At 44.7% G+C, this 144,179-nt stretch overlaps 1 protein-coding gene across 1 annotated transcript; it reads right to left on the bottom strand.

Annotated features, from left to right (window-relative positions):
• Window positions 1–60,849: 60,849 nt before the first annotated feature.
• Window positions 60,850–142,266, bottom strand: BASP1 (brain abundant membrane attached signal protein 1). Its single transcript, XM_033154393.1, has 2 exons — window positions 142,045–142,266; window positions 60,850–61,640 (listed from the first exon to the last, which is right to left on the bottom strand). The coding sequence occupies exon 2, from the start codon at window positions 61,629–61,631 to the stop codon at window positions 60,894–60,896; it is 738 nt and encodes a 245-aa protein (XP_033010284.1). The 5' UTR covers window positions 61,632–61,640; window positions 142,045–142,266; the 3' UTR covers window positions 60,850–60,893.
• Between the last annotated feature and the right edge of the window lie 1,913 nt (window positions 142,267–144,179).

The raw sequence follows: 144,179 nt of genomic DNA, 5'->3' as shown, positions 1-144,179 counted from the left end.
TTCCCCCAAGTTGCTGCTAAAATTTAACCAACGCTGCATCTAGCCAAGTATTGTCAACATTGGGATGCAGGTGGCACTGTGGTCTGAACCAATGAGCCTCTTGGGCTTGCCGATCAGAAGGTCAGCAGTTCGAATCCCCGCGACGGGGTGAGCTCCCATTGCTCTGTCCCAGCTCCTGCCACCCTAGCAGTTCAAAAGCACGCCAGTGCAAGTAGATGAATAGGTACCACTGCGGCGGGAAGCTAAATGGTGTTTCTGTGCACTCTGGTTTCCGTCATGGTGTTCCGTTGTGCCAGAAGCGGTTTAGTCATGCTGGCCACATGACCTGGAAAGCTGTCTGTGGACAAATGCCGCTGCAACCCCATAGTTGCCTTTGACTGGACTTAACCATCCAGGGGTCCTTTACCTTTACTAGGCAGGAGTTGGGGTTGCTATCGTCCCCTAAATCATACAAAAGCCTTAGCATCATGGCAGGGTCAGACAACTCCACAAGACCCAAACATTTTTGAGGGGCTCAGCCTTGGGTCGAGTGGGATCCCTAATCTGTCATTCCCTTTCCATTCTTGCATTTGAGAGGCCAGTTGAGAGGGATGTATTAAGGACTGCAGCAATTCTGTCTTGGGGGAAGGTCTCCTTCCCAATGTGGGTGGGATAGGAGCTAGAAAACGTGGAACAGCCATATTTTCCTGCTTGCAAACTTCTCCAGCTCTGCATTCACTTCTAGTTCTTTCTATTCTATATGTGATTTTTATATTTTTGTGGGGGGGAGGTGGGGGGGGGAGAAGTGGTGAACCCCATTTTCAACTGCAGAACTTAAAACCGAGAAAGCAGCAATGGGCATGGAAAGCGGAAGGTTTTGCTGTAGGCCTTAAGTTAGAGACCTCTGCCATCCCAAAAGGCATGAGTCATGAGCTGCCGAAGGGCATAAACAGGCTCTGAACATCAGTGGGTTGCTTTGTCTGGAAACACAACAAGAGAGACACTTCCACCATTTGGGTTACTATTTCTTCTGCCTTTTCCAGTAAAAGTTTGTGACAAGAGTTCTCAGTTCCTAACTATCTTTGGATACAATAATGTTAGATGCATGCTCTCTCTCTCTCTCTCTCTCATCTCTCTCTCTCTCTCTCTCTCTCTCTCTCCTCTCTCTCTCTCTCTCTCTCTCTCTTTTGCCTGTAGGCAGAAGAGACAAAAGCCTTCCATTCACACAAGATTGGTAAACAACATTAGTAGTAGTGCCCATCAGTATAAACCCATGTATGGTGTACTTGAATTCACTGGGTTATTCTAGGCCTGGGAAACCTCAGGCCTGGGAGCAGGAATGTGTCTTTGAACTGTCATTGTGCACCCCTAAATCCTTGTTCATCTGGATGGAGAATAGAGGTGTGGCGAAACCTGCCTAGTTTACAAGGGGGGATACACCTGTTGTTCCATCTGCTCTCAGGCATTGATCCAGAAAGGAAGGTGACTCTTGGACTGGAAAAGCTTCCCTACCCCTGTTCTAGATCATACATCTATGTTGTACGCTGGTGTTTCCTGATCCTTCACATACCCTCCAACATTTCTCCAATGAAAATAGGGATTTCAACGACAACAATTTTATAGTCCGCCCATCTGACTGGGTTGCCTGAGCCACTCTAGATGGCTTCCAGCATATAGAAAAATATAATAAAACATTAAGGAAAACTTCCCTAAATAGGGCTGCCTTCAGATGTCTTCTAAAGGTTGAATCTCCTTGGCTCAGGGGTCACATAACTCTATACCCTCCATTTCTCCAATGAAAATAGGGCTATGCTAAGGAAAAGCAGGATGTTCCATGATCGAATCAGGGACCTTCCCTCCAACATTTCTCCAATGGAAATTGGGATGTCCTAATGAAAAGTGGGACCTCCCAGGATAAAATCAGAAACCAGCACAGCCTCTGTAAATCCGGGACTGTCCCAGAAAAATGAAAAATAAGATTTCTTAATTTTCTGCTGTGCTTTAGCAATCCAGAGAGAGGGATACAGATCTGGTGAGAATTAATCCAACAAAAATATTTATTGATATCCCATTTCTATTGCACCCAGACAACACGGGATATGTAAAGTCAACAGATAAGCATAATTTTATTACACTGAAAATAATAACTTTAAAAGACAAATAGTGCATGCCGTTGTGTTCAACGGGACTTATTCCCAGATATGTGTACTGCAGGCTCAATCTAAAAACATAAAACAATTGTTTCCTCCCATTTTGTACCACTTCTGTTATTGTTCTTTTTTATTCACATCATCATTGCAATTCTAATTTTGCTTAATGAAAAGTAATAAAGTTTTTTAAAAAAAAAAAAAAAACAACTGTCAAATAGAGGGGAAAGTCACTGACTGGCTTTTTTAAATGAGTCATTCACTTCCCTCCAGCTGCTGAGTGATTCCAATAATCCAGTTAGATGCCAATTCCAGAAGCCACTTAAGTGGAGATATGACCATTTCCCATCAACCAGAGGCCAACTCCATTCCACAGGGCAGCTTTTCATAATCAAATAGGGCTTTGGGGAGAGTTTAACAACAGACAAGTTAGACCGACGTGCTGGAGGCTTCCACTGGTCACATCTAATTTAAGAAAGGTCACAGAATTGGCCAGCTCACACGAGTCAACTTCAGTGCCTTCCATACAAAGGGGATTTTGTGTGGGACGGAAGCTTTAGTCAACGGCAGAGCAAACTTGGGTTGTTTCATATTTCTGTTGTTGACATCAGATTCAAAGACCAAGGTGATGCATTTGGAACTAATGAGCCCTCCTGGGTATGTGGAGAAGAACAAGACAGACTGTCCCACATCTAATGAGAGAGGCAAACTCAGACAAGCCAGCGGCTTTTATGTTCCAAATGTTCCTATTTTCTGGTACCTCTTCCAAGGAAGCTAACTGCCCCGATCTTGCCTTTTGGGCAAACGTTTTGACATTCTGTTAGTGTGCTTAGACATGGACTAGAAGAATTGCATTTTAAAGTATTCATTAATTATTTGGGAGGAGGGAATAAAAAACAAACAAACACAGTTCTGAATTTTTAAAGATGATGCCGGACTAGGAGAGTTTGAGAGCATTCAGGCTAGAAACATGACTGATATAAGAAAGCTGGAACGGCGGTTTGGTGTGAGAAGAGAAATGAGCAGGTAACCATTAGGTTCACAAACATGCTAAAGTGCCAAGTGCAAATACTGAAAACAAAGGGTAAAAATAAAGCGATATCTGAACAAATTGGATTGGTGAATAATATAACAAGTGGCGTGAGTCCAAATACAGGATAATGACCCCGGTGCCGCCACAATGGTGAGGGTGGCATATCGGAGAACGGAGAAAGTTCAAAAAACCATTGTCGGTGTTGAACAAGATGGAATGTTTCTCAAAGGGTCTCATGTTGGAAACTCCAAGCCATGTAAATGGAAAAGGTGAATCAAAGCCACCACCCAGATGTTGATGACTGATTCTTCACACCTGTGTTGTATTTAACCTCTTGATATGAGTTTGTACAATAGCTGTGCCTGAGATTATCTTTTCTATGTGGAGTAACCTGTTTTGCACGATTTGGTAAGATACAGTGTGAGATAGTTGTTTTATATATTTTATATTTTTTATATTTTTTCTGGTTTATCATAAATTGTAATTTCTTTATAATGTCAAATAATATGCAGCGAAGACAGCATTCCAGATAAGTACACTGTTTCGGTGTAATCTTCTTCAGTTCATAACATAATATACATGCTCCTTACATAGAGTAGTGGTCATGGCCATATGTAACCACTACTCAAATTTGGGGCCATGCTACTCAGACATTATAAAGAAATTTCGCTGCATATTATTTGATATTAATAAGAAACATTTTGCCCTACATTATTTGGTCCATGTGTTGCCTTTTTTCATATCCTGCTTGTAGTTTGCAACACAGGGGTATCTTTTTTGTATTTAACCCTCACCATTGTGGCAGCACGGGGTCATTATCCTGTATTTGGACTCACACCACTTGTTACATTATTCATCAATCCAATTTGTTCAGATATTGCTGTATTTTTACCCTTTGTTTTCAGTATTTGCACTTGGCACTTTAGCATGTTTGTGAATCTAATGGTTACCTGCTCATTTCTATGCTAGTAAATTTGGTTTTATACTTATAGCCAGTTTGTGGTGTTGTTGTTTTGTTTTGTTGTATTATTTTCACCACAATTGATACTTGTGTATATTATTGGTGTGAGAAGAGGCAAGTTCGAGAACCTCCTGCAGTCAATAACGATCTCCAGCCACCGTAAAACCCAGCTGCTATATTTAAACACTCCATGAGCACCTTTGAACTTGACAATGGGAGAAAGCTGGAAAGGATTATGAGCCAGTAACAAGTTTAAGTGTTTAGTCTGTTCCTCTTTTCAGCAGGAAGGTCACCAACTCAAATACAGGTATTTTGTATTTTACTAACTAACTTAGCTAATTAGTACTTTCCAGAGAAATATGCAAACCGAAACACAGCCATCCATAAAAATTCACAAGTGTTCGAATTTTGCGGGGCAGTTCTCCAGTCAAGTAATGTGTTCAAAACAACAAGACATATACTGGGGTAAAGTGTGCATATAAATTCATATAGTAATTAAAAATAACCCCCCAAAATGCATTGTTTTAGGAGAAATTGTTTTGCAAAAATGTGTAGATTAGGAGAATGTTGCACTAAAATTCAGGTGCATTTCCATTAGAACATTTTTTTAAACAAAAAACTGATGCGGAATTACGGAGAACCAAATTTAAGATTTGATAAACGAAACAGAGAAACCAAAACTGGCCTATTTGCCCATCCCTACCTATACAGTGTAGCCAAGCTCATCTCTCCCTCAACCTCTCACACACTCCAGTCCTCAAACGCTGAATAAAAGCCACCCCCACGTAAAAGTGGGATAGAGTAGGATTGTGTTACAAATTGTACAGTATATTCTGCCATGCACTGTGACTGGTAATAAAAATATTTGCATAAGTTATCATGAACTTCTCTATTATGCACAAACACAAACCTTACTTTGTACACATCCTGAAAATGTCTGAGAAAATGTATGAGTATGCTAACTCTAATAGAACAGGGAGCTAGTAAAATATTGGCAACAGCCCAAGCAAGAATGGCACCAATGAAAGGCAGGGAGAGAGCTGATCCACATAAATGTTGAGGTTTGGACCGTCAATGACTGGGTTGACTCAAGACATTTTGTTCCATGTTAAGTATAAATTATTCAAAGTTTAAGCAGCAGTTCAATATTAATGACCATTGATCATATACAGGGTATATGGAAATTAGTGTCTTTTACACAAAAGGTTATTTCAGGTCCCCAGAATATTTTATGCATGAGTTGGAACATTAAACTTAAAAGAAATATACAATATATATATAAGCATTATATAATTTCCCCTCTGCCTAGAAGTCAGATGCATATAAAATATCCCTGTCAGGTTGGAAGTAAATTTGTCCCTTTCCCCTCTAGGAAACCCCACACCTCTGCCTCACTTCAAACAGTCATGTTTTTAGTGATGAGCTTGATTAAAGGGAGCAGAATCAAATAATATTCATGTGGCAGTTATTATGTTAGTCAAGTGGAGCAGAAGCTATTTCAGATACTAAGCATAAGAACTGACTCCTTTTGGAAGAAAACATTGTGCAGACCCATAAAAATATTCTTCAAATTTTGCTTGCAGAACTCCAAAAATTCAGAACAAAATACATCAAATGATATATCCCATACAATGTCTTGTGCTGTCCAGCACAGGCTCAGCATCTTAGAAATAAAAGATAACTCAAAAATCAAAATAGTGTTTCTCTCCCCCATTCCATCCTGCCTTAGCCGGCCTAAGGATATGCAACATTTTGGAGAGCTCCATTTACATGCATTTGTTCTTTGTGGTGTTCAGAGAAGACTAAAGCCACCACCCTTTCAAGATGGTGATTTGCAACTCAATAGCCTCATCACATGATCAAAGTTTACATTCAGTTTAGAGCTAGAGAACAATCAAAGGATAATCAATAACCTATTAAGGAGGTTAAGAGTGTCTTAGAAAAGAGGAAAAAACCCAGTGTTAGCAACACACATTCAGCCATTCTCCATGTTAAACCTTCATTAATATACACAGGCATGTTCCCATTTTTGTGTGTATGAAGCCAATTATACTTGAACAGAAGCTGTTGAGAAAGGGCTGTGGCTCAGTTCTTGCTTTGCCTTCAAGAAGCCCCAGGTACAGCTGTCCCCAGCATCTGCCGGTGGGGCTGAAAAGGTTTCCATCTTTGACTCCGGAGAGTCACTGCTTGTCAGTGCAAACATTATTGAGGTGGATGGGCCAATAGACACCTTCCCAGGGTGTCATATCAGATCATGAGAAAGGTCCACATGTTCCTATCTATTGACACATGTTTCGTTTTTTGCCTGGCCTGCTAGAGTACACAGTTTCAATGTGTTCCATTGTTTGCTCCATTTTTTCTGGAGGCTTGAGTCCAATGCTATGAGATCTTATCTCACAGCAGAGTAAACTGAACGGAAGGGCACTAGGAAATGCTGTAGAGGATGTGGAGAAAATAGTTATCGTTATACAGTTTCCACCTGGTCAGTAATTGAGTCGACGTGTTACCTGCTTTTCAAATAAAGACATTCAATTAAATGCACATGTTACCAAATCTTTATTATGGGTGCCTTTAACAAGCATGTCCTACCATGCTTTTTATAACTAAGGTATAAGTAGCTGGACTTTATTGGCTCCCATTTTCAAAGGGCCAAAAAACCCTGTTTTTGAAGCAAAGCCTGTCACATGAGATATGTATGAATACTTAATTTCCTTTATCTGACCACATCTGTTGCACATGGGGGGAAAGGCTGCCAATTCTTTCTCATCTGGCTTTCCCGCAGAATCTTAAATTCAAATGTTAGTAGAAATTGTTACCATATTACTCAGCCACATAGCCAAATGCACATTCCCATCTATGTGGTGCCCCAATACGCATAAGTATACATGACTAGTGACCTCAGTCAGGCTGAGAGGCCTACTATGTGGGACTTTATCTCCACATAGTACCGACCGGAGAAGAATGGCAGATTAAACTGATGGATTTTGCTGAAATGGCTAAAATGACCAGAAGAATCAGAAATCAAGAAGACCAAAATTTTAATAAGGAATGGGGGGGGGACCATTGTATCTTCAAGACCATTGTAAACAGTTTAAATTGTTAGTAGGATTGGAATGTCACTTATAATAATGGTGAATTTTGGATGCAATGGAGAAATTAAAGATTTGGATTATTATAAAAGATGCAGGAGGAAATGATTAGCAATAGGACCCACAAAGGGGAGGAGGGAAGTCCATGATTCCTTGGAATCTTGTTTTTATGTTGTGTGTTGGGTATGTGACTGTAAAAATTTAATCTGAAAAACCAAATAAATACATTTATTTGAGAGAGAGAGAGAGAGAGAGAGAGAGAGAGAGAGAGAGAGAGACTTACTGTGTGGTACTGGTTGACTAAGAAATCCTCAGTGCAACATGACACAATAGGAAGTGTTGCATGGGCGATATGGAGTTCAGTAAGTTCCCATACCCTCCAACATTTCTCTGATGAAAATAGGAGTGTCCTAATGAAAAGCGGGACATTCCGGATCAAATCAGAAACCATAACATCTTCTGTAAATCCAGGACTGTCCCTGGAAAATAGAGACACTTGGAGGGTCAGGGTTCCCTCTCCCCACCCTCCAACCCCACTTCAGAGGCAGAGCAACAAGAGGACTCTCCAGTCAAATGAAAGGTGGGGTTGCTTGGAAGGTGGAGAATTAGCTGGTGAGGTTACACACTGTGCGTAAAAATAATTGTGGGCACTGTAGTTCACCCCTCACCCTTCACAGAGTTGCAATTTTCAGCAACCCTTAAACTACAGTGCCCACAATACACCGAGGGGGGAAATGTGCTCCGAATGTGCTTTAAAGTTATAAATAAAAAGGAGCACCCAGCTGACCTCTTACCATTTTATTTTATTATAGTGCTTAGTGTGTTTATAGTATTTGAAGTGTTAAGTGCAGGATAAGGTTGCCTCAAAGCAAAACTGCATTCCATGGATTTTTACCTAGCACAAATGACATCAGAGGACTTGAAAGCTAATTGAAAGAAGAGCATTATTTTAGTTAGCACCCAAAGAACCTGTAGAAGCTTGAAAAAAGGGTTTCAGACACTTGTTTTTTGTCATCCTATCTCACTGTAGAAAGTACATACAAAAACAGCTACTGAGCTCAGCTTGTAGACAGTTGTACCTTGGAAGTCAAACGGAATCCATTCCGGAAGTCCCTTTGACTTCCAAAACGTTCGGAAACCAAAACACGGCTTCTGATTGGCTGCAGGAAGCTCCTGCAGCCAATCGGTAGCTGCAGAAGCCCCATCATACATTCAGCTTCCAAAAATAGTTCGCAAACCGGAACAGTCACTTCTGGGTTTGCGGTGTTCGGGAGCCAAAACATTAAACTTGCCCCAGTGTGCCCCAGTCCTAGCCAGGATGTTCTTCCTCCTCCCCGTTGTCCTGCCAGCTCATGACTAGTTCAATCTTATGCATGTCTGCTTATAAGGTATTATTATTATTATTATTATTATTATTATTATTATTATTATTTTGTACCCCACCCATCTGGCTGGGTTTCCCCAGCCACTCTGGGCGGCTCTCAACAGAATATTAAAAACATGATAAAACATCAAACATTAAAATTTCCCTAAACAGGGTTGCCTTCAGATGTCTTCTAAAAGTCAGAGAGTTGTTTATTTCCTTGACATTGAGTGCCACTACCGAGAAGGCCCTCTGCCTGGTTCCCTGTAACCTCACTTCTCGCAGTGAGGGAACCGCCAGAAGACCCTCAGAGCTGGACCTCAGTGTCCGGGTTGAATGATGGGGTGGAGACGGTCCTCCAGGTATACTGGGCCAAGGCTGTTTCGGGCTTTAAAGGTCAGTACCAATACTTTCAATTGAGCTTGGAAATGTACTCTAATCGCTACACCAAACTGGTATACACCAAACACACATGCACACACTCACACTAGATAGAGGTGGTGCTGATTTCTCTCTCCACGTTCAGTTGGTAACAAACAGACCTGAACTGCAAAGCAGTTCACCATAAAAGTTTCCATATTTTGTGGCAGCCTGGCTGAAAACGTAGTGACTTAGTAACCCCCTACAATACATGTATTCTGGTAAAAAAAAATAATCCTTTTGATATTGAAAGGGGTTCTCTGAAATCTGGGGCTGTGCAAAATGATACTTTTGATGCTAAATCCTAAATTCAAGCAGCAACAAACTGTGGGGGGGAAATGTGGCATATATTAGTGGAACAGAGAAGGAGAGAGGTCCAAGGATCCTTTGCTATTAAAACAATTGGTGAAAGAATGATGTAATTTCACTTACAAAATAACAGGGTGTTAGTGAGGATCAGGTGCCCCTGAGCTGACTTCCTATATGTAATCCTACCATGCAATTAATTTCCACATTCATGGAAACAGTTGCGTTTTGGCAGACTTGGATTTCCCTGCTGCTGTCAGCCAATTGTTCTGAGAGATCCACACATGAAAGGCGCAAGATGAATGAAGATCCTTTTCATTTAAGTTCCTCTCTTGTTTTTTAAGGGAGTTGGAACAGGATGGGAGTTGTAGGTCCGTATGACCTCTGCTCATTTTTCCTAACATTTCAAGCAAGCCAGCCAGCCGGTCTCTTAGGAAAATCCCATTATATCCACTGATACCAATCTGCTTATTCTAAGGACACAGGCAAAATGTCCGTCATTATGACAGGAGAGGAGGCTGGTCTATCAGGGCAAGTGGGGCACTGCCCCACCAGACTGAGCTAGCCCCCAGCTGCCTGCTTCCTTGCTTCTAACCAGTCTAGGGGGCTGGTTGCCCTTGTACAAATCAGCAGAGAAGAAGTGAATGAAGACAGATCTAGAATTTATTGGCTCTTCCTGTCAGTGACTCTAGCTCCACCTACTGTTGGCCTCCTTGCCTTCCAGCCTATCAATATTTTATCCTTCAGATCTTCACAACTACTTGAAGTACTTTGAAGAACTACTTGAAAATGATTTCCAGATGGTATTTAACTCCGAGTAGGCTTGTTAAAACATATAAGATGGAATCAGATAAGGGCTGGAAATGCAAGGAGGTAGAGGGAGCGTTTTTTCATATGCAAAAGGGTGAAAGAGTATTGGGAAATAATCCATACTGAATTGGGGGGGGGGTTAAAAATTTGTTGTTGTTGTTGTTTATTAGTCATTTAGTCGTGTCCAACTCTTCGTGACCCCATGGACCAGAGCACGCCAGGCATTCCTGTCTTCCACTGCCTTCCACAGTTTCGTCAAACTCAAGTTAGTAGCTTCGAGAACACTGTCCAACCATCTCGTCCTCTGTTGTCCCCTTCTCCTTGTGCCCTCAATCTTTCCCAACATCAGGGTCTTTTCCAGGGAGTCTTCTCTTCTCATGAGGTGGCCAAAGTTTTGGAGCCTCAGCTTCAGGATCTGTCCTTCCAGTGAGCACTCAGGGCTGATTTCCTTAAGAATTGATAGGTTTGATCTTCTTGCAGTCCTTTTTGTTGTGGATAATTCAGATGGAAATTCACAGGTGTCAAAAAAAGGTTGTTTATGTATGCCACTACTGCGGCCTATGTTTCGTTAGCCCAAAAACGGAAAATGAGCGAGATCCCAACTAAAGAAGAATGGCAACTTAATCTGATGGAATATGCACAGCGTGCAGACCTTACATATAAAATAAGAGAACAAGTTGAACATACTTTTATAGAAGATTGGAAAAGTTTATTGAATATATGGGGGGAAGTTGTGTACACTTGAAAACATTGGCAGCATTAAGATAAATTCAACAGTGTAAATAAGTTTTGATGGATGTAATAATGGAATACTGAATGGCTTGGTTTATTTAAAATATGCAGGGATTTATGGTATGCAAAATGAACCATGGAAGGAGAAGAAGGGAAGTCATTGATATTTTAAGGCGGTTTAAATGAGTATTCAAAATTGTAAAACAGAGAATTTAACAACGAAATTTATATATATATATATATAATTTTATTTATACCCCGCCCTTCCCAGCCAAAAACCGGGCTCAGGGCGGCAAACACTAATTAAAATCACAGCAAAAACATAAAAACAATCAATTTAAAATACAGATTAAAATACAAATTTAAAATTCAAATTAAAACTACAGTCTCATTTTCAAATAGCCCACCAATAAAAGAATGAAGCATAAGTATCAAACTGAAACCAACCCAAAGGCCTGGTGGAAGATCTCCGTCTTGCAGGCCCTGCGGAAAGATGCCAAATCCCGCAGGGCACTGGTCTCTTGTGATAGACTGTTCCACCAAGTCGGGGCCAATACTGAGAAAGCCCTGGCCCTAGTTGAGGCCAACCTAGCATCTTTGTTGCTCGGGACCTCCAAAAGATTATTATTTGAGGACTTTAAGGTCCTACACGGGACATACCAGGAGAGGCGGTCCCTTAGGTATGAGTAGTGTATCCTTCAGTTAAAGTATTTTATCCTTCAGTTAAAACAGGATTGCTAATAAGAATATATTCCACAAGCAACACTAATGTTGTATTTTAAACTGTTGCGACCTGCCCATACTGGTTGTTGAGAGCCACTTCTGCCATAAGAAAGCACACTGAACAATGGAACATATTGAAGAGGTGTTAAAGAACTGAGGTTAAAAGCATTTCAGTTTATTTCTAGAAGAAGGGGGGGAACCAGATCCTCTAAAATACAACCTGCGATTTATTGACTGGTTCCTGAAAATCCTGCCAATGTGGTTCATATCTTATTTGCTGAGTGGCCATTTGGAGCCTGAAACTCTGCTGTGACTGCACTGGGCTCTGTTTCAAATCTCTGTTAATCCTCTAATGAACCTTCATTAAAAGTGGACCGATATTAAATCAGTACTTGGATGTAAATTAAACAGAAGGAGGCACCGAAAGATCTAAATATCTCTTTCTCTGGGATCAGTTCTAGAAGAAGAAGAAGAAGAAGAAGAAGAAGAAGAAGAAGAAGAAGAAGAAGAAGAAGAAGAAGAAGACAGAAGCATTTGGGAAACCACCCAAGAATTCTTCCCGCCCCCAAGCTTGGCGTGGTTTCAGATGCCTTGGACAGGCTCATTCCTTTGCTGCACTGCTGCAACTTTGTTTTGAAATGGTAGCCCGAACTTTTAGTTCTGTGGTATTTCTTTTCACTTGGCGGGTGGGAGGGGGAAAGGGATCAGCACAAAGCAGATGTCAGGAATCGTGCGGATGCTTCCAAATCAAATACTGTGGGGGCATTCCGTACTGCAGTGATGAGGAAGCTATGGGCCTCCAAACGTCAATAAAAGAGGAAAACTTTTCTCTATCCACTTTCTTAACACCATGCAGAACACTAGACCACAGCCCCCACCATCCCTACCCATTGGCCATACTGGCTGGAACTAATGAAAGATGGAGTCCAACAACTTCTAGAGGGCCACAGATTCCCGTGTCCTACAGCATGGGAACAAGGAGAAAACATCGGACTCAGGACTCAGAAGTGACACTAGATGTTGATGGTGAGCTGATGGCTAATTTAATATATATATATTAAACACTTTTTTTAAAAAGCATTTTTATATACATCTAGATTCTGCCTATGGCTGGGCTCATAATGTAGGATCCTCATTTAGATTCTTCTTTCTTCTTCTTTGGCGATGAATCCTAGCCAAGTACCCCCCCCTTCCATAGCGGGTGCGGTCATGAGATTAGAGGTGGGCTGCCAAGCTTTTCGGTATGTGGCCTTGAAGGCGAAGCTTTGGCTATGCCTCAAACTATGCTTTAAACCAGTGGGTATGGCCCCCTTGATACTGAGGGATGATTTCCAATCATCATGGGAAAGGGAGATCATAAATGAAGTACAGGCCTGTGGATTGTCACACCGGGAGTCTATGACATATAGTCAAGCCAGTGCTGTGATCTCCCAGAGACTGAGTGATATTGCTGGACAAGAGGACATAGCCCTTGTGAAACCATGACACCTTTGGTAAGGGCTGTTCTCCAATTGGAGAGTTCGCAGGCCAGTGTTTCCCAGTTGCCGGGGGTTTATACTACATTTTTAAAGATATGTCTTAAGAGAATCTTTAAACCTCTTTTGCTGACCACCAGCATTGTATTTTCCATTTTTAAGTTCAGAATAGAGTAGTTGCTTTGGAAGACGATAATCAGGCATCCGAACAACATGACCAGTCCAACGAAGTTGATGTTGAGGAATCATTGCTTCAACACTGGTGATCTTTGCTTCTTCCAGTACACTGGCATTAGTTTGCCTGTCTTCCCAAGTGATGTGTAAAATTTTCGGAGACACGGTTGATGGAATCTTTCGGGGAGTTGGAGATGGCGTTCATAAGCATACAGTAAGGTTGGTAGTACAATAGCTTTGTAAACAAGCATTTTGGTTCATTGTACATATATTTACACCTGGGTCTACTTTGGAAAGAGTTAAGAGCATTGCATCTCAACAGGGGCTTGTTCCCCACAGCAGTGGAGCATCATCTCCCAGCCTGCCAAGATGGTTCTGGCCTTCACAAAAGCTCATGGAGTTCTGCCCACTTCCTTTCTTCTTCCCAAGAACCCCTGCTTCAGGTTGACATTTAACATCCTTTTCATTTAAAAAAAAAACCACACACCAGAGCATCCCTTGTAGTTGCAAGGCTTACATACCAAAGCAGACAGTTAACAGTCCTGGCATACTGTTTACTTAACAAAGAAAATGGCACAGCCATTCTAACAGTCTCCTCTTTCTGCAGAAATCCCATCTCATAGCTATCAATTCGGAGCCTTGGAAGGAACCCCAAAAACCTGCTTAGTCCAACCCTGAAGTTATTGCACCAGTAAAATGAACTCTGGATGTTTCCCAGCCAGGAGTTGCCTTCTGAAAACCAACCTCCAAAACAGTTCCAGGAAATAAATAAATAGCTGGAAGACATAGCCAAAGATGTGTCTGCAGGACAGAGATAAGAGTTGAGGCCAAAATGTGGAGTGGCTGAATAAAATTGAATTATGGACAGTGTACAAAATGGCCTTAAAGAGATGAGCCAATTGTCTTAACAATGGGGTGTATGCAGAAAAGGAGGACTGATCTGCAACTGAAAGAGCATCTAAAGTTTCCATCTTTTTGTATGAAAACAGGAAAAATCCTATAAGCTCCTGCTCTAATTTATTACCTCTTAGAAGCAATGCCTGAGCACCTCTCCCATTTATCACATTCCTAAAGATTATTCTCCATCAGCCATACACTATCATTTATTCTTCAGTTGTGTTACATGCTTCCTACATCCAAGGGCACTGCTACCTGAGTTTGGCTTCCTTTGCTAGGTAAAAGACCCCTGGACGGTTAAGTCCGGTCAAAGGCTACTATGGAGTTGTGGTGCTCATCAGGCCAAGGGAGACAACGTTTGTCCACAGACAGCTTTCCAGGTCATGTGGCCAGCATGACTAAACCGCTTCTGGCACAACGGAACACCGTGACGGAAACCAGAGTGCACAGAAACTCCGTTTATCCTCCCGCCGGGGCGGTACCTATTTACTTGCACTGACGTGCTTTTGAACTGCTAGGTTGGCAGGAGCAGGAACTGCTAGGTTGCCACCGACCTTCCGATCATCAAGCCCAAGGGGCTCAGAGGTTTAGACCACAGCGCTACCCACATCCCTTTGCTAATCTATTTAGAAAGGGCATCAACAGAGGCAAACATCATGTGGTGTTCCGCCAGGCAGCAAATCTAGAACTTCTACTTCCAGTGGAAGAAGGTCTATCATGGCAAATGGGGCACTGCCCTACCAACCTCTGTCTGCCCTTAGCCAGCCCTCACCTGCCTGCCTGTCTTCTTACAACCAGTCCAGTCCAGGGCGTGGCAGTGCCTGTCGACTCCGCCCTCCTTATTCTCAGTACTGCCCTTGCAGAACTCAGCAGGGAGGAAGATGGGGACAAAGCTAGAATGAGTTGGTTCTGCCTGCCTCTGCCTCTTGTTGGTCTCTCTAATGTCTTCCCTGTCCGTCCATATGGCACCAGTCACAACTGGTATCGAGGGTTTGATTTACTTCTGCTGTTGCTATTTTAGTCCCTGGTGAACTCTGTCTTAGATGGATGCCATAATTTGCTCAGGGGGACCAGACACTGCACTAGGATACCTGTAGCATCTTCATAATTGAACTCAAGCAGCTTTGTTCTCTTCCTAGCCTGCCCCATCCCCTACTTTGTATCTGTCATTTTGGAAAGAAGAATAAAATGCAGAATATGAGAAGCCACCATGTGGACACATGCAATGTTAGTCTTCCTGCCTTTTGCCCTGCCAGACCCACCACCACCCACATCTGAACAGAGAAGCACCCTGTGACCCAAGATGTCCCCAGCTTTCAGCTAATTCTCAACTGGCTCTCTTTTTCTGCCATTCTCTCTCCCTCAGGCTGCGCTGTCACTTGAGTACATAGAGCCGAGCCAAAACAGTCACATCCATTTTTAGTGCGCCATATTTAGGTGACAACAGTGGCAGTGGACCAATAAATAAATAAATAAATCAGAGTCCTTTTTGTTGCGGATAATTCAGATGGAAATTCCCAGGTGTCGAAAAAGGTTATTTACATATGCCACTACAGCGGCCCGTGTTTTGTTAGCCCAAAAATGGAAGACGAGCAAGGTCCCAACTAAAGAAGAATGGCAACTGAAACTGATGGAATATGCGTAGCTTGAGGATCTAACATATAGAATAAGAGAACAAGAACATATGTTTAAAGAAGATTGGAAAATGCTTATTGACTATATGGGGGGAAATTGTGTACACTTGACAACGTTGGCAGCATTAAGATAAATTCAACCGTGTAAATAAGTTTTGAGGATGAAATAATGGAATACTGAATGGCTTGGTTTATTTAAAATATGCAGGGATTTATGTTATGCAAAATGAACCATGGAAGGAGAAGAGAAGTCACTGATATTTTAAGGTTGGTTAGATGAATATTCTAAATTTTAAAACAGAAAAATTAATATATATATATATATATATATATATATGGCAGTGGAGGGTGTTTCTGGACTCGGGCATGAGTGGAGTTTCAAATGGGGGTGTTAAACTCGCTATAAAGACCATAAAGAAGGCTGATCGCCGAAGAATTGATGCTTTTGAATTATGGTGCTGGAGGAAACTCTTGAGAGTCCCATGGACTGCAAGAAGATCAAACCTATCCATCCTTAAAGAAATCAGCCCTGAGTGCTCAAGGAAATCAGTCCTGAGTACCTGAAGCTGAGGCTCTCATGAGAAGAGAAGACTCCCTGGAAAAGACCCTGATGTTGGGAAAGATGGAGGGCACAAGGAGAAGGGGACGACAGAGGACGAGATGGTTGGACAGTGTTCTCGAAGCTACCAACATGAGTCTGACCAAACTGCGGGAGGTAGTGGAAGACAGGAGTTCCTGGCGTGCTCTGGTCCATGGGGTCACAAAGAGTTGGACACGACTAAACAACAACAAACTCGCTATTAGTGGCAAAAGCTAACCAGCCTGCTGTCACTGGCCACCACTGTTCCTCACAATCCTCCTTTCCAAGTGATGCTATAACTCACAATCACAAAACATCCTTGTGAGAGGAGTTCTGTAGGACGAAATTCCCCACCCTGCCAACTTGTCTTAGAATGTGATGGTGCATTATCACACAGAGGGGAGGGGGATGGCAACCACCCACCACCAGGGGGAGCACATGTTTTAGGTTGTTTTTTTTGTTTTTTAACTGAACATGTTATACTATTTAATTTAAACCACTTAGGCAATTGCTAAATGGGGGCTGGGAAGAAAGCAGATAACAGCTGGGAGTTTGATCTATTGGGATTCAATGGCAATTTGTCGTCATTACGCCCCATTTGTATTCCTGAGGATTGAACTGCTCAGAGCAGGGAGAGATAAGGAACCAAAATAAGTAAAACACATGAGAAACACACAAACACTACCAAGTCTGGATTCAGATGATCTAAACTTTCCCACAGATGGGAGGAATGCGGATCCAAGTTTTGTTTAACCTTCGCAAACAATTGAACACTAGGGGTGCAATTTCATGTCCCCCCCCCTTCCATGGCAACAAGGGGGAGAGGAAGAATTTAGGTTCAGCAAGGGCCAACATCCCTTGAATATAGATAAATCTGCAAAAACAACAACAGTCCCAAAAATGGAAACTGCAATTGTTTGTTGTGCTTAATTCTTACTCCCTTATAACAGCTCTGGCGACTTGCCTCACCCACAGAAGAGTCCCAACCAGGGCTGGATTTAGGTTTGGTGAGGCCCTAAGCTACTGAAGGTAATGGGGCCCTTTATATGTCCAGCTGTCCTTTGTCAACAACGAATTGTCGCTGTTTTTTGTGTTGAATATATGCTATATGGTATTTTATGGACCTAATAGGTATCTAAAGCCATTTGCACATAACAAATAGGAGCCTACACAACATAAAACACCGTTGCTGTATGTAGGTTTTTATTTTTTTATCTTATATTTTGGAAATGTACATCCAGGTTTTTCTCCTTTAATTTTTTTGGGGGGCCCCAAGAGAGTGAGGCCCTAAGCTATAGCTTGTTTAGCTTATACGTAAATCCGGCACTGGTTCCAACCATGTCACCAAATGGGAGGCAGACCACATTTCTTATGTCCCCGATCCCAGCGACTTTGTGGAAGCTGAAAGTATGAAATCAGTTCCTTTGCTGAACCTTGAGTTCAGGGATGCCAGCACGATTTCCTGGGCCTGCTACATCCCCACCACCCCTGCACAATCTATAGACAAGAGCTGTTGTATATCTGCAGATAACAAGCAAAAAAAATACATTGAGTACTGTGCAGCTTCACAACTTTGGTGTCTCTCTCAGCCTCACCTACAGCACAGGGCTGTTCTGAAGATAAAAGGAAGGTGAGGCGAGGAATACAATACTACAGCCTTGAGCTCTTGGGAGGAAAATCAAGATAAAAATCTACAACAAACAATGCATGTGCATTTTCACAACTCAGGAAAATATACACACACAACATTTTGCAAACCTTGATAAACACCGAAAAAATCCTAGTGTTAATGTAAGGTCTAAAGGAATTTTAACTTGCTGCGGCTCTAAGGTGTTTAATTACTTGATGGTTGTATTTCCTGATTCATTTAGTATTTTATACTCATTGTTGGAAAGAAGCCTTCTTTGTTTCAAGGTGGCGGCTGCCAGATAGAGACCAACCGATCAGAATTTACCTTTCCACAGAAATATTACAGATTTGCGGATTCTTTTGATTCCAAACACAAAAGGCCTCAGATGCATGTTTCAAATGCTGTTATTTAAAACCTTTCCGAGCTGCTTGAATTGATGTGACATTTAAGCACTCTGTTTTAAAGGCAGGGAAGCCAAGTTATCCATTTGACTGCAATTCAAGGACAACGTACTCCGCTGGATCCAAATTAAACATCCAAAGAATGTGATGGCCAAACAAACTGAACGAGAAAGGTACCCAAGGATGACAAGAGACTGTTGCTGGAATGATGGGGGAGGCAGCATCCACAAGGCTCCGCACTTAGTGTGACCAAACTGGTAACACTCCCTTTGAGCATCTCTGTGATGAAAATGGGGGATGAAAATGGGGGTGTCCTATGCCATAATTTTATTATTTATACCACACCTATCTGACTAGGTTGCTCTGGCCACACTGGGCAGCTTCCAACATATATAAAGACATAATAAAACATTAAACATTCAAGAAAACTTCCCCATACAGGGCTGCCTTAAGGTTGTATAGTTAGTTATCTCCTTAGATCGGGGATGGGGGGGAGTCTCGAGATTCAGGGAAATCTCTTTATGTGGATATGTATGTGGTTTTGTTATAAATTTATATATGTAAAATAAAACAAAAAAGATTTAAAAAAAAAACTATGAAGGAGTTTATCAGTGTCACATTGTCTTTCTTAACTGTCTTCCCCCCCCCCTTCCACTGTTAAATGGGTACATATCATAATCTGGACTTTTCTGCATTGCATTTGCCTCTAATCTCACTGCTTACTATTATAAGCCAAGCCACCAGGTGCACTCAAACCTGCGACTCATGCTAAGACTTCATGCATCTGAGGAAGTGGACTTAAATGAATCGCACAGGTCGATGCTGACAGGCAACAAAACAGCTTTTTGAGGCGTGCTAATAGCTTGCAGCAACTTATTACTGGGAGCCAGTACAGTGGAACCCCGGGTTACGCACGCGATCCGTTCCGGGTCGCCCTTGCTTAACGTGGGCGTGCGTAACTCGAAAGCATGTTAAAAAAACAAAAACCCGGAAACCCGGAAGTCGCGCGATTTGAGTGCTTCTGCACATGCGCAAAGTGTGCAGAAGCGTTCTGCACATCCGGCAGTCATGCACGCTCCCGCTCGCTCCAGAAAACACTTCCGGGGGCGGGAGTGCGTATCCCAAACGTACGCAACACGGAGCGTACGCAACATGAAGTATGACTGTAATGTTTTCAGCAGCATTGTGGTAAGAGTTTTGTTTACACGGTTTGTTCCACAATATAATTTGCAGACAACATTCATTTACTCACAGCGGGGATCTCGATTCCCTTTCCTTAGAGCAGGGGTAGGCAAACTAAGGCCCGGCAGCCGGATGTGGCCCAATCGCCTTCTCAATCCGGCCCACAGACAGTCTTGGGATCAGCATGTTTTTACATGAGTAGAATGTGTCCTTTTATTTAAAATGCATCTCTGGGTTATTTGTGGGGCATAGGAATTCGTTCATCCCCCCCCCCCATATAGTTCAGGCCACCACCTTTTCTGATGGATGGTGGACCGGCCCACGGCTGAAAAAGCTTGCTGACCCCTGCCTTAGAGCAACTTCTTAATAAATGACGTCTCCTTTCTGGCTGGTTTCAGATGCAGGGAATGGATCCTAAATGGAATAGCTTGGAGCTTCTTGCATGTGTTTTGCAACTTCAGAAGTCCGGGGACATGAGGATGGCTCTCATGCACTTTCCCTTGAACTTCTGTCACGCTGCTCCTCATAATTTAAGACCATGGTTGCTTAGATTAAAAATGGGAACACTGTGTTTATATCCATGCAGCGCAACGCTAAACAAAAAGCAAACTTGTAGGAAAGCACTTGGATTCAAAAGAGAAATAAAACAGGCCATGAGCTTGACTTCACCGCAGCACAAGCAAAACAGTTCTGAGTGCTTCCACAGCTTTGAGCACATGCTCTTGAGCAAATATTTGTGCCGCATATTTATCCTGCATCTCAGTTTGTTCTTGCTTTTGTGTTTCTTTTTGGAACCACCTTCTGATTGTGTCGGAGGATGCAAGGCTAAGAGCCAACTTATACAGTCAACAGAAATAAGTTGCAAATCTTTTTGTGGGCTGTGCCTATTCAGGTTGCAGAGGATAATTTCATACCCTCCAACATTTATCTGATGAAAATAGGGACTTATTATTATTATTATTATTATTATTATTATTATTATTCTCCACCCATGTGACAGCTTTCAACTCTGGGCAGCTTCCAACATATATAAAAACAAAATGAAAAAATAAACATTAAAAAGCCCTATACAGTATAGGGCTCCGTTTAGATGTCTTCTAAAGGCTTAGCTCCTTGACTTGGGGGGGCGGGGGTTGAAGTGTCACATAATTGATTCCCTCCAACATTTCTCTGGTGAAAATAAGGGCGTCCCAAGGAAAAGCGGGACATTCTGGGATCAAATCTGTAAATCTGAGACTGTCCCTTGAAAATAAGGTCACTTGGAGGGTCTGTAATTCTATTTATACAATTCAATAAAAAGATCTGCATAACAGCAAGATGGATTTAGCCAAACTTTCTCTCTGATGAGCTTGTTTTCTGTTCAAAGGAAGCCACATCCATCGTTTTCTGGGCAGGATTAAAACATGCAACACCCGCGCTTTCCACCGGAAGCAGTGCAGTCCTGGAAAAGTGTTGCAGTTTAAATCTGCTCATGGTATAAAGTGGCTCTGAGTAACATAGGACTCAGCTACATTGTCAAAATACAGCATTATAAATGCACTATAACACAGTGGCACTAGATGGTGCTGCAGAGCTGAAATCGCAACTCAATGATATTTTCAATTGTGAGCTTTACAACTTTTTTTGCAGAGCGTATCCAGAGCGTTTTTTTAATAGCTGTGTAGATCTAGCCATAGAGAGGGTGGCAACATGAGAATGGGCCTTTTCTGCAGTGGCTCCCTGTCTATGGAATGCTCTCTCCAGGGAAGTTCGCCTGGCGCCTTCATTATACACCTTTAGGCGCCAGGCAAAAACGTTCCTTTTTAACCAGGACTTTGGCTGATTGACATCTGATGCCCTTTTAACATGTGTTGGGGAGAGGGGGGTTATTGGGTTGCTCTTGTTTTTATTGTGTATTTTGTGTTTTTAGGTTGTGTTTTTATGCTGTAACCACCCTGAGACCTGCGGGTCTAGGGTAGTAGACAAATTTAATAAATAATACGAATAAGAAAGGCTAAAAGCTGTGACCACCAGCAACAACTTGAACCTAACAGCCTGCTCTTTGCTGAGGCCATGAAAGGGATTGGTGCGACTACGTGACACTGTTATAAGAATTTTAAGGTCTTATATATATATATAAAACAGTTGTTCATAAATGTACCAAGCAAACACGTTGTTGTTGTTGTTGTTCAGTCGTTCAGTTGTGTCCGACTCTTCGTGACCCCATGAACCAGAGCACGCCAGGCACGCCTATCCTCCACTGCCTCCCGCAGTTTGGTCAGACTCATGTTAGCTTCGAGAACACTGTCCAACCATCTCATCCTCTGTCATCCCCTTCTTCTTGTGCCCTCAATCTTTCCCAACATCAAGGTCTTTTATAGGGAGTCTTCTCTTCTCATGAGGTGGCCAAGGTATACAAATATGTAAACCACATGTCTGAAACCCACAGAAAAGTCCTGAAACCATTTTCTCTCTCCCAAAATGACCTCAAATATTTCTCTGCAAGGTCGACGGAAATGGGAAATCTCCCCATTGTCTCTTTCACAAATCTTGTCTTAAGGGCACATTTAAGATATGAATAGGGTGTGAGCCTGTGACCTGGATTCAGGAATTGAGTAACAAAAGAATGGCCAGGGTGCCCAGGTAATTGAATCAAGCAACCTAGCAGACAAGAAAAAAAACAACACACTCAGATTTCTGTTGTGGTCCGCCCCTCCTATGATAAATTGGGGGAGGTGGTCCTGGGATACACCCCTTCTGTGATGTATGTATGATGTTTCTGGGGGTGGTCTGGAGTTTGAGGGTGGGCAATTTAAAATGTCTTTATAAGGGCGGGCACAACTTTTGTTCTGGGTTCCTCCTCTTTCCTGTTTGTGGTGAGTGAGGACCCTGTTGCAACAGTTTAATAAAGATCAGGTTTAATAGCTGCTTTGCTTCTCAATATTCTCTGGTTGGTCTCTGTTATTTTCTCCTACCGATAGAGAACCTACAAAAGGACTCTATATGGGCTCTTGGGTACCCCATAAGGGAAAAGGAGCAGTTTTTTTTTCTCATAACAACACCGAACTCAGGCAAAAGGCACGGACCTTGCTCCATGCTACCACTTTCCAAATGCATTGAAAGGCAAAGGGTTAAGGCAAAGTGACCCTCCTTTGTTGTCTTAATATATGGCAGATACTTGATATCCAGCTACTAGTATCGGCCAGTACTGCTGAAAGGCATAAAGGAACTTGGTTCCTGCAACAGGCGTTCACCCAATAAAGGCTATCATTTTACCCACTTTGTCCTCTAAAAGCCAATACTACTCGCGGCTATCAAATGTCCCTACAAACATTAGGACAAACAGTGTGTGGGAGCCATAAAAGGAATGAAATATGTACACACGCATGCTCCTTCTGAAAACATACGAGGACAGAAAAATAAAAAATGTGATTTCTGAGCAGCTCATTCAATACAGGTCCTGCTTAGATGGAAAGTGTTTTAATATGTTATATTTATTCAATTATTAGCCTGGGACTTTCCCCGCAGATTCTGATAGCAGCAGGTTACGAGAGAGCCAAAAGTCAAGTGCTCCAACGCATTAGGGACACAGAGCTGCAGTGTCACATGAGCAAAATGGAAAAACATACCTCAATAAGAGACTTCGGGAGAGGGTTTTCACCCGCAGACTATCTGACCAAACTACAAATACCCAAGTATAGACATGCCTTCACTTTGGTCAGATTCAATGTGTTGCCCTCTGCCCTGTTGCTAGGTAGGTATGAAGGCAAACCATATGAGTCACGTGTTTGCCCATGTGGCTCCTTGGAGGTGGAAACAAACCTGCATATACTGCTGCATTGCAGTTTCTACGAGGATCTACGGCAAACTTTTATTACCCCAGTTCTTCACAAGTTTAAAAATGAATCAGAATCCCAACGCTTGAGAGCCCTAGTAGAAGACAGGGTCTCCGAGACTACGATTAATGTTGCCAAATTCTGCGTTTCTGCTACTAGACGCAGGAAATATAAGCTATCCATTGACAATGTGCAGGCAAAGGCAAACGTTTAATTTTATTTAAGATCTTAATTTCGAAATGCTGTTTTTTCGTGTGTTTGTCTTGTGTGTGCTACGTTGATCAGTTGAAGAGGACGATCTGGTCTGTGACCGTTTAATAAAATTTGATTTGATTTGATTTATTCAATTATTCACCATTGCAACCAAAGAAAGGGAGCTGAGCTCTGGGAATATATTCCTAAAACCAGTGGGGGGTTTTCTAAAAAAATGTTCAGGGATACTCTCAAGAAAATCACCATTTTATGGTTCAAAATAAAGTACAAAGATTCACAAAATGTTTAGGGGTATGCGTACCCCTGTGTACCCCCAGAAAAAAGCACTGCCTAAAACGTAAAATTATCTATTGGATAAAACTTGACAGAGGTGGAAAGACAAATGGTAAAAGAAAACGGGGAATACACTCGAGCTTTGCCAACTTGAGAGGAGGAGACATTAACAATTCATAGAGCAATCCCCAAACCGCCGACTTGAAAGATGTCCCATCGGGGATATCCTGTTGGGATTCCTTCTGTCCCTTTAAATCCCTCCTTAAAGCCTACTTTCTCCACAATGTGTTTTCTGCACCCACAACTTGACGCCTTTTCTACCACTTAACTCCTAGTGTTTCTGTTCTCGCTGCTCCTTCCTCAAACCTCCAATCTTTCCCTTTAGGTAAAAAAAGGTAAAGGAACCCCTGGACAGTTAAGTCCAGTCGAAAGTGACTATGGGGTTACAGCGCTCATCTCGCTTGCAGGCCGAGGGAGGTGCAGGAGAAGGTCCAATCGAAGGTCCAAATAATTGAATCAAAAAAGGAAGGAAGGAAGGAAGGAAGGAAGGAAGGAAGGAAGGAAGGAAGGAAGGAAGGAAGGAAGATGGTTCGCAAATGCATGTTTGGTTTAAAGTGGGGTTTAGGTCTAAAAAGGTTGATGTCCATCCATCACCTTGCTTGAATGGACAGTGCTCTTTAAAACACACCTTGTGCTTCTATTCACCTGTAGAGTGTCAGGGGAAAAACTAGGAAGGTTTTTGTCTTGTGTTCTTGAACTTGTCACTGTCATTGTCGAATCACAGGATTTCTCAGGGACTTTTTGACAATCCTGCAGCACAGGAACAGGCCCCAGGGGCTTGCTCCATTAAAATAAGATTCCCAGGCAGTTCTTCAGCAGATGACTCAGTGTGGAAAGGGTTCCCTGGAGGTAGAAAGCTTGTAAAATGCCATTCTACATATATATATGTGAGGCACAATGGAGACTACTGTATTTCCTTGATACATGGCTTATTTACACATATATACAGTCGTACCGTACCTTGGTAGTTGAACACCTTAGTTGTCAAACAAATTGGCTCCTGAATGTCTCAAAACCAGAAGTGAGTGTTCCGGTTTGCGAACGTTTTTTGGAAGCCGAACATCTGACGCAACTTCCACAGCTTCCAAATGACTACAGGAAGCTGCTGCAGCCAATTGGAAGCCATGCCTTGGTTTTCGAACTGTTTCATGAGTCGAACGGACTCCCAGAATGGATAAAATTCGAGAACCAAGGTACGACTGTACAGCCTGCATCGGAAGGGTTCACAGCAGCAACACCCCAAAAGGGTCTTATTTCTCCCATAGCCATGGGCTTGGATTCAAGCAGATATCCAGCATGGTTCTCTGTCTCTCTCTCTCTCTCTCTCTCTCTCTCTCTCTCTCTCTCTCTCTCTCTCTCTGCTTGCTGCTTTCCTTCTAGGCCACATCACTGCTCCCCAAAAGCTAAACTTGGGCTTTATATGTTGAGGAAGGAGGCCCCACCCATTTCCCATCTTGCACCATGCCCCTTCATCCCCCTAAATAGCTCATCGCCCAGGTTCATCACCTCACCAGGAGGCTAGCCTGGTCATCCCAAGAATTACCGGTAGAAGCCTTTGTTAAATTCCAACACCAAGAACAGAGCAAAATGGCTTGGCGACTCCGGGAAAAAGAAACGTCCTTTGGGGGTGGCAGACCCAGGACGGGGAAAAAAGAAGAATGGAATATTGAACCGGAGAAGCTGGAAGAAGATGATCTGTGTACCCTGATGCTCTATGCAAGGACTGTTGTGGACTTTGTCTGGATCTGTGGACTTATAAGAAAAGAGGACAATTCGAGGAGTGGTTCCGGAGCAAGACGAATAAGGAAAATGGTTAGAAGGGGGATAGGGTGAATTGTATTAAGGGTAAAGTAAAAATGATTTATTACGGTACCCTGAAGCCAGTGTGTTAAGATTTTAAGTTTTTGTATTAGAAAAGGGATATTTTGATATTTTTTTTCTATTAGCAGCAGTTTAAGGGAAAGAAGATGTTTGTTATGATTTGATTTAAGATTTAAGAATAATATGTTAAGATATGGAGTTTTGTGATTAATTATTATGAAGATATAATATGATCTGACTTTAGTTAAGTTAAGAAGCAGAATAATATTGTAAACTAAAAAATAAGATTTTAAGAAGAATGTTTAGTTTTGAACTTTTAAATGAATTTGATTTTTAGAATATGAAGTTATTAAAGTAAAATTTGGAATTGGAGCCGAAGGAGAGAAGGCAGGGGAAGTCAACTGTAATGATTCGACCAAGATTTTTTTTTTTTTTTTGTATTTAACCAAGAAGAAGAATCGTTGGTATGTTTGTATTTGTTTAGTTTTAGTTTTGGTGGGTAAGTGTTGGGTTAATGTTGGTGATGGTGTTGGATTGTTTTGTATTGTGGAAAAACCAATAAATTCTTTTAAAAAATAAAATAAAAAATAAATTCCAACACCTGATGGATCCAGGGATTAGAACAGTCTGGCGTCCAGCTTAACATCCCGAACTGATGACAATTGTAAACAGAGCTGCCACCATTTCAGGCTAAGAACATACATTTTTAAGAGTTGTAGCACATGCTAACACTCTGTAAATGATAGATATATCAATGCAGGGCCAGCCCAAGACCCTTTGGCGCCTGAGGCAAACCACCAAATGGTGCTCCCTGTGCCTACACCAGTATCTACTACCCCACAATGTGGGGAAAACCATGAAACCAGCTAATGCCTCTCCATAGCTCCATCCTTACTTCAGACATCGTCATGTATTAGTATATTGTGAGGTTTAACCGGTGATGTTGAAAACCAAATATCGCCCAGCCCTACTGTTTGCCTCTACGTAGTTCCATCCTTATTTCAGACATCGGGATACATCACTGCATCACGATGTTTAGCTGGTGATATATCACAATGTTAAAAACCAGATCTCTCCCAGCCCTGATGCCAGCACAGCAGAGGGATTTGCTTCTAGATGAAGAAGAAGAAGAATTTGGATTTGATATCCCGCTTTATCACTACCCTAAGGAGTCTCAAAGCGGCTAACATTCTCCTTTCCCTTCCTCCCCCACAACAAACACTCTGTGAGGTGAGTGGGGCTGAGAGACTTCAAGGAACTGTGACTAGCCCAAGGTCACCCAGCAGCTGCATGTGGAGGAGCGAGGAAGCGAACCCGGTTCACCAGATTACGAGTCCACCGCTCTTAACCACTACACCACACTGGCTCTAGTTCACAACTTCTTCTTTATTTTTATTTTTACCTTACCGTGGAAAAACAAAGTAGGTGTGCATTTTAATTAATAATTCTGAATGACGGTCCACTACCACAATGGCAAAAATTCTACCTTAAGGCAGGCTGGGAAGCTAGATGGTTAAGTAGGCATGAAATTTAATTTAGAGGGATGGAACAACAATGCATGATAGCTGGCTAGTTTCCCCTACTGAGCTGCGCCTGACTGCAAAAGAGATAGTACAAACTCATTTTTCTAAATGGCCTGGAGAGAAAGCCATTTTAATAATCAGAAACAAGGATAAATGGCAGCTCTAAAAGAAAAGCAACTATTAAACTATTAAATAGTAATAGTATTATTATTGACCTACATGAGGCTACTTTGACAGCCCAGGGCCAGTTTATGCAACCGACAGGATGAGTCATAAAGCTGTTCCTGGACCGTACCATTTCCAGGTACAGCTATATGTGTATGTGGACTGTTCCATTTTTTAATGCTTCTCTATCGAAACAAAAGCAATATTTTTATTATTTTAAAAAGTACGTATCAGGGACAAGGGTTCGGCTTAACTTCCCAATTATAGGTTAAACACTAGCTATTTTATCAAGAATTGACCTTAAAAAAGGAAAAGGAAAAGGACTGCTGGACAGTTAAGTCCAGTCAAAGGTGACTATGGGGTTGCGGCGCTCATCTCCCTTTCAGGCCAAGGGAGCCGGCATTTGTCCACAGACAGCTTTCTGGATCATGTGGCCAGCATGACTAAACCGCTTCTGACACAATGGAGCATGGTGATGGAAGCCAGAGCGCACAGAAATGCCATTTACCTTCCCGCCACAGTGGCACCTATTTATCTACTTACACTGGTGTGGTTTCGAACTGCTAGGTTGGCAGGAGCTGGGACAGAGCAACAGGAGCTCAGCCCATCGCAGGGATTCGAACCGCCAACCTTCCGATCAGCAAGCCCAAGAGGCTCAGTGGTGTAGCCCACAGCACTACCCATGTCCATTCACCTAAGCAGCTAGCCTGCTATTGGGAGGCAATCTGCCAAGAGCATGTGTCAGGGACACCTCAGCTGAATCATTTGCACTGGTTGCCCATATGCTACCAGCCCATAAGAACATAGCAAAGTCTGCTGGATCAGATCAAAGACCCATCTAATCTAGCATCCTGTTCTCACAGTGGCCAAGCAGATGCCAATGGGAAACCTGCAAGCAGGATTCAAACACAAAAGCATTCACCCCTCCTGTGGTTGGGGATTGGTATTCAGAAGCACAGGAGACAACTCCTAGGGGATGAGGTCCCTTCGACCCCCCCCCATAAAATATTTGAGGTGGCCGGGGGCCAGGAGTGCCAACTTGGCCTTACAACCATGGGCGCCTGAGGCGGTGGGTGCCATGCAATGTGCATCGAAATGTGTGGGTGCCTGGCCCCTTCATGGGGAATTTTGTGGGTTTTGGGGCACCCAAGGCCCCAGGGAGTTGTCACCTATGCCAGGGGGCCCCAAGGTTAATGAGCATTGCCATTCTAATGGTGTGTGTGCATCACATCGTTTCTGGGGATCAATTATGTGGGGCGGGGCTTACCTGTCCCCCTCAATATTTTATGTAGGTTGGCACCCCTGTTCAGAAGCATTGCTACCTATGGCTCATCCTCGGACATTCGACTTAATTAGCTTTTGACACTTGGCTTAATTAGTTAAGTCAGGTATGTCAGTTAAGTCAGGTTCCCCAGAGTGGGTGGGGTACCTTGGCTTCATTAAAGGATCTGGTTATTTCCTGGTTTTAACACCCCAATCCTTAATTAAATTCTAACACCTACTGGACCTGGGAGCAATGAGAGATTTTACTTTCTTGGGCTCCACGATCACTGCAGATGGTGACAGCAGTCACGAAATTAAAAGACGCCTGCTTCTTGGGAGGAAAGCAATGACAAACCTAGACAGCATCTAAAAAAGCAGAGACATCACCTTGCCGACAAAGGTCCGTATAGTTAGAGCTATGGTTTTCCCAGTAGTAATGTATGGTAGTGAGAGCTGGACCATAAAGAAGACTGATCGCCGAAGAATTGATGCTTTTGAATTATGGTGCTGGAGGAGACTCTTGAGAGTCCCATGGACTGCAAAGAGATCAAACTTATCCATCCTTAAAGAAATCAGCCCTGAGTGCTCACCGGAAGGACAGGTCCTGAAGTTGAGGCTCCAGTACTTTGGCCACCTCATGAGAAGAGAAGACACCCTAGAAAAGACCCTGATGTTGGGAAAGATGGAGGGCACAAGGAGAAGGGGACGACAGAGGATGAGATGGTTGGACAGTGTTCTCGAAGCGACTAGCATGAGTTTGGCCAAACTGTGGGAGGCAGTGAAAGATAGGGGTGCCTGGCGTGCTCTAGTCCATGGGGTCACGAAGAGTCAGACACGACTGAACGACTGAACAACAATAAAAGCATCCACACATTCCTAATACTATGTAGAACAGTGTTTCCGAAACTTGGGTCTCCAAATGCTTTTTGGATTGCAATTCCCATTATCCCTGACCACTGGTCCTGCTAGCTAGGGATGATGGGAGCATCATTCAAAAACAGCCAGAGACCCAGGTTTGGGAAACACTGGTGTAGAACAATGTTCGCAGGACAGCAATCAGCTTTTTGCATTTGGAAAAGAAGTGTTCATTAACGACAGTTTTGCTTTGCTCCAATCTATTTCCCTTTTTGAGAACAGTAAATTCAGGACCTTATCTGAGGGGATAAACGTACAGCCTTTTATACACCGGCCAATAATCTAATCATGGGAAATGCTGATGTGCCCTTTATTTCTGCTCGTTTCAGCTCTTGCTCAGCTGACTGGAAAATACTCTGGTGCTTTAACATATTACAAAACGTGTAGCTATTTAAGCACCACAGTCTCAGCTGCTAATGTGTCAGTGTGAACTCACTGGGCCAAATTCAGCCGTGATGCAACTCTACCGACCGCCATGGAATTGGCCAAATTATCTTGCAATGTATATCAGATCAGCAGTTCAGGGCAAAGTGAGGCAGCTTGCTCAGGTAGCAGACGTTGGAGGGCAGTAACCTCCTTCCACCACTGCCCCCGGAGTCCCCTAAACTAGCCTCCTCTGTACCTCTAAGCTATCATGCTCTCCTCAGGCATGGTGAAGGATATTTTTCCATCACCGGTGTTGAAGTAATTCCATTGCCAGTCCAGTCAAATTGTGTCTATGGGGTGAAGAGGGTGTTGGAAATGCAACAGCAGACATCATTCGGTTCGTAACTTAACAGTTAATTCTCTTGTGTTAAAATCAACTAGCCCAAGAAGGAGATGGGCGGAGCTTTGCAAACAGGCATGGTGCCATGATATTTACTCAGGCAGAACATGTTTTGATTGGTTGTGAGGGAGATATTCTCTCTTATGTTTAGTTGAATGTCTTCCTGCTATGTACAAGGCCTGACCTAAGCAAAAGGAAACGTCTCTGTTCCTGTCTCCTCAAATTATACCATTTTTTCAGTTTCCTCAATAAAGTGTTTCCAAGACTCTCTGCCCTCTGTCTTCATTATTTAAGTGGTTTTGCTAACAGAGCAAACCATCTTGTCTTTCATCTCAGGCTGTAGTTATCTGAAATCATGTTTAATACCTCTGACAAAGAGATATAGTAGAAACGTTTGGATTTTAAAAGAAAGAAACATATTTTTGGTTGCACAAGATATAAATCTGTATTGTTATAACCCCAATATTAAAAGTAAAACAGGATTAGCACTTGGGAGAGGGGGATGTTGGGTTCTGCTTCACTTACTGTATTTTTTGCTCCATAAGACGCACCTTTTTCCTCCTAAAAAGTAAGGGGAAATATCTGTGCGTCTTATGGAGCAAATGGTGGTCCCTGGAGCTGAATTGCCCAGGGGCCAAAAGAGGATTATGCTTTTTATTTTACAAAGAGAAAAGGAGGTATTGAAAGGACCCCGCTCAGCAGCTGATCAGGAGAGAGATAAGAGTCCCCGGCTCCCTTTCAGCCCTGCCCCCTTGCCCAGGCCTCCATTGTTGAATGTGCTGCAGAGGGAGGTTGTTTGTTTCCTCAGCGACATGTGACTGGCTGATTAGATTATCTGTCTGGAAACTGTAGAAAAGCCTCCCTTTCCTTTAGAAGCTTCAGAAATGTGAGTTGAACCCCATAAAAATGGGGCTTTTCCTCTTTGCTTTTCCCCCTTTGCAAAAAAGCTGCAAAACTTTTAGCTGATCCTCAAAAAAACAGGGTTTTTCCCTTTGCAAAAAAGCTGCAAAACTTTTAGCTGATCCTCAAAAAACCAGGGCTTTTCCCTTTGCAAAAAAGCTGCAAAACTTTTAGCTGATCCTCAAAAAAACAAGGCTTTTCCCTTTGCAAAAAATGCTGCAAAACTTTTAGCTGATCCTCAAAAAAAACAGGGCTTTTAGAGGAGGAATACCAGAAAAATATTTTTTTTTCTTGTTTCCTCCTATAAAAACGAGGTGCGCCCTATGGAGTGAAAAATACGGTATGCCAGATGCAAAGGCAGAAACTTTTTTTTCTGACACAGACACTTTCTTTTTAGTTGCATTATTATGCTATCAACCTGTGTGGGCATAGACAGGAATACTTAAAGAAAACAGCCAAACCTAACACTCTCTAACTTCCAATTAAGGTTGAAACATCAGCCAACTTCAAAGAGAACACTTTTTTGCCATCAGTAGTTCAATATAGACAGCCGTTGCTCCAGTTTGGAATGCTGACATCTCTGCAAAGGAATGAAGACGGACTCACATTTGACTGCAATCTGCTGTGACAGATACATTTTTTTTTCATTAACCCCCCAAACCTCATGAAATTCCTGACACTTTGCTGGTGGTAATTGCCTACATGTGTGCATTCGTTTCATATCCAATTGCAAACGGTTGTACTGGAAAAAGACGATTTCAAGGAAGTGTGTGCGAATCTACATGTATCTGGATTATTATGATTGTGATTGTTAATTGAATTTATACACCGCCCGGCACCCAGAGGGTCTCAGGGTGGTTCACAGAAAAGATCAGAATATATAAAATCAAAATAAAAACAATAACCCAATAACACCCCCCGCAAATTTCAATTTCAATCACTTTATTTCAGCTTTAAGCTCATATAAAACAATGCTAAGACAAATACACACATTAAATTTAAAAATGAATGACAATAAAAGCCTTAATAAAGATACAAAATTAAATATGGGAATTATAAGGAAACACCCCCCCAAAAGAGCCACATTTTAAAAGGGTATAGGATTGGCAAGAAGTTGCAAGAAAGCTGGTTCCACAATAAGGATGCCAAATTTTGCTTTAAAAGGGTATATTGTCTCCACCCACTCCCGGGATGCTGAAGGGGAGCAGAGCTGAGAGATGGAAACTGACAGGTCAGAATCAAAGCCAAGGCAGAATCAAATGGATCAAAGATGGAACCAGGTAGGATATGGATGGGGCATGATGAAACATGGAGTTTACTGGTTGCAGAGGTAGCCCTAGTACTGATTTCCTAACACCTTTTAGGCAAGGAGAGTCAGAAGCGTAGGAAGGTCAGGTGGTACCCAGTGCGGAAAATTTCTTGTCACCCCCCCCACCCATTGAATCCCCCCCCCGCGCGCAAAAATGGTTTTATGTTATTTCATATTTTCTTACAAAGGAATAATAACAAGTAATAATAATAATAAACTTTTATTTATATCCCGCCCTCCCCGGCCGAAGTCGGGCTCAGGGTGGCTAACATCAGATACATAACATTGGTATGAAATCAAACAATAATTAAATTACCTCCTAAAAACATCTCAAAATCAAGTTAAAGTCTAATTAGATGGCTTTCCACAGGGTTAGGGTTGGGAACAGTAAGTGCTCCACTGAACTGAAATTTCAGCCTTCACGACATAGGAAAACAGCCAAGTGAACAGCTATTTTGGTGGAGGAGGGTCAAGATATTAACCGATATGCATGAAATTTCATATATAGCTATATAATCCCTAGTATAGTAAGATAAAACCTTTGGAGCAGGCATTTTTTTTAAAAAAAAGTTTTTTATGAACCGCCCCAGTAGGGCAGTAATTGTTCCTTGATAATTTGTCACCCCCTCCATTATGGAACATGGGGCGTTCCGCCCCCTACGCCCCATGAGGAGAGTGTTACGATCTGTTCTTTCAAAATCCGCACCATCCTGAATTTTGCAGTGCAGCTCTGCAACCGAGTAAAGTATGCAGAAATTCATGCGCAAGGATAAAGTGTGCATATCAATATCGATGGTCCCTTTACCTTTAAACATCCCATAGTGGTGTAGTGGTTAAGAGTGGTAGACTCGTAATCTGGGGAACCGGGTTCGCTTCCCCACTCCTCCACATGCAGCTGCTGGGTGACCTTGGGCTAGTCACACTTCTTTGAAGTCCCTCAGCCCCACTCACCTCACAGAGTGTTTGTTGTGGGGGAGGAAGGGAAAGGAGAATGTTAGCCGCTTTGAGACTCCTTCGGGTAGTGAAAAGCGGGATATCAAATCCAAACTGTTCTTCTTCATAAGCAAATCAGAATGAATGCTCAATAAGGACCAGATGCTGCCTTGAAGCATAAGCTTTGTTCTGGCAAATCAGTATGGATGTGGGATAAATAAGGATGGTTACAAAGTGAGCTATTCCCTATGGAGAAAGCCAAAGTGTTTGCCCCATGAATCTGTGCAACTAAGGGATGACTCCTGGCTGTGATTCAAATGTCTTCTAGGTAATGCTGTCCTCTCCAAAGGGTGGAGCTGGAGACATTTCTAGGTGCGATGAGTAACAGAATGACTCTGACGCCCCACTCGAGAACTGGAGCCAGTGCTGGGAAGCCGAGTCACAAAAATATGTGCCTCATGACTGGCTTGGGCTGCCTGTATGAGTCACCTGACCTCGATATGAGAGCCTGCCAAGGCTGGATTATTTTTTAAAACAAAAAGAAGAAAAATCTGGCTTTATCGTTCCCTCGGGTTTTACATTGCTGAGCTGCCATTCTAGAAAAGGACAACCGTGCTAACAAAAACCACCTTCTTGGGTGGGGTGGGGTGGGGTGGGGTGGGGGGTTATTGCCAATGGGCTCATTCTGGGTGCTCAGATAACATGGAATCAATGCTTTTGTGGCTAAATAAGCAAAGCGCCAATGTGCTAACCATTTACAGAGCTTTTGTAACTAGTCATTAGACAAATCGCCAGCCTTTGTTTTCACACTTAATCCTTAAAACCACTTATTTTATCGCACCCAGCAACGCAGGGGAAGCCAGAGCAAATGAATCAAGAACACCGAGCTGAATTATGACAGTAAAAATTCCACCGCTATCAGGAAATGGCTTTGCTCTGGCCCAGCAGGTTATTAGCAGCAATGTATCACTTGTTTTAATGGGGAGCTGGGCTTACAGCACAACCAGAGACTGTTCCAAAGCTTTTTGAATTATGGGGGAGGAGGCTGGTTCGTCTTCCAGGAAAGGGACCCACGGTGGCATTATCTGTCTATTGACACTAAACTGAGAAACGCCAAATGTTAAACAGACACCAGGGCTCTTCCAGAAAACCTTGAAGCAGGCTTGGAGGGTGTTATTTGAAAAGGGAGGGAAGGAAAACCTTAGCAACAAGGGGAAATACACATAGCATAGTCGCAGCAGCTCCTTTTTGCTAAAGAATTCTCCAGTCGTGAGCCAACCTGAACCACCAGCAGTTTAGTGTTTGATTTTTTTAGTACTGTCACCAGAAATTACGATTAGAATTTGAAGCAAATGCAGAGAGAGGTTTCCACAAGTCTAAAATGTCTGGCTTTTCTTGTTGGAATGCATCAATGCTACTGTGCACGGGCTGAAAGTTCAGAAACTCATGGTTCAGTAATACTCATTCTATCATCTATCTATCTATCTATCTATCTATCTATATCTATCTATCTATCTATCTATCTATCTATCTATCTATTTTAATCCTTTATATGTCATCATGTCATTCAGTCTTCTTTTCATAATATTGGACATAATGCTAAACTATCAATTGTTCTCCCTTCTGCACTGCCAGGAGCAGCTTAAACAAGCCAGTTTAACAAGCCATTGGGTGCAGTTGTTTTTAACCTAAATGTCGTTCATGTTAACCACAGTTTGCGTGTCGAGGTCCCCAAACCACCCCTCAAGTAAATCACACTTCACACCAGATATAAGTTTTAGGTTTTTGGCATTAATTTGGCCACAACTTTATTGAATACAAATTAAGTGAGTGGTTGCTTAGGCATTGGTTAAGACTATCTGTCCCTCTGGGAACAGAACTGACATCCACCCGCCTGTGGAGTCAGTATAGGGGAAAACACTTTGGGGAGAGAATGTGCGCCCGTTCTCCCCAAATGCTCCCAGGGGCTCTTGCGTGGGCCCTGTCCCCCAAGCGGGGGGAAACGGACAAGCATGGTGAGCCCCTGGATTCCTGTAACGGAATTCCCCTAGCAGCAGCAGCTTTGAAGGGGCAACCACAGCCAACCTGCCCCTTCGCAGCATAGGAGGGGCAACCACAGCCAACTCTGCCCCTCCTAAATCAATTTATAACCAATGCCTAACCGCCAACCTTACAAGTTGTGACTAATTGCTACGCAGTAGGCGAAAAACCAAATGGCAACATTCCAATCAGCCAAGTGGCAAAAATTCCTACCAGGCCCCTGCTCAACGCAGACGACCCCATGACAGGCATAGCAAGGTCAACGCAGAGGCCTAATAACAGGGCGGGAGGGCGGGCGATCCGATGCACGAAGCCAGGAGGGCTCCGACGCTGAGTGCGGGGTCATTTATAGGCTCTGGGCTGTCCATCAACAAATTGCAACATATGAATCTCCCCAACGACAGCCAGAGCCCAATCACAGTAGTGGCCATCCAAACTAACCCGCCCAGCAGCCGAGGGGTGACTTGTTAGCCCCCACCGCAACACGTGCTCTCCATGAAGGAGAACACGCTTTGCGTGTCGAGGTCCCCAAACCACCCCTCAAGTAAATCACACTTCACACCAGATATAAGTTTTAGGTTTTTGGCATTAATTTGGCCACAACTTTATTGAATACAAATTAAGTGAGTGGTTGCTTAGGCATTGGTTAAGACTATCTGTCCCTCTGGGAACAGAACTGACATCCACCCGCCTGTGGAGTCAGTATAGGGGAAAACACTTTGGGGAGAGAATGTGCGCCCGTTCTCCCCAAATGCTCCCAGGGGCTCTTGCGTGGGCCCTGTCCCCCAAGCGGGGGGAAACGGACAAGCATGGTGAGCCCCTGGATTCCTGTAACGGAATTCCCCTAGCAGCAGCAGCTTTGAAGGGGCAACCACAGCCAACCTGCCCCTTCGCAGCATAGGAGGGGCAACCACAGCCAACTCTGCCCCTCCTAAATCAATTTATAACCAATGCCTAACCGCCACAAAAAGCCTGCAAGGCTTGCCGCCAAAACCACTCACTACTCCACCCAAGCTTTTAGACCCGACGCCACTGAATTCAACCATGTGTCACTCCCGAGGGATGACAGATGCACACCATCATCACGATACATGTGGCTTGCCTTGACATTGATGTCAGGGTGCGTAATCACGAATCCCCCCAACCCCTGTATCACTTTAATTGTAGCACTGTTAGTACGCTTTCTGGCCTTTTCGGTGGCGGCTGGGGAATGACTTCCCCGCCAGACACGCCTCTGTAACAATTGAGACCAAAACATCTTTACAGTCGGCCAATAGGACACCAGGTCCTGCAAATCCTTCTGAATTATAGAGCGCAATGTGAGGCAGTCTGTTGCAGGCAAGTCATTTTCACCCAACTGGATTACAATCGCTGAAGGGGGCCCTTCATTATGCACCCGCATATGGATTAAAGGCATAAATTCCCCCCACAACATGCCCCTTCTGGCAAACCAAGACACATGTACATGGCGCGGAAGTCCGAGGCTGGGACCAAGTCCTGTTTCTCTGGCTCTGACGCTGGCCCAGTGGACAATGCTGTGCCCCACGATCCAAATTTGAACAACCGCTAAACCTAAAGGAAGGGAGACAAACAACATTACCACCAATATCACAGTGCTATTTTCTTACGTAGCCCTTGTACACCTCGGACTTCCACCTTCCCAAATCCTTGATTCTGGCTGCTGACAGGCCCCAATGCGCCGCAGCAGTTGCTGCACCTATGCGAAAAGAGTGGGGAGCATACTCAGAGGCAGGGTGACCGCAGGCCATTATAACCTTACGCATCACCCTGGAAAATTGATGCCTAGCTAGTGGAGTGCCATCAGCATGAACCAAAAATGGGCCCCCCGCTGGGGACCTGACTGCCAAAAATTTTGAAGTATCTTTTACAGGGCAAGGACCTGCTTCCTTTGTAGCGGGCAGCCGGATAACAGCCCCCCTGCCCAACTGATCTGTTTTCGAGCTCCTAATAGTGAGCACCACCTCAGAAGAGGATAGCAAAACATCTTGCAACAGCAATCCCCTAGATCCCCCGCCTTGAATGGGCTCCAGTACCACTTCGCCCACTCTTAGTGCCCCAAAGAACGCCAAGGAAAAGGCCGCAGAAAAAAGGCGAGCTTCGTATTTGGTCCAGCAGATGGACCTCAACTTCATGCGCATCCTAGTCAATAATTCAAAGGAGATGGGCCGCCTGCCAGGGGCCCGAGGGGGACAGAGTCTACCCCAACCCTCCAATGCTTTGCGAACAACGAACTTCGCGCAAGGGTCTTTATTGAAAAATGTTTTAGAGAAAAAGGAAATCGCAGCAGCCTGTATCCTGAGTGTCTTTGGGGCACGACCTGCCTGAAAAAGGTGCGCCAAATACTTAAGCACTTGATCAGAAGAAGGAGGGGATCTGACGTCGGCCGATACGGCCGGATCAGTAAAAGATAAGAAATCCGTCCACGCCTTCCTATAGGATCGCAGCGTGGAAGGGGCAATGGACGCGGCTACTCCCTGCAGAACCAATTGCTGCCAAGGTTCCAGAGATGTTCCGGGAAATATTCCGGATGTTCCTGCGCCTCTGGAGCCAGGGACCTGAACCGCTCCATCTGAAAACGGGACAGAGCATCAGCGATCTCATTAGAAATCCCGGGAATAAAGCGAGCCGAAAACATAATATTAAAACGGAGGCAGTGCAGGACAAATGCCCTAAGAAGGGCCGATACCCTAGAGGAGCGGGAAGACTGCTTGGCCAACACGTTCACGACCGCCTGATTGTCGGACCAAAAACAGACACGGTGATCCCTGAACTCCTCAACCCATAAGTGGACCGCCACTGCAATGGGAAAAAACTCGAGAAAAGTTAAGTCCCGCGTAATTGCCTCCCCTTGCCAGGCCGCCGGCCAGTGCTTAGCACACCAGCGGCCCTTCCAATATAAACCAAAACCCAGGGAACCCGCCGCATCCGAGTGAACCTGGAAGTCATTGCGCATATTCAAAGTGTCCTGCCACAATGACACTCCATTGTAATTCCCCAGGAAGTCAAGCCAATTCCGAAGGTCCGCCTTGACTTCCTTCGGAATGCGAGTGTGATGATGTGGGGCCCGCAGGCCGGCCATAAGCCTGGCCACTCTCGAACAAAATGGTCTCCCAGGTGCCACTACTCTGCATGCAAAATTTAGGTGGCCCAACAGCGACTGGAGCTGCTTCAATGTTACCTTGGGTAACGGGAGCAATTCCTCAATGACGCTCCGCAGGTTAGCAATTTTGTCGTCAGGAAGACGAGAGGTTTGAGAAACAGTGTCCAGATGGATACCCAAATAAATCATCTGAGGGGATGGGCCCTCAGTCTTCCCTGCTGCCAGGGGAACACCGAACTCTTCCATAAGGGAAGAGAATGCCTGCAAAAGGGCTACGCAATCCCCAGAATCCCGTGTCGAAGCTAACAAAAAATCATCGAGATAATGGGTAACCCCCACCTGGCCAGTTTTATGTCGCAGGGCCCATTCCAAAAATGTACTAAATGCTTCAAAGGCAGCACATGCTACCGAGCAGCCCATGGGCATGGCCTTATCAAAGTAAAACGCCCCGTTAAACTGAAACCCCAAAAGCCAGAAATCCTGAGGATGGATTGGCAATAACCGGAATGCCGATTCTATATCACATTTTGCCAGCATGGCCCCAGGGCCAAATTTTCTGATCATTTTGATTGCATGATCAAGGGAGGCATATTTTACAGAGCAGAGATCCGAAGGGATGACGTCATTCACTGACGTGCCCTCAGGATGGGACAAGTTATGGATGAGACGAAATTCACCTGGGACTTTTTTAGGGACGATCCCCAAAGGGGAGAGATGCAGTTTAGGAAAAGGAGGAGCGTCGAAAGGGCCGGCCATGCGCCCCAATGCGATCTCCTTTGCTATCTTTTTCCTGACCACATCCGGCATCTCCCTAACTGCCTTCTGATTAGCAGGATTGCGTGCCACGGGAGACGAGGCTACCGGAATCCTGAAACCATGGGAAAAACCTTCCCGCAGGTAGGAAGCTGCTACGCGATTGGGGTAAAGCTGTAACCAAGGTAACATAGCCGAAAGACGCACTGGGGTAGAAGCCAGATTCATGTCTGGCCTATCTTGCCGCACCTGTTGCTGGCTGGGGGGGGGCTGCATCTGGCAGCCTGTTGCGCGCCCCCCCTTCCCCCTCGAAAGGGCCGCCGGCCACTGTAACATGCCGCGGCAGGATGGTTCCCACCACATTTTTCACACACATGCGGGTACTTGCACGAGGTGCGCTGGCAGGACCCCTTGTTGTAGTCCCAACAACAGACCTTGCGTGCGGATTTTGCACCCCCAAATTTTTGCTTCTGTTGCTCCGGGGCTCTTTTCTGGATGTGAGGGGCCACGTAAGTGGACCAAACATCTATATCCCTACGATCCCAGCGGGCCGAGTGTATCTTGTTGGCCCTGGTTCTAAATTTTTTGTCATAAGTAATCGCAGCAGCCTCCCCCGCCATTGAACAGGCTGAGCGAACTATGGACTGATAAACCAACATGTGAAGAGCTCTTTTTGGGTAAGCAGCTGCGACCACTCCTGCAAAAACCTGAAAACAATCGAGCCAACGCTCGAAAGTTTTTTCCACTTTTGCGGAGCTGGCCCGTTTTTTAGAGGAAGATGCTACCTTGTCCTGGCCGGGGAAATCCTCTTCGGGAGGGGCGAGTTTAAATATATCCACATAGCGGCCCTCCAATATCCTGTTCCGCAGTTTAGAGGACAAGTGAGACCCTGGGATGATGTCCCTAGCCTTGTTGGTGGATACTTTGACTTCCGGCACCGGAACGTCATTCAAATACTCCTGGGTGGCTCCATACTTGGCACGATGGGAGTTGGCTCTCCGCTGCCACGCCCATCTGGGAAGGCCGGAGGCAGATTCGCCAAAACCCCAATAGAGTCGCAAGGAGTCCCCAGACTCCCCGTCGGAACTCGAGGAGGACGACCCAGAAGATGAGGAAGACCTATTTCCTCTACATCTTTTGGCGTGCCCCCCGCAACATTTTTTATGGCGACGTTTTCCGCCAGACGAAACCCGTGAAGGTGCCGGAAGGGTGTCCTCAGCCGAAGACTCCGACCCTGAATCCTGTTGAAAGTTACCTGTAACACGGGCGACGCCAGGAGCTGGAACCGCTGATGACCCGGAAGCGTCGGCTCTGGTCTTTTTGGCCCGCTTTTTGCCATGGCCCTCTGGGCGGCGCTTCCGTCCGGAGGAAGCCTGCGATAGCACAGATGCGTTGTCTTCAGCCGAAGACTCCAACTCTGGCACCTGCTGACCTGACTCCAGCTCCTGCCGGGAGGGCCCTGGGACTGCCGAAACAGAAGAGTGTGAGAGATCTGCTCCTAAGGCCCCAGTGACCTGAGGCCGGGGCAGAACCGCCGTCCTAGAGTAGGTTGCCCGAGGCCCCCTCCCCCTGGCAGCTCTGCGGGCCGGCCTTCCAGCCCCCCGAACCCCAGCCCTGAATGAAGAAACCGGGATCCGGGAAAACTGGGAATCTGAAAACAGAACCCCAGATGGCTGAAAGCCCTCCCCCTCGTCGGCGGACAAGGAGGAATTCTGTGAAGAAGCACCAGCTGTTCCGGAAGGTCCCGCTTGGGCACTGGACTGCGGGGTAGAACGTTGGATGATGCCATCCACATCTGATGTGAAGCGGGCTAAAGCCTCGGGATCACTGGCCAGGCTGGACACAAAGGCCTGAATGCGCCCCATGGTCTGCGCCGAAGATGGTGAGCGCAAGGCCTGGGATGGCCCCTTGATGATCCTCTTTTCCTGGCCGGGCGGCAAATGCGCTGGAACTTCCCCTGACGCCATACTTCGCTGCAGATGAGGAACAAATAGATCACGTGACACGCCAACGGCCTCTCCAACCACTAATTATTATTATTATTAATTATTTAAGTATTGTACAATATAGTAAATTAAAGCAAATCACGCGCCGTAACCCCGCTGGCCACCAGGGGCAACAGCGGGGAAGCTAAAGGAATTAACTGAATTAAATGCAGTAACCCAGCAAGCCACCAGAGGTAACAGTGAAAGGGTAAATAAATCAGAAGCAATTAGGTGCAATAATCCACTGGCCACTAGAGGCAGCAGGATGAAAACAAATTCAATTCAAATTAAATTGGGTGTAGTAACCCAACTGGCCACTGGGGGCAGCAGGATGCACCCTAGGCTGACTCCACTGGCTTGATGTAATGAGCCGACTGGCCACTAGAGGGTGCACCCACAGGAAAATTCCTGGGGGGAAGAGCTCCAACGAAGCACCTGGGAGGAAGGCAGCCACGCCGAAGGAGGCGACAAAATGGCGCTCGGCTGCCCCACCCCACCCCCCGGACTCCCCAGAATCAGGTAAGGGACTTTTATTTCGTTTATTTGTGTGTTTTTATTGTTTTAATTTATTTATTGTCTATGTGTGTGTGTGATTACTTTATAAGGGTATGTGAGTGGGGGGGTGCTTGTGCGGGAAACTAGTAACCAGCACACCGCTGGCTGGCAAATAGCCGCCGCGGTGGGTAGCTGGCGCTGCGTGCGCCGCTGCGGCGGCAGCCGCCCGAAACGGCCGGGAAGCGGCGCCAAGCAGCCGCTCACGCAGCCACCTGAGGCCCCAATGCCGGGAGGGCGGCCAGACGCCGGCGCGGGATGGCAAGCCTCGGCAGCGGCAAACGCAGCCGCTTCGCAATTCAAAGGGAGAGAATCTCCCGAGCGGCAGCAGGGACAGCGCCGGAGGCCCGCAGGCCGCGGAGGCCTCCCTGCAACAGTCCTCCGAGGAGGCTAATCCCTCCTTCTGCACACCGCCGGCGGCAAACTGAGCGCCGCTGCGGTGGGCAGCTGGCGCCCACGTGCTCCGCCGCAGCAGAGGCCGCCCGTGCAGCCGGGAAGCGGCGACCCGGCAGCCGCTCTCGCAGCTACCTAGGGCCCACAACACCAGGAGGGCGGCCAAGCGGCGAAGCGGGGGAAGCGGCAGCCAGGAGACGGCGAAACAGCCGCTCCCACCAATGCGCGCGGGGGCAGGCAACAGCGCCGGAGGCCCGCGCTCCGCAGGACCTCCCTACAGTATTCCCTCACGCGAGGGGGCCGAATGCGGCGCCTCGCGCAGCCCGATCTAAGGAGGGGGAGGCCGAGGGAACCGCCGTGCTGTGAAATCCCCAGGCGGCGTTTCGGGTGTGGGGATGAGCAACGGCTCTTCCAAGGTGGCGGGCAGCCGCTTCGAGCAGCAAGGGAGTTGCGCAACAGCACCAAGGGGGGCCCGAAAGCAGCAGGGCCTCTCCGAGGCAATTCCCCACCCACGGATCCGGCCCCAACCCGGCGCCTCGCCGCGACCGGCAGCGTGGACCCCCGAGCCAAAGGGGAGGGAAAGCTGAAGGAACCGCCGCGCCGGGTAATCCCGGGCGGCGGCTAAGATATAGGGAAGGGGAACGTTGGGGGGGGAGGGAGGTAGCGGGTGGGGGATTAAGGGCGATGGGAAGATAAGGGGTGAAATTGAAGTACAATTGAGGCTAAGAATAACCAAATTCAAGGATTTCCAAGAGCTAAAGGGTACAATACAACCGTCTGGTAAGCCTTGGCCCAGCGATTCGTCAGCTCAGAAGTCCGATCCGACGATCCGATGCACGAAGCCAGGAGGGCTCCGACGCTGAGTGCGGGGTCATTTATAGGCTCTGGGCTGTCCATCAACAAATTGCAACATATGAATCTCCCCAACGACAGCCAGAGCCCAATCACAGTAGTGGCCATCCAAACTAACCCGCCCAGCAGCCGAGGGGTGACTTGTTAGCCCCCACCGCAACACGTGCTCTCCATGAAGGAGAACACGCTTTGTCAGTTCAGATGAAACAGCAAACGGTGGTTAAGCAAAAGTTCCCAAATCCTTCCAGGCTCCTTCGTACAGAAAAAACCTAGTTCACTTTGGGGCTACTGGGGCACAGCCCACTCCAAGAGAATGGCAAGCAATTAAAAAAAATCCCGCCCAAATCTCAAAGCCTCTCTCTCTCCCCCCCCCCCCACCTTTTATCCTTCTGTTTGAACTCAGAGAAGTCCTGGAAACATTTTGTTCCATCTCCTGTTCTCTGGCCAACCAGAAAACTATTATTACAGATCTGGTGTAACAGAGTTTGGAGGTGTAAAGGCAACCCATAACTGCTAGAGTTAGTGAATGTTAGAAATCAATAAATGGTAGAATTTAGATAATATTTGGACCATGGAGGAAAGGTGCCAAACCAGTGAAAGATACAGGCCGGACTATTCCTCCTGTTCAAGAGATTGCTGATAGTGATGCGATTAAGAACACAAGGAGAACTAAGTGCTGGGCCATTGAAGAACAATTGACTATGCAGATGCTGTATTCCCTTGCAGCTGTGTGTTAGTTAGCAGAAGACAATAGCAGAGTTGAGACAGGGAGGTTGCCAGGGCAAAAGGGTGGGCATGTTGTCACACAGAAGAAAGTGTGTGGGGAAGAAAGGGGAGAACTGGATGAGCTGATGTGAAGGCCAGAACCATCTTGGTGGGGTAGCTGAACGCAGACTGGGAGAGAGGAACAGAGACTCTGAGAATCCACAAGCTGCAATATGGGGACAATGGGCTGCGAACGGGCACTGTTCAACACATACTGTCACCTCTTCTCCTTTGATGTGTGTCATTTCCTTCCGATCAATAATGGACAGGCATGGTGGGGCTGAGCCATTCTCGTCACCTCCTTTCAGCTGAATTCCAGCTGTGTGCAGGGGTGGAGAGGAAAGCAGGGAGGTTGGTGCAGTGGAAACACACTGGCAGGAATGCCAGGTTGTCTCCACTTGCTTGTTTGCACTGTGCCAACTGCACCGCCATCTCACCTCACCTTCTCTGTCCCATTGTGTCAGAGGGAGGTCAAGTAAGTGGCTGCTTCTATTCTCACTGTTTACAGCACACAATTCCCTGAAATTATGCATACCTGAAACTCAGAATTGCACTGTCTGCATCTGATGAACTGTAGTCCAATAAAACTTATGCCCTAATACATCCATTGATTTTTAAGATGCAGTGACATTGGATTTTTTTTAAAAAATGTTTAAAATAATTTGAAATGCACACGTATACACATCCACATTCCCCACACAAAATAAGAACAGGGTTAGAAAGTGCATGGGATCCTTTCTTTGCTGCTATGTTTTGTTTGCTGGGGGAAAGATGCTGCCATGAAGTCATAGCTACAACAAAAAAGTTCAATTTTTCCATTGTTGTCTATTGTCTGCGCTAGACTTTGGAGCACGTACCGTAAGAATTTTGCAATGTTTAAGTAAAGGCCTGCTGCTACACCCTCTAGTTTTTCATGTGTATCATGTATAAAGTTTGCAGCAGCAAGTATTTATAGTTGGTGCAACAGGATAAACCATTTACAGGCTTCACACATGCAAGGCGTCTTATCGGATTTAATGCAAATTGTGGCTTGCGCGTAGAGACAAAGAATAAACATTTTAGAGAGTTGGGGATTTTTTTTTCCTAAATTTTCACATTTTGCCTATATATTCTAACATCCTTATATGGCAAACATCAAGCAGCTTCTTGTTCATGGCCTCACAAATAACTGTTTTGTTCTTCTCGGATTTGATACGGCTCTGCAAGCACGTTTACGGATGGCACAATCAGGAGGTGTTGCTCAATAGCGCTTAGACTGAGCAAGCAGTTCAGGCTTCTTGTTTGAAAAAGATAAAAGTTTGTATGCTTTAGCCAAAGGGAGGCACAGCTACAATTACGCCATTCTTATGCACCCTGCACAAACAATATGCAGCTAAATATCTAGCATTACAGATACCATTTCACGGATACCAAGGACCCTATCTTGTTCGGTCTTCATAAAAATTCTTTTATGAGCAAGGGGCCAATGCACACAATCAGAAATCCACCCTCAGCACACAGTGATTTGGAGAGAAAGCCGTCAGTGAAACGGCAAAGCAAACTTCTGATACCTCAGTCAGGAGTGCTGGGTTTGGATGGAAGGTCTTCAATCAAGGCCAGAGAGGCTGGTCTTCAAGCCTGGCGCAGGCAGTCCCTCAATGAGCATGGTTTCAAATCATTTAGAGATTTAAAAGTCAACGCCAGCGCTTTGAATTGATCCTAGAAATCAATAGGCAGCCAATATATCTCGTAGACGTAGGCAGGGGTCAGCAAACTTTTTCAGAAGGGGGCCGGTCCACTGTCCCTTAGACCTTGTGAGGGGCTGGATGATATTTTTTTTAAAAAATAATAATAAATGAATTCCGATGCCCCACAAATAACCCAGAGATGCATTTTAAATAAAAGCACACATTCTGCTCATGTAAAAACACCAGGCAGGCCCCATGAATAAGCCAGAGATGCATTTTAAATAAAAGGACACATTCTACTCATGTAAAAACATGCTGATTCCCGAACCTTCCACAGGCCGGATTTAGAAGGTGATTGGGCCGGATCCAGGCCCCGGGCCTTAGTTTGCCTACCCATGACGTAGAGTATTGGTATCATACAGTGGTGCCTGGTGCCCATTGGCACTGATAGGACGGAAAGCAGGGAGGCAAACAGTAGGTGGAGCCAGAGTACGAAACCAAATGGAGGCTGTCTAAGGGCAGACTGAGCTTGGTGAAGCAGTGCCCCATTTGTCTCAATGGATCAGCCTCTTGTTATATGTTGTGAACATCTGGCTCCCCAAGCATTCTGCAGCTACATTCTATACCAGTTCAAGTTTCCAGACTGTCTTTAAAGGCAGTCCCACACAGAAGGCATTGCAGTAGCCTAATCTGGCTGTAACCACAGTCTGTATAACTGAGACAAGATACTCCTCTCTGGGTGGGGGGTATGTTTAAAAGTACCTTTCAAAACAAAGAAAACAAAATCACACACACACACACACACACACACACACACACACAGGGGCTACCTCAGGGCTGATTTCTTTAAGGATGGATAAGTTTGATCTTTTTGCAGTCCATGGGACTCTCAAGGGTCTCCTCCAGCACCATAATTCAAAAGCATCAATTGCTTATTCTTCCTTAGGAAGCGACCAGCTCCATCTGGTACGCAGGCTGAGACCCTACCTGCCCGTGGACTGTCTCGCCAGAGTGGTGCATGCTCTAGTTATCTCCCGCTTGGACTACTGCAACACGCCCTACATGGGGCTACCTTTGAACGTGACCTGGAAATTAGGGCTAATCCAGAATGCAGTGGGCAACCCAGGATTCCTTGCACTTTTGTATATAAGAATGCAAAAATCCTTAGCGCTAGCACAGAGGTCCTTGATTCTCATATATGTTTGCGAATTATCTCGTGCCTGGCAGTGCAATAACTTGCAGCAACCCAGGGAGCGCAGCCATGGCAACTTCTAATTCCCAACAACAATATTGGCACTCCATTTTTCAGTGGGAAACCTGACTCCCTTTTTTATTTTATTTTTCTCTTCAGACTTGGTCAGCCATCACCTCCCAGGGACTACTTCCTGGTAAAGTGGCAATGCAAATATGCAATTCAAGATGTGTTCAACAAAAGGGGTGGTGGAATGTGCTACATAACCTTTCCCCAGTGCTATTTTTCTAGAAAAAGGTGGGGCAGAAGTCACCATGAACCTTGTTCTCTTAGAATGGCAATGGTGCCCACCTGAGATGTGCTGGAACTAAGTTCCGGTGAGTTCCATCTGGGGGAAAAGCCCTGCATTTACCACATAATGCTCTTTTCTGTTTAGAATGAATACCTTATTCTGCCTAGTACGGCTGCTACCACTTCTCTGAGGGAAGATGGGAGACTATTACCATGGGAATATGCTAATAAGTGAAAAAAAAGTACAAACTGAATAGCACTGTGGACAGGCGAGCACAACGCTTTTACACGTAAATATATGCCCAAATAAACTAAACTGGGCAAGTGAGTATAACACTTTTACACATAAATATATACCCAATTAAACTACACTGGCCCTAAACATTTTTACTGCCTGAAGCACAGCTCAAATTGTGTGCCCCGTTCCAATTGCTAGGGCCAACATTTAAAAAAGTCTTCCTGTACCATTGAGAAATCAGTTCTGAATTTCGCCCATCATCTCTTCAGAACCACGTTTGGGAGCCAAAATGTTTGAGAACTAGGCTGTTTGAAAAACAAGGTATGACTGTAACGTACCGTACTTTTACAGTCTAGATTGTAGCCACGGTTGTTTCCATTTCAAATTAAAAAGGTAATAAATAAGGTTTTGACTTCTTCTGCTTCTTCTGCTTCTTCTTCTTCATGTGGGAATTTGAGCTCAGGTGTGTGTGTGTGTGTGTGTGTGTGTGTGTGTGTGTGTGTGTTTCTTTTCCTTTGCCCAGAAGAGCACAAAACAAAAAGCACACACAGCACAGATTGCTCAGCAGTCAGCAGTGTCCAGGAGGAAGGGATTTTCCGGGGCATTTTTGCACAGTTCATCATGGCAAGTTGGCAAACAGCCGTGCCAGTTCTGTCCAATCAGCATATGCACTTCTTTAAAAAAGAGTCTTCCTCCTCATTATTGCCCAGGCTTGCATTGTGAAAGTTCATAGCTCCATGCCAAACCTCATTGTCCCAAGGCTCACTTTCTCCCTTAGCAACTACTAACGGGCAAGTTTAAAATTGCCAACTGTAATTTCAAGCATTATTTATTCTGTAAAGGCATTGAGGGAGCTGCAGCAGCAAATGTTTCTGGTGTGGCATGCCATCAGTATAGGGTACAAAGCAAATATGTGTAGTTTGGCCTAATGCGATTAAAATTAAAACAGGCCAACCCTCGTGACTTGCACTTCTTTTTTTCAGATAAAGTTTTCAATGATGTTGGGAAAGACGTTATTGGCAAGGATAGGGCTAAATAAAACTGGTTCACACGTGCAGATGTAGCTGAATGTGGAAACTGTCTCCATGGAAAAGTCTTGCATTTGATTTGGCATCAGACAGTTTTATTTATCATGTTTCTGCTGCACCCTTCCTCAATTCAGCAGAAGGCAGCAAATCTGGGTTACATTCTCAACAACATATAAAATAATTTTGAGAGAGTGCAATTGGTCCAAGGCTGCCCAATTAGCTTGAAACCTGAACAAAGTCTCCCAAGTACATGTCTGTCGAAGATGTGAATGGTGCTATGGAAGTTTTTCCTATGCTAAATGTAGCCGAGGAGGTTTGACTGGTTGGGTCCTGAGTTTGGTTAATACATCATTGTGCAAGTTGCTGGTCCCCACTGTCTTGAAAGAGCTGGCAATACATCTTAGCTGTCAACCTTCCCTTTTTTTGCGGGAAATTTCCCTATCAGTACTATACTATAGACCAGGCACGTCCAACAGGTAGATTGTGATCTACTGGTAGATCACTGGATGTCTGTGGTAGATCACTGGCTCCCCCCAAAGAAGCCCAAGAACATTGGCTCCCCTAAAAAAAGCTAAACATTTTAGCGCTGCAGACCATAAAAAGAAGCTCAACAACTTTGACCTGAACCCCCCAAAAGGGGGTAGATCGCTGCCAGTTTTTAACTCTGCGAGTAGATCACAGTCTCTTGGGAGTTGGCCACCTCTGCTATAGACTATACTATAGTCTATAGTATAGTACTGATAGGGGAATTTCCCGCCAAAAAAGGGAAGGTTGACAGCTATGGATACACCCACTCCTCAAGAAGCCTCTTTGAGCCCATTGGACTCAGAATAACCAAGTAAAGATTTTTTAGGACCCCTGGATGGGTAAGTCCAATTGAATTTGACTATGGGGTGCGGCACTCATCTCCGCTTTTAGGCCAAGAGAGCCGGCATTTGTCCACAGCTAGCTTTCCGGGTCATGTGACTAAACCACTTCTGGCGCAACAGGAAACCTGACGAGTGCCAGAGTGCACAGAAATGCCATTTGCCATCCTGCCACAGCAGCACCAATTTATCTACTTGCACTGGTGTGCTTTCGAACTGCTAGGTTGGCAGAAGCTGGGACAGAGCAACGGGAGCTCACCGCCGTCGCGTGGATTTGAACCGCCGATCGGCAAGCCCAAGAGGCTCAGTCTTTTGGACCACAGCATCACCCCTTCAGAATAACTACTGAGCAGTATCATAGATACCCACCTTTATGGGAAGGTGTTAGAAAGATTTGTGACAGAACAGCTGCAGGCATTCTTGGATGAGCTGGCTCAGGTTTGGGCCTGGTCATGAGACCAAAGCAGCCCTTTAACAAGAGCAGGACACAAGGAGTGTGGACTTGCTCCTTCTTCCTGATCTCTGTATGGTTTTGGATACTATTGACCATGGTTTCTTCCTTGGCTGGCCTTTGGATGGAATGAGTACTAAGGGCACAGTGTTACAGTGGATACCTATGGAACTGAGTCTAAAGATAGCGTTAGGAGAGTGGTTTTTATTCCTCTGGCAGTTATGCCATTGGGTGCCAGTGCTATTTTATCCCCATGAAGCTGTTGGGGGTGGTCATAGGGAGAATGGGGGCAAGATGTCAACAGTATTTATTTCTCTGGTTGGAGCTGTTAAGAGTTGTAGTCCAAAACATCAGGAGGGAACCACGTTGCAAAAGCTGAAGTGGAGCATGCACGCCATTAAAACTTTCATATAATCATAGAATCATAGAGTTGGAAGGGACCCCAATGGTCATCTAGTCTAACCCCCTGCAATGCAGGAATCCCAGCTAAGGCATCCATGACAGATGACCATAAAGCCTCTGTTTAAAACCTCCAAGGAAGGAGAGTCCACCACCTCTCGTGGGAGTCTGCTGAACAGCTCTTACTGTCAGAAAGTTCTTCCGAATATTACTCGGAATCTCCTTTCTCTCAACTTGAAGCCATTGGTTTCAGTCCGACCCTCCTGAGCAGGAGAAAACAAGCATGCTCTCTCCTCTATGTCAGTGTTTTTCAACCTTTTTTGGGCAAGGGCACACTTGTTTTATGAAAAAATCACGAGGCACACCACCATTAGAAAATGTTAAAAAAATTAACTCTGTGCCTATATTGACTATATATAAAGTAATTCTCTTGAATAGGAATCAAATAAACACAATTTTTCCCACGGCACACCAGGCAACATCCCGCGGCACACTAGTGCGCCACGGAACAGTGGTTGAAAAACACTGCTCTATGTGACAGTCCTTAATATATTTGAAGATGGCTATCATATCTCCTCTAAGTCTCCTCTTTTCCAGGCTAAACATACCCAGCTCCTTCAAGCGCTCCTCATAAGCCTACGTTTCCAGACCCTTGATCATAATTTTGTTGTATCCATTACCAATATGCAGACAATTTCCACTCATGTTCCATGAAGAATGATGGCAAAATAATGAAATAACAGCATTCAAAAAAGACAAAGCCTGGCCCGAAAGGTTATTTGGGTCTAATGAGTGCTTAAACTGCTCTTTTATGTCTTAGCAAGTGAGAGCTACTAGAGTTCATTTTTTCCAAACAAGAAAATGCTAGCTCGGTAATACTTTCTTTTATTGCAGAAAGAAAGAGAGGGAGAATGAGGTGCAGCTGACAAAGTTGGATAATCTGATAGAGCAGCAGGGCTTAAAACAACAATGTGTTTCGCTCACAGACATGTGATATCTTTTGAAATCTGTTCAGGGACTTGTCCGTTTGTTAGACGCTGTTTCGGAATCCAGGGTTATCAGAAAATAAAAGCACTGCTCTTTTAACCTCGTGCTGTTCTGCATCAGCATAAGAGTCTTTAACCTCTGCCATGTGCACTGTGTTAACATCGGAGTTCGGCGGAGAGCAAAACCTCTCTGGATTTGCTCCCCGGCAGCTGCAAAGCTCAACCACATTAGAAAGGCAGGCAAGCAAAACCTAATCCGCTCACTTTAGTGGTGTCCCACCTTTTAAGAGCAACCTTTGCACATTTGTCTAGCCTCCCAAGGAACCGCTGCATATTTCAGAGCATTTTTGGGGTGCGCATGGAGCATAAGGTGCCGATCCAAGCCCATTGGACCCCACAATCACTGCACATGTTACAAGAAAATGCATTCTAGGGAAAGCTGTCCTGTCGACATGTTCAATTGCTGATGTGTGTTTCTGAAGATCAATAGCAGCAAGCTATTTCGGGGACGTTTGTCCCTTGATACTCTTACTTCTGGTGAGAAATCCCCTATAAGCTTCTCAGGAACCTTCAGGTTCCAAAACATCTTGAAAAATACAACTGTGGCTCAAAATCTTCTTTGCTATATTTAAGCAGCTAGCTGATTATTCTGCTTAGCTGTATATGTTCCATCGCTTAACATAATTGTTTGATTGTTTGATCTTCCTTATTTTGGAGATTATTTAGGGCTTTGCCATAAATCCATCTGTTTTGCACTTCTGTCTCCCCACCCATTATTGTGAAAACCATTCTGCAGTGGAAGATGTCTGTGCCTTTCATAGAGCCAATTGTGATTTTGGTGCACTGTGGCTAGACTCTGACTGTTGCCAGGGTAAAGATAAAGGACCACTGGGTGGTTATGTCCAATCAAAGGCAAATATAAGGAACCGGCATTTGTCCACAGACAGCTTTCCAGGTCATGTGGCCAGCATGACTAAACCACTTCTGGCACAACGCAACACTGTGACAGAAACGGAAATGCTGTTTACCTCCCTCACTGCAGTGGTAGTTATTTATCTACTTGCACTGGCATGCTTTTGAACTGCTGGGTTGGAGGAGCTGGGACAAGAGCAACGTGGGAGCTCACTGCCGTCACAGGGATTTGAACCGCTGACCTTCTGATCAGAAAGTCCAAGAGGCTCAGTGTTTTAGACCACAGCGCCACCCGCGTCCCACACCTATTGTCAGGACATTACTCCAGTGCTCAAAATCTTGCATTGGCTGCCCACACGCTATTGGTCCACGTTCAAGGTTCTTGTATTAATTTATATGATACTTAACAATTGGGTTGAAGATACTTCAAGGACCACCTGCTCCCTTATATCCCTGCCTGTTACTGAGATTTTTGGTCCCCCATGGCTCAGATGCATGGCTTGTATCCACCAGGAGCCAGGAATTCAGCACTGTGGGTCCAATTTTATGGAACTTCCTTCCTGTTGAAGTCAGACAAGTCCCCTCCTTGTTGATCTTCTGGTGTTAATGAAGACCTTCCCCCCAGCAGACATTTTAGTTGAATTGCAATTTTAAAATTTTGACTGATTTTAATTTTCACTGTATGAGTTGCTTAGAGGCTATTATAATTAAATGGTATATAAATTATCCAACAAAAGAATATGCATGCAGACTTTTAAAAATACTTCTGTCATTATCTCAGGGTTTCCAGTGGCATAGTTTGAGAAGGGCCACAGGGGCGGCTGCCCCAGACGCAAAGTTGTTAGGGATGCAGAATTTGAACACCTGGTGCTGCCACAATTCTTTGCTGGTTTCAATTGAAAATTGTTTCTCCATATGAACCAGGAAGTGACCTCTCAAGACAACAGAATGACTCTTCTTTTCTTATCTCTATGGCTGCAATCTCCTGGGTGACATGGACATTGTTAGGCAGTTGAATGCACATGCATACTCCATCCATTTCCCTCCCACCCACCCATCCTGCCTTGCCCTGGGCCCTAGCAACCCATGCTACATCACTGCAGGTTTCTTACTGTCATGGGGTAGGAACATAATAGCCACCCTCAATTGTTTGCCCCAGGATCTGGTAGTAGGTGGTATATTGCCTCGGAGTATGGAAACTCCATTGCTAACATAGCTGATAGTTCCTAGAAGATGACAAGGGTTGAAACTAAGGCACGTTGTTTTTTAAATGGGTCCTAACTTTGTCTGGGGTCATTTTAGCCTTTTTGAGAAGGCTAAGCAACTGACCAGCAAATCAGGAAGTCATGGGTTCAAGTATTACCTGTGTCATTAGGTCAGCTGCTATCTCATCGTCTCAGCTGTTCTCCTTAAGTGTAATAAGAAAATAATATTTGTGTGATGTGATGCATCTTGAACCCTCTAAAGCTACATGAATGCTAAGAATTGTTTAGAAGAGCTAGAAATCACATCTGCATAATTGTAAATTGATAAGTGACCACAGTGTTTTGGTCCAAAGATTAAACAAATCCAAACTAGTATTCAATGACTGGTACACATGCAAGTGGATTAACACTGGAGTGCAAGTCGGAATGGAAAGCAATCAAGATTTCTATGTAGACCAGACATGGTCTTTGATAGGATTGCTTCAGAGGGAGCGTCTCCATTTTGAGGCACCCATAAGCATCCACATTATAAGGTCAGGGTGGCCAGATTCATCTGTAGAGGGAGCTTTGCCATGCATGGATGGCATACACTGTCAAAGAAGTGCAAAGAAAGCTGGTTGTGATGTTCCCTTCTCTGCGTTTTCCCTGTGTCTTGAGGCAAAGCATGTCTAGGCCGATCCATTTAGCACCTTTTAAATTGCTAACTTCCTATGAAGCATGCATTTTAAAAAAGAAACTAAAATAAGCTGTGTTTTGCTCACCATCAAGTAGCTGTAGTAGAATACAAATGGAATTAGTCCAAGGTTTGGTAGGTCTTTTCCTTCTTAGAGGATACTTTTAGTGCTTCATCCTTCAAAGTCCTTCCTTCCTAGTTTTCCTGGACATCTTCCCACTTTTGAAGAAATGTATGTGTGTGCTTGGGGTTGGGAGCATGGCAATATATTATTATTATTATTATTATTATTATTATTATACCCCGCTCATCTGGCTAGGTTTCCCCACCCACTCGGGCGGCTTCCAGCACATATAAAAACATAATAAAGCATCAAACATTAAAAACTTCCCAATATAGGGCTGCCTTCAGATGTTTTCTAAAAGTTGTATAGTTCTTTATCTCCTTGACATATGATGGGAAGGCGTTCCATAGGCCACTGCTGAGAAGGCCCTCTGCCTGGTTCCCTGTAGCTTCACTTCTCGCAATGAGGGCTAAAAGGCCCTCGGAGGTGGACTTCAGGGTCCAGGTTAAACATTGGGCATATAAACAAGCGTCCCATCCCTCCTTCATTTCTAAGATATCTCTGGTGCCAAAGGAGAAACTTATCCCTCTTTCCATTTTATGTGTCATTGTGTAATTTCCCCATCAGGCACGTCATCTTGGAGGAGCCTGGTGTCCACAGCAACCAATTCTATTATCCAATGATCATCCCTGCATTCAGCTAGTACCCATACCTGAGTTGGAGTTTTTAATAAAAAAGCATGTTCTTGCCCTGTCCCAACTAATACAATTACTGCAGTTCCTTGGAAGCGGGGGCTTTCCTAGGGTCACCGGGACACCAACTTGATGGTCCTCATTACATCATGTGCAAGTCTCTCTCCCTCTTTCTTCTCACCATCTCCTATCCCCCACACAATAGGGGTGTGCATCCTGAATCCTGAGATGAAGTGTGGTGCCTCAAATGGATGTTTGCCTTGTTGCGTTGCTAATCAGGATTTATATGAGGCAGCAAGAGTAGGAACATGGAGATCTGAAGCAGTCTGTAGAACTTTGTTGTCTCCAATCTGGAGTTTTCTTACCTAGGGGCACCTATCTCACATCTGCCGTTTTGAGATCAACAGCCTACAAAACACTAAGAGGGCAGGGTAAAGTGGTTCCTTTTTCACCCAGCTTAAAACTGGAATGGCTGTCCCTGTGGGAAAAACCACTGCAGCTGCCTTTTCAAATTTGACAGGATTTATCTACCCTCAGAAGGGGTGACCTTGTCTGCAAAGTTCATCAAACTCTGCCCCAAAAATAGAAAAAGTAAAAATAAAATAAAATCAAACTTCAAAGGTGCCCAGCACGAAACCTCTAAACACATTTGCCTATAATGTAGTAGCCTTTATTCACCCTGGAAAGACGGGTGTGCCTGCAAATTTCATCCACTTTTGTCCAAAAGAAAAAAGTTGCTGCCTAAAAATAAAAATCAATAGTGAAGTAGGGGGGGCAGGGATTATGAAGCAGATTTATACAGATGGACCCTGAGCTGAATCAGACAGGTCACAAGGCACCTCTAACTAAAGTAGGCAGTTTTCTGAAGCACTGAACTAGGGTTCTGACTAAATTTTGTTGGTGGTGCACACCCATACCAATTAGCACAAAAAATCATTTTGAAAAATTGTATTGTTGCTGTTGTTCTATTGTTTTGGTTATTTCAGAGGCTATGTGCTCAGTCTGTGCATTTCTGATGTATGTATCTCTGCAAATGATTTTTTAAAGGCTTTCTCCAGCTACAATGAAGGCCAGACTGTATTCCTTACCCTCTTCTATAAAAGGCTCCTCCTCACTGAGTGGACCCTGCCTTTTTAGCTAATGCAAGCATTGTTCATACAAAAAGGCCTTCCACTTAGGATATAGTTCTATCTATTTAGCAAGCATGGTTTAGTTAGCCGAGGCCGATGTAGTCTTGTGATCTGCTTTGTTCAAACCATTCAGGTTATCTGCAAACCAGATGCAATGGCAAATCTCAACATCTCATTGTCTTCAGGAGGCATTCAGGCCCAAGTCCTGGCAAGGAATTCAGGCAAACACAGATCAATAAACCCCCTCAAGGCCTTCCTTACTGATAAATTGCTCAGAATGAAGGAGCATATCAAATCTGGAAGATTTATAGCATCCAGTGGCAATTTCCTGTTCCAACCAGCAATCTTGCTGGTACATGGAGCAGCGAGCCAGTCGCTGACATGTAGGGTTGCTGGTTCAAGCTCCACTATGTCTTGGCAGCCTGGTATTCTCTCATCCTTTCACATTAGTTGGGTTTTTCTTAACGTGTTTTATAAAAGTTCAACAGCTTCTCTGTGCATGGGGACTCATATTATTTTCTTCAACTAGGGCAAGTACCAATAGGTGACTAAAATGCAGCAACAGACAGCCCCCAAACCACATATCTGCATCTATTTTACAGTAGCATTGGTTGTAGATCTGTGGATTAAGTTCAGCTTTTCCAAGATGCTGCTATGGAACAGGACACAAATCGTGGACATCTGTACCACGAAAAATGGCGGCTTCTCAGTTCCACCTACAAGTATCTGGAACAGTATAATAAGGAAAGATGTATGGGTTGTATCTTCAGATATAGCTTTCTAAAACCCAGCCTTACCTGGCAAAGTATGGATTACAGCCATGGTTCCAACTCCAGGGAGGGATTCCCAACACTGAGTTGCAGCACAGGAACTAGAATGTGAACCACTGACAAGCAACATCTTGAGAGGAAGGCACTCTGTAGGGACACCCACTTGCACCTTCCCCCCCTTTGAAATTGTGTGAGTGCACACACAGAATGTGCGCATGCTGCAAGTGGCTCTGCCTACCACCAGCAACAGCCACAGCCACAGCTGCCCATGCCCACTGCCATGTACCCACCTAGCACCTGCCCAATGCCACATGTGGCTCTGGGTGGCAAAGATGCTTCTGATTCCTGTCCTGTGGCCACAGGAATTGACAGTCGTTCCTTCTGAGACGTAAGAGCAGAGGTGCCGAGTTGCACCCAACATTGAGGAGGCTCATCATGCATGCAGTGTGTGACGCCACACTTAGCGCAACGTTGTGCGACTGTCGCAGATGCCGCGCAGCCCAGGGCAACATCCTGCCAGGTTGCACAGCATCTCCCAAGGTGGCGGAGGGCAGCAGAAAAAAAGTAAGAGAGAGGGAGGAGGAAGGGGCAGGTGGGTGAGGAAGGGCTCTGCCTCTCCTGCCCCTTGAGGGTTGGGTGGACTAGGCCCCATCCCAACAGACTTTGGGAAGGTGGAAGACACCTCAGCCCTACAGAGCTGGCAGCTATGGGTGGGAGTCAACCGACACTCCCTTCCAAAAGTGAGCTTCCATCCAAACAAGCGGCTGGACAGATCTTCAAATCTAAACTGAACAAGAGTATCTGTAGTCTTCAAGCATAGTTAAGGCTCAAACGAAAGGAGCTGCTAAAGGCCATATTATGGCACTTCATGTCTGACTGGAACAAAAGCATAAAGCGAGCAGGAACCAGAAAACTTCCAACTTATCCTAAAGGAACACCTACAGCCTGTGACATTCTCCAGGAGATTGCTGAAGAGCTATGTTGAGGCTGGTTGGTGAAACACCCCATGGCAACAGCTTTAAACAAAACACTAACAATTGATTTCTATTCGTTAACACACACATACCATTTGTTTATTTCGTTGTATGCTTCCTTGAAAGGCATGGATTCTTCCCCTGGGTGCTTTTTTCAAAAGAGTTGCTGAGGAATGAGTGCCGTGCTCGATCATTTTGCACCATAATATACTTCCAAGCTAGCTTTGTGCATACAGCTACTCTGGGAAGAAAAAGGTGCTTACCCGAGAGGTGTCAGAACTGAGATCTGGTGAGTTCCTGTTGAAAAAAGGCCCTGAGTGTCACCAGTACAGTGGTACCTTGGTTTATGACCACAATCCATTCCAGAGGTCTGTTCATAAACCAGAACAGGTCAAAACCCAAGGTGCGCTTTTGCCAATGGGGCCTCAAAAAAAAAAAATTAGTAATCCCCCCAAAAGGCGGGTCGTAATCCAAAAAAAGTTCACAAACCGGGACACACGTTTCCGGGTTTGACGTGTTCGTAATCCAAAACGTACACAAACCAGACTGTTCGCAAACCAAGGTACCACTGTATGTTGATGTGGCAACTGCTTTCCTGAAGGGTATATGGAATCAGTACTGGGCTCCACAAAGGTGGATAAACTGAAGTTCAATCCGGGTTATGTCTGAGCAATATAGCAGGTGACTTGCTGAACTGGCTAGCTGGAGAAGTGGAGAAGTTCCCCTGTGGAACAGGCTCATGGTTTGGAGGTACTCTTGGACTTAGCATTACAGCCAGATTTAGAGTCTCTGGTGGAAGCTGTGGCCATTTATTAACTTCAGCTGATTTGCCAGCTGCAACTTTTGCTGGAAAACAATGACCTGGCTACAATCCGGCATGCTCTAGTAACCTCTAGACAGCACGACTGGAATGCGTCTTTTATAGGACTGCCTTTGGAAAGAGTCCAGAACTTTCCACCGGTATAGAATGCTGTCACCTGATTGTTCAAGTGTGTGCTGGAATGAACACACCTCAACAGTTCTGATATGCCTGCACTGGTTATCCGAGTCCAGTAGTAAGTGCTAGTTTAGACCCTAAAAGCCCTACACAGCCTGGGTTCTGGCTTTTGGAGAAATGCTTCTCCCTTCAGATATCTTCTAAAGGTTTATAGTTATTTACCTCCTTGGCTTGGGGGCTCACATAACTCCACACCCTCCAACATTTCTCTGATGAACATAGGGACGTCCTACCATACCAACATTTCTCCAGTGAAAATAGGGATCTCATAAGGAAAAGCAGGACATTCCAAGATAAAATTAGAAACCAGGACTGTCCCTGGAAAATAGGGACACTTGGAGCGTCTGCTACTTGAGCCACTGCCCCTCCATGGCAAACCAGAGGCCTCATTGCCCCCAAGTAGCTACAGGTGAAACTCGAAAAATTAGAATATCATGGAAAGGTTCATTTCTTTCAGTAATTCAACTTAAAAGGTGAAACTAATATATGAGATAGACTCATGACATGCAAAGCGAGATATGTCAAGCCCTTATTTGTTATAATTGTGGTGATTATGGCATACAGCTGATAAGAACCCCAAATTAACAATTTCAACTTTGGGGTTGTATGCCATAATCATCACAATTATAACAAACAAAGGCTTGACATATCTCGCTTTGCATGTCATGAGTCTATCTCATATATTAAACTCCAGTAGCCAATGAAAACAATTGCTTACATAAATGGACTTTCCCACGATATTCTAATTTTCTGAGTTTCACCTGTATACTCTTTCTTTGGCTTGCTCTCTTCCCTGCCCTGTGATTGGTCATTGCTTATTTCTGTCACTATAGACATTTCCCTTTCCTGTTAGTGGATTAGGTCCATGTGACAGCACCTATATGTGACTCACAGAGAACTCTCTTGTTCTATTCTATCTGCTCTTGCTTTGCTTCATGGCTATATTTCTTTCCCTACTTCTTTGGCCCCACTAATAGTATTACCAACTTGTCTCCACATCCACCAGTACGGCCTTTCGAAAAACTGACCTCAGCTTGTGACTCTGAATTTGCTGTAGCCCTTGGTTTGATGCCTCAGGCTGGCCGACGTTCTGACAAAGTCCTAAAACGGAGAGATCCAGATCCCTCCACTTTTCCTCTGCTAGGCTCTGTGGACCCCCAGATAACCCCAGCCATCATAGTTCAAATATCAGGGATAATGGCAGGGGGAGCCATCTTTGAAAAGAGTGGGGCTCACATTTAAACTACCATGGACAGCTCCAAATATTTTTCACTACATGCAAGCAAGCAAGCAAGCAGAGTTAATCGGAATAAATTTGCAACCACTAACACCTTAAATGTTTTTAAATTATTTAACTTTTATTACTGTTGCACCATTTATACAATTACATATAATTTCAATGCATCCATTGTACATTTTGCTTTTTCGTTTTCGTTTTGTTTTTTTCCCCAATGAGTGGTGTATTGGTGTCTGTGACACAGAATGGAAGAGAAACTGGAACTGCAATGAACGCAGAATTTTTATTTTTATTTTCATTTTCACTGACCAATAAACAGAACTACAGGTGCACCCAACCACGGACATGCATTAAACTCGTCATGAGAAATCTAGGTAGGCTAAGTAGGATGAGAATGCGGTTTTTTTTTTTTCGTTTTCGTTTTTTTATTTTTTATTTTTTTAACTCCCAAAAATATTTGGAGAGGAAGAAGAATCAGAGGGTTGGCATTGAGAAAAAAATGTGGACAGCTGTGTGAGTTTTGTCTGAAAGCTGCCGTTCATCCACTGCATAAAAAATACAAAATGATAAAGGCTGTAAATTAAAAAAAAATACAAACCACAGGAAATACTGCTTTCATAAAAGATCTGATTGGTGTGGCACTGAGCCCAATTGGGCAGAATCTTCAGTTACATCATCACTCACAAACCCCCCCATTAGAGAAAAAGAAGAAAGGAAAAAGATCCAAAGATTGGTGGAGTGCATTTACCAAGCGGTTCACGTACAAAAAAAGAGGTACTGCATTTTTGGACATCTGGGTTGCCTTATTTTAAACTACTGATTGAAATACAGGACTTTGCAAAGTTGGCAGAAAGTATATTAGATATTTTCCCCACAAAAATACTATTTGGATCCCCACCCCAGCCCGTCCTCTGTCAGAACCAGCACCCCAACCCCCTCCCTTTCAACTTGATGGGACAAAACTTTGTTTTTTTTTTTCCTTTTTAATTTTTCCTGGGCAATACATATTGTTATTTCAGATCTGAAATGAGTTAGTAGAGCTGGAGAAAGAGAGAGAGAAAGAGAGAGAGAGAGAGAGAATAATAAAAATACACAGGTTGTTTAAAGTGGTTAATTTGTTGTTGCTCTGCTGCTGCCGCTGCTTCGTTTCCCAATAGGCTGTCCAAATTTAATCTTTCACTGCTATGGTTTGATCCGAATTAGTTGCCGGGGCTTCAGATGGTTTCACTTCCTCTGGCGGGGCCGCAGGCTCTGAGGCCTTAGGAGTAGAACTAGGTGCTTCTGTTGTTGCCGGGGTCTCCTTGGAAGAAGGCGCAGCCTCACTGCTGCTAGGTTTTGAGTCTGAAGCTGGGGCCACTTCACTTTTAGTTTCTTGGGGGGCTGTGGGTACTGCAGGAGCCTCAGTCTTTTTGACTTCCCCTTCCTCCTTGCCCTTGTCATCTACTTTACTAGTAGCTGTGGCTTCTGAAGGCTGGGAAGCTTTTGCATCGCTGCTGGGCTCAGAAGGTTTCGGCGCGTCGCTGCTGGCTGGAGGAGGAGCGGCAGGGCTGGTCTCCTCTGCCTTGGGCGCCTGCTGCTCGTTGTTCTTCGGAGGCTCAGCCTTAGCATCGACGGCGGCCTCAGGCTTTTCTGGCTCAGGTTTCTTGGGCTCTTCCTGGCTCGGGGCAGCTGTCTCTTTCTCCCCTTCTTTCTCTTCCGCCTTCTTGGCCTCCTTGTCTCCCTGCTTATCCTCCTGGTTGTTCTCCTTCACTTCTGCCGTCTCCGTTGTGGTGGCCTGGCTCTGCTCGTTCTCCTTCAGAGCCTCTCCTTCCTCCACGGCTGCCCCCTCAGCCTTCTTGTCCTTGTCTTTGGCCTTTTCGTCGTTCACATTGTAGCCCTTCTTCTTCTTGCTCAGTTTGCCTCCCATGTTGGAGCCCTGGGGACAAGGAAAGAGAAAAGAGGGTTACCCAGAAAGAAGGCCACCTTGTTTTGAGCCAGGGTCAAAACACAAAACACCCATGAGCTGGCTGGCTTCTCACACCAGCATTGGAATTTGTTGTGCAGAGGGGAATGATGAGCAATTTACCACCAGCAGAGACTGCGGGCTTAACTGGTACCTACATTCCAAATTTATGTTTGTTTTCTACTGGTTTGACTTGTCGTGGCTTTCCTTAAATAAGGTTGTAGTTTAAGGACAACTGATCATTCTCTCTTGGAGCCCCATCCTGCCCCCCACATGACAGTGCTATAGTTCCCTGGAATCCTTGGGAGAATGGAAACAATAGTTACACCATTTTAAGTCTATAGTGCACATACACTCATAGTAAATAAGGAAATTATTATTATTATTATTATTATTATTATTATTATTATGTGCAATCCAAGCCCCCACATTGTAACACTAGTAGGAAACCAATGTTCCCTCCCCAGTTCCCAGAAAGAGCAGTAAGAGGAAATGCTTATTCCCACCCCCCTTGGGTATTGTCAGGGGCTGGACTGAGGAGGAATGGTGGGGACTGCCCACCCCTCTCTCTGCACCTTCCCGAGTAGAGGAGGACAGTAAAGATTTAGAACAGTGGTTTGCAGAAGGTCGTAGTTCAAAGGCTACAGAGGGGAGAAGCTGGGAAATATTGGAGGGAGAAACAGCACCAGGGGAGAAACACCTAACAGACTCAGTATCTCTAGAAAGCATTCCTGACCCCGCCTCTCCTAGGAGCAGGCATGCCCTGAGAGTAGTAGAACAGAAAGCTCAGAGGCAGAAAGCACAGATCAGCCGGCGCAGGGATGACGTAGAATAGGAGGGACTGAGGGGGGTGGGACTTTACTTGGAGCAACGCCATACTCTGCAAGAGACCGCATTCCTTAGTCTCTCTCGGTGAATATGGAATAAACTACTGGTAAGAACTCTTGTTGTTTATCTACTTCTTGGCACCCCACCATGAGAGGGATAGGATTCTCTGAAGCCTTGACAGGTATAAATGGAGCATAGGAAGAAAGCCACTGGTTCATCTAGCTAAGTGCTTCCCAAACTTGGGTCTCCAGTTGTTTTTGGACTAAAATTCCCAACATCCGTAACTAGCTGTGACATACCGGGGACTGCACCCAAAACCTTCTGCATGCAAACCTTCTGAGCTACAGCCCCTGACCATATGTGAAAACATCATTAAGCAGATGGCACTTTGCACAAATATGTCCAACCTCCCCACCCTCAATAAATTCCTAACATTTATATCCCACCTTCCTTCCATTATGGAACCCAAGGTGGCAGATGGGTTGTCACTCACCAGGCACTGACCACACCCAGACTTGCAAGCCTTGTGTGCCTTCAGGCCGTTCCCTGGGACTAATTTCATTATCTACCTTGTCTTTACCCGCCCTCAGAATTCCTACAGATATTCAACCTGAGCAGAACTTTCCAGAAGTGTTGCAAATTTCACTCCAGGCAAATTTTGGCAGAAGTTCGAGAACCGGAATCCAGAACGCCTTAGAAGACAAAGGTTTGATTAATGTAGCCTTCTGCTCCTTCATATAACTGTTCATACCATAGATCAGAACCACCCAAAGTCCCAATTCTGCCTCTAAGAAGACTTTGAACAGTAATACCTTGGCACAGGTGGCTAGATTAGAAAGCAATGGGAATCTGCAATAGAAGGTGAGCCTCTTCTTCCCCTTTCTAACACTCACAGTTGTGGCTGGGAGACAGACTCTGCATTAAAATCCACACATAGCTACAAGCCAAGGCATTGCATATAGTATCCAAAGCGAGATGTAGCAGAATATCTCTGCCTCTCAGAACATTTTATTACAGTGGAATCTCAGTTTTCGAACGTAATCCGTCCTGGAAGACCATTCAGCTTCCAAATTGTTCAAAAACTGAGGATCAATGGGCTGGCTGCAAAGTCAATGGGGGGGGGAATGAAAAATGTGCCTCAGAAGCCATTTGACTTCCAAGGCACATTCAAAAACGGAAGCAATTACTTCTGGGTTTTCGGCGTTTGGGTTCTCAATTGGTCAGCTTCCGACACACTTGAAAGCCAAGGTTCCAGTGTATTATTATTTTTAAACACATATTTTCCTTACAAATGAAACAGTGGGTAACATTTTTACCCACCATTAGTTAACATTTGATAGGAATGCGGGGGAGAAATTGCTCTGTAAACCAGACCCAGGATCTATCAGTGGTATCACTATCCCAAATAATCCCCATGCCATAAAGTAGGCATTCCATAATTCTAAATCTGATATTTCTAGAAAACATAGTCAACCCTTTCATTTAGAAGAGTCTGGTTTGGCAAGTTCACGTCCACATTTGAACATCTGAGGCTTTGTAAATCATGATTTATAGATTCATGCATGCATCATTCATCCATGGCTGCATAAACCATATATGTTTACAGTATGAGCCTGGGACATGTGTCTGACACATGCAAGGCTGGTTGATACATGGTTATTCTTTGCTGGGCCTCCTGTGACACAAGGAGAGGAGCTTGTGGCCCTCACCTCCAGTGAGATTTCTGAGCCCAAGAAGACATTTTGGACTCACAGCCCTCACTGTGGGTACAATAATCTGTATCCCTTGATTAAACAGGAGAGATTTTGATCCACTGGTGCTCACTGTGAAATTGTTCATCATAAGTGGTAATTTGGCTCCTCTGAAGTTATGAGGTTAGGGGAGAGAGCTTCCAAAATGGGCTTCCCACATGCCCACAAGAAAGGGCACCAACCACACTTTGGTCAGGAGCACAGTTACTGGAGACTAGTAACAATAGAGCCACCCGAATTCTCACAACTTGCCCATGTAGGTCACAGTGCACTTATTATATAAAGAAAATGGGAGTTTTCATGCCCATCCAGTCACATTGCACTTCAGAGCAGTATTGCAAATCAGCAGGAACAAAGATCTGAAACAATAGCGAGAGCTATATTTGCTTCCAGATAGCATCCCCAATTAAGCCTCTATTTGTTTGCCCAGCAATGCTTGGATAAAACAAGTGTGCTTTTGTTTGATGTGCCTCTTCCACTTTTTTTCAAAGTCTTTTGCTTTTGACATGGCCAGCAAAATGCCTGCCATCAGGATGGGGGTGGGGAGAAGAAGGCCAAGTAGATGATGATGATGATGATTTCAAGAGGAGGGAGCGCAATATCTGCTCCACACTCACACAACATACAGTATTGCTTTCCCCATAGGCTCATGGCCAGTGGAGGTTGGGAGGTTGGCTAGTATCATGAGAAACAGCTTTGCCACCCCTGCAATGATGACCTCAGTGAAGTGGAGCACTTGATTCTTGCCCATAGGAGTGAATGGGAAGCATGCATTCAATTCAATAAGAGGAGGGTTCAAAATAGTCCTGTCACCGACCGTCTCACACCCCAAATCATGTCACCACGACAGGGCATAGACTATAGCACAATTCAACCATCAATCACAGCACACCCCTCACAGGGAAACCATAAAGTCAGATGACAGGGTATGCAGCATGTGTTTCTATTTCTCTGGCCCCGTGTTGTGCACACTTGGAGCTCACAAGGGAGAACTGAGGGGAACCAGGGAAAATGGGACTTTCCACAAGCAGCCTAGCCTACACATAGGGGAGCTGAAGCACATAGCTAGCTCTTCTCTGCAAAGGACCCAACATCAGGCTCCATTCCAACAAGTGGTTGGTGTGTGTGTATACACAGATCCTCCAAGTCCCTATTTTCCAGGGGTAGTCTCAGATTTACAGAAGCTGTCCCGGTTTCTGATTTGATCCCAGAATGTCCTGCTTTTCCTTGGTACGTCCCTATTTTCATCAGAGAAATGTTGGAGGGTGTGGAGTTATGCGACCCCTAAGCCAAGGAGATAAGTTACTATACAACCCTTAGAAGACACCTGAAGGCAGCACTGTATAGGGAAGGTTTTTAAAAATATTTGATGTTTTATTATGTTTTTATATATGTTGAAAGCCATCTAGGGGGGCTGGGGCTACCCAGTCAAATGGGTGAAGGAGAAATATTATTACTATTTCAAATGAGATAGGTTACCATATGTTGAGGTTCCTGCATTGCAGGGGGTTGGACTAGATGCCCCTCAGGGTCCCTTCCAACTCTACAATTCCATTATTCTATTATTATTCCAAGCTGTTCCACCAGACCAGCGCTCCTTCCCCTGTGTTTCTTGAAGCTGACTTCTGTTTCAGTGTATCTGAAGAAGTGTGCATGCACACGAAAGCTCATACCAAGAACAAAGTTAGTTGGTCTCTAAGGAGCTACTGGAAGGATTTTTTATTTTTTTTTTACTATGGCAGACCAACACGGCTACCTACCTGTAATTGCAAAACTAGGTTTTCCACACAGGCTTCTAGACACACAAAATATTCAAGGTGTTCCCTGAAGTAGCGCAAGTAAATGAGAGAGATTTTTTTAAGTTAAATGTTATGATCCCCAAACAAAAGCTCAACAGATGATTGTAATGCAACAGTAGAGTGATGCTTTCATTATAATGGAATAAAGAATCATAAAATAATGAGTAAGCTTTTAAGTTCTTAGAGCTCTTCTTCAGGTTGGTTGTTCAACGAAAAATAAAAAGGGCTGCCAGTTTGTTTCATAGCATAAGAAAATTAATAATAATAATAATAATAATAATAATAATAATAATAATAATGGGATGGGGAAGAAAAAAATTGCTAGGTGTGATGCAATAGCTTATGGTGACCTGTATCTGTTGCCCCATGGGGCCAATAGAAACTAGGGAGAATTTTCATGGGTGAAAATGATGTGGTCAAAGTGTTGACCCCACTCCCATTGTGCCTGATTTGTTAGGCATAAAAAATGAACATTTTTCTGGGGAACACTGGCAGAGTGGCATGAGAAGACAAAAGGGTGCAGCCTTACAGTGAAATCCTAAGAATTGCCCAGTGCTTAGGATTTAAGGGAAGGGTGGTATACTAATCCCTGTGCCAGTACAGTGGTACCTCAAGTTAAGAACTTAATTTGTTCTGGAGGCCCGTTCTTAACCTGAAACTGTTCTTAACCTGAGGTACCACTTTAGCTAATGGGGCCTCCCGCACCGCCGCCGCATGATTTCTGTTCTCATCCTGAAGCAAAGTTCTTAACCCAAGGTACTATTTCTGGGATAGCTTAGTCTGTAACCTGAAGCATCTGTAACCTGAAGCGTCTGTAACCCGAGGTACCACTGTATAATGTTTACTTATTTTGGGGGGACGCAGGTGGTGCTGTGGTCGAAACCACCAAGAATCTTTGGCTTGCCAATCACAGGGTCAGCAGCTCAAATCCCCGTGACGGAGTGAGCTCCCGCTGCTCTGTCCCAGCTCCTGCTAACTTAGCAGTTCAAAAGCATACCAGCACGAGTAGATAAATAGGTACCACTGTGGTGGAAAGGTAAACGGCATTTCTGCGTGCTCTGGCACTCATCACAGTGTCCTGTTGCACCAGAAGCAATTGAGTCATGCAGGCCACATGACCCGGAAAACCTGTCTGTGGACAAATGCCTGTTCCCTCAGACTGAAAGCGGAGAGGAGCACCACACCGTCAAATTCAACTGGACTTGTACCATCCAGGGGTCCTTTACCTTTTACCTTATTTATTAAGAATGTTTAAAATGCACCCTTCACCCAAAGGTCTCAGTTTGGAAAGCACATACATATTAAAACACATTTAACAATGAGAAGCTAAAGCAAAATATTGCAGCACTAGCGTTCTTTATTGGAAAACCACAAGGCAGTTAAACTGCAAAGCAGTGGCAGAAAAGACATTCTCATTGCTAAATGAAGTGCACACCTTCCCAAAGACCTGGACAAAGATATGACTCTTTACCTGCCAACAAATTCAAAGCAAAGTTGTGGCAAAATGCACCCCAGACAGGAGATCATTAAGCACAGGGACCACCAGAAAGACATCAGAACAAATATTGAGGACTGGGGCACTTATATATCAGGAGCTTGGGATGTAAATGGTCCTGTCTAGGATTTAGGGCCAGAGGCCTAGACAATGGCAAGAGAACAGCCAGGACAGCATCAAATGCAGAAGGTCATGGAAAGCGAAAGTCAACAACCATATTTCATACCCTCTGACACTTCTCTGAAGAATATAGGGACATCCTATTGCATACTCTCCACCATTTCTCCAATGAAAATAGAGATGTCCCCGCCAACACTGGAGAGCCAGTGTGGTGTAGTGGTTAAGAGCGGTAGACTCGTTATCTGGGGAATCGGGGTCGAGTCTCCACTCCTCCACATGCAGCTGCTGGGTGACCTTGGGCTAGTCACACTTCTTTGAAGTCTCTCAGCCCCACTCACCTCACAGAGTGTTTGTTGTGGGGGAGGAAGGGAAAGGAGAATGTTAGCCGCTTTGAGACTCCTTCGGGTAGTGAAAAGCAGGATATCAAATCCAAACTCTTCTTCTTCTTCTTCTTCTTCTTCTTCTTCTTCTTCTCTGATGAAAATAGGGACATCCTATTCCATACCCTCCAACATTTCTCCGATGAAAATAGGGACATGCTGCCATAACCCCCAACGTTTTTCTGATGAAAACAGAGACATCCTAAGGAAAAATGGGACGTTCCGGGATCAAATCAGAAACCAGGACGTCTTCCAAATTGGGACTGTCCCCTGGAAAACAGGGGCACTTGCGGGGTGGGGTCTGATATTTGTCTGCATCTGGCCAACAGATCAGATAGGCAGTTGAAGCGTGTGTCAGAATGGGAGGGCAAAAATCCACTCTGGTCCCCCAAGGAGCAGGCAAAGTCCACATGTGAAGAAGGTTCTCCGAGTGGTGTGCCTATCTGGGCAATATTTCTAACAAGTTGCTCAGAGTGTGGGAAAGGAAGGCTGTAGAGGAAGCGGCAGTCTCTTATTGGCACTTACAAGTCATCTTACAAGTCTCACTTAGCGGCTCAAATATGTGATGAAGCCTTCAGATGGGGCAGCTGACCCACCAGCTTCATGGTGCAAAGGGTGGGATTTCTTGGCACTTGTCAGCTCAAGTGGCAAGGAGCTGCAGCTCTCATAATCAGTCAAGTGCCCAAATATAACCGAACAAAAGGCTGATAGGGAAGGGAGGAAATGGCACTACAGGAGAAGCAGAAGTGTCATCTGAACCTCTTGTCAGCAGTCGCTGTGTCTGAAACTAGAAAATTATGAAAGTTTCTTCCCCTTGGCAAATCCTTGACTTCCTCTTTTTTTTTTTCTTTCTTCTCTCTTCCATAGCGGTCTTGTCAGACCACATTGCTCCATATCCTCTTCCACTGTTTCACTAAGCAGTACTCCGGCCTCCCTCTCCGTTTCCTCCTGTTCACCATTTTCATCTGCTTTCCAAAATAATCAGTTGCTTCTACACTTGCCCTGAAGCCTCCTCAGTTCTCTCAGTTTCTGTTCTTCCTCACTTATGGCTCTAGTTCTTCAATAAGACACCGTCATTTTGGAGTATCGGCTTCCCTTGTTACCGTTTCCGCAGCTGCCAACACTGAACATTTGACAGAGAAGAAACGGTTCCTTTCTTTTTATCTTTAGCAAGCAGGGGGGCTCACAGCATGATTCTTTTTTATATATACAAAGTAATAATCATAAATAAATAGGAATAAAAATGTGCACCACATCCCCGAGACCATTCAATTGTAACTATCCAACCTCCCAAAATTTCAACACCTCTTGCGATGGTTTGACCCCTTTCTGTTTCAACAGTACAAATTCTACAAACACCATATCTCCTCAAAATCATTTCTCCTGCATATTCCCCGTCTTACCTTAATGCCACATGTTAATTTATCTTTAATAGCTATACCCCACATCTCTTTATACGATTCTTCCATTTTATATTCTGCTTGCCCCTTCCACTTCCTGGCTATCATAATTCGTGCAGCTGTCCATAAATTTGTGAGCAAGTCCTTCATAGCCTGTGAAACTTCCACCCCATCGTAAACAGCATGATCCTAAGCACAGGGTCAGTGTCACATCCTACAAAAGGATAGGTTTTGGATTGTTCATCTTTGGTCAACAAGTAGTTAAGAGGGCCAGTTTGAGAAGTGGGCTAGGAGTGAGTAAAGGTCGCCAAAATGGCTGCTGTCAAATCACCCAGCATCATATCTGAAACAGGGTTCCAAACATTGTGCTGTGCAACAACAACACACCAGAGTGAGAAACTCCCAGGCCCACCAGTGCTATTTTTCTAGAAAAAGAGGGGCTGAAACTCACCATTAACACCTCCCCTGTTCTTTTAGAATTGCAATGGCGCCCACTTGAGAGGTGCCAGAAACGAGTTCCAGGGAGTTCCGCCTGAAAAAAAGCCCTGGCTAACACTGCATACATAGGCACCAGCAACCCATTTTAGATATGGTGCCAGCATCACTGATCATCATATATAGGAATGTTTTGGATATATGTCCAGAATCACTCTGGATGTGACAGTCTACTGAATTCTTTTTGGCTTGCAGAAGTACCACTATGCACAGATCTCCAGCAGTCAGCATTTAATATGCATAGGTAAAGGTAAAGGTAAAGGTAAAGGGACCCCTGACCATTAGGTCCAGTTGCGGACGACTCTGGGGTTGTGGCGCTCATCTCGCTTTACTGGCCGACAGAGCCGGCGTACAGCTTCCGGGTCATGTGGCCAGCATGACTAAGCCACTTCTGGCGAACCAGAGCAGCGCACGAAAACGCCATTTACCTTCCCGCTGGAGCGGTACCTATTTATCTACTTGCACTTTGACGTGCTTTCGAACTGCTAGGTGGGCAGGAGCAGGGACCGAGCAATGGGAGCTCACCCCGTCGCGGGGATTTGAACCGCCGACCTTCTGATTGACAAGACCTAGGCTCTGTGGTTTAACCCACAGCACCACCCACGTCCCTAGACACCTGGAGAGTAAGGGCCAAATCCAGAATCTTTCCCTCTGACCCGCAGCTTACTCTGGTCCCAAAAAGTCACAGGCACACACTCTTAGGTACTTTGGCCACTTTCTCCCAAAGTGAAACTCAAAAAGCCCTTTAAACACCTCTCCTGCAGAATGGACAGTAAAATAAGTGTTGACAGGATCTTCCTCCTGCTACATACCTCAGCTGCTTACTCTTGAGCAAAGGCCACAAAATGTGGAACTGGTACAGCTAAAATAAAGGAAGTCCCTACAAAAGTCTAGGTTACTTTTGCAGACCTTCAAAGTGTACCTATTTTCCAGGGACAGCCCCCGATTTACAGAAGCCATCCCGGTTTCTGATTTGATCCCCGAATGTCCCGCTTTTCCTTAGGACGTCCCTATTTTCATCGGATAAATGTTGGAGGGTCTGGAGCTCTGCACCCCTCAGCCAGAGATATACAACCTTTAGAGGACACCTGAAGGCAGCCCTGTATAGGGAAGTTTTTTTAAATGTTTAATGTTTAGTTATGTTTTTGTGTGTGTTGGAAGCCACCACTAGTGGCTGGGGCAACCCAGTCAGATGAGCGGGGTATAAAAAATAAAATTATTACTATTATTATTATTCAATAGGACATCCCTCTTTTCATTGGAGAAATGTTGGATGGTATGCTGCTGTTCAGTTTGGGTGAGAGGAGATTAAGGCATGTTTCTCTCAAGGTTGGCTTGCTTGGGAGTCAGTGGGCAGAGCAAATGTTCTTGCTCAGTTGAAATATGGCCCCTATCGAATATTGGCAGGTGACTATGGAGTTCAGAGGGTAAGCTGAACCAGCTTTGTCTGAATAGCCCTGACATCTCCCAGTACTGTAGTATTATTTCTTTATTCATTTATTTTATCATCCAACTTCAACAGAAGATCACAGGGCAGCTGACAACATACAACATAAATGCCATGACATAAGATAATATCAATGCCACCTAAAAATCAAAACAATTACAGTGGTACCTCGACTTACGAATTTAATCTGTTCTGAATGCACATTCGTAGGTCGAAAAATTCATAAGTCGAAAAAAGCGATTTCCCCACAGGAATGCATTGGAAACGAAAAATTAGGAAAAATTCATAAGTCAAGTCGAGTAAACTGCATCTAAAATTCGTAAGTCGCTAAAACCGCCAACGGATGTCCTTCGGATGTCGAAAAATTCGTAGGCGTGCGGGCACTTTTTTCATTCGTAAGTCGAAAAATTCGTATGTCAAGTAATTCGTAAGTCGAGGTACCACTGTATATAAATGCAATTATAATAATAGTAACAATAAGAAGATATCCATTAGATATCCATTAGAAATACTCCAGTATACCCAAGAATTTCTAGTAGTGAGTCTTCCCCTCCCCTCAACCATGGGAAGAATCTTATCTATCTCTGAAAATTCTCTGGAATGCTACCTTTGCACCCTTTCTGTTCCTGGTTCTGTTCTCTTCTTCCCTTAAATCACAAGGTTTGCCTGTGGGTCTGACAATCGGTCCTCCTTTTCTCAGGGGCAAAGAGCTTGATTACACAGCTTGATTTATTTAAGTGAGGACCATAAATTTTTCTGCAGCTACTCTGCCCAACCTTGTTCACACTTCTGTAGATGTGTCCCACTGTTTGTGGTACTTCTAGTGTACTGAGTTTATAGACAACTCTGTCATTTCAAAATAAAATGGAACACTACTCAACCCTCAAGATTTCTACACCAAGTTGCACACCAAATGACAGGTGGATAAGCACATCTCAAAGTGATGTGCTGGCTTCCCCCCTCCTTTTGCCCCTCCTGCTCCTGACAACATCACCATCACATCATCATTATTATTATTATTATTATTATTATTATTATTATTATTATTATTATTATTATTATTATGTAAAGGGACCCCTGACCATTAGGTCCAGTCGCAGACGAATCTGGGGTTGTGGTGCTCATCTCACTTTACTGGCCAAGGGAGCCGGCATACAGCTTCCAGGTCATGTGGCCAGCATGACTAAGCCGCTTCTGGCGAACCAGAGCAGCGCACAAAAACGCCATTTACCTTCCCGCCAGAGCGGTACCTACCCGGTATTTATCTACTTGCACTTTGACGTGCTTTCAAACTGCTAGGTTGGCAGGAGCTGGGACTGAGCAATGGAAGTTCACCCCATCGCAGGGATTCGAACCGCCGACCTTCTGATTGACAAGCCCTAGGCTCTGTGGTTTAGACCCACAGCGCCACCCGCGTCCCATCATCATTATTATTATTAGCTGCCTATCTGACCAAGTTGCTCCAGCCAACCTGGGTGACTCCCAACAAAGTATTAAAAGCACAATAAAACATTCCCTGTCAATTGGATAGAGCATGGTGCTGATAACACCCAGGTTGCAGGTTCGATTCCCCATATGGGACAGCTGCATAGCCCTGCATTTCAGGGGGTTGGGCTAGATGATCCTCAGGGTCCCTTCCAACTCTACAATTCTAGGATTCTCTAATCAAACATTAAAAACTTCCCTACATTTGCTGTTTTTATACCACAAGTCAACTGTGCCCTATAACTTGTTTAGTCAGAACAGCAGGGTCCATGAAGAGCTTCAGGGTGGAAGAATGGCAGGGAAACTAAGATGCACGATATTGCTGCTCTGCAGTCCACCACTCCCTATAGAAGAGAGGTGGGGCAACTTTTTCAGCTCAAAAGCAACATTCCCTCATGGGAAACCCTTCAGGGGTCAGATGTCTGCGGAAGTGGCTAGAGGCAAAACTGGTTGCAGCAATGGGTGTGACGCTGACCTTTGTACAACAGACCAAATTCCAGCTATCCAAAAGTCAAGAGGTTTATACACCTCTACTCACATCACTCAATAATCCATCCAGGTACAGTATGCTTACTGTATACTTGTGAAACATGGAACACTTATAAACGCCATCTCCAACTCCTTGAAAGATTCCATCAACGGTGTCTCCGAAAAATTTTACACATCACTTGGGAAGACAGGCAAACTAATGCCAGTGTACTGGAAGAAGCAAAGATCACCAGTGTCAAAGCAATGATTCCTCAACATCAACTTCGTTGGACTGGTCATGTTGTGCAGATGCCTGATTATCATTTTCCAAAGCAACTACTCTATTCCGAACTTAAAAATGGAAAGCATAATGCTGGTGGTCAACAAAAGAGGTTTAAAAACTGTCTCAAGGCAAATCTTTAAAAAAAGTAGTATAAACACTGACAACTGGGAAACACTGGCCTGCGAGCTCTCCAGTTGGAGAACAGCTTTTACCAAAGGTGTCATAGGCTTTGAAGACGCTCGAACTCAGGACAAAAGGGGAAAACGTTGTAAGAGGAAGGCATGTTTGTCAAACCCTCACTGTGATCAACTCCCGCCTGGAAACCTATGTCCCCACTGTGGAAGGACGTGTGGATCTAGAATTGGCCTCCACAGTCACTTATGGACACACTGTTGTGTTCATGGAAGACAATCTTACTCGGCTATGAGTGATCAACAAAGAAAAAGAAGACAGCAGACCACATTCCAGCCATCCAAAAGTCAGCGGTTTATACACCTCTACTCACATCACTCAATCCTCCATCTAGGTAAAGAAGAGGCATTATTCCAATTCAAACACACACTCCAAGTCAGCCAAAAGCGCCCAGGCAAGGACAGAGCAGGGCTGGTAAGTGGTGCAGACAGACCACATCCGATTCAGCCAGTTCTATTGTGCCTTGTTCTGTGTAGAGCAGCGGTGTTTCTGGAAACTCACCCTGACGGAATTCAAATGTAACAATAAACCATGGTTTGTTGTTCAGCAGGCAGGTGGGCGTAAGCTTTAGGTCTTAATGCTCCTTCTTCCTTTTACCCCTTCTTCTACATGGGAGGAGGAGAGATTAGAAGCTTCTGCTTAGTTAGTGGTCAAACCATAGTTTGCCCACAAACTAGGATTCCAAGTCAAAACTGTGGTTTGAGCAAACCGTAGTTTGCTATGTTTGGATGCAAGAGCAAACGTAGAGAGTGGAAGCTTCTAATCTCTTTGTCTTACATGCATATGAGGTGGGCAAAAGGAGCACATGAACCTGAGACTTGTCCTCATGGCAAACCACTGCTTGTCTTTACCTCTGAATTCAGCCTATGCTAATTTTTTGCATTGTTGTTGTTGTTGTTGTTCAGTCATTCAGTCGTGTCCGACTCTTCGTGACCCCATGGACCAGAGCACGCCAGGCACGCCTATCCTTCACTGCCTCTCGCAGTTTGGCCAAACTCATGTTAGTAGCTTCGAGAACACTGTCCAACCATCTCATCCTCTGTCGTCTCCTTCTCCTTGTGCCCTCCATCTTTCCCAACATCAGGGTCTTTTCTAGGGAGTCTTCTCTTCTCATGAGGTGGCCAAAGTACTGGAGCCTCAACTTCAGGATCTGTCCTTCTAGTGAGTACTCAGGGCTGATTTCTTTGAGAATGGATAGGTTTGATCTTCTTGCAGTCCATGGGACTCTCAAGAGTCTCCTCCAGCACCATAATTCAAAAGCATCAATTCTACGGCGATCAGCCTTCTTTATGGTCCAGCTCTCACTTCCGTACATTACTACTGGGAAAACCATAGCTTTAACTTTTTGCATTAGTGTGATAAAATTCATTGCTGAAACTGCAAAGCTGGCCTCTGCGCTTCATGCTAATGTCATCCTGGAGGAATTTGACATAAATGGTTCTCTGGGCTGAAGCAGAATCGCTGTGCTTTGCAGAAAACTACTCCAAGCAATAAGACATTTCACAGAACGGTCTGGGCCTTTAACATAGAAAGTTTACAATTGCAGGATGTCCCCAGTGATTTCCTAATGAGATAAGGGTTTGTTTCCCATAGCCATCTGGAAACATGTGTTGCATTTTATGATCCAGATGCTGCATGTAATAAAGTTTGCACCAAGGGATGTTGCCATTTGTGGGACCACATTTCCCAGGTAAGCTGGATATATATATATATTTGCCGCAGCAGGATAGCAATGGGAGAAAACAACATATAATTCCCTATAGCAGCCAGAGCCGTCTTAAGGGGATCTGCCGCTCTGGCGCGGCTATCCCTCCGGCGCCCCCGCCATGCCGCCTCTCCGCCGCCTCCCTCCCGCGCTTGCCGCCCCTTGGGAGGGGGGTGGGCGAGCGGGGGGTGAGGGGCGTGGCGCTGGAGCGGCGCGGGGCTCTGCGCGCCCTTCCAGCGCTTCCGGGATGGGAGGCGAGGGCGGCCGGCTCGCGCTCCCGCGCAGCTCGCGCTCCGCGCGCAGCTGGACGGCGCGGCGCTGCTGGGCAGCTCGCGCTGCATCGGGGGGGCGGCCGGCTGCGCGCGGGAGCGCGAGCCGGCCGCCCTCGCCTCCCAGAGCCCCAGCTGGAGTGCTGGAAGGTCGCGCAAAGCCCCGCGCCGCTCCAGCGCTCCAGCTGGGGCTCTGGGAGGCGAGGGCGGGCGGCTTACAGCCCGCCCGCCGGCGCGCGAGTGCCCGCCTGCCCGTGGGGGCGGGGGCGGGTTGGGGAGGAGGAGCCCGGTATGCCGGCGGGCTCGCGGGGGCGCCCCTGGGGCGCCCAGCGCCCTGGCGCACCGCGCCACCGGCTTCTATGGATGAGACGGCTCTGATAGCAGCATAAAGGGTCAAAAAGTGCAGTGGGCTAACTGCAAGCTTCTCAGTTCCATCAAGAGTCCTAATCAGATAATTACAGTTCTGGGAAAACACATTTTAACCCTAAAGCATTCATAACACTAAGAGTCACACCACCCATCGTGCCACAAACCAAAATAAAGCAATTAGGCAGAACTCAGTGCGTCACCATGCAAGAACATAAATTGGAACTGCGTGTTGAATCCCACATCCTTAGAACATCCTCCCCTCTTATTCCCCCCTCTCTCTTAAAGAGTTGAGTTTCTAGCTCTTAAGTACCCTGTGTAGACAATGCCTTGGGAAATCTCAGAAATGGCAACAGAGCTATACTAGATGTTTCTCCAGGAATTTTGCCAACAGTCAGCCATATTGGGCTTATAGATAAACTGATAGATACAAACACAGATTTTGCTTCATTTGCATATTTTGAAGATATGCCTTAATTGCATTACCATGGCACCCATTTCTGGTTTAGAGTCAGACTATACACAGCTCTTCTATGAGACAGCAGAAGATACAGGGTTGGAATCTGTCTTCACTCTCTCCTGCAGGAGCATCCCTAGAGTGGAACTCCTCTAAGAGGACATGTTCTCCAGCAGAGAGAAGAAGTGATGTTTGCCAAGGCCCTCTTCCCCGAAAGCAATCTGTGGATGGAAGGAGTCATTCCATCCGTGGAAGGCTAAGTCTAGATCCAAACCACAAAGTCCTCAAATGCACAATCCTTATGTCAGGCTTATTAGAACATCGTTAACTGCCACCTCAGAGTTGTCATGCATAAAAAGCAACATTAATACTGAAAGACTGGGAAACGATGGGATGAAAAATTGCCAAGAACAGTAATGTAATAGTATTGCAACAGATGAATTTGGTGGACTAACATTAGGACAAAGCAGCGGCTACACAGATGTTATTAGCGCAGAGATGGAAAGAATTCCCTACCAGAGAAGAATGGCAAATTAAGTTGATGGACTATGCCAAAATGGCTAAAATGACCAAAAGAACCAGAAATCAGGAGGACCAAAATTTTAATAAGGAATGGAAGAAATTTATAACTTTTATTAAAGACCATTGTAAACAGTTAAAATTGTTACTAGGATTGGAATATCACTTGTAGTTTAATGGTGAATTTTGGATACAATGGAGAGATAAAAGATTTGGATTATTATAAAAGATGCAGGAGGAAATGATTAACAATAGGACCCACAAAGGGGAGGAGGGAAGTCCAAGAGATTCTTTGGGATTTTGTTTCTATCTTGTATGTTGGGTATGTGACTGTAAATTTTTAATCTGAAAAACCAAATAAATAAATTTACTAAAAAACAAACAAACAAACAAACAAACAAACATAAAGCAGAGAGAATTAGCCCGTCAAGCCATGCAGTGGTGATCAGTTATCCTAGCATAACAACAGAACAGCTATCAAACTGGAAACTGTTGCCAGCTTTACAAGAAAGATTGCCACAACTTATCCAAAATCTTTCCTGTTGATGAACAGCCATCAGTGTAAATGGATGGAGTGCTGAAGAGTGAACCAATCCCTGCCTTGGAGATTAGAGTCTCAGTTTAAGGAGATAAGAGGTAAAAGCCAGAATATGCACGAGCCACATATTGATTTATTTATAAAATTTGTATGCTGCCCTATGCACGTAGGTCTCAGGGCAGTCACAACATAAAACCATAATATAAAAACGCAAAATACATAATGAAAACAAAAAAACAGCCCAATAAACCCCCTCTCCCCAACACATTTTGAAAGATGTCAATCAGCCAAAGGCCTGGTTAAAGAGGAACATTTTTGCCTGGTGCCTAAAGGTGTAAAATGAAGGCGCCAAACCCTTTTCACTTGCTTTTTGCCTTCCTTCACACAAGGACTAATCAGTTTTCAGCACTTAACCATGATTCCCATTATATCCTAAACCAGTGGTTATGTTCAGTTGTCCACTGGGGAACCTGTGGTCCTCCAGACATCGCAGAATTACAGCTTCTGTTAATCCTGACAGCTGGCCAAACTGGCTAGGGATGATGGGAGTTGCAGTCCAACAAAATCTTGAGGACTGTGGGTTCCCTGCGCCTAGCTAAGCATTTCAAAACAAGCCAGGATATTAAGCCAACTTCAAATGATGGCTTCTATTAAAATATTCACAGCAGGTTATAACAGTAGTTGTCCCCCCCCCCCAAAATGGGCTCAGATCATAACAAAAACAACAAATACAGAAAGCAACAACAGACAGGTTACAGTGGTAAGCAGCCCAAATTATGCATACATATATAGAATCATAGAATTGTAGAGTTGGAAGGGACCCAATGGGTCATCTAGTCCAACACCCTGCAATGCAGGAATAATGAATGAATGAATGAATGAATGAACGCTCTTTCCCAGGGTCCAGCCCATTCCCAGTGCATTAGCCCATGTTGAAACAACCTACTCAGAAGTTGCTCCCTGCACCAGTGCTGATGTTCCCAGAAACTGGGGCAAACTGGGAGAAGACACCCTAAGGAGCACTCTGTCATCATGGCCTGTGGCGTGTAGCTGCACAGGAAAGATCCCATGACAATTCTCATGGTGTGAAGTGGGGTGACAAACAGCTCTGTTTCACTTTGCTGGACCACTTTTTGAGGGAGTGCTCTCCTTCCTTTGTAGTTCCCAATATTTTGTAGTCTGGCTAACATTCATCTTGTGTTTTCCTCAGGCTCGAGTGAAAAGCTTACAACATGGGTAGGCAAGCTAAGGCTCGGGGGCCGAATCCGACCCAATCGCCTTCTAAATCCGGCCCGCAGACGGTCCAGGAATCAGCGTGTTTTTACATGAGTAGAATGTGTCCTTTTATTTAAAATGCATCTCTGGGTTATTTGTGGGGCACAGGAATTCATTTATCCCCCCCAAAATATATATATATATATTCTGGCCCCCCACAAGATCTGAGGGACAGTGGACCGGCCCCCTGCTGAAAAAGTTTGCTGACCCCTGGCCTACAAACTCAATGTTTGTTTCAACTTTGAACTCAGGCTATGGTCAATCTCCCCTTGTACACTCGAGACCTTTCCCACCAAATAAAGAGAGATCTGGTGCATGAGTGAAGCTTGACATTACATGGAAAATATGAAAATATTGGTACTAACCGGCAGCTATAAATAGAGCAATGTGGAAATAATACTGGTTCAACAGGACAAAGATGAGCCAAAGTTAAGACCCCGTCCATTTCGATGGAAAAGCTAATCACGTGTTTAACCGACCTTCCACTGGTATCAAAAGGGACTTTTAAGTGGATTTACTTTGGCTGGCTCATGTCCAGTGTTTGGAAACAGAGGCATCAACAATCCCCCCCCCCCAAACCCTATCGCTGCTTTGCTTGGAAATTCAAGTCCAAATTCTGAAAGTGGATATCCAGCTGTGCTTTAAGAATGTTTATATGCCAACAAAAGTAAATACTATTTAAAAGGCGCTTGTTTACAGGGAACATTTGAATAGGAGTGGTGGAGCAAGAGGAAGTTCAAACCAGCTTAAAGCATCCCGAGCTAGCACAACATAACATGAGTTAGGAAATACTGTGCTGAAGCTCTACTGTAAACAGTAATGTTTCAGCTGTGTTGGCCCACCTCTTTCCTCATGTGGGTCTCTTCGTAAGGCCACCCCATGCTTGTTCTGAGAGGAGAGTTTACTTTGAAACTCAAAAAAGTTTCAACTTCACAGTCTGAATTACTAGATTCTCACCAGTTCAAAGCCACGTTGCTGTAAACATGCCATGCAGGATTTAGTTTTGTTTGAAGCTGCGTTCCCATCTCAGTTTCAAAACAACAGATTCTTTCTGCGGCTTTAAGCAACGTTGGTAGTTTCCATGCATTTCTTCCCACAGTCTTTTTTTTTAACCACTTTTTTTTTTAGTCCATCCTACTGGGGGTCTCTGTATCGATCAATGAATTCCAGAGTGATAAATAGAGATACACACACACACACACACACACACGTATGAACACACAGCATAGGGCCACCTTCACCTTCATATATGGCAGTGTTTTTCAACCTTTTTTGGGCAAAGGCACACTTGTTTCATGAAAAAAATCACGAGGCACACCACCATTAGAAAATGTTAAAAAAATTAACTCTGTGCCTATATTGACTATATATAAAGTAATTCTCTTGAATAGGAGTCAAATAAACACAAAGAAAGTATTTTATAATTACTTTCCAATTTTTCCCACGGCACACTAGGCAACATCTCGCGGCACACTAGTGTGCCGTGGAACAGTGGTTGAAAAACACTGATATATGGAAAACTAAAAGCACACCGTTCACAATTTGGTTAGAACAAAAAAAGGGCAGAAGGAAAGGAATGGCAGATTAGTAACTATCTGCTGCATTTGTGCCCCGTTACTTATTACATTCCCAAACTTGCTACAGTGGTGCCCGCTAGACGAATGCCTCGCTAGACGAAAAACTCACTAGACGAACGGCATTCATCTAGCGGAAGCTGCCCCGCAAGACGAAAAAGTCAATGGGTCTGCTTCGCAAGACGGGGGGAAAAAATTTTTAGCGCAGAAATCTCCGCGCTCCATTGCCGCTTCGCTAGACGAAAAATTCACTCTACGAAAAATCCCGTTGAACGAATTATTTTCGTCTAGTGGGGCACCACTGTATTGACTTTTCACAAGCAACCAGGCAATTCAGTCTTCATTCCTTCGTTTATTAATTTTTTTATCTCCAATCTCTTCCCATAAGGAGCTTTGGGCGGCATATATGGATGTTCACATTCTCATAACAGCCTCATAGGTACAAGGTAAAGGACCCCTGGACGGTCAAGTCCAGTCAAAGGCAACTATGGGGTTGGGGCGCTCATCTCGCTTTCAGGCCGAGGGAGGAGGCGTTTGTCCACAGACAGCTTTCCGGGTCATGCAGCTAGCCTGACTAAACCGCTTCTGGCGAAATGGAACACCGTGATGGAAACCAGAGCGCACAGGAATGCCATTTGCCTTCCTGCCGCAGCGGTACCTGTTTATCTACTTGCGCTGGCATGCTTTTGGACTGCTAGGTTGGCAGGAGCTGGGACAGAGCAGTGGGAACTCACCCCGCCGTGGGGATTTGAACCACCAACCTTCTGATCGGCAAACCCAAGAGGCTCAGTGGTTTAGACCACAGCGCCACCAGCGTCTAGGCAGAGAAAATGACTGTTTCAATGTCACCCAGAGAACTTTATGGCTGAGTAGGGACAGCAACGCTGGTGTCTTCTGTCCTAGTCCAGCATTCTAACTATTACACTACAGCAGCTATCTGTGAACTGCCCTGAGACCTCTGGGTATAGGATATATAAATTCTAATTCTAATTCTAATAATAATAATAATAATAATAATAATAATAATACAGTGGTACCTCAGGTTACATACGCTTCAGGTTACATACTCTGTTAACCCAGAAATAATGCTTCAGGTTAAGAACCTTTCTTCAGGATAAGAACAGAAATTGTGCTCTGGCGGCACAGCGGCAGAGGGAGGTCCCATTAGCTAAAGTGGTCTTCAGGTTAAGAACAGTTTCAGGTTAAGAGCGGACCTCCGTAACGAATTAAGTACGTAACCAGAGGTTCCACTGTAGTAGTAGTAGTGGTAGTAACAACAACAACAACGCACAGAGGCAAGGATGTATCCAGGGCTGGCCCGAGACTTTCTGCCACCTGAGGTGGATCCCATATTGGCTCTCCCCTCCCTGCCAGAGAAGAAGGGGTGAGGGAAGATTTAGAAGGGTGGAAGAAAGATGGACACCAAGAATTGCTGCCCCGGTGGAACCTGCCACCTGTGGCAGTCACCTCACCTTGCCTCATGGGTGAGAGTCGGCCCTGGATGTACCCTTCGCTACATGCCATAGAGACCACAACCAAGATTTTCAACAGCAGCATTAGCTGCTGGCTGTTGCACTGCGGAGTTGCGACATTTTTGTTGCAGCAGGGCTTACGTGCCTTCCCAGAGTGCACAGCGTGCATGTCATGTGATAGCTATAACCTTACTCTGCACAGTGATGGTCATGCCACCTCTGCATGAACAAAGATGTTGGTGACCCCATTTGCCTTCCGTGCTGTCAGAACTGACCCGATGCTGCTCAGCCAATGGGACCACTTAACTGTATCTCCGCTCTGCCGATTGGACGGCTGATGGCCCCTCCCACACTCATTCACTTTGGTTATCTTCATGATGAGGAACACACAAAGCTCAGGATCTGTATTTGGAGTCTTTAAACAAAAGAGGTTTAAAGACTCTCTGAAGGCAAAACTTTAAAAAATAGTATAAACACCGACAACTGGGAAACACTGGCCTGCAATTGCTCCAGTTGGAGAACAGCCTTTACCAAAGGAGTAATGGGTTTGAAGATTCTCGAACTCAGGACAAAAGGGAGAAACATGCTAAGAGGAAGGCACGTTTGGCAAACCCTCACTGTGATCAACTCCCACCATAGCTGTCAACCTTTTTCCTTTTTTTGCGGGAAATTCCCTTATTATAGCATTGGGAAACAGCAGGGAGGGTTGACAGCTGTGACTCCCACCCAGAAACCTACCGGTATGTCGCCACTGTAGAAGGACGTGTCGATCCAGAATTGGCTTCCAGAGTCACTTACGGACTCACTGTTAAAACCGTGTTTATGGAAGACAATCTTACTCAGCTATGAGGGATCAGCAAAAAAGAAGAAGAACCCAGGATTGGTGGTGCCATCACCCAGAAGTGTAGACTGGGCTTCCCCATCCAATTGGGAAGCTGGGACCGGAACCAATCAGGGTGTCAGAACATAGGAAAATAAGATGCCTTTACTGCTTCATAATCTTCCTGTGCTGGCCTGAAGCACTGATACCTCTGTCCCAAAGAGATCAGGGTTTGTTAACTGTGGGCTGTTAACTGGGACCCCCTCCTTCCCCCATAACAGCAGATCTTAAAAAACGGGAGAGAATTTCACTAAACCTAGGACTGCAGAAGTGTATTCTCTAAATTCCATCCCACTGTTGATTGGGCAAGTGTCTCAGAAATGCAGCACACTCCCAAAAATGCTCCAGCAATTCCTTCTAATACTTTCTGCCCCTAATGGCAAAACTGACCGGAAAGCTCAGGAACCAAGAAGACCAAAATTTCAACAAAGAATGGGGAAAACTTATAATCTATCTTTGAAACCACTGTAAGCAGATGAAAACGTTAGCAGGATTGCAATAGCACTTGTAATGTAGCAAGTACTGTGGAGATAATGGAGTTATATAAAATATGGGCTATTGAAAAAGATGGGAAAGGTGTAACAATAGGACCCAGGGAGGGGAAAGTGGGAAGTCCAGAGATTCGGAAGAAACTTTTAACTGTTGATGAGCATGGTTGTATTGTTATAATTTTACATTTGTAAAATCAAATAAAAATTATTTCAATAATAATAATAATAATAATAATAATAATAATAATAATAATAATAATAAATAATAATACTTTTTTGCCCTGTGTAGGCACAGAGATGCCCACCTTGCAGTGGACTATGAAATACTGGTGAGTATCACAGATATTTTATGGGGGGATTGTTTATTGCCTGGCTGTTCCGGTATGACAAACACCAGGGTCAGATAAGCTCTGATTAGAAGAGCATGTTTACGCTTGTTATAACAGCGCCCAGATAAGAGTGCTAGAACAGAGTAATGGATCCCAAGAGCTAAGGGGGAGGAGAAAGATCAGCATAGCTTTCCACTTAAAGAAGCTCAGAGTGAATCACCCACCACCTAGCTACCTGCCCATTGTCAAAGCTAGGCCTATCATCTGTCTCGGACTGATGTTTATCTTGTAGCTCACATAATGTGAGAATGGATACCCTGAGATCAAAGCACTCCCAGGGCAGACCCAATGATAAAAGAGCTGTGCATTCACAAATTACTCTCTGAAACTGATGGGCCACTTTGATGAAAGAAGAGTGGGCTTGGTGCAAACTCGCTTTCCAAACTCAGCCAATACCTCAGCAGTGTGGCCTGGCCATTCCTCGGCAAATGAACCACAAAGGGAAGATAAATTTTCAGATGTGCTGGAATATAAGCCACTGTGACTAATGAATGCCTTGTTGTTGTTCAGTCGTGTCCGACTCTTCATGACCCCATGGACCAGAGCACACCAGGCACCCCTATCTTTCACTGCCTCCCACAGTTTGGCCAAATTCATGCTAGTCGCTTCGAGAACACTGTCCAACCATCTCATCCTCTTCTCCTTGTGCCCTCCATCTTTCCCAACATCAGGGAAATAGGAACATCCTATTCAATAAGAATAATAAGAATTTTATACCACACCCAACTGACGGGGTTGCCACTCTGGGTGGCTTCCAACATATATAAAAACATAATAAAACATTAAACTTAAATAAAAAAAACCCTTCTCTATACAGGGCTGCCTTCAGATGGCTCAGGGGTCAACTCCATACCCTCCAACTCCATACCCTCCAACATTTATCCAAGGAAAACAGGGACATCCTACCTTTCCCTCCAACATTTCTCTAATGAAAATAGAGCCATCCTAAGGAAAAGTATAGTTAAAACTATGGTTTTCCCAGTAGTAATGTACGGAAGTGAGAGCTGGACCATAAAGAAGGCTGATCGCTGAAGAATTGATGCTTTTGAATTATGGTGCTGGAGGAGACGCTTGAGAGTCCCATGTGAAGGGGTACACATGGACTGCAAGAAGATCAAACTTATCCATCCTTAAATAAATCAGCCCTGAGTGCTCACTAGAAGGACAGATCCTGAAGTTGAGGCTCCAATACTTTGGCCACCTCATGAGAAGAGAAGACTCCCTAGAAAAGACCCTGATGTTGGTAAAGATGGAGGGAACAAGGAGAAGGGGACGACAGAGGATGAGATGGTTGGACAGTGTTCTCGAAGCTACTAACATGAGTTTGGCCAAACTGCGAGAGGCAGTGAAGGCGTGCTCTGGTCCATGGGGTCACAAAGAGTCGGACACGACTGAACGACTGAACAACAACAAAGGAAAAGTGGGACATTCTTGGATCAAATCAGAAATCGGGACGGATTCTGTAAATCTGGGACACTTGGAGGGTTTGTGATATTCGGAAAACCAACAGAACTGAGTTGTTGTTTTTAAATAGTAACTATTCTGACAGTATTACAAACTGTCTGGCCTTGCTGAAGAGGTCTGGTTATGCAACTCCCTTTCAGCTAGGCAGCACACTATTTGAACAAGGTGTTGGAAACTTTCATCTAGTTAAGAGCTATCACTCTGTGTCGCTCTTTGAAACCAGCAAAGGCTTTCATTTACACAACATGGTGTTATCACCAGCCTTGCAGAGATGGTGTTGTGACTAGCTACACCAAAGTGCATGCTTGAAATTGGAGGCACCGACTTATACCAGCCAACACAGAAACCAAAATATTTCCCTTTAAGACCATAACGTTTCAAAGGCTACAATTCAGAGTAATGTAAAAGTAATTAAGCTCCGCGGAGTCACAAGCCTTGCAAACAAGAGTTAGGCACATAAATCTCGTGTATTTATTTTGGACCCCAGTTCAGTTCTTTCCTGTACTGCGACTCCAAAGGGACAGTACTCACATGGTGAATATCTCAGCATAAAATCCATTGCACCTAAATGCAAATAACAGCACAGTCCTATGCATGTCCACTCAGACAAAAATTCTATTGTGTTACAGAGGACATACTCCAAGGTTAGTGTGTACAGCAGATTTAGTGTGTACAGCAGATGCTATGTACCACAACTCCCATCAGGGGCTGGCTGGTATGTTACATGTGAATTGAGCCTCAGCCTAGTCTATTGGAGACTGCTCAGAAACCCCACCTAAGTCTCTTTGAGCTTCTAAAAGAAACTGAATATAATGAGCAAAGAACCTCGGAAGCAGCAGAGCAGAATTTGCCCCGCATACTTTTCGGAACAGACTTGTCCCTTTATTCCATGGGAAATTTCATGGTCATAAAGTGGCCCTCTGGGCTGTTCTATCTGGCCCCAGGCCATGTTCCCTCTCCCATTTTGCTTGCTGGAATGTGCCCTGGAATGTCGATAATGACTCTGTCTTGTCTGGGTGGATGATAGAGAGGGATATTTGAGGGTGTGCAGAAACTGGCCTGCCATACAAAGGTAAAATTTGCGTTTGTTGCTCTGCCCACTTTTGCCTCGGGGCCCCATCCACCGCATCTCTTGTGGGCCAGAAGGTTCCCACCCTTTGTTTAGTAGGAACAGACAGAGTGAAAACTGTGTTTAATAAAAGTCCCTTCTGTCCATTTCCAGTCTCTGTATTGCCAGATTATTGAACAGCCACTGCATCCGGTGCAACGATAGCACTGTCTATAATAGAAGCCTACAGTATCTGCTTTGTGGAAATGTGCTAGGGTGGAAATAAGCTATTTGCCAACTTTTTTTTTTAACCCCATGCCCTGTTGGTAGGATTTCAGACATTTTAGGTCCCCACTGCGAATCTGGGTATTGTCCATTCATGCTGAGGTTTTTTTGTGTACACAGGAAGCTCGCAACGCTTCCAGATTTCTTTTGCGTTTCATTTTCAGTCGCGCATGTTCTCCTATGACAACTTATCCCCAAATGCCACTCGCCCCCCTCCTTCTGGATTGTGGTTGAAACCATTGCCTACTGCTTAAACCCACAAAATAAAAGAGCAGGTTCCTCACAGGCCAAAAGAACTAAGCCAGAGTCCCATGCTTGCACTGAAGGCAGCGACACAGAAGATCAAATTCCTCTATTCTGTTCTGCTTTCCCACACATTAGATTAAGGTTCATAGCCATCCATGGGCTTAAGACATTTCAGGCATGAGGTATTGAGTATCAAGCTTATTAGGCGGCTTAAAAACACACCTGGGCAGGAGAAGATGACTTGCGTGTCAAAAGAAGACCGTTGAATTATATACGGTAATACCTTCTACAATGGTTGCAATAATCAGTGGGGCAGGTGGTCTGTGGGTGACAGCAAAAGCCCAGTCATGTGCATGACATGCTGGCAACCACACAGCACCACACTGAAGCAGAGTACTTCCCTTTCCCTTCCAGTCTAAACAAGGCCGGTTTCACAACCCATTTCTGAAGCTCATGTGATGCTGTGTGCCCTTTCGCCACCTCTCGAGTTTCTACATCTCAGAATCGTCTTTTTACCAGCTCGTTTTGGCAATGAACTGCTCGTGTCAGTAAGTGGTTTTTATGTGGTGCATGTGAGAAGAATGCGCTCGCGGAAGTGCCAAGAACACGTTGCACCCAGGCAGTGGGAGAAGCCATTCAACAAAGGCTGCTGCCAGAACGCCAGCAGGTATCCTTGCCTAATGTTACCCTGGCCACCAACCACAACCCAGGGCAAAAAGACTACTTACCTAAGCGGTACGGTTGTCTGAGCATGTGCACACGTGTGCACAAATGAGCTGCAGGAAAGCCCATCTGAACTAGATTCGAGTCTAGTTTTACTGGCGATTGTAATCCTAACCCCTCTAAATCAACAAAGGCTTGTGGTTAAGAGTGATGCTAGCCACAGTGTATATCGAAATCAGGGAGAAGGGAAGGAATGCCCTGACTTGGAAAGTTTAGGTTTTTGAAGGTGCAAGATCAGAATTATATTGGCAAGATATAGGGAGGGTGTTTTGAGCTATCCCACCCTTTGCCCATGGAAGCCTTCCAAGTGGCTGCAGGAGAGGGCCTGTGAGCAACATCACAGCATGTTTTTTTATATATAATCTTGCTATATTTATAGTACAGTGGTACTTCCAGTTGCGAACGGGATCTGTTTCAGTGCTCTGGTCGGATCCCGAGGAATTCGCAACCGGAGGTTCCGCTTCTGCGCATGGCGAAGCTGGAAATATACTTCCGGGTTTGCCACGTGTGTATCCCGAAGGATACATAACAAGAGGGGCACATAAGTGGAGGTACCACTGTATTGCAATGTGGAGGGTTTGTTGTATGCTATTATATATGCTATTTGTTTGCTATGTTATTATGAAATTGTTTTTGTTGCGTTTGTTTGAAATGCATTCCTGTTTTCTTTGTTGTAAGCTACGTTTCCAAGCAGAATTCAAAATGTTGGTGCTGACCTTTAAAGGCCTAAACGGCCTTGGCCCAGTATACCTGAAGGAGTGTCTCCACCCCTATCGTTCAGCCCAGACACTGAGGTCCAGCTCCGAGGGCCTTCTGGTGGTTCCTTCACTGCGAGAAGTGAGGTTACAGGGAACCAGGCAGAGAGCCTTCTCAGTAGTGGCACCCGCTCTGTGGAATGGCTTCCCATCAGATGTCAAGGAAATAAACAACTATCTGACTTTTAGAAGACATCTGAAGGCAGCCCTGTTTCGGGAAGTTTTTAATGTTTGATGTTTTATCGTGTTTTTAATATTCTGTTGGGAGCCCCCATAGTGGCTGAGGAAACCCAGTCAGATGGATGGGGTATGAAGAAGAAGAAGAAGAAGAAGAAGAAGAAGAAGAAGAAGAAGAAGAAGAAGAAGAAGAAGAAGAAGAAGAAGAAGATGGAGCACATTTTTTGTGTGTGGAAAAGCTGCATACCAATAAAATGAATGAATGTACAGTGGTGCCCCGCTAGACGAAAAACTCGCTAGACGAAGGCATTCGTCTAGTGGAAGGCTGCCCCGCAAGACGAATTTGTCTATGGGGCTGCCTCGCAAGACGAATTTTTTTCGTTGTTTTTTTTCGTCTAGCGAAAACCGCGGTTTGCATTGCCGCTTCGCTAGACAAAAAAACCGCTAGACGAAAAGATTTGCAGAACGAATTATTTTCGTCTAGCGGGGCACCACTGTATGTAGAAGGCTAGATCCAGACTGCCATTTCTCTATCACACGAAATTTTACTCTTTTATCTGTTTGCCCCATTAGGGACACAAACTTTCAAAAGGTTGCTTGCTTGCAAGCAAGTGAAAATGGATGAGACTTTTTAGAAGGGTGCACATGTTTTTTGCTACTTAACAAAACCAGAAGATGAAAGGAGGATGGAAATCTGGATGTTATAAGTCTGGAAAAGTCTGGTAGAAGACAAGGAGACCAATTCACAGAGGGAGAACATGAGAAATGGGACCATAAAGAGTCAAGTTGTTCATGAGAATTGGATGGATGAACTGTCTGTTTTTAATGCATTTCCTTAGTTCCTGTATGTGGGATGGTCCTCCAGATATTGCTAGACTACAACTCCCATCATCCCTGACCATTCACTGGCCATGCTGGCTGGGGCTGATAGGAATTATGGTCCAAATCATGTAAGGTTATAAAAGCTTTCTGGGAGATGATATATAATGAAATGAAAAAAAAATGTTTAAAATAATTTTGTTAAAAAACCAGAAGCTTTTCTATTAGGAATTATAGATACTGACATTCCAAAGGAACAGAAAATACTTTTTACATATGTGACAACAGCCGCTCAGGTGCCACTAGTCAGAGATGGAAAGAAGAAAGTGTCCCTACTAGACAGGAATGGCAAGCGAAGATGATGGACTACACCGAAATGGCAAAGCTGACTGGAAAGCTCAGAAACCAACAGGACAAAAACTTTAAAAAATAATGGGGATATTTTATAATTTATTTAAGAGACCACTGTAAGCAGATGAAAACAATAGCAGGATTTTAATCCCACTTGTAATGTAACAAATACAATGGTACGTTGGGTTACAAACATCTCGGGTTATAAACACTCCGGAAGTAGTACGTGGGATTAAGAACTTTACCTCAGGATGAGAACAGAAATCATGTGGCGGCAGCAGGAGGCTCCATTAGCTAAAGTGCTACCTCAGGTTAAGAATTGTTTCAGGTTAAGAACGGACCTCCGGAACGAATTAAGTACGTAACCAGAGGTACAGATAACATAGATGGATATAAAATATAGATCCAGTTACAGGTGGGTAGCCGTGTTGGTCTGCTATAGTCAAAACAAAATAAAATAAAAAAATTCTTTCCAGTAGCACCTTACGAGACCAACTAAGTTTGTTCTTGATATGATCTTTCTTGTGCATGCACACTTCTTCAGATACTGGAAAGATTATTTTTTTTTGTATAAAATATAGATTATGGAATAATATGCAGTTGTAAATGTTGACAATAGGACCCATGAAGGAGATGGGGGGAAGTTTCGAGATTCAGACCCATCTCTATATATGGATATGCGTTTGGATTGTTATAAATTTTTATTTGTAAAATCAAGTAAAAATGAATTCTTTTAAAAGAGGAATTGTGGTCCAAACTACATATGGAGAGGCACAAATTCCCCATCCCTGAACTAGGCTATGTTGGCAAGTGATCTCAACTGCAGAGAGAAACGCATTGATTTCTGAGCACATCTGTTTTGTCGTTGCCGACAGCCATAAACGCATCCATTCATCCCTTGTTGTTTTAAAGAGATTGCCGTATTAAGTTTAATGGTCACGTGGTGATATAAAACCAATGGAAAAGAAAAAGTACCAGGTGATGGTCCAATCAGGCACACACTTCCAAGAAAAACTCACATGCATTTCCTCCTTATGTTTGTTGGAATGGTGTAACTCAACAGAATTATTATACACTTCCTGGATAGAACGTCAGAGCTACCTAAAGGAACCTGGTTATTCATTCCCATTAACGTGAATAGAAATTGGACATTATTCCTCTTCTATGTGATTCTTTTTCAACAATGAAAAAAAGCTCAGCCATAAAATTAAATGCATAGCTTTCAGACTGGGAAGTTAATTTATCAGACACAGCTCAGTTGCTCTAGAATTCAGCACAAAATAGATTTCTGTTTTCAGGTCACTTGAACCTCATTTAGTCTTCTTTTTCTTTCTGCTTAGCTTTCAACTGGCATTTATCAGCAGGTCATGAATCACAAATATGCAAAAATGTGAATACTAACTAGAGGGGATTTGTTATTTTTGGTCTTTCATTGGTTCCGGGTCTTTTGGTGTGTTAAGATATCACCAGAATGTAATCTGATGTGCCAGAAGAAATAATTCCACGGACTCTGCATGTGGAAGGGACACTCTCCATTCTCGTGAACACATCTGTAGAGATTTGGGAAGCTAAATTCAAATTCCATATGCGGTGTGGTTAACCACAGCGCTACACACACCAGGATCAATTCAGGCAGTCATTGTCATAAAATGATTCTCTTTTTCAGTGAGTTCAAAATGGACTCCGTATGACACCAGATCATTTGAAGGACCCACCATACACACATTCAGATTAGCAACCTGAATTACACCAGTGTGGCGTAATGGTTCAAGCAGAGTTCAGCAACCTGTGGCCCATGGGGGTCGTTTAAACAGCCCCCGAATCAAGCCACCCGCTCAGCGAGTCCCCGCATGCTGCACTAAACCGGCGTAGCACAGAGCAAGGACTCGCTTCTGCGGCACCAGAAATCGCGTCTGCGCAGATGCTGAAAATCGCGTCTGCGCAGATGCGATCCAGCCCATGGGACGCTCTCCGTGGGAGTGAACTGACCCAGGTGAGGTAAACCTTGCTGACCCCTGGGTTAATGTGTTGGATCAGGACCTGGGAGAACAGGGTTCGAATCCCCACTCAGCTATGAAGCTCACTGTGTGACCTTGGGCCAGTCACCATCTCTTAGCCTAACCTACCTCACAGGGGTGCAGTGAGGATGAAATGGGGTAGAGGAGAACCATATTAACCACCTTGAGCTCCTTGGAAGATAAAGTTGGCATATAAATGTAGCAAATAAATATAAATAACCTGAGCTAAAAATTGAGTCTGCTGAACATCTTCAAGCCTGAGATATCTGCCCAGTTCTGCTGGGTCTACAGGATGTAGTAAATGCGAAAATCACGTGCAACGAATGATTAGGAGTCACCCAATCACATTTGAAAAAGTGCTCAGAGAAAGTGCATGGAGTAAATATTAGAATTACAAGCTCATTGCTGTGTCCTAAATGAAGGAAGCAGAGGGAGAAAATTGCAAGGTTCTGTGTTAATCAAACAAGGAGTCTTGTTTGCAAGGTATGTTTGCAAACATGTGTATCACTCACATCTATTTGTTGGGAAGCCAGAAACAGCATTGTACTAACAGTGGCAAAACTGGTTTTCCCACTCGCATGTAAGATATGCCCAGCACAAAAAGAGAACGATATGTGAATTTATGGTGCAACGAAGCTTTTCATGGGGCTGCCTGGAGGGCATTTATTTGTTGAAATGCATTGTTTGAGTAATTGTAGGTCTGGAACCTTTTGAAAATTGGACTGGTAGGGCAAAGGTTAACACAAACCCAAAACTCGACCTCTTCTTACTGGGTTGAGTAGGAACCATCTGAAAAGGCCTTCGCAATGAGGGAAGTTTGCTTTTGACGTCGCTTTGTTTTTTCCTAAAATTTATTTGATTGACTATGTGTTTAATTACAGCAATCTCTTCTCATAAATGACAGGGGATTATTTTGAGAATTTCCCCCCTCCTACCAGGACTCTTCTCGCTGGGGATATTTGGGGTAAGGGTGGTAAACCTGGGTCTGTCTGTATTGCAACAAAACTTATGCTCTGCAACTGAGCTCTGGTTCCTTCATTTTGCTCTTTTTCTCCCCCCCCCCCCCCCAAATTCACAAAAGCAGTATTCAGAAATCACTGAGGCACTTTTCTCTGGCAAATGTACTAGTTAACAGAAGAATTTCTACCTTTTCCCTTTCAATCCAGTCCACAAAGGAAGGGTGGGATGGAAAGAAATGGACCAACTGGACTCCCTGTGCTCTTACTAATTTGAGCTAGGCCAACACTGTGCCCCAATCTGTCATGGTCAGAAACCACAAAAATGCCATTCCAATCTTAGTGCTTCCCTTCTCACTTCCTTATCTGATTTTGGTGGGCTTACTTCAATGTGTTTACTGCCATTTCAGACAGGAAAAAATAAATCTTGTACTGGCATCAGTACAGTTCTTCTATGGAATATTTTTTTTAAAGCACCCCATAGTGGCCTTGAAAGATTAGAAGGTTTATGCACTCCTGTTGTTTTTAATAAGACTTCTGTTGAAAGAGGATTAACTTTAAATTTAGAAACCAGGGACAGACTTGGGCTTGAAGGGTGAAGCTGTCAGTTTGGGGCTGACTCTGCTGAGGGAAAAGTTGACTTCAACAAGTGCAAGACTGAAGTTCAGAAGGCGCACAACCGAGTAGCTTTTCACAATCCAGCTACATCGTCACTGATCCTGCCAACGGCACGTTTCACTTACTAACTGTCTTGCCAAATGCAAGGTGGCTCTTTTAAAATGAGATTCAAAGGCAATACAAACACAAGAGAGTGAGAAGATTAAAGATATCATTCTAAACAACAAGCATTATATACATTACCAAGCATGCACTTCGATCTGCTGCTTGAAAGCCCTGAAGAAGTGGTGAAGGGACTCCCTCAGGTAGCCTCAGTTTGCACGGCCAAGAGCTTCTAAAAAACTATGCCCAACACCATCCGATTTAGAGATCGCTATATAGCTAGCCTGTGGCTTGCCTGACCGGTGACATGCAGATTATTCATTAGCCACCCTCTCCCAATGCCTCACTTTCTCCAAACAATGTCCAACATCAAAGAAGGTACCCAGTACTATCTCTTCCTTCCAACAGATTAGAACATTAAAGGTTGTTCTCAGCCATCAAAGAATTTAACAAGAGAAAGGGAAGGGGAAGGAACAGGGGGCAGGAAGGATAACCATGTTAGAGCACTTTATTGTTCAGTCATGTCCGACTCTTCGTGACCCCATGGACCAGAGTACGCCAGGCACGCCTATCTTTCACTGCCTCCCAGAGTTTGGCCAAACTCATGTTAGTAGCTTCGAGAACACTGTCCAACCATCTCATCCTCTGTCGTCCCCTTCTCCTTGTGCCCTCCATCTTTCCCAACATCAGGGTCTTTTCTAGGGAGTCTTCTCTTCTCATGAGGTGGCCAAAGTATTGGAGCCTCAACTTCAGGATCTGTCCTTCCAGTGAACACTCAGGGCTGATTTCTTTAAGAATGGATAGGTTTGATCTTTTTGCAGTCCATGGGACTCTCAAGAGTCTCCTCCAGCACCATAATTCAAAAGCATCAGTTCTTCGGTGATCAGCCTTCTTTATGGTCCAGCTCTCACTTCCATACATCACTACTGGGAAAACCATAGCTTTAACTATACCGACCTTTGTCGGCAAGGTGATGTCTCTGCTTTTTAAGATGCTGTCTAGGTTTGTCATTGCTCTCCTCGAACTACAAATATCTTCCGAATAGATTGCCCATACATTAACTCTAATAATGGAATACTGAATATGCAGGGGTTTGTGATATGGAAAATGAACTATGGAAAGAGAAGAAGGGAAGTCAATGATATTTTAAGGATGTTTAAATGAGTATTTTAAATTGTAAAACAGAATATATATATATATATATATATATATATATATATATATATATATATAATGTGACTTGGGACCCATCATGGGACTCACATGAGGTCTAGTGGCTTAGCCCCAATTGCCTCAGAGACCCTCCAAGTGGGAATACAAAGAATGACGGAAGGGGGGGGGGAGGAAGGAAAAAATGCATCATGCTCTTTCTGATTATGTGTACAAATTTTCTTGAATGCAATTATATTGTGCAAATCTTTCGGAAGCCAACTTGAAAGCCTCAAGCAACAACAAAGCGGGACAGAAGTATGCTAAATAAATGCTATAAATATCTTTGGCGAAAAGGAAGCATTTCTTGAGCGCTGGCCTTTCACCTTGGTTTGGAACTTGTAGGTTGAAGGCAAAAAAATAAATAAAAATGGTCTTCCTTCTCTGAGCAAATACCACTGCCAGAAGACTGGAATGTACCGGTATTCCATAATACAGCACCCTGGGGAGCAGTCCCTAAACTGGCAATGCTAGGTGTTTAAGAACAGAATATAGCATTGCCCACATTCCAAGCATTCAGGTGCCAAAGCATTAAGTTATAGCCCACTTTAAGCTACTGTAGCCTGAGGTGAAGGAACTCTCAAAGAATCCCAGGAAGATTTGGGAGGGAAGAAAAAAGAGATAAAAAAAGAGAGAGGTGGCAAAATTGGCTTTTCTTGAGAAGACCGGAAACCCAACACATTATTAACTAGAATAAGCTAAGTCACAGTCAGAGAATCCTTTGCAGGAGCAGTGCTTTTGAACAGAAGATCCAGTATCACCCTGTTGAAGAACTTTTCCTAAGCTTGAAATAAGTTGTTTGTCCTGTGCTTTGGGGCGGAGGGCAGAATCTTTTGGCAGAATCTTCTTTTGGTCTGGAATGTCATTTCCTTTCCGTTGGGATTGATTGCATGCTACCTAGAGGCAAGGCTGCTTAAAGTGGTATGATGCTGCTTTAAACATTAAGTGTGGCCTTTGTCTTTTATTTAGCACTGCTGCAACAGGGATTCTCATTCTTTTTCCAACTCCTCCTAACAACAGCATTGTGAAGTAAATCACCGCAACAGATTCAGCTACTGCCGTGTGTTTACAAGACATAGGAGTGACGCAGATGAATATGGAAGGAGCAGGGAGTAACCCTTAATTGGGAGCACCACCATTTCTAGCAGATGTGTTCTTTATTCTCTTGCTGCGTTTATTAAAGATTATAACCGGTAAGGAGTTCCTATCGTTTGATCTCTTATCTACTGCCACGGGGGAAGGAAGCCGATTCCCCGAAGCCTGACATGGTACCAGATTCAATCCCAGGAATCTCCCGTAAAGCAATATTGGATAGCAGGTCTGTAAAAGGATCTTGGAGAGCCACAGACAGTCAGAGTGGCAGCTAGACCACCAGACCCACAAGGTCACTGCTAGGGTCATCCACACACCCCAATGCAGCATTGTGAGGAAGAGAACTTTAATTCATGATGAGGCATTGAAGTAATTGCCTGAGCCACCACTGCTTCGCAAACTGGTACTGCTGCAGGCAAGCTCTGTGGCCGCCTCAGCCACCCAGTGGCATAGCGTGGGTTGCCATCACCCAGGGTAAAGGAAGCATCCTTGCTACTGCCCACCGACAGGCTGGAACGAAGGGGCAATAACTCAGTGACCTACCCGAGTGGCTGATGCAGTGCCCTGTGAGTGTCAAGTATGGCAGAGAGTAGGATAGGAGATTGGCTGGGAGCAGGTATCTTTCTAACATATTTTTTATTTGGTTTTATATATTCAAAATTATAATCATACCACAACATATCCACAGTTGGAAGATTCCTCCGAATCTCTGGACTTCCCACCTTCCCCTCCATGGGTTCTGTTGTTAAACCTTTTCTACTACAACTTTTTTCAAAAATCCAAGTTTTTTTTATAACTCCATTATATCCAAAGTTCTCGTGACATTTCAAGTGTTATTACAGTCCTACTAGTGTTTTCAACTGCTTTAAGGTAACTTATAATTTTTTTCCCATTCTTTATTAAAGTTTTGGTCTTCCTGGTTTCTGAGCTTTCCAGTCAGTTTTGCCATTTCACCATAGTCCAACAACTTCATCTGCCATTCCTCTCTGGTAGGGACTTTATCTTCTTTCCATCTCTGAGCTAACAACATCCGTGCAGTTGTCGTCACATACAGTAAAAGTCTTTTCTGCTCACTTGGAATTTCAGCACCTACAATTCCTAAAAGAAAAGACTCTGGCTTTTAAAATAAGTTATTTCAAACAATTTTTTTTCAAGTTCAGGGAGCAGGTATCTTTCTAAAGCCCATGAAGAGGGTGCCCTAGCAACCAACCATTGCCCAAATCCATTCCTCAGTCCGACAATGAACACTGAGAGATTTTCTGTGTGATGGAGAGGGTGCACTATTTTTTATTACTTAAAAAAAAGCGCCTCTAAGAGTTTTACACTCAGGGTCCGCCCACACTATGCCACTGCAACCACTTAAGAGGTTTTCTTACAATGAAGCAGCACATACATTTCGTTCAATAAATAGCATAGTGCAGTTCCCCCCCCCCCCGAACTTGGGTCTCCCGCTGCTGTTGGACTACAACCCCCATCTTCCCTAGCTAGCAGGACCAGTGGACAGGGATGATGGGAATTCCAGTCCAAAACCAGTTTCAGACCTAAGTTTGGGAAACTCTGATGCAATGCATCACACTGGCCCTGCACTATTCATGGCCAGGGGGTGAATGAGTGGTTTTTATGTGGGATCAACAGTTAAAAGAAAAGTCCGTATTTAAATCTAAGTTACAATCTTGCCAGTGCAAGTTTCCATTACAAACTGATAGAAACGGAACATGATTTCAGGCTAATGTTTTTGGAATAAGGATACAAAGCTGAAAACGCCAAAATAAATAACGCCACGTTACTGGTTTTGCTCCTCGGGGTATCAAGTCTTCCTCCATTTTTATTCTTCTTTTTTTTCCCGTTCATGGGCATTAAAGCACTTGCATGTTAAAACAACATCCCCCCCCCCACAGGGTATCGGCACCGATTGACCAAGGCAGGATGTCGGCGAACTAAAATTAAGCATTTCGGCTATGCAGGTTTAAGATGATCGAAAAGTTGCAAAATAAACTGGCAGCTGGAGTTTACACTTCATAGAGAAAGAGGAAATAAAAGGGAAAGTGTTTCCCATAAAAGCAGTTGACTGCCCATATACACACATGTGCACTCGGCAGCCAGGCTCAGCCACAGCGCATTATTTCGAGTGTCTCTCTCCCCCACCCTCTCACTGACGCTGCATTAAGCCAAGAGTTGATCCTGGGAGAGCATCGTGGTGACTTGGCAGCCGCAGCTCTCACACCTGTTTCCATGTGCAGCTCCTTTACTGTGTACTAGGTAAAAAGGTAAAGGACCCCTGGACGGTTAAGTCCAGTCAAAGGCGACTATGGGGTTGCAGCGCTCATCTCGCTTTCAGGCCAAGGGAGCCTGCGTTTGTCCACAGACAGCTTTCCGGGTCATGTGGCCAGCATAACTAAACCACTCCTGGCGCAACAGAACACTGTGACGGAAACCAGAGCGCACGAAAATGCTGTTTACCTTCCCGCCACAGTGGTACCTATTTATCTACTTGCACTAGCGTGCTTTCAAACTGCTAGGTTGGCAGGAGCTGGGACAGAGCAACGGGAGCTCACCCCCTCATGTGGATTTGAACCGCTGACCTTTTGATCGGCAAGCCCAGGAGGCTCAGTGGTTCAGACCACCGCGCCACCAGCACCCTTGAACTAGAATCAACTGTGCACTAGAATCCATGTGCTTAGATCATCTTATCTGCCAACACGAGCCACAAGAGCAAACAGGAAATTGTTGCCATCAGCTGTGCCCCTGTCCACCACACTCTGCCCCCCCCCCCGGTCTGTCTCACTCTTCCCACTAGCCTTACCCAGACGCCTCAACATTTGAAAGCTTAAAATTGGCAACCCTAATGACAAGCTCCTGCAAACTGTAAAATGCCAACTGAGGGTGAATGGGAAAATCTGGGCATTCGGTACTTTGAAAACTCAGTCTCACTCACACATTGATTGATTGATTGATTGATTGATCAAATTTGTATACCGCCCTATAACTGGAGGTCTCAGGGCGGTTCACAGAATAAAATCACAATCCATAAAATCAAAATAAGAACAATAACCCAATAACACTCCCCCCAGAAGAGCCACATTTTAAAAGCGTAATGGATGTCCATCAGGTCAACCAAAGGCCTGGTTGAAAAGGAACCTTTTGCCTGGTGCCTAAAGGTGTATAATGAAGGCACCCGGCGAACTTCCCTGGGGAGAGCATTCCACAGACATGGAGCCACTGCAGAGAAGGCCCGTTCTCGTGTTGCCACCCTCCGCACCTCTTGAGGAGAGGGCACACAAAGGAGGGCCTCAGAAGATGATCTCAGGGTCTGGGTAGGTTCATATGGAAAGAGGTGGTCCTTGAGGTATTGCGGTCCTAAGCCATAGCTCCATATGTTCTCCAGCTGCCACTAAATGTGGTCCTAGACCACTTGATGAGTGTTGCCCCTATCAACCAAATGCTCACATACATCTGCCCAATCCTTCTGGAAACTGGCAAAACGGCTGAGCCATGGTTCTCAGCAGTGGGAAAAGAAACAGAAAGCCGCATGTTTTAGAAAAAAGATTCCTGATATTCCGTATGTAGCGATTTGTACAGCTAGAATTGGCCAAGTATAATTGGCTCGCATGCAACAGTCGCCAACACACACACCCCTTCAGCAAAGCGCATCCTGCCCGGACCTCTGAGATACTCTGACCACACTGGAGCTGGCACACGAAGATCAATTAATGGTCCATGGTTACAATGGTCCAGCTGTTGCCCCAGCAACCAGCCTGGCTGATGCAGGCCACTGCTGCTGGAAGCTTCTGCCTTGTTGTCTTGCGGGGTTTAAAAGGTGGTGGCATGATTGCAGAACGTGCCGGGGGTTATCTAAACTTAGAAAAGTGCAGGCCAAGGAGCACTGCTCCGAATCTCTCCAGGAGCACGGAGGAGGCGGATGCAAGGAGAAAGAGAAGAATGGCGATAACACACAATTTCGTTGCCCTGGCAAAACGTGAAGCAGGACCCCAAGGGTGGCGACAACATTTTCGTTCCTCACTTTTCCACAACGCTCCAGCCCCACTCCGGGCTGGTAGCAGGGTGGCCCAATAAAGGGTGTCATGTGTTCAAACATCAGGCAAGGTGCCACACATCCCGAGCAAGCTGGCCTATGCAGTAGGATTCCATCGCTATTGATTGAAAAATGATGGTGGCATCAGAAAGAAAGGCTAGGGACAGAGAAGTAGCACAATTTGGGCAGTGTTCATAACTAATTGCTCTTTCAATGTTTCCATGGTTGGAGTGGAGAGAGCTCTTACTTTGTTTTCCTTCTCCCTGTTGGAGTTCCTCAGGGCTCTGTTCTTAGCCCTCTACAATGTACATTGTACCCAAGTAGCCTCATCCTATCCCATGGCTTTCAGTTCCATGCATAACTTTTTTCCAGCCAGAACTCACTGGAACTTCCTTCCAGCACTTCTCAGGTAGGCACCATAATAAGAGAACGAGTTCATGGTGAGTTCCGGCACCTTTTTCTAGAAAAAAAGCACTGGATCCACCCATATGCTCAGTTGTAGCTCTGCATACCAGAATATTCTCCCTTCCTCCTGCCCCAAATCTGCAACTTCCTCTGCTATTTCCATACTTTGTGACCATCTCAAGCTCCAGGTATGTCCAAGACCAAACTTCTCATCGATTCTACCCATTTTGAAGCTACTAGTTTGCCTTGTGAGTTTATTATTGTCATTTTGCTACCAGTTCACAGTATTGTATTCCGAATTTTTACACCAATGATTCCCCCCCCACCCCAATATAAATATACACAACTCAAGGTTCTGGCACACAGATATGCTTGCCAGACATAACAGTATCCAGGCCGTAGCTGATACATTTAGAAACACACCAGGCAGCGACATAAAACAGATCCCCACTGTTTGGAGTTCTCGGTTGCTTGCTACCAAATCTGCAGAGCAGGTCATTGACCCACAACCCATATGAACCAAGTGCCTCACAAACAAAGAGTGTCACAAGGACTGTGTGAACAGTGTAGTCTAGAATTAATTTCTGAATTAGGGAACTCAGCTGATGCAAAGTGGGAGAGCTTCCTCGAGGGAATAAACTTTAAATCACTGTTGCTAGAACTTTTAGCCACATTGGGCGTCGAGCCTAGGGGGTGCCGCAACTAAGACGCAAGTTGGGAGGTGAGGGAGAACTAAATTTTGGCCTTGCATGGAATTTGAAAGACCAAAGTCTTTCCCTATTGTCAAACAAACCAGCAGTAAATTCTTCTGTGAAAGAACCACTGAGATCAATGGCAGTTCGGCAGGTCAGGCAAGGAAATTCTATTTGAGATCAGTTTTATGTGGTGGACTTGTAAAAAGGGTAAAGGAGTATTGGGAAATGCTATATATTGAACTGGGGGGAAAATGTTTCAAAGTATCTTTAAAAAAAACCCAGAGGGAAATTCCTAGGTGTCAAAAAAGACTGTTTATGCTACTACGGCAGCCTGTGTTTCGTTAGCCCCAAAATGCAAAACGAGCAAAGAAGAAGGGCAACTTAAACTGATGGAATGCGTGCAGCTTGCAGATTTAACACATAGAACAAAAGAAGAAGAGGAACATACATTCAAAGAAGACTGGAAAATGTTTACTGAGTATATGGGTGGAAATAGTGTTCGTTTAAAAACGTTGGCAGCATTAAGATAAATTCAACAGTGTAAATAAGATTTGATAGATGTAACATTGGCACTGGCGGAGCAAGGCTCCGTGCTAACCGGGGCGGCGAAAGAAAACGTCACAACATTGTGACGTCACGACGGAGTGCGCCTGCACGAAATGCACACTCCATCGTCGGGCCGTGCGCTGCTGCTCCCAGGGTGACGGAGGGAGCGGCGGCGCATGGGAGTGGCAGGAGGGACCGCCGCTTCTCACCCCCTCCCCTGTCACCTGGGGCATACCGCCCCTACCGCCCCCCCCCCCAGCAACGCCCCTGAACATTGGATTACTGGATGGTTTAGTTCATGTAAAATATGCAGGGATGTGTGGTATGCAAAATGAAGCATGGAAAGAGAAGAAGGGAAGTCATTGATTTAAGGTTGTTTAAATGAATATTTTGAAATGTAATTTAGAAAATTTAATAGCTAGCTGGCTATACATATATATATATATATATATATATATATATATATATATATATATATATATAATTGAGATCGGAACCTGGGAAACATTAATCGTTGCTAATGAGGGTGGCAGCAAAACCATGGTTAAGGCTGGCAGGAGGAAAGGGGCTGGGAAGGAAGAGTGTGTGAACTAGATGCTTGTTCTACACCTCTTAACCATGATGAATGATCAGACCCCATTATGTCTGCACCATGCCCAAGATTAGATTATGGTGCAAATCATGGTTGCATTTATGATTCCAGGCATAGAAAAGCCTATTACTCTTGAGTTATGTATGTTATCTGACTTCATTCCGCTGTGTACAAATAAATCACTGTTAATTCTGCCGACTGGTCAGACCAGGTAACTGCCATTCTTTTTCCGTATGGAAAATCAGCCCCCCCCCCACAAACACAAAGATTGTTAGCGTGTGCAACATTCTTCAGACAATGCTTCAACACAGTTTAAGGAAAGTTAAGCGACCGAAATGAATTTTACAGGGAGGATGAGTTTTATAGAGGGAAATGTCTTTCTACCCCTCTAATTGGGTAGACACATCAGCCCTTGTTAGAGTACCTCATTAAATCATTTGTTGTTTATTGAGGCATGCACTGGAAGATTTCATTGGCTGGCTTTCAAGGGTCACTGAGAAACCTTTTCCCATTGAAATCAGAAACTAAGTTGTCTTTCAATGACTTTTTGATAAACATCGTTTGCATTTAACCCACAACGGATGCATGTTTTATTGAGATTTGTGCTGTTCTCATCCGAGAAAGCTGAACATAGTTTCTCGTATCTTTGTCAGTAAGTAGCTATTAAAGTCATAGTGACTTTGGATAGATAATTAATATAATTTGTTTCAGGTTGCCATATTTTCTTACTGCCTTTGCTCCTGTGCCTTCAACGGTGGCTCAGTCCACCAACATATTAACACGTGCCAACTCTCATCGCCAAATTGTGAAAAACTTAACTTCACGATTCCTGCTGAACTAGCTTTTATTAAGACTCCCTTCAACCAAAACACTCAACATCTCTAGCAAGTTTATTAAAGGCTCAGGTGCATGGCAGATTATATTTTCTGGTCATTCAGCAATTCTATGCTCACTGATAATAATAATAAAAAGTTTTCCTATATCAATTGCAGTAACAGCAATTGGACCCTGGTTCAACGCGTCTTGAAAATCTGTCCATTGGCATTGGATGACATTAGGTCCCCTCCATCAATACTTCACATACAGATAACACCAAAATAATGGACATATTCTACTCCAAACCAACCTTTTGGGACACCCCTGAGCTGGGTTATCATTTCAAGGCTTGAATCAGCTGCCTTCACCCAGAGGAATTACTTCATGGGATTATCATATCAGTTACAGGCAGGTGGCTGGTAAGTATCTGATCATTAGGGGTGTTAATCAACAAAGAAGGGAGGGCATCTCCGTAATATTTTTTTTAACCCCTGGGTCCAGTTGTCAGATTAGTTATGTGTAAAAACCAGAAATATGGGATAGCTGTCAGAATATTTTCAATGAAAGTAGTCATCAGCATTTTCTCATAGGGAAGTTGCTTGAGTTTAGTGCTCGTGTGCACATTAAGGAGCCCAGGTCACCAAGCTCGTCCCCAGCACAACTGTATGTGAGAGGTCCTTGTACGTAAAATTGTAGAGTTGGAAGGGAGCCACCTGCAATGCAGGAATCCTGCCCACAGCCATCGCTGGGTGGGCTTGAACCATCAACCTTCTGGTTAACAGGTGTGCCACACGAGGGTCGTGTGTGGTTCCTCTATACCTGCTTCCCACAATACCTGCTGGGCAGACTGAAACACTGCTCAGAGTTCAAGCAAAAGGAAGGAATAAAGGCAAAAACTACTTCCAATTTTGGAGGCATTATTGTTTAGATTTAGGGTTCAATGATTTATCACAACAGAATTACTACAACTCTGTGTGTGGTGTTTTCTTTTTGATTGTTATTGTGATATGTATTATTGTTTTATACTGTAAATCACCCTATGATCTCCAAATTAAGGGTGGTATTATTATTATTATTATTATTATTATTATTATTATTAAAGGTAAAGGACCCCTGGATGGTTAAGTCCAGTCAAAGGCAACTATGAGGTTGCGGCGCTCATCTCGCTTTCAGGCCGAGGGAGCCGGCATTTGTCCACAGACAGCTTTCCGGGTCATGTGGCCAGCAGGACTAAACAGCTTCTGGCACAATGGAACACTGTGATGGGAACCAGAGCACATGGAAATGCCGTTTGCTTTCCCGCCACAGCAGTACCTATTTATCTACTTGCACTGGTGTGCTTTCAAACTGCTAGGTTGGCAGGAGCTGGGACAGAGCAACGGGAGCTCACCCCGTTGCGGGGATTCAAACCGCCAACCTTCTGATTGGCAAGCCCAAGAGACTCAGTGGTTTAGACCACAGCACCACCTGCATCCTTTTTACCTATTATTATTACAGCTGTGGTGTCTGTTGTAGTGACCAAGGGTAAAAACCATTAGCTGCAGTTTCTCCATTATCTTTGTAAGTTAATGCCTCGGCATCTGTGATGAATTGGATGATAATTTCTCAAGGACTAAACTAAGCATCTTAAATAAGTATTGTAAGCAGATGAAGAGAAGTCTAGTTCTCACCAGAAGCTTGCTCAACAATCCCAGCTGGATTTTGTGCAGCCACATTCCCCTACTCTTCCAAGTTTCAATCAGTTTGAACCACAAAAGCTGACTGTTCAAAATACTGATGCTTTCATTGCCTAAAAGAATAATGAAATTGAACAAGACGGTGGATGTCCAACGCAGTTTATCTTGCAAACAGACTGACCGCTTCCATAAGTCCCATAAAACGCAACCAAACTAACTTCTGAATCAACATGCAAAGGATTGTGCTGTTAAGCAGAAGAAGTGGGATTTAAAATGTTGCCAGTGTATCTCCTCCCTCTTTACAGGATTGTTCCTGCTCAGAGTTCCAGTCACCCATTCCTTCCAAGCAGAGCATTCCCACCCACTAGGAATGAAAGTTTTAACTCCACTGTTTCCTTGTATACCTACATTTCTGGTCGGGTGTGCAAGTTTGCTGAAATTATTCTTGTTGTCTGGAAGGATGATACACAACAGTTTCCCAAGGGCCCATATGCACACTAGAGTAAATTACCACTCAGTAAATAATTCTCTCTAATCACCCTCTGATAGTCCATGTGTTTTTTTGCAGCTAGAATTCACCAGAACTTAGTTCCAGCACCTCTCAGGTGGACACCACTGTCATTGTAAGAGAACAAGGTGAATTCCAGCACCTCTTTTTTCTAGAAAAATAGCACTGCAGCCTTCTTAACCTGGCAACCTCCATAAATTTTGAGCTACAATTTCCATTCTATCCGGTCTTTGACCAGAGATGGCTTGGGGCTGATGGGAGCTATACATAGGGTATGTCATTTTAAAGCATGGGTAGGCAAAGTAAGGCCCGGGGTCGGATCTAGCCCAATCGCCTTCTAAATCCGACCTGCAGATGGTCTGGGAATCAGTGTGTTTTTACATCAGTAGAATGTGTGCTTTTATTTAAAATGCATCTCTGGGTTATTTGTGGGGCATAGGAATTCGTTCATTCCCCCCCCTCCAAAATATAGTCCGGCCCCCCACAAGGTCTGAGGGACAGTGGACATGTCCCCTGCTTTAAAAGTTTGCTGACGCCTGTTTTAGAGGGTGAAACTTAATTTTTGCTAATTTACTTAGTGAGTGGTCTTACAAATATTTTGGGTATGTGTGAGGAAATCAGTTATTTTTGTGATTGGACAACATTTAGCTTGGTAAGTCTACGCTTGACGAAGCAGCACTTAAACGTCTTTCAGAAAACCAAAGAATTTTAATTTTACCTTCTGAAAATGTCAGGCAGTGCTAAATAGTAAATAATTATGATTGTAATTATATATAATATAACTGCAAATACTTGGCAATCATTTTTAATGGTTTCTATGCAGTTTTGCACACAAGAAAAACTAATGTATATTCATTTAACCAAAATATTTTTTGAATTCCCAAGTCATGCTGCAACTTTTTAACACCCCTCATTTTTGTCATTTGAAAGTTGAAAAAAAATCAGTATGCCCTAGAGCTATAGTTCCAAACATCTAGAGTGCTCCTGCCAACCTAGCAGTTTGAAAGCATGAAGTGCAAGTGGATAAATAGGTACCACTCCGGCAGGAAGGTAAACGGCGTTTCCGTGCGCTGCTCTGGTTCGCCAGAAGCGGCTTAGTCATGCTGGCCACATGACCCAGAAGCTCAGCCAGTAAAGCGAGATGAGCGCCGCAACCCCAGAGTCATCTGCGACTGGACCTAACGGTCAGGGGTCCTTTTACCTTTACGTTTAAAGCCATTTCCATGCAGTACATATAAAATTATGACTATAAATATTTAAAACAACCAAGTAAGAGAGGTCATGACCATCACCCACACAGCACTGATGAGAATGCTGTTAAGAGAAAGGTGGCTAGTTTTTCATCACTTTCTGAAAAAAAAGCTTTCCTTATTAATTTATTCTCAATTGTGTCATCATATAGTCTTACATATATATACAGATCCTGAAGTTGAGGCTCCAGTATTTTGGCCACCTCATGAGAAGAGAAGACTCCCTGGAAAAGACCCTGATGTTGGGAAAGATGGAGGGCACAAGGAGAAGGGGACGACAGAGGATGAGATGGTTGGACAGTGTTCTTGAAGCTACTAACATGAGTTTGGCCAAACTTCGGGAGGCAGTGAAGGATAGGGGTGCCTGGCGTGCTCTGGTCCATGGGGTCACGAAGAGTCGTACACAACTGAACAACAAAATAGTCTTACATGATTTATGTCAGCCCATCCACCACATGATCATTGGTTGGGTGAGATCACCTATGTGACTATTCCAGGAAAAGATTAAATGGAAATATCTGTACAATCTTAAGTACTGGGAAGTAAACAAATTCCAACCCACCGAAACTGCTAGCAAAAAATTGAAACTGGAGAATATTCAGTGCGTCTATTAATTTCTAGCACCTGAAGACGAAAAACAAACTGAAACAGTGCCAAGTCATGTTATTCCACGAATCAGGCCTGAAGTCAGTTAAAATGACTGCTCTAAAAACATACTGCAAATTGCCAATATGTAGGCAACGGTGGGCCTGAAGGTTAAATAAATGCCACGTCTACTTCAGGGACAAATGTAAGACAGGTTAAGCCAGTTGTATAATATCCACAGAAAGGACTGCCCCGAAACTTGGGAGCTATCATTTGAACAGTCCACCTGCACGGAAAATTGGGCCAGACAGAGGTGTTTGCATTGCCAAACGTTCAGCCTATTCAAACAACTTAGAACGCAGGCGAGCAATTTCCCTCCTGCACCAAGTTCAGCCTTGCAAAGAAACTGTGATCACTATTAAGTTTGGCCAGACTTGCTTCTCCACTGACTTCTCGCATGAATACATTTCTTCCGGATAGAAGATAGGAATAGGTATGTTGCTATTGCTGCCATTTAAATTATATATACTGTAATCAAAATTATAAAAAATGTAGACTGGGTTGAAAAACCAGGCCTTTCTTACTGAGGTCAAACGATAGCACATTTCAGCCAAAGATCCCCATATATAGAAATCATTAAGGTTGGGTGTGACTAGATTGTTTCCACACATCCTTTACAATATGAATGTTAATAGGAGTTAACTGATTTGTTACTGAATCCCATGACCCAGACTTACTAAGATTCCCCCCCCCCCCGAAAAAGCACTGATGATGATGATGATGACCTATACCCCGCCCATCTGGCTGGACCTCCCCAGACACTCTGGGCGGCTTCCAACAGGATATTAAAAACACAATAAAACACCAAACAATAAAAATTTCCCTAAACAGGGCTGCCTTCAGATGTCTTCTCAAAGTCAGATAGTTGTTTATTTCCTTGACATCTGATGGGAGGGCGTTACACAGGGCGGGCGCCACCACTGAGAAGGCCCTCTGCCTGGTTCCCTGTAACCTCAGCTCTCACAGTGAGGGAACCACCAGAAGGCCCTCGGAGCTGGACCTCAGTGTCCGGGCTGAAGGATGGAGGTGGAGACACTCCTTCAGGTATATGGGGCTGAGGCCATTTAAGGCTTTAAAGGTCAGCACCACCACTTTGAATTGTGCTCAGAAATATACTGGGAGCCAATGTAGGTCTTTCAGGACCAGTGTTATATGGTCCCGGCGGCTACTCCCAGTCATCAGTCTAGTTGCCGTATTCTGGATTAGTTGTAGTTTCCGGGTCACCTCAAAGGCAGCTCCCATTGATATCAAAAAGGGCTTGTGCAGAATCGTTTCAAGTATGTTGTGCCCTTCAGCACCTTTTCCTAGATATTCAAAAATGGCCCAGAGAAGGAAACAAGATAAAATCCCTACCAGAGAAGAAGGGCAGATCAAGCTGATGGGACTGTGCCAAAATGGCTAAAACAACCGGAAGAATCAGAAATCAGGGAAGCCAAAATTGTAATGAGGAATGGGGAAAATTTATAACTTATCTTAAAGACCATTGTAAACAGTTAAAATCGTTAGTAGGATTGGAATATCACTTGTAGTTTAATGGTTAATTTTGGATAAAATGGAGAGATTAAAGATTTGGATTATTATAAAAGGTGCAGGAGGAAATGATTAATGATAGGACCCACAAAGAGGAGGAGGGAAGTCCAAGAATCTTGTTTTTATGTTGTATGTTGGACTTTGACTGTAAATTTTTAATCTGAAAAACCAAATAAATATTTATTTATTAAAACAAGATATTCAAAAAATGAAAAAATCTACAGCATTTCTTCCTATTCTACTTGCCAGCATCCTCTCCTCTCCCACATCTACATATGCATTCATTTGATATTGAAATCAAACCCTTTACAGCAGCCACCACTGCTTACTTTCAGGTGCTGAGCCAATTCCTGCTTTCGGGAGCTCTCCAACTGCAGCAAATATGATTACATGCTTACCTTACCTGGGGGCAAGATTTATCCTGCCTCCCTTTAGCTTCTTTCAGTCTCTCAAAAGCAGAGAAGAAAACATTCACCATGAAATGGTCATTACATTGTCACCCTATCAAACGGAGAGGATATATCCTAATTGGGCGTGATGAAAGTGTCAAGCAGTTCAAAAGCACCTGAAAAATAGGTGAGCTTGTGCTATTAAAATCCGAGCCAGCAAAGCATCCAAAACAGACTTTAATGAATGTGCAGTCTTGCAAAGCCATGGCTTGGCAAAGAAAGCCTCCCGTCCCTAATGTGATGGCTGTTTCTGCAAGGCAGGCAACTTTGCAAAGTGCTTTGACAGCCATTGTAGTGCGGTTAATTTGCAATTGTCCTGCGACTGGTTTGTAATTTACTACGAAAATCACACAGGTGCTACTGTTCTGTAATGAAACCAGCCAGTCTCTGCCAATATCTATGTTAAGGGGAAGAGAGGGAGACTGCCCTGTCCAAAAGGTGAATTGGCTGCTTGCCCCGAAAGGTCTATACTTGGGACACCAGGAACTGTGGGGTGCTTAATTCTCTCTTAAATATTAAGCCACGTGTGCCTTGAGTATAGATCTAAATACAGTGGTACCTCGACTTACGAAATTAATCCGTTCCGAAGGCGCGCTCGTAAGTCGAAATCTTCGTAAGAAGAAGGCGCCATCTCGGAACGGGGGGAAAATTCGGAAGTCGAAAAAAAGCGCATTCAAATTCTCGTAAGTCGAGGTATCGTGCCGCCGCTTTCCCTTCGCAAGTCGAAAATTTCGGAAGCGGCGGCCATTTTTTCGCTTTTGGAGGTCATTCGGAAGTCAAAAAATACAGAAGTCAAGTTGCTCATAAGTCGAGGTACCACTGTATGTATATATATATACAAGGGAACCAAATACATGGCATTGACACCTTACAAAAATTATTCATAATTCTATATGTATATCCTTTTTCCTTCAGTGAGGTTAGGATGATGTCAACAAACCTGACTGCATGATACCTGCTCGCAGACTGTCTCGCCAGCGTGGTACATGCTCTGGTTATCTCCCACTTGGACTACTGCAAGGCGCTCTACGTGGGGATACCTTTGAAGATGACCTGGAAACTACTGTACAACTAATCCAGAATGCAGCAGCTAGACTGGGAGAGGAGGAGGAGGAGGAGGAGGAGGAGGAAGAGTAACAGCTGATGGACACGGTATCTTTAGAAAGCATCCCAGACCTTCAACACACACCTTGCATAGTGAATATGTGTGTGTGCAATTGCACTGAATAGATATGTATCGCTCCTGATGGGGGGAATTTGAATCGATGTCAGGGACTGTGCTGAGGAGGGCTGCACTGAGGAGGAATGGTGGGAGCCTCCCCCCTCCCCCTGCTCCGGATCTGGATCCTGAATCTTCCCAGGAGCAGGAGGACAGTATAGATTTGGAACAGTGGTTTGCAGAGGGGCATAGTTCTGAAGGTAGAAGCTGGGAAATACTGGATGGGTAGCAGCTAGCAGAAGAAATGCCAGAAGAGAGAGAGTTAACAGATTCACAGTCTCTGGACAGCATTCCTCCGCCCAGCCCAAGGTCAAGAAGAGCTCAGAAAGTGTCGGAACAGAGAGCACAGAGGGTACAAGTTCAGATTAAAAGACATAGGAGTGACCCTTAATTAAAAGACATAGGAGTGACCCTTAAAGACATAGGAGGGACGGAGGGGGAGAGACCCTTAATTGGGAGCGCCGCCATTTCTAGGAGATGTGTTCTTTGGTCTCTGACTCTGGTTATTACAAGTTTCTAAATGCTTTCTTTGATCTTCTTATCTACTGCCACGGGGGAAGGACCAGAGTCAGTCACTGACCAGAGTGCTGATGGGGGGGAGGACCTGGTCTGCCACATGGATCCTGTTCCCCACCCCTGCTTTGAAGACAAACATATAAGAAGCTCTTTCCAATTTGCTGCCCTTTAACGGTACTCCCAAATCTGCCACTTGTGGTGGCTCATATCTCACCCATGCTTAATGGGTTTTCAATAACATCCAGACATATCAGTAACAGGGGTAGGTATCCAAAGTTCTCACTCTTGTGTGTCTTAGAAGCAGTCGGGATCTATCTGTACTGGTCAACTAAAAGTTGTGCGTCTGAAAATTCTTTGAGCACTTGAGATGTTTTACTAAAAATGAAGGCATATTTCTCTGGGCTAACTCTGATTCTTTGAGCACTTGAGATGTTTTACTAAAAATGAAGGCATATTTCTCTGGGCTAACTCTGATTCTTTGAGCACTTGAGATGTTTTACTAAAAATGAAGGCATATTTCTCTGGGCTAACTCTGGTGGTTGTGGTTGGTTGAAGCACATCTAAATGGGGCAGGATTAGTGGACAAGAAGAAGCTGATGCAACCAAATATAGGTGATAAATGCGTCTCTGCTTAGTGATTTATCACATGGATATCTGTCACCTCTCACAGGTATTGACCATGCTTTCGTTGCATTGTACTCCAAACAAAACAAAAAAATACCATGTTCAACAACACAGAGAGGAGTAAAATAGAATGTTGTCTATGACATATCAAAAAGGAGTGGAATGGTTTATCGGAATCTTAGAAAAGAGGATGTGGGCTAAACTGCCCTTGCCCCTTGTGCCTCTCTATTCAGTGAGCATTATCCAGTCAATGTTAAGCTAATTAAGTCTGATTGATTTCAATGGGGAGTTAAGCATGTGCTTATCTCCTTTTATTCAGATATGGGCAAAGCTGTGGAAGTGCTGAATCGATGTCTGAAATCAGTACCAGACTGGCTGAGAGCCAACAAACAAACGGAAGCTCAGTCCAGGCAAGATGGAGGCATTACTGGTGCAACCTGTTTTGGAGGAGGTTGTAGTGCCCCAAAAGAATCAGGTTCACCATCTAGAAGTGGTGTCTGTTTATTTAGGACATTGGTTATTAATAACAATTATAAACTGCTTGCTCACAAAAGAAATCTCCAAGTCCAATTATACCCAGCTCCGGCCTTGTCTTTGGAGACCCATATAGCATCCATGACACAAAGTAACTTTTCACCAGCTTAAGGTGGTACCCCAATTCCAGGGACAGCCTAAATGACGATAGCCTAACCACAACTCTGGTAGCAACCCACAGCTTGTACCAGATCCTGCCAAAGCTTAGCAGTTCTAATTCCATTTATTTGCTAAGTCAGAGGTTTTCAACCTTTTTGGGTCCATGGCTCCCTTGACCAACTACATTCTTTCTGCGGCAGCCCTGTGGGGCTCAGGGGCCCAGTTATGTCACCCCTTGCCTGCAGAGCTGGCAGCTTCACCCTTTTCCAAACACCCTTGCTTGTGGAGTGGTCCCTCAGCCTCCTCTCCTTGGGAGTCCTCCGGGCACCCGAGGCTGCTGCCCCTGGTCTCTTGAGTTGCCCCCCACCCTGCCCCAAAGAGAGGTGCCTCCTCCCACTGCCCCACAGGGGTGTGGGAAGCACCACCTGACCAGCCCCATAGGCACCATTCACCTGGGAAGCTTGTAGCTGCTGCAACCAGTAGCTGTGCGAGCCGTTGTGAGGCAGAGACGTGAGAGGGCATCAGAGGAGGGAGGAAAGTAAAGAGGGACAGAGGTCAGTGTTGCCCACCGCACCCTTGACCATCATTCAAGGCACCCCAGGGTGCCACGGCACACAGGTAGAAAACTACTGTGCTATGGGATTGCCGACATAAATGAAGTCCTCTGAACACTTAAAAGGCACTATATAAATAAGGGACACTTGCAACTACTGGGGAGTTTGCAACTGCTTATGCTTTGCAGCTGCAAACTCTAAACCCAAACTTGGATGCATTTTAAATGACCTAGCTCTATTTAGATTAGACAACTTGCATGGAGTGGCACTTAATCCATATTTCAAGGGCAGGCAGTCCCCCTTTGTACAAACCAATTTAACAGCTAAACTGATTTCAGAGAAGACACAACAGCCTTCTGTTGCAAGCAGATGACTGCACAGTTTGCCGGGTTCAGGAGTCCTAACAGGGCCTTGGATGCAAATCAGTATGCCCTGAAGGCCATTCCTCCCTTTAGCGAGCTATCTGACAGTTATGTCTGTGCCCTGCTGTACAGCATTCTTATCTGCTTGGTCCTGGTATCTGTTTCTGGAGCAAGTAGTTTCATCTGCCTGGAATTAAATGTTGCACCCTACCATTGTTCCTTCTGTGTAAGCATCTCAGCTTGCCAGAGGGAAGCATCTCCCCTTCATCGTCCAAGATCTCAGTTATGTCTGGAGATACAGGCAGCTGCAGAGAGCGGTCATGGCTGCAGAGGCAGATTTAGGGCAGCGTGACTGATTATCCTGCACAGGGCACAGGACTCAAGTGCTTTTTTCAGGAGTAGTAAGTGCTTGTTTCAGGAAGGAGGCGTGAGGACTCGGACAGAGTCCTAGAGTCCTCCCTCATCCTTCCCAAAGCCTAGTTACTGCTTGCCCAGGTTTGGGAAGGAGTTAGGAGGGCTATAAAGGTAGGTAACGGTAAAGGACCCCTGGACGGTTAAGTCCAGTCAAAGGTGACTATGGGGTTGTGGTACTCATCTCGCTTTTAGGCCAAGGGAGCCTGCGTTTGTCCACAGACAGGTTTCCGGGTCATGTGGCCAGCATGACTCAACTGCTTCTGGTGCAACAGAACACCGTGAAGGAAACCAGAGTGCATGGAAACACCGTTTACCTTCCCGCCACAGCGGTACCTATTTATCTACCTGCACTGGTGTGCTTTCGAACTGCTAGGTTGGCAGGAGCTGGGACAGAGCAACAGGAGCTCACCCCATTGCAGGGATTCGAACCGCCGACCTTCTGATCGGCAAGCCCAAGAGGCTCATTGATTTAGATTACAGTGCTATAGGACCCTGCAAAAGCCTAGCACCTTCTTCCCAAAGCCTGGCACTTCCCTTACCCAGTTTTGGGAAGGTGGCATGAGGTCAGGGCAGGGGGCATCAAATTTTGTCCTCACACAGGGTGCCATATTGCCAAGGTCTGGTTCTGGTGGTTGCATGAGCTACCTTCCACTTGTACGAAGTTGGATGCCACTCAGTAATACAGTGGTACCTCGGGTTACAGACGCTTCAGTTTACAGACTCCGCTAACCCAGAAATAGTACCTCGGGTTAAGAACTTTGCTTCAGGATGAGAACAGAAATTGTGCTTTGGCGACACAGCGGCAGTGGGAGGTCCCATTAGCTAAAGTGGTGCTTCAATGTTAAGAACAGTTTCAGGCTAATAACAGACCTCCAGAACGAATTAAGTTCTTAACTTGAGGTACCACTGTAATCATAATATTCCCAGCATAAATTCGCTCAACACTGTAAATTGAAATGCTGTGATCAGCATTTCCAGTCACACATTTGGGCTCTCTTTTGTCAATTCTCCTGTATTGTCTTTTCTCAACCCAACCCACCCCCGCCGTCAGCTTCTTTAAGATGGCCCAGAGATGGAAAGAAGATAAAGTCCCTACCAGAGAAGAACGGCAGACCAAGCTGATGGATTATACCGAAATGGCTAAAATGACCGGAAGAATAAAAAATCAGGATGACCAAATTTTTTTAATAAGGAATGGGGGGAATTTATAACTTATCTTAAAGACCATTGTAAACAGTTAAAATCGTTAGTAGGATTGGAATATCACTTGTAGTTTAATGGTGAATTTCGGACACCATGGAGAGGTGAAAGACTTGGATTAGCATTAAAAGTTGCAGGAGGAAATGATTAACAACAGGACCCACAAAAGGGAGGAGGAAAGTCCAGGAGATTCTGTGGAATCTTGTTTTCACGTTTTATGTTGGACATGTGATTGTAAAATTGTAATCTGAAAAACCAAATAAATTTTTTAAAAAATAAAAAATGCAAGAGGGTTGCCATATTTAAAACAGTGAGAGTCCAGAAAGAAAAGTTATTTGGGGGGCCAAATTGTTGTTGAGCTTTGCCCAAAGAGCTATTTTAACGGGAAATCAGCAGAATCAGCACTGCCGACATGGGCTGCCATATGTCCAAATTGTCCTGGATATTTGACCGATTTCTGCTAGGACGCTGCTGACAAATGCGTTAAGTGTCATTCACAGCCTTTGTCAGCCAATGGGAGCTAGGTGGTTTTGTTTGGCTGTGATACCTAGGTAACAATACCATCAGAAAAGAAGGCAGAAGAGAAGAAGTGTTAACGTCGCATGGCACTTTCAGACAATCCCTACCAACCCCAGAGAATGGACTTCGACTCAGCGCAGCCTCAGGGATATGACCAAGAGGGCAGTACGCCTTAATGGACTCTTGTCAATTCAGCACATTGTTTTGGCCAGGTTCAGAGCCTCCACACAAGAAGCCCTGCAGTTCAGTTGCCATCACTATCAATAATTTGTTTAGAAATCAGTTTGTCAGAGAGACCAACTCGTCTGGAGAAGTACATGACAGCTGAACTCCCAGTGACCTGGTAATTATTCAAATGCCTGTGAAAAGCTACTGTGCCTCACATTTTCTGGAGACTTGCTGGAGTCTTTTATTCAAGGTTCTATGAATAGAATTCCCAGAGCACATTTGAGCGCACCAGAGCACATCTCTGTCCCTGGCCAGACAATACTGAATGTAGCTTCTGAAATCATCTTATGATCGTGGTGGGATAGAGCTTTGGGGTTAAGTCTCTCTATGATTTTTCTTAAGATCCTTTAATCCATTGGTCTTCATTGGAGGGAGTTGGAGATCCCAAAGTGGGACACAATGGAACATTCCAGTGACTTGAGTGCAGTTTTCTCTCTCAGGTTATACAATGAGGAGAGAAAGACAGGCATATGTGGTATGGAACAAAAGTGAAGTTGATCTCATACTGTAAAAGGTAAAGGTAAAGGTACCCCTGACCATTAGGTCCAGTCATGGACGACTCTGAGGTTGCGTGTTCATCTCGCTCTATAGGCCGAGGGAGCCGGCGTTTGTATGCAGACAGCTTCTGGGTCATGTGGCCAGCATGACTAAGCCGCTTCTGGCGAACCAGAGCAGCACACGGAAACATTGTTTACCTTCCCACCAGAACAGTATCTATTTATCTACTTGCACTTTGACGTGCTTTTGAACTGCTAGGTGGGCAGGAGCTGGGACCAAACAACGGGAGCTCACCCGATCGCGGGGATTTGAACCGTCAACCTTCTGATCAGCAAGCCCTAGGCACTGTGGTTTAGACCACAGTGCCACCCGCGTCCCTTCTCATGCTGTAGGTTGGGGTTAAAGTTGGCTTCTGGGTGTGAAAAACGCCAGGCTCTTTTGAGCAAGGGTGCATGGCTGGGGGGGGGGGGGAGGAGAACAAACTCCCTTCAACACCTCAAAAAGAGAGAAAAGAAGCGTTTGATCAATACACCCTTCCTAACCAAATAATTAGGACCTTCGTGTGGAAGGAAGACATGCTTGGAAAGTTCTATTCAAGTGCTTAAGCTCTCCCAGTAGGTACAGTCATACCTCTGGTTACAATAGCTGCGGGTTGCGTTCGATACAGGTTACGAATGCGCCAAACCTGGAAGTACCAGAACAGGTTACTTCCAGGTTTGGCGCGTCGCAGATTCAGCACTTCATGTGTTCTGCTCATGTTGCGAATGGGGCTCCGGAACGGATCCCGTTCACAACCAGAGGTACTGAGGTACCACTGTATTATGGAATTGGGAAGTTATTATAGAGCATCAAGAGCCAACTTTTAAAGCAAGTGTCCCAAGTCAGTAGTGGGAGGTATGGGTGGAGGAGTGCCACTCACCTGATTTCCTGTTGTCTGCATCACTGCTGTTTCCTTTGAGATAGAAGGGGAAGGTGGCAGCGAGGCTGGGGAGGTGCAACCTGCCCCTCACCCTTCAACCTCCAGGTAAGCAGCTGTGATGCAGTCAACCAGAAGTTGAGTGAGTGGCAGTGCCCCACCAGGCCATCCTCGACTGCCAGAAGTCACATCCGCTGTCTATCTTTCTGTCAGGCGTAGAGATGGAAAGGCCTGGGGAAAACCCGGAAAAAATTGGGGGGAGGGGGGACAGGTTCATTTCCAAACAGAAAGAAAAGGGCTTTGGGGAAAAATGGGGGAGGAAACTGTTTTTCCCCCAATTTCTTTCTCTAGTCAGGCGGCAGAGGATCCAAACCACACGGCAGGTTGCCAGGAACGGATAAGACAAGGAACAGTTCCTACCGACTGCTTTTTATTCAATATTCACAGAGAGATGCTTGGAAATGCAGCCTCTTGGAATAATGGCGTTGCCCCGAGTGAGTCTCCACCCCTCCCTCTCTCCCTTCATGCGTCATCACTACAGGTGCTGAGAAGTGCCCTCTGCCTTTGAGCTCTTTGCTCTCCTATTTTCAATGCCTGCCAGGTTCTTTGAGGGGGGGGGTCTGGAATGCTTTCTAAAGACATGGTGTCCGTCAGCTGTCAACCCCCAAGTGGTGCTTCTTCTTCCTCCTCCTCTCCCATTATTTCCCAGCTTTCCCCCTCATCTGCCTCTGAGCTGTGACCTCCCTCAAACCCCTGTTGTAATTCTGAACTGTCTTCTCTGGAAGGGTCAGGCAATCTCCGCCAATCCTCCTCTGCCCCTGACACTTATGCACCCCACAGTACATTCCCTTCCGCTTTGGGGTTGGTTGTTTCTCCATTGAACTGCAGAGTACCGAAGTCGAAAGGCAAAAAGGCTTGACCTTAAGCAGCTACCTTCCTGTCCCTGTCCATGTATGCTACAAGCTGCCTGGCCTTTGGCACAAGCTGCCCACGCTGCAATTTGCCAGCCATGCGGCAGCACGTTAAACTCCACAGTACCCCACCTCCTCTGAGGACATTGGGCAGGTGTGTGCTGTTGCATGCCAAGAAGAAGCCTCCCTCTCCCCCACGCTCATGCCTTCTTCCTGAACAGGGTACATCCAGTGCCTATGAAACTGATCAAACCATTGTGAGGGCATTGCCCAACGCAAGCAAGCTGTTCTCAGACTTAAGTACAGACATGCATCAAAATGTTTTATCTTTTAAATCTATATTGCATTGGTCACGGGCTATGACAAGCACATGTCAAAACTACTGAATGTTCCAGCATTTCCCTGTGTTTGTGGCAACAGTAGCTTTAAAGAATCGTGGTCAATTGGGGGGAGGGGGTGTTTTAAACGTTAAGAGTATGGTTTAGGAATGCAATTGCAAGATACCAAGTTGGCGAAAATGTTAAGTCTCAGTCCCATCTGAACAGCAAACGTCTTTGAAAAGAATTGGACAGAGGTATACATCCTAGATCATCACCTTTGTAAAATAGATTATGACCCATGGCTTGAATGTTTTGTTGTGGGTTTCTGCTGCAATTGTTAGCCTTCCATTTGCAGTTTTGTCTCGATGTGGCAACTAATCGAGGTGAAAAGAGCTGATGGGCACACTTACCTGAGATGTGAGAATGACTCTGTGTATACAACACTGCTTTCTGACAGATAGAATGAAGGGAGGTCAAGGCAGCGGGGAGTGGCAAACAAAGAAGATTTGTCAACCCAAAAAGCATACCCAATGTTAGGGAGGGCAGGGTTCAACTCTGCTGTGGTCTGCTTTGCCAGTGCATTCCCGACAGAGAAGAAGAGCCTTGAAGCCAGCAGAACTGAACCCTCCACACATCAGCTGATGAGCTGTGGGTTTAATCCTGCTCAGTTTGGCTGCACACACCGCGCAAGCTGTTTGAAAGCCCTTTCGCAAACAGTTTTTGCTGTGCTTTGAAGTCCTGGTGGTCGGGGCTTCAAAGCACAGCATCACCTGAAGTCACTGTGATGCCAGGTGATTGACAGGCAGCCCTCCAGGTGTGGGGAGATGAGTGTCCAGCCACTAACCAGAAAAGATTCTGTACCCCTGCTTTGGAAAACCATTGACGGTTTTTTGTTAGTTAGTGAACCTACACCTCATTGCCCAGGTCGTGAAAACGATAATGAGCCACTTCGTTTGCAGCTGTTTTTGTTTTTTGCCTGCATTTATGCATTTTGAAGATGTTGTAGGGTGTTTTCATTATTATATCTATATCTGTATCTATTTTGTTTTTCTGACGTCTTGCTGCTCTACTGTTGTGGTTCTACCTGGGACCAGGTGGTGAAGGGCAGGTTAGAAACAAACAAATAAATCTTACAATTTGTAACTAAGTTAAATACAGCCTCATTCAACAAATCTTTGGAAAGAATATACTGTATCCCAACGTCCTTGCAGAAATAAAGAAAAAGAGTGAAAAGGAATCGAAAAGAAACCCTTACCTGTCTTCTCTCTGTCTACACTCTGGTCTAGATTACCTCTGTGGATGTGTGTTCTATTTATCAACTCCCTTGTGAGACAGGATACACGGACAGGTAAAAATACTCTTCTCTAAGGAGAATTAGTTAATGTTTGGGGTGCTTGCTTACTGGAATTCAACAGAAAATCCTTCCTGCTCTCTGTCTGTGGTCTGATCATGGAAGCCATTTTTCTCTTATGTAAGCTGATCTGAGAGGGATGTTTTGAGCACAGTATTTCCTGCTTCTGTGCCGATGACTTGGGCTAAATGACCCATGAGGCCCTTGCAAGTTATGATTCTCTACATGTGCAGGAATTGGAGAGAAAGTGAAGAAATTATTTATGTTCTTGGGGAGGGGATCAGTTAAGTCCTGCTGAATTAGAGCACATCCATTCTTTTCAGACGCTTTCTCCCTCTGTCTTCCAAAACAGGATTGGCGCGGTCTGGGAGTGCGCTGAGATCTGTGAGCATGTTTATATCCTTTTCATTTACAAGAACAATAAAACAAATGTTCTTAGCAACCCTAATATGGCTTTCTTAAGAATGTACTGTGAAAAGGAATCCTACATGGAATACTTCAAAACAAACATATTTGTCCAAAGCAGAATCTGCATCATGTCTTTCTTTCTCTCTCTCTCTCTCTCTCTCTCTCTCTCTCTCTCTCTCTCTTTCTTTCTTTCTTTCATTCTCTCTCTGTCTCTGTCTCTCTCTTGTCCACACATTATTATCCTCATTGGCTTGGATTTTTATTTTTATTCTTATTTATACCCCACCCATCTGGCTGGGTTTCCCCAGCCACTCTGGGCGGCTCCCAACAGAATATTACAAACACGTTAAACATCAAACATTAAAAACTTCCCGAAACAGGGCTGTCTTCAGATGTCTTCTCAAAGTCAGATACTTGTTTATTTCCTTGACATCTGATGGGAGGGCGTTCCACAGGGCAGGGTCCACCACCGAGAAGGCCCTCTGCCTGGTTCCCTGTAACCTCACTTCTTGCAGTGAGGGAACCTCCAGAAGGCCCTCGGAGCTGGACCTCAGTGTCCGGGCTGAACAATGGAGGTGGAAACAAAATTTTAAAAAATTAAAAATTAAAAAATTCCTTCAAGTAGCACCTTAGAGACCAACTAAGTTTGTTCTTGGTATGAGCTTTCGTGTGCACTTTGGCCACCTCATGAGAAGAGAAGACTCCCTGGAAAAGACCCTGATGTTGGGAAAGATGGAGGGCGCAAGGAGAAGGGGACGACAGAGGATGCGATGGCTGGACAATGTCCTTGAAGAGACTGGCATGAGTTTGGCCAAACTGCGGGAGGCAGTGGAGGATAGGGGTGCCTGGTGTGCTCTGGTCCATGGGGTCATGAAGAGTCGGACACGACTGAATGACTGAACAACAACAAAGGTGCTACTGGAAGGAATTTTTTAATTTTTTAATTTTGTTTTGACTATGGCAGACCAACATGGCTACCTACCTGTAGATGGAGGTGGAGACACTCCTTCAGGTATACTGGGCCGAGGCCGTTTAGGGCTTTAAAGGTCAGCACCAACACTTTGAATTGTGCTCGGGAATGTACTGGGAGCCAATGTAGCAGGATCTTAAGTAGCTCCTCTGTTCAGACAAGGGTGGGATGTGATTTCCACCAAGTCTCCATCCCCTTGCAAGGTATCACCCACCACTTCCAAGGGTACCCCAGCTCTCAAGAAGAGACTTGTGGTTGGTGGGAGATGTATGAACAAGGGACTGCAGAGGGAAGGCAGGAAGGCTTCATTCTGTGAATGTAATCTCTTGCTCCATCTGCAGTTATGATCCAAGCCCTTACCTTCCTTGTGCAGAAATATTGATGTAAGGAGTTCCCTCATAATAAGTTACACTATTGGTTGGTTAAGCTCTGTCCTGTCACCTCTGACTGGCTGAAAGGTTCTTTACCAGCCCCACTGGCAAATATCCTTTTAACTGGGATTGACCCTTCTATATTTAAAGCCCAGGGGCATATCACAGGCATAAGTCTGTAGCATCTCTGTTTCTCTGGTGCACCTGAGTATGGTGAATGTGATTGGTTAACTCATGTGCACTCATTGTTAGCACATTCTGGATTCCTAGCTTGAATGGACTGGCCACCTTTCTGCAAAAGGATGGAAGCAGAGAATCCTACATCAGCAAGTGACCCACCTACTTTATAAATATTCCCGTCCTATAGACACCTGCAGTAAACAAATCCCTGGCTGGAACCCAAAGAACTCGTTTGTGTGCATCTCAGGCCTGTGGAATTGTCATTTTTATTTTTCTGACCAAAGAGCAGATTTCCCTCCAGCACCGTATATGAAACTCCCCTCAGGTTTCATGCCATTTTGCTCAAGGACCTAAACCCCATGAGTCCTAGGACTCTGGATGCAAATTTCTGACTTGGGTGCTGCCACAAGAGCACAGCCAGCTGGCTTTGCCCCACCCTGTCCCCTCATCCACACAAAACAAACGTTTACTCTGCTGTGCAAAGAAAAAAAGAGAGCCCAGAGGGATTTGATGCAAATACACTGACATATTCATTTCCCAGCATAGTCTCACCATCCCAAGAATTGCCATGCACTTACCAGGGCACAATATGTGTGGATTCAGCTGCAATCCACACACACACACAAACTACACCCAAAACATTTTATTATTACGTGGATATCCCATCTAGGGGCACGGGTGGTGCTGTGGGTTAAACCACAGAGCCTAGGGCTTGTCGATCAGAAGGTTGATGGTTTGAATCCCCGCGATGGGGTGAGCTCCCGTTGCTCGGTCCCTGCTCCTGCCAACCTAGCAGTTTGAAAGCACCTCAAAGTGCAAGTAGATGGCGGTAAGGTAAACGGTGTTTCCGTGCGCTGCTCCGGTTCTCCAGAAGCGGCTTGGTCATGCTGGTCACATGACCCGGAAGCTGTACGCCGGCTCCCTCAGCCAGTAAAGCAAGATGAGCGCCGCAACCCCGGAGTCGTCCGCGACTGGACCTAACAGTCAGGGGTCCCTTTACCTTTTGTCCCATCTTTACTCCAAGGAAGGAGGAATGCCTACCCCCCTCTCCATTTTATCCTCGCAACAACTTTGTCAGACTGTAGGCAAGGATGAGGTACTGTGACCATCTCAGGATCACCAAGGGAGCTTAATGACTGAGTAAATATTTGAGCTTTGATCTCACAGATCCTAACAATGACACCCTAGCCACACTGTCTGAATGCTGTATTGATCCTCTGAGTTCACATTCTCAACAACAAACCACAGCAACACGGACAAGTTCCTGGAAGATGGGTTTGAAGCAGGAACTGGGGAGTGTTAGCTGACAGAAAATGGCTTTATGTTTAATTTTTGCGGAAGTAGAGTCAGAGGAAGAACTCAAGACTTAAGTGAGGCACTTGAGAGACAGATAAAGTGCCATTGGATAAAAGTAGCTGGATAGATGACAGAAAATTAGTATTATAAAAGGGTTAAAAAAAAAGTAAAGGACCCCTGGATGGTTAGGTCCAGTCAAAGGTGATTATGGGGTTGCGGCGCTCATCTCGCTTTCCGGCCGAGGGTGCCAGTGTTTGTCCACAGACAGCTTTCCGGGTCATGTGGTGAGCATGACTAAACCACTCCTGGTGCAATGAGACACCATGACAGAAACCAGAGTGCATGCAAATGCCATTTACCTTCCCACCGCAGTGGTACCTACAGTATTTATCTACTTGTGCTTTCAAACTGCTAGGTTGGCAGGAGCTGGGACAGAGCAACAGGAGCTCACCCCGTTGTGGGGATCATAACCGCTGACCTTCTGATCGGCAAGCCCAAGAGGCTCAGATGGCCTCTAATGAAGTGTGGCAGGGCACAACAACTGTAATAAAGGGAGCTGAGAAATGTAGCTGGAAAGTAAGAGAAGAGTGTCAGAGGAAAACTACACCACAACACGTATGATTTATGTCCTGGTTTCCTGGCTTGCTCCAAAGACTCTTGGGAAAATATAGTAACCCATCTCTGAGAACTGCACGTCCCAGGATCGCTTTGGGTGGGGGAATAGCCATTTTAAAAAAATTTAAGTATGTAATGCAGATATCTTGTTCAGTGAAAGGATGCTGAGCTTCAAACAGAAGGCAAGTAGTGCAGAAGCATTAAGAAGTAAATGAAGGAGATAGATGAAAGGAGAGAGGAGGAGACCACATCCATCAAGACAACAGATCGCCAAGAAACAAGTAGGAAGTTTAGCAAAAGCAGAAGAAAGAAAGGGGCAGGTCTTTGGAGAAGTTGAAAAAGAAGTAGCAGCAGAATTTGGCAGACGTCTGCTAGAGGTTGCAGTGAAAAGAGGAGTGCATGCTATGGGGAGGAAGGAGATACAAAGGCAGAGCTCCCTGGTCACAATGCTAGATTTAGGATGACAGCAAGACATCCACCGGGGGGGGGGGACAAGAGAAAAGAAGAGGAAATAGATTATAGAGGAAGGGCTTCTGCACAGCTGGGCATTCATGCATATGTGGGTCGCTGATTCCCTGTGCATTCGTGCACCTTGATTGCTTTCAATTTAATGCCTCCACAATCTATCTCAAGTGTTTTCTATCCACACCAGTAGGTGGTGCCCGGTGGGATTTTTTGTGCTGCGTGTTGCTGTCTCTTCTCTTAAAATGGTGGTTCCCCAACCACCGTAAGTTTCAGAGAAACCTGAGATTCACTGTAGGCATGCACACAGACCTGAATGGTTTAAACCAATTTATTGGTCCAGGTTTTCCTGGTGTGGTGTGTAGTGTCGCTCGGGAAGACCCCAGTTTTTTAAAAAAAAACCTCGCAGCGTGTTATATACTCGAGTCAATGAGTTTTCCCAGTTTTTGTGGTAAAATTAGGTGCCTCGGCTTATATTCGGGTCGGTTTATACTCAAGTGTATACGGTATCACTTGTAGCTTAAGGTTGATTCTGACCATAATGGAAGAGGCAAAAGGATTGGGAATATCATAAAAGATGTGGGAGGAAAGGATTAACAATAGGACCCACAAAGGAGAGGATGGAAGTCCAGGAGATTCCTTGGAATACATCCTTGTTTGATATATCTCTGTAAAAACTTAATTTGAAAAACCAAATAAAGAAATTTTATAAAATAATCTCACAGCAGCCATAGACTCACAAGATGGCGTCCGTTGAGCCGATGTCCCTCAGCCTCAGCACTTAAGGGACAACCTAAATGCTCCCTTTGTGCTCTGAGTGTGTTTTCACTTATCTGGAATGTGATACAGAAGCATCTACACCTTTCGTTTATCATGTTGACACCACATGTTGTTCCTTTTAGAAATGGATTCCTTGCCTGAAGAGGCCTTACAGGTGTTTCACCGCAGAAGCTTAACCTCTACAACCATGCACCAGTGGAGCATCAAACCACCTTCTAGACTTGGCAGGAGAAAGGCCAGCAGCTTGTCAGGAGAAGGGCACGTCGCCAAATCCTCTCCTGTCATCAGTCACCTGAAGGGACACAGCATGAAGCCTCCTTGTGATTTCCGTATATTTATACACTCCGGTGTGTCGTTGTTGAGCCTTGTGTAAAAGCATGGGAAAACAACTAGTGCTGCAGCACACACACACGGTCAGGATGTGTGTAGTTTGGCCAACTGGGCAGCAGGGAATCTGGCATCTGCTACAACATTCTGTGGAGAACCCTTGCTGTTTTCTTTCTCAAGGCATTGTGGCTTTTTGAAGAGGACATAAAAAACACATGGTCACTGTGAAGAAATTGTTCAACAGACACAAGGAGCTCTGGGCAGACTGTCTAGATCCTATAAGAATTTCTCCCAGGAGGTAGAACACACATGGCGTGTCAAAAATGTACAGCTACAAATAAAAATGTCAACATGAAAAACCGTTCGTTTGTAAACCCATGTGCCAGATAAATGTTTTCAGCACAGAGCCAGGACTAGCCCTGGGTCCCTGCTGAGTGCACAGTGGTTGGAAACCCAGATCTGCAAACACAGGGGCGTAGCAAGGTAAATTGGTACCCGGGGGCAAAAAAAAAAAAAAAAATGTCAACCCCCCCCCCAGGCATGGGAAGGTCAAGTGGTACCCGGTGTGGAAAATTTCTTGTCAACCCCCCCATTGACACCCCCCCCCCCCGCAAAAATGTTTTTACGTTATTTCATATTTTCTTACAAAGGAATAATAACAAGTAATAATAAAAAACTTTTATTTATATCCCGCCCTCCCTGGCCAAAGTCGGGCTCAGGGTGGCTAACATCAGATACATAACATTGGCATAAAATCAAACAATAATTAAATTACCTCCTAAAAACATCTCAAAATCAAATTAAAGTCTAATTAGATGGCTTTCCGCAGGGTTAGGGTTGGGAACAGTAAGTGTTCTCTGAACTGAAATTTCAGCCTTTGTGACATAGGAAAACAGCCAAGTGAACAGCTATTTTGGTGGAGAAGGGTCAAGATATTAACCAATATGCCTGAAATTTCATATATAGCTATATAATCCCTAGTATAGTAAGATAAGACCTTCGGAGCAGGCATTTTCAAAAAAATTCAAAAAAAAATTCAAAATATTTTTTTGAAAAAAAATTGTTCCTTGATAATTTGTCACCCCCTCCATTATGGAACCCAGGGCTGACAGCCCCCCTTGCTACGCCCCTGTGCAAACACATCATATGTAAAAATAAAAATAAAAAGACAGCAAGTCTCTGCTTTGCCATTGCTGCTTCTCCTTCCTCTTTGCATTTGAGTGTATCAGGGCATTTCCCCCCCAAAGCTAAATTAGGTGACAACTTGACTTTTGCACTCAAAATACCACCTTGCAACAAATTAAGCGCATGCATGCGAATGGTTTTAATTTGCATACGCCTCCTTTCCTCTATACAGGAGTGTAAAATGTAGATTTCCCCACCACCATATAAAGTACATTTAACTCCAAACATGCTGCCGGATCCAGAACTTGCTTTGTGCCGAGTTCTCAGAAGACCAGGAGAGAAGGAACAGAAGCTCTATTACTTTCTTCTTGTTGCATGCCTCAGTATAACCAACGGTCAATTAATTAATGAGTCATGCAAAGGAATAAGCTTCTTAGAGAGGAAGTAAAATCTTGTTCCTTGGGCTTTTTAAATAAATGGTTGCACTGGGGCTTGCATTGCAAGTTTTATTTCCCAGCATTCTAGCTCTCCTATTCCAGCATCTTCCCATTTTTTGGTCACAGCTATATACAGGTACCGTCCAGTATATTCCATGAAGTCAAGAAGATTCTTCTGTGGGTGCCTAATTTTTACTGCACCGTAAGCGTTCTCCGATTGCAAAATGAGAACCCCTTTGCAATACAATCACCCAAAGCCAGCACTGCACAGCACGTAGTTAGGAACAGCAAACTCCTCCTAAATCCTTGTCTCTGCCCCCTCATCGCCCAATTTAACCAGCAGAGCCTAATTTCACCTGCTATCCATGTAACTACAGACAAAGGCACAGATTTTAGCGTGCACACACACACGGAGAGAGGGAGAGAGATCTGTAGCAATTCTGCAGATATAAGCAAGGGGTGGATAATGAAGCTAAACCACAGGATCTAAGATTTACAATAAGCCACATTTGCTTGGGAGTGGGGCACGAGGCAGTGATTGCCCAAGAATATTAACTGGCAGAGCGCAAGCCATGGGGTCCATGCAATATTTCTATTACAGTTGTACCTTGGGTTATGTCTGCCTCGGCTTACGTATTTTTGGGTTACGTACTCAGGTAACGCGGAAGTGCTTTTCGGTGTGTGGATGCTTCTGCGCATTTCCACACGGTCTGTGCATGCACAGAAGCATTCTGCGCAGTTCGGGCATGCACAGAAGCGCGATATCCCGCTTTGTGCATGCGCAAAATGGACACTCAGGTTATGTACTTTTCGGGGTGCGAACGGCACCCCGGAACGGATTGGGTACGTAACACGAGGTACCACTATAGATCTAATTAAGAATGTGTTATCTGTCTTTGCATAAAGAAGAAACACCCTCCATAATACGGCTTCCTTCCAAGTATTTGTTGTGGGCATCCATCTGTGCCTTTGGGAGTGAAGTCAAACTGTTGGAAGGTTGCAGTGCCTGCTGCGGTTGTAGAGGTTGATATGGGAGAGACATGTTTTGTTGCAGCTGGTGCAGATGAAGTCGACCGGTTGTGCTGCTGCAGATACACCATGGCGTTTCTTCTCTCTGTGCTCCTTCCAGCAGTCATTCCTCCTCTGGTCACTGCTGTAGATACAGGACCTGACCGTCTGTCTCCAGGCACTGTGGTCATCTGCAAGGGATTCCCACAGGGTTGGCTTGATGCTGCCAGCCTTCGTGTCACATTTGCTGAAATCTTTGTAATGTGAAGTTGGTCTGCCAACAGGCCCAAAGCAAACTGCCCATGGAACAAGACTTTGGGGATGTTGCCATCTTCCATTCTGTGGACATGACCAAGCGAGCATAGACATTGCTGGGACAGGAGTGCAAACACGCTGAGAATTTGGGATTGGGAGGACAAACTTCTGTTTAAGGCGCTGTCCTGCCATGTGATGCCCAAAATCTTCCTGATGGAAGGCACTGAGGCATTGCTCCTGGTGGTTGCAAGCTGCCCAAGACTCACTTCCATAAAGCACTGGGCTAAACACGCATGCCTAGTAGACTTTCAACTTGATATTGGACATTAGCATCACATTCTCCCATACTCCTTTGTAGAGGTGAGCTATTGCCATAGCTGCCTTCTTCTGAATCAGCATCGAGGGAGAGGCTGCTGATTATGGTGGAACCTAAGGAGACAAAATTGTCTCCCACCTCAAGTGTGTGGTCGCCAATGCTGATGTGTGGAGTGCTGGTGATGTCCTGACCCAAGATGTTGGTCTTCGTCAGGCTGATGGTAACACCGAACTCTAGTTATCTCCCACTTGGACTACTGCAATGCGCTCTTTGAAGGTGACCCGGAAACTACAGCTAATCCAGAATGCGGCAGCAAGACTGGTGACTGGGAGTGGCCACCAAGACCATATAACATATAAGACCTACATTGACTCCCAGTACGTTTCCAAGAACAATTCAAAGTGTTGGTGCTGACCTTCAAAGCCCTAAATGGCCTCAGCCCAGTATACCTGAAGGAGCGTCTCCACCCCCCATTGTTCAGCCCGGACACTGAGGTCCAGCTCTGAGGGCCTTCTAGCAGTTCTCTCACTGCGAGAAGTGAGGTTACAGGGAACCAGGCAGAGGACCATCTAGGTAGTGGTGCCCGCCCTATGAAATGCCCTCCCATCAGATGTCAAGGAAATAAACAACTATCTGACTTTGAGAAGACATCTGAAGGCAGCCCTGTTTAGGGAAGTTGTCATGTTTGATGTTTTATCGTGTTTTTAATATTGTTGGGTGCCGCCCAGAGTGGCTGGGGAAACCCAACCAGATGGGCAGGGTATAAATAATAAATTATGATTATGATTATTATCATCAGCAAACTGCATCTCTCAGGTAAGGACCATCACACTTGTCTTGCTGTGGAGACATGCTAAGTTGAACAGACCCCCCCCTCCCATCACTCCTTGAATGGATGTACACACACCGTCTTCAGTCAAGTTGAAGCCGTATGAGAGCAACAGAGAGAATACATCAAAGAGAGTTGCTGCAGGAACACAGCCCTGTTTCACACCGCTCTTTATAGGGAAAGCGTCTGAGGATGAGCTGTCCTATTGGACGGTCCTATGCATGTTCTCGTGAAAGAACACCATCCTCTTGTGATGCTTAGGTGGGTATCTTTTTCGGCTGATGAATACATTTCGGCCTTCCAAATACTGCTAGACCCAAAATTGGCATTCAGCTACAGTGGGTGATCTCTATCAGCACCACCACAGTGGCACAAGTGCCCAAGAACCAGGAATCCCATATAATCCATTGCATTTGAAGGAGGATGTAGAGGGTCTTCATCTTTTCTGGTACGGAGCTTTGTAGCTTCCAGGAGGGACTGGACAATGGAAATCTTCTAGAAATTAGAAGCTGCGGGCTTGTTATCACTTGTCTCTGGGCTGTACCACTTCAGACTTCTATGGGGGGGGGGGTTTCTTCCATACAAGAGAGTTCGCTCCATCTGCAATTTGAATCCACATGGATTCCATCTTTTTAAGAACTGGGCATAATCAAGCCAAAGTAAGAAATTTCCAGCTACACTGATTTCAGTGGGAAAGATTTGATTTCATCTATCTCAGCAGGACAGATAAATAAAATGCCTTTAAATGGTTCCTGGCTATGACCATTCAGAGCAAGTAAGTACAAAGTTTACATTTTTTTTGTTCACACATATTTGGGGGGGGGGTGAGGGATAAGCATTCCTTGTGTCAGCTTGTGAGATACTGGGGAAAGAATTAAAGAGTTTCGTATTTGAAAAAGGCAGAAAAAAACTGGAAGGCAAAAGGCATTGTGGAAATAGGAAGTTTCTATTTTCTTCTTTGTGTCATTCATTTGACAGGTGCAAATTGTAATGAAACAATCATCTCTCTCTTTAAATAAGATGTTAAGATGCTATCAGTATCTAGAGAGCAAGAAAATTGTGGCACATGTGATACTGCAACGCTGCAGGGGAGAGATCCGCCGTACGAGTGCTTTCCATTCTCCACAGGGATTTTCTCATACGGTATCTTGAAACCACTTCTTAATGCATTAAGCCTCCATTACACGTTGCATATGGTTTCTATTTTCAAATCTCCGATGCTTTTAGGAATTTGTCCCTTGACTTCATTCATTGGTGCCTGGCTGCAATTTAGCATTGATTGACAAGAAGAAGGCCAGACGTTTCTCTCCCCCTTACCCCACTTCCCAATTTTTCTGTTTCCTGACTCAGCTCAACAACTTAATGCAAAACATTCATTTTTTAGAAGGGATTGTTGTCTGGCAGGAAGACATCTTCTCTAGCGTTTTTCCTGTTTGGGCACTTTTTTTTTTCTTCACAAGATGGAGACAGAACCAGAGAGAAAAGGAAAACACGAAGCATATGTGATGTCTCTAAGAAAAAACAATTTGTATTGTTCATTATCGTCAGGTGGAACCTGATATTTAAAGAGGGTGCAAATCTATTGTCGATCTGACTGCACAGTATGTTTAAAGATCCTATTATTATTGCATGGTTTTCCGTTCAGTGCTTCTTTTTGCACCATTAACAGTGGCTTTGCGTTACTTCCCGGTGCTGTGCAGTAAATGACACACACAGCAGTAAATCTAATATGGAAAGTAAAAGGTAAAGGTAAAGGGACCCCTGACCATTAGGTCCAGTTGCGGACGACTCTAGGGTTGCGGTGCTCATCTCGCTTTACTGGCCGAGGGAGCTGGCGTACAGCTTCCAGGTCATGTGGCCAGCATGACTAAGCCACTTCTGGCAAACCAGAGCAGTGCACGGAAACACTGTTTACCTTCCCGCCGGAGCGGTACCTATTTATCTACTTGGCACTGGTGTGCTTTCGGACTGCTAGGTTGGCAGGAGCAGTGACTGAGCAACAGGAGCTCACCCCGTCATGGGGATTCGAACCACCAACCTTCTGATCAGCAAGCCCTAGGCTCTGTGGTTTAACCCACAGCGCCACCCGTGTCCCTAATGTGGAAAGTAGCTAGGGACAATTAATCCTACTGCAATAATTCCTACATTTGTGTGCCACAAGAGAACTGCTGGCATGCCACATGAAATAAATTAATGGCTTCTTTCAGCCCCAAGTACCCGCCCACGGCTGCCTCAGCGCATGATTCGCTGCTTTCACTGGCCTGGCCACTTTCCCATTGGTTCTGCTGGTGCAAGGTAATTCAGCCACATCTTTACATTGGTTGTGACTGGATCGTTTGATCACACCAAGACAGAGAATGAGCAGAAGACCCTGACTTCAGGAGAAGCTACTCACTGTATCTCTGCCCTGGTCCAGTCGAGAACAGTGGCTCAGGGATTTTCCACACTTACTTTTTGGCCCACTCTTTCCAAACAAAGGTCCGCACTTTAACGCTCTGCACCCAAGCATAATTTTTCTTTTTCTTTTGCCCCGAAATTTCTCCCACGAAAACGCACTCTCTCAAGCTGAATCGGAGCAAATGTCAATTTGGGTTTTGCACAGATTGATGTTTGTTCCAATTGAGCTTTTAAAGAGCAGGTTTGCTAAGGGAAGATAAGCCTCCATCTTGCAGACTCTCAATGTAAAACTTTCCAAATGTTCAGAGTGAAGTGTGCCTCCTACAAAGGTGGATTTAGAGGAGTTTGAGTAGTTTGCCTGCTCTGGGCGCCAAGCCAAGAGGGAGTTGCAGGGGGTGCCTCAACAATGACTTAAAAGAGAAGGCAAGAGAAAGGGAGGTACCAAATTTTGGCATCGCACAGGGGATTGCTGAAATTTGAATGCCCATAGTCTGCCACTGCCTCCACTTTCAATTCAGACTAAAATGTAACTCAGTTGTCAGAAGCTTGGGAAATGCTTGCTTGCCGGCATGCAAATAGTACATTACGTTGACCATGGGTGGAATTATAAACTGCAAACAAACCTGTGTAACCACTGTCCACTTTCCACAGTGGAAAAGCAGCTTTGGGAGCGTTTGAAATCAGTGTTCGAAACTCCCATTATTCTAGGTGCGTTTTGCGACAGGGAATTCCATTGGCGTGAGAGGTTTCTGAGCTCTGGGCGCAGTACTGTGCCTAAGATTTCAGATTAAAACTGCAGAGTGGAAGGAAAGGAGGTCCTTTTCCTGCCTCCCCACTTCCAGCTGCTCTCTGAAGACTGGAGGAGAGACCCTCTTAAGAATATTAGGGGTGTGGACAAGGGAAGGACTATACCATGTTAAAAATGAACATATTGTTTTAGCTGCAGTTCATTCATGTTCAGCTTTGTATTCTTGCTATTAAAAAAGCATGCCTAGACATTCCATTGTTGCGCCCATAACCTAGGTTTAAGGTGACATTTAGCTCCTAGCTTCCATATCTCAGTTTCTAACACGGTATACAATGTGCTTTCGCCTTATAAACTGTAAGAGAACACCAGCAACCTCTTTACACTGCAAGTCTGCAGGTGGGCCTTGCTTTTATCATCATCCCTGTACAGTGTCTACATTCTCAAGATACTTTGTAGACCCTACATTATGATTACTGCCACAGCCACCCAGTGAGATTCATGGGCTATGCAAATGTTATTGGCCCAGAGATGGAAAGAAGATAAAGTTCCTATCAGAGAAGAATGGCAGATGAAGTTGATGGACTATGCCGAAATGGCTAAAATGACCAAAAGAATCCGAAATCAGGAAGACCAAATTTTTAATAAGGAATGGGGAAAATATAGAACTTATCTTAAAGACCGTTGTAAACAGTTAAAATCGTTAGTAGGATTGGAATACGACTTGTAGTTAAGGGTAAATTCTGGATACAATGGAGATGTAAAGGATTTGGATCATAATAAAAGATGCGGGAGGAAAGAATTATTAATAGGATCCACAAAGGGGAGCATGGAAGTCCAGGAGATTCCTTGGAATCTTGTTTTTATGATTTATGTTTGATATATCTCTGTAAATTTTTAATTTGAAAAACCAAATAAATAAATACAAATTTAAAAAAGAGATTCATGAGCGGGGATGGAGTCTGAGGAACCGTTCTCCAGAACCACTGAGGAGGATGTTTCCTGTCACTAAAAAAAATGTTTCTCTAAATCAACTCCTTCTCCAACCCCATTATCTTACCCTTACTGTTCTGCTCAATTCTGGCTTCCCTCGATATTCTTCTAGACTGTGAGTGGATATTTTGCCACATGCAGAGGAGCAATACAGGTAACCAAGCTAACTTAAGAAAAGCCAACCTTGCCGTTTGGTCTCTATGAAGTATCAGGTCAACATAGAGTCACGGTTCCAGAACCACCTTGGCTCTAGCCATAATATCCAGCCCAACACACCATACCCCTCAACTGTCCCGGACATCCAGTTTTGGGGGGGCCGTTCTCTCACATAGGTCACATGACTCGCACAGAAGTGTAGCCCTGCAAGATGGCTGTCCTGGTTTTCCAGTGGGACGTGTTGGAGGCTATGCACACTGGTCAGGGGTCCCCATACCTATCTCTTAAATGAGGGGTAGAAGACATGCTAATTAATTCAGAATGCGGCAGCTAGACCATATAACACCAGTCCTGAAAGACCTACATTGGCTCCCAGTACGCAGGGGCGTAGCAAGGTAAATTGGTACCCGGGGGCAAAAAAAAATTGTCAACCCCCCACCCCAGGCATGGGAAGGTCAGGTGGTACCCGGTGCGGAAGATTTCTTGTCAACCAACCCCATTGATTCCCCCCCCCCACGCAAAAATGGTTTTACGTTATTTCATATTTTCTTACAAAGGAATAATAACAAGTAATAAAAAAAAACTTTTATTTATACCCCGCCCTCCCCAGCCAAAGTCGGGCTCAGGGTGGCTAACATCAGATGCATAACATTGGTATAAAATCAAACAATAATTAAATTACCTCCTAAAAACATCTCAAAATCAAATTAAAGTCTAATTAGATGGCTTTCCACAGGGTTAAGGTTGGGAACAGTAAGTGTTCTCTGAACTGAAATTTCAGCCTTCATGACACAGGAAAACAGCCAAGTGAACAGCTATTTTGGTGGAGGAGGGTCAAGATATTAACCAATATGCCTGAAATTTCATATATAGCTATATAATCCCTAATATAGTAAGATAAGACCTTCGGAGCAGGCATTTTCAAAAAAAAAAAAAATCAAAAAAATTTGTTCCTTGATAATTTGTCACCCTCTCCATTATGGAACTCGGGGTGGCCCCCCCGGCCCCCCTTGCTACGCCCCTGCCAGAACATTTCCCAGCAGAATTCAAAGTGTTGGTGCTGACCTTTAAAGCCCTAAACAGCCTCAGCCCTGTATATCTGAAGGAGCATCTCCACCTCATCATTCAACCCGGACATTGAGGTCCAGCTCTGAGGGCCTTCTAGCGGTTCCCTCAACTGTAAGAGGTGAGGTTACAGGTAACCAGGCAGAGGGCAGTAATGTAGGCCTTTTGTCCTGATGGGGATTAGGGGGAAAGGGGGCCACTTTAGTCATTCTGTTACTGGTTGAAGTTCAAGGTGGGGAGGTATGAAACATAAGGCCATGCTCAGGAGGAACTTCTAAATGCATCAAGCCCTGCGTAAGTGTATGTAAGCTACCTAGTCCTAGTGGAAGGACAAAGGAACTCTGCCCATGCCCAGAAGCACTGTATTGTTATTTCCTGTTATTGTTATTTAGACAGAGCGTGGGCCCTGGAAATTGTTCCTTGCCAAGAACAGAAAACCATTCATTGTATGTTAGATCGCAAAAGCTATCTGTGGGTCACTGGGCAGGGGACAGAAAACCACCTGCACCACTTCCAGATGTTTAATTCACTAGTTTGGTAAAGGATTAGATAAATTAGCTCACAGTCATATACAGTGGTACCTCGGGTTAAGAACTTAATTCATTCTGGAGGTCCGTTCTTAACCTGAAACTGCTCTTAACCTGAAGCACCACTTTAGCTAATGGGGCCTCCCGCTGCCGCTGCGCCGCCAGAACACAATTTCTGTTCTTATCCTGAAGCGTTATTTCTGGGTTAGCGGAGTATATAACCTGAAGTGTATGTAACCTGAGGTACCACTGTACATGTATTAGCCAGGGTACAAGCATCTCATGGGTTAATCAAGATTCACTACCACTACCAAAAGCCCATAATCAAGGTTGATCTCTATGTTAGCTACAGACAACTCAGTATTGCAAGACTCCATACACTACTCCATTTATTGGTTCAGCAGGCAAACTCTGGCACTGGTTAGACTCACCTCGGGCTCTGAATTGCACCCTTGCCTGTAACTCCACTCTGTGGGTCTCCCTTCCATTTTGCCACCCCCAGCAGGATCCACACCTGGGAACCTTTAGTCTTCTAGATGCTGATGAACTGCAACTCTCATTGGCCCCACCAAGCATGGCCAACAGCCAAGGATGATGGGAGTTGTATCTCAGCAACATGTGGAAGGCGAAATGTTCCCCGCACCTGCCTCTATCCTTTGCCCCTCTTCCCAACGCCTACACTTGGCTGTAGCACTGCTAGCAAGAGACTCCATGAGCCTTCTCCATTTTGTCTACTCTGAAGTTCTCAGGCCTTCTCTTTACAACTCTTCCCTCAACTTCTCTCCTTCTCTCCTTGCCACTGCTTGCTTCCTTATTTTCAGCAGCCAACACATCCACACTTGTCCTCTGCTCCAACCTCTTCCTAGCTTCTCCTACCAGGGGCTGTTCCTCATACCACCAAGACAAATTTCACTGCTCCATTTTAGGAGGATTGTTTATCCTCCCCTCAACTGCAACACCTCAAAAGGGAGAATATACTTACTCTGGTTTCTGGGGAACAACAGAAAACACCTCCAAGTTTTCATGGGAGAAGGAAGGGTTGCATTTCCTTAATTAAATCCAGAGCAAGCATGAAGCACCTAAGAACCTCCCCATTCTGCTGTGGTTCCTCTGCTAGTGGTGGCCAGGAGTTCCCCTTGGCATTTTGGCCTGCCTCCAGCAGAAAACAGGGCCGGAAGATCCTGGCATGCCTTTGCAGAGACGATGGACAGCCAGGTGATTTCCACCCCCCCCCCCCAAAAAAAACCACCACCTCATTTATGTAAGGCAAACTAAGCCCTCCCCCCCACCCACCACCACCACACAAACACTAGATAAAGTCTCCTGCACCACCGCTGGTTTGAGGGTGATTTCTTTTCATTCCCACTCTAAATTGCTGAATAAAGCTGGACCAAAAATCCTGGCCCTGCTCTAGTCGATGGCCTCAGATTCCTCTTCTCTCTGTTCCTGCTGGTGCCTCAGGAGCTTGATCCTTTCTAGCAATCCACCCCTGATGCTCTCCCATGCCAAGAAACCCAACGTCTGCCTTCCCAGTAAATTATGCAGATGTTTCCACTAACATAGGAAGCTGCTATGTAAAAGCCATTGGTCCATCTAGTTCAGTTTACCGAGGTTTCAGACTGGGATCCTTCCCAGCCCTACCTGGGGATACCAGGGCTTGAACCTAGGGGCTTCTGCATGCAAAGCAAATGTTCTCTGTCTTTACATGCACTTGTGAGATGTGTGTCCTATATCCTGGTTGCAAAACAGAACTTATTTGCAGAATGTCAAGGGTTCTGTCAGGAATGGGAGGGCAAAGGACTAGGAAGAAGTGTGGGATGTAACATAAGCAGTCAAATGCAACATTTCCTGTTTGCCTAGAGTGCACATGCAGGGGAATGTCGGTCCAGCCAGTTGAACTTCCCGTTACACCTGGTCTGGAACATCCTTCCTTTTCATGTGATCAGGTAAGGTGGGCGTGACCCTTCCAGGCCCCACAAAAGGTCCAGTCACGCAGCCACCTTCCTTTTTTGATGCCTTTTCTTCTCTTGGACTGCACTGTTGGCTCTCAGCCAGCAGCATGTGAAATGAATTCCCATATGGGATGAACTCAAACCCTCTTCTGTAACTCTGAGCTAAAATCCCTGCCTTCAGGGATCCAACTGTGAACTGAATGTGAGTAAACGTATGACTTTTAAAAGAAGACTGTTGTGTTTTTATTCTTTTAGGAGGGAATCAAAGGGGTCTTACCAGGAATAATAGAATTTAAGAGATTCTAACAAATCTGCAACTAGCTTCCTGCTGTGTAACGAGGGGAATGTACTCTGCTGTATGAATAAACTCACTAGCGTGAGTTAGGAAGGATAATATTTAATCAATATATCCTCTCCTGTTACCCACAACATTCCAACAAGAAGTGCAGACATGGCTGTGTGGGTGGCAAAAGGAACGAGGAAATAAGAGATTTGGGAGAACCAGAAGTTCTACCCCTTCCCTACATTTAGTTTCTGATCTTTCAGTTGACATTGTTTGGACACACTTTTCTTGGAAACCATGTGGGCTAGGAATCTTTTCAAAACAAAGAAGTGAAAGCCCTATGCTCTTGCTCGGTGAAATTTTGCACATCAAAATCACACCTGTAGAATTAAGGGTCTACTAGAATAAGGCAATTAGCAGCCCACTCCCAAGCAAGCTTACTTGGAGGCAAATCTCGTTGATTTATGTGGGTTTATGTCCAAGATTACTTGGAAGTGTGCCCTACTGACATTTACTTGGAAGCAAGCTCATTTGAACTCAGTAGAACTTACTTCTAAGCAGTCATGGGGTCAGGCCACGTTACTTCTCCAGATGACACTTATCAATAATTGTTCCTCAGGAGGACTTGTTTAGTACTGGCTCTTAACTGTTAAAAATGACCACAGAACTTCATCAGTCAACTTGCACCCAATCCTACATATTATGTGGAAGCAAGTCCCACTGATTTCAGTGAGATATACTTCTGGTTGCTATGTTAAGGATGCGAATACCAACCACTTACTCCAAAGTGACATTGTTAAAGAGGTAAAGAGAATTTATGATGTGAGAGGAGGAATCCATTTTACATTGTGGGTTTCAGCAGTTGCTTATTAATATAATAAACCTACTTCTGTTTTCTATGGAAAAGACGTTTTTAGAAGTACAACTGATGACACAAAATACTTGGTCAGCAGATCAAAAGGTCAGCTGCAACAAGGGATTGCAAGAAAGACAGATGAATACAGGACGCTTTAGAAAATACACATTTTATTTGTAGCTTCCGGTTGCAGTTACTAACGCTGCCATTTTTGCAGATGGCCATGATTTCACAGAACACATGGGCATGGTGCAGTTTTGGAACTATGCTATATTTCAGGACACTTTTAACAAAAAACTTTTTAACGGAAACTGAAAGATTTCTTATCTTCTACTGTCTTTTGATACATGGAGGGAGGGGAGCAAGAAAGGCTATGAACAATATTGCAGGCAGAAGATTCGACAGGTTTTATACCATTTGGGCAGTGTTTGTAAACAGCAAGGGGACTGGCAGAACTGGGTTTTGTTTTTTTGCAGAGCAGTGTTGTGTGATGTGCTTCCCCAACAGTTATTTCACTAACAAATTTCCTGAGTTACCCAATCAGCTGTTTTGACAAGTTAACATGTGGGGAGCTGCTGGTTTCCTGTCGGCAGTTCTACTTGACTGGGGAAAGCAGCTTTCACCATTAATATGCAGCCACTAATAGGTGACCAAAAAAAAACACAAGTGGTTGTGGTAACTTCTTTCCTTCGATTCATGCTCCTCCTCTCCCATCTAAAACTTCACTTTCTGTTTTCTTCTCCAAACCAGCTGTGCCGTTCCGTAAAACAAAGGGAAATAATCCTACACACATTCTATATGTCTGACCAACTACTGATCAGTTATTGGATCAATACACTAGGCATTCCAAAAGCACAAATCCTTTTGCTTTGAGGATTTGGGTTGTGTGCATTTTTACTGCTGTTTGTTTGTTTGGGTGACTGATTGACCTGCAGTGCTACAGATTGTGTGATATACACACACACACACACACACACACACACACACACACTGTATAACCACTACAGCAGCAGTGAGCTTTTAGTTGTGATGGGAATCTTGTCCCAGCCTTTAGCAAAGTCCCCTCCCCTCTTCCCCCACTCTGAGACTGTGGTTCTCAGATATATTCTGTCACTAGTTTTTTATGTCCTGTGGGCAAGGCAATAAACTGTTGACGGATTGATTCTGAAGCCTGTGGACAGACATTACCCCAGTGTTTTTCAACCACTGTTCCATGGCACACTAGTGTGCCGCGAGATGTTGCCTGGTGTGCCGTGGGAAAAATTCCAGCCAGAATATCAGCTTTGTGTTCAGCCAAACAGGCCCTGGTTGCGCACTGAATAAAGTATTTTATAATTTTTCATATTTCTGTTTACTTACTATTTCATAATAAAGTAATTATAAAATACTTTCTTTGTGTTTATTTGATTCCTATTCAAGAGAATTACTTTATATATAGTCAATATAGGCACAGAGTTAATTTTTTTAACATTTTCTAATGGTGGTGTGCCTCGTGATTTTTTTCATGAAACAAGTGTGCCTTTGCCCAAAAAAGGTTGAAAAACACTGCATTACCCAATCAGCATTCCAAGATATCTCAAAATCCAGTGTTTGGCTGGATCAACAGTTCTAATACATATATTTTTAGTTGGGCCAAGAAGTAGCAATTCAGATGTGACAGTTCCTCTGTGTTGGCAAATTCTTGATTACATCTGTGCCTGGGTAAAGCTGCAAATCCAACCAGTTAATCACTGTGGTTTCCTCTAGACGAACTAGCCAAGGTTGAGCTTCATCATTTGCATCAGGCTCCCATGTGAACGAGACAATGTTAACACACATAGGCGTATGGTAAACTTGTCGTCTCAATTCCCCCACATTGTGCGTAGATGTTTGTACCTCCCAAACTGCTGCATCTAAGCAAATGGTGCTTCTGCAAATCCTTCCCCAGCTCTTATAAATGGAATAATTTGAGTATGATGCCAATGTTTTCACCAGGAACCAAAATCTGAGTGTGGGCTCACTACTAAACTAATTCATCTGTATTATCCTGCCAAAGTGCTGTCTGTGGAGGGTTTTGCCACACTTCAATCGCAGGTGTGGGGGCAGGGGAAATGGGCATCTGTATCCACTGTACATCTTGGTAAATCCCATTCCTTGAAATGAATGGAGAGAAGGTTGGAAAGAAGAGAACTAAATGAACCAGATGTTAAGAAGAGATCATCACAACCTAAGAGATTTTGGATATCTCTTTCCATTCTCTCCCCTCCAGAGGAAAACAGTACTGTATAGGAAAAAATGCAAGAGAGGAGAATGTCTCCCTCTAGGTGGAGGAATTTGGCAGACAGTGTCAGCCGGGGTGCTTCCTATAGCGAGAGATTCTTCACAGTATCATTAAACGCGGACTTTAATTGAACTAGGTACACGGAAGTTGCCTAATTGTCCTCTTCTAATGGATCACCTCATTAGTGTAGTTCATTTGGTACCCCAAAAATGTTTGCAGAAAAGATGGCCAGCCTAGCAGATAATAGACAGGGTGTGGAGAAACACATTGAAATGGTTGCCCCTATTCCTCAGCACAGTTCTTTGAAGGCCATTTTGCAAGCTACTAGACAGTGAAGATTTTCCAGAGCCTACACCCCAGCATGGCCATTTCTTTACCCTCCCCCACCCCACCCCACCCCAATTAACCTAGATTAGAAACAATTTTTTCACTGCTACATTGGAAAAGGAGTTGTGATAGTATGGCTGTACTGATACACAAATCTTAGCAGTGAACAGAGATATTTAATATTAAGCAGAATTTCATTCACATGGGCTTGTAAAATTGATGCTGAGTCTCCAATCTCCCTCTCCCCCTTTAAATCCACTGGAGCATTTAACAAGGTGCTTATGCAAGATGGATCTGCTGGCCAAAAAAAAAAAAAAGGATTCCCTCCAATGCTGTCCTACAGGTCTGGGGAGATCCTTATCTCAAGATGCCTGCCTTTGTTCTGCCAATTCTGATAACTTAACGATGGAGAGAGACTTGCCTCGTCCGTCTTCCCCACCCTGCTCTGCCACGCATGCGCGAGGCGAAGACAAAGGAATAGGTAATTACAAGAGAGTTTCATTCATTTCCCCTGCAGTATCGCCAAAAGAGGAGCCCAACTGGGAGGTTTTCTCACCCGACACCGACCCGGTGTGGCAGACGACGTGTGAATGCGCTGGCCTCGGGGATGGCTACTTGAAAAGGCATCCCCCCCCCCAAAAAAAAAAGAAAGCGTGGTACCCGGGAGCCACTAAGATGTGCTCGTTTTCATGTGCCATGATTCGGTGGCTAACGCAGCAGAGGGGTGGAGAACGGAGAGAAACTGCAGGATCTCTGATTTACAAGAAAACACATTCGCTTGGGGTGGGGAGAGGATGCCGGGAGGGGGCTTGGTATGCATATTCATGGCGGAGAGAACGAAGCCACGGGGATCCATGCAGTATTCCTAAACTCCATAGTGATGATGTGGATCTTTGCATTAAAGCAAAAAATCCCCAAACCAAGACACAAACGCTTCTGGTCTTGCAGGCTTTGCATTTAAGCAGGGTGGGAGATTAAAATGTTTGTGGCCACTGCTATCATTACCCCCCACCCCACCCCCTCCTTGTCTGTCTTTCTTTTTCACCCCACACTCGTGACCAATAAATAATAAAACCAGAAGCTCTTTTCTTCAGGATCGCCTAAGGGAGAACAATCGCACAGTGTTACACCCCAGGATGGTTTTAAATAAAATAAAATTGGCAGGCGTCCACTTTACATCTCGCCCGTCCTCTGCTAAGAGAAGATTGGAGGGGTGGTTTAAAAAGAAAGAAGGGAGGGTGGACATACGTTTAACCAAAATACACATGCACAGATCGTTTAGGAGTTTTCTCCAAAAGTGCTCCACAGGTAATATAACTGCGAAAAACCATCCTTTCAAGCCCAAGCTGAGGCTCTCATGCCATGTTATCTCGCTTTTACGCTCTTCCCCCACCCTTCCTCTCCCCCCTCCCCTGCATGATCTTAACATGGATGTATGCCCCCCTCCCCAATATGCGTTCTTCAAGATATCCATGCTATGCAGTCTTTATTTATTTATTTATTTATTTATATATTAAAAAGATGGGGAAAAGAAATCTGTAACATCCCCTCCAAAAAAAGTGGTGGTTGTAAAAAAATTAAAGAGAAAAACAATCCCAAACCCTCCACCCCGATTCCCCACATCCATTGCTTTCTCCATCATTACCACCTCTCCAGCCCGTGGACGTCTCCATGCAAAGATTTCAAGACATAGGCACTGACTTAAATTTCTCCCTTTCATAGAAACCCATCGCCAAAGCATGTGGGCTACCTAGATGTTGCTTCTCCCTCTTTTAAATACACACACACACACACACACACATATATATATATACACATACATACCTACATACACATATTTATTTATTTATTTATTTATACATACACACACACACACACACACACATATATATATATAAAGAAAATCTCCCAACACACACACACATTATATATTTCAAGATAACAAGCGGTTTTCATTTTTGGAGGCGGGGGCGTTTGTTTCAACAGCAATAAGAACCGGATCGACCAGCTGGCTGCAGCGTAAAAAATAGAGGGGGGGGGGGACAAGAAAATCCAAATTGTCTCCAGCCTCTCGGATGGCTCTTACCTCGTTCCTTTGCTCCTCTGTCCCCTTTGGCGCGGCTGCGAGGCTGGGGTCACAAAGAGAGAGAGAGAGAGAGAGCGGGGTCCCGGCTCGTCCTGGCGCCCGCTGAGTCTCGCCGGAGATCTCCCTCGCTCGCTGGCTGCGAGTGTAGTGGCTGGAGCTGTGGCTGCTTGGAGTAACGCCGGCGCCGCCGCTACTGCTGCCGCCGCTGCTGCCTCTGCATTTCTCCCCCTCCCTCCCGCTTCTCTCGGTGACAGTCTGTGGGCAGTTCAAAAGCCACACATGCACACGCACGCACGCGCACACAGACACGCGCACCGGGTTTGGTTCCTCTGTCGTCCCCCCTCCGCGCGCGCGCACACACACACCCCTCCTTACCTTTTTTCTTTTTCTTTTTTCCAATTATTTCACCCAAAGCTCATCAGCTTCAAGAGATGCCTCCTTTCGCCCTTAGGGGGCGGTCCCGAACCAAGGTTTTAAATATCCGCTTTGCGCGTTTCAAGACGGAGTCTTGTTTTGGAAGGCGCGTAAACATGCCCAGCGAGCTTCCAACCCCCACGTGAAGGGATGGATCCCGCGGTGGGGAGGAACAGCAAGGGCAGTTCTCTCTGCTGGTGGATTCTGACCCCCTTCCTAAGAGATCTTGCAATCCTTCAGAGGTGATTTGTACTTCGCTTCCCCTGCCTCTTTATATTACTAATATTATTGTGGTTTTTACGCACGGGGCGGAGCGCAAGCGGTCGTCGTTGTGGGCATTCTTGCACCGCGCGGCTGGATGGGGAATGGGAGAGACGCGCGCCAGAAGAATGGGCTTCTTCTGGGATTCCTCGAAGGAACGGCAGCTGGTGGCCAAGGGATGGCAAACGCGGATGGCGAAGGGGTGAGGAGAAGAGGACCACCCCGGGGAGGTTTCCGCGCAGGGTTGCGCGCGCGGCGTGCTGCGTTGGATTGCAGGAGGGCCGGAATGCTTGCCTTTAAAAGTTCCACCTGCCTGGGACATCGAGGAAAACCTTCCTCTGGGGATGGGACGGTTGTGAGACAACGGAGAGAAGGAGAGGGCTGCGTTTTAATCTCGAAAGCATGGAGGCAACTCTTCTCGAAAGAGTGTGGGGAAAGGATGCTTAGGAACTGGAGTATGGACGTGTTGCAAGGGCAGGCAGGATACTTCGCCATGCACGAAATTCGTCGAAAGATGTGTATGAACTGTCTGAGACATAAGCAACCGCTTTTTAAACCAGCTACAAATTGTCTCCAAATATTCTGCAAGCTGGCGACCGTCCCCTCCTTCAGTGCGCAACGTGAACGCAACGACTTGGTGTTTTTTTTTCTTATCACAGAGCAAGCAGTGCGAGCGTTTAGCATGCTGCTAAACAGATTTTTTTTTTATTGGCGTGGGGTTTGTATTTGTAGTTCTGTAGCGCCCTCTGCTATTTAAAAGACTGTATAGCAGGACATACCGTACTTTTAATGATATTTTTTTAGTTAAAATAATGGGGCATTAAACTTTGCATATTTTATTGAAGAATATTCAGAAATTAAAGTGAAGCCGTCCACAGAGTATATACCAATCTTACTGGCTGAAAGATTGCTTAGAATAAGCAGGTCTATTGCCACTTATGACATTGACAAAACCATTTCAAACAATCGCAACATAAAGATACAAGCGAAAATCTTGTTTTTCAAAATATTTTTTTTTAAATATACATACATGCTAATGTATTGTTGCTTTTGCTTCATTATGAAAAGTACAGCAGAAAATTGTGCCTGCAAATTGTAGAGCAGGAATTCTATACAAATGAATTTAATTAACCTGAAGTTGATAAAAGTAATTTGTACTAATAATTTTGTCTAAGGCACATGTTTCATTGCTGGTATATATTACACCAAAGCATGGTTCCATGCATGGCACCAAAAACACCTGCATTTCCTTCATCTGTAATGTGAAAGTAAAATTGCCTAGAATGTATATTGAATTTTAAATGGCATTTCCCCCTCTCTCCTGCACTGATTTTCACACATATCCACAGCAACAATAAGAGAGGCTCAAAAGTACTTTGTTTGCTCAGCATGTTTGCTCAGAAGCAAGTTCCATTTAGTTCAGTGAGATTTACTCCCTCGTAAGCGTGCTTAGCAGCCTA

The sequence above is a fragment of the Lacerta agilis genome, chromosome 7, assembly GCF_009819535.1.
Source record: "Lacerta agilis isolate rLacAgi1 chromosome 7, rLacAgi1.pri, whole genome shotgun sequence".
NCBI lineage: Eukaryota > Metazoa > Chordata > Lepidosauria > Squamata > Lacertidae > Lacerta > Lacerta agilis.
This window is presented reverse-complemented; position numbering and strand designations above follow the sequence as displayed.

Coding starts and splice junctions, on each gene's coding strand:
- BASP1 (XM_033154393.1), bottom strand. CDS start 61,631: ATGGGAGGCAAACTGAGCAAGAAGAAGAAGGGCTACAATGTGAACGAC.